The sequence below is a fragment of the Aristolochia californica genome, unplaced genomic scaffold, assembly GCF_029961685.1.
Source record: "Aristolochia californica isolate CCGP_79_NKW_82.1479 unplaced genomic scaffold, dmAriCali1.0.hap1 SCAF_11, whole genome shotgun sequence".
Taxonomy (NCBI): domain Eukaryota; kingdom Viridiplantae; phylum Streptophyta; class Magnoliopsida; order Piperales; family Aristolochiaceae; genus Aristolochia; species Aristolochia californica.
In genome coordinates this window covers 13,969,062-14,093,135 of record NW_027181782.1, presented here as the reverse complement: position 1 = coordinate 14,093,135, position 124,074 = coordinate 13,969,062, and the positions used below count along the sequence as shown (strand labels likewise).

The following is a 124,074-nucleotide window of genomic DNA, read 5'->3' as shown; positions in this document are numbered from 1 at the left end:
GAAATTAAATATAGAAAATGAGCAATCAACATAAATCTTCTTGGCTTACTTTTCCCATGATATCAGATTCAGCAATAAGAAACATACTTATTTTTTTTTAAGGACAAGAAGATAAAAAAGAAAACTTTTTCTATTCATTAAATAGTGCAAATATTAGAAGAAAATTAAAAAAAAAATTCCTCTATATATTTTTCTTATAATGTTCTATCGGCATATACACACCCTTAAATTTTTTATGACTCGTTACATGTAATCTCCATTACATAAGTAAAATATGTGCTAGCTAGGGTATACCTTGTTACTTTTCAATCATGTTTCTCATGACCTCCACAAACCTAAGGTTGCATTGTCCTCATCAAAGACTCAGGTCAAACACATAATCAAAACTAGGAGTGTGAGAAAAAAAAAAAAACTTAAATTCACTCCGTTGGGTAGAGAAGGGATAGAAGGAAATAACCCTAAGTTCAGGTCAAGTTTGGGACTCGAGGTCCAACACATAATCAAAGTTAGGAGTGGGCGAAAATAAAAAACTTAAATTCACTCCGTTGGTAGGAGAAGGGATGGAGGGAAAGAACCCTAAGTTGGAGATAGGCTTGGGTTTTCCCAAATTTGGCCTAAACTTGATGGAAATACCTTATTGATATTTTTTAAAAATTAAAATAACATATAAATAAAACTTATCTATTTTTTATTTTTTATTATTTATATTTTGACATTGTATAATAATTTTATGCATTGTATTCTTTAATTATTTTTATATTTAAAAAATATTTTAATCGAAGAATTACTAGGTTGACTTGGGAATGAGACAATGGATAATGTTTGATTTCTAAACCGTTCGGGTTTCCGAGTTGGGGTTCGGGTTCTCAAAACAAACCCATGCTTTCGCCTCTGAATTAACCCACTTTTTCTTTGGCCGAACCACCTCAAACGGCGTTTACAAGATCGCTGGTTTAGACTAATCAAGCCGAGCAGGGAAAGAAGTTTGTGTTTTTTTTGCTTCCTCATTATTTGGGTTTTTATCAACCTCGCGACTTTGCAACTCTGCTGTTGTCTTCTCGTCGATGGCAGTTAGGCCGACAATATCTCATTTCCCGACCGATCCCAATGCACTGGAAGCCTCCGGCCTTCCTTGGGGAGTCACCGTTACCCCATTTTCTCCAGTTGACGAGCTTGGTAACCCCCCTGTTTCCGGGTCCGATGGTAACCTTGTTCCTCGCTGCGATAATTGTTGGGCTTATTTCAATTCCTACTGCGAGCTTGAACAATGGGCTTGGATTTCTTCTCAATTCTTACTTAGCCCACGGAAAGTAAAGATATTAGCTTCAGCTTTATCTACTGCTGAAAAGTTAACCGAATATGAGAGAAAGAATTATTCGGCTAATAAAGTGTCTAAGAAAAATAACAATGGTAAAACGAATTTTAAGAAGGAGAAAGGGGAGAAGAAGTCATGGGCAAAGGACGCCAAGGCTAGGTCGGAAGAGAAGAAACGAGGAGACAAACAGAAAAAGAAGGTCCATTGTTTCATATGCGAGGGATTGTCTTAGAAAGAGGTTCCTCAATGCTGCTCAAACTGAGGTGAACAATGGAGGGATTGAGCCTAGGTTGGGCTCCTTAACACTTCTCCATGCTATTGTTCGTTCAAAGGAGGAGAAGGTTGCTCCACTTTCGGTAAGACCCTTAAGAGAACTTCTTTTTATCTCTCTAACACTTGTTGGACGTACTGTTAGAGCAGTGGTGGACACTGGCGCCACCCACAACTTCCTTTCGGAGGAGGAGGCTAAGCGCCTAAATATACGAGGAGAGAAAGATGGGAGCAAAATGAAAGCTGTAAATTCTGCTGCTCGTGAAGTCCAAGGCATTGCCAAGAACGTCCCGGTGGAGGTAGGCAAGTGGGTTGGATTTCTGAATTTTACTATTATTGTCATGGATGATTTCAATGTGATTTTGGGAATGGAGTTTTTCACGGTTTGTAAGGCATTTGTAATGCCGCATGTTGGGGTAGTGGGGATTATGGACGAGTAAAGTCCTTGTACTATTTCTGAACTTGACAACAAAGATGTAACAAAAAAGGACTTAATGTTATCAACCCTCCAGCTTAAGAAAGGTCTTAAGCAGGGCCGCTCTACTTACATTACTTCTATTTGTGCTATAGAGCAGGTAGAGGTCATGCCTACCCCTAAAGAGATACAAGCCATACTGCATGAATATAGAGATGTCATGCCTGAACAACTTCCAGCGCGGTTACCACCTAGGAGAGGGGTGGACCATCGCATAGAGCTTGAGCCCGGAGCAAGAAAGCCAGCACAAACACCATACCGAATGGCACCCAATGAGTTGGACGAACTGCGAAGACAACTCAGTGAGCTGTTGGACGCTGGGTTCATAAGGCCAAGCAAAGCACCTTATGGGGCCCCTATACTGTTTCAGACTAAGAAGGATGGAAGTATGAGACTGTGCACCGATTGTAGGGTGCTCAACTAGGTAACTATAAAGAATAAGTACCCTATTCCTCTTATTGCAGATCTCTTTGATCAGTTGAAAGAGGCGCAAGTTTTCTCCAAATTGGATTTGCGAAGTGGTTATTACCAAGTCCGGATTGCTGAAGGAAACGAGGGGAAGACTACTTGTGTAACCAGATATGGGGCTTACGAATTCATGGTTATGCCCTTTGGCCTAACCAATGCACCTGCAATATTTTGCACTCTCATGAGCGAGGTATTTTCCGAATACTTGGACAAGTTTGTCATTGTTTATTTGGATGACATAGTGGTGTACAACAAGAGTATGGACGAGCACAAGAAACACCTTCGAAAGGTGTTCAAAACGTTGAGAAATAATCAACTGTATGTCAAGAGGAGAAGTGCTCCTATGGGTTGCAAGAGATGTCCTTTCTTGGACATTGGATAGGGGGATGACGGATATGGATGGACAGCAAGAAGGTGGAGGTTGTGCGTGACTGGTCGATCCCTTCCAAGGTGCGTGAGCTTAGGAGTTTCCTTGGTCTTGCAAATTATTACAGGAGGTTTATCAAGGGCTTCTCAGCTATAGCAGCCCCTTTTACTAACCTTTTCAAGAAAGACCAAAAGTGACGATGGACGGACTCATGCCGAAGAGCATTCCAACGGCTAAAGGACACCATGGTGGCTGAACCAGTGCTCCACCTTGCTGATTTCAGCAAGCCGTTTGAGGTAAATATAGATGCCTCGAACTATGCCATTGGAGGTGTACTAGAACAAGACAGACACCCAATCGCTTATGAGAGTAGGAAGCTGAATGAAACTGAGCAACGCTGTATTGTACAAGAGAGAGAGATGACGACTATAGTACATTGTTTACGTCTTTGGAGGCACTATCTTTTAGGCTCCAAATTTACTGTAAAAACGGACAATGTCGCATCTAGCTACTTTCTTACGCAGAAAAAGCTCAATCCAAAGTAGGCTCGGTGGCAAGATTTATAGGAAATGGACTTCTAACTGATCCTAACATGCTTTAAATGTGGTGGACATGCATGCCAGAAACATGTTGCGGATGCAAATGACCTAATGATCCAAAAATTTCAAGTAGAAAAACTCAAATTCTCAAGTGGTTGGATATTCACCAGAGCTAAACAACCCACTTTTTGCCTATCCTTAAAAATCACAAATACTTTTTGGAATTATCTTTCTCAGCATTAGTGCATTTTCATTTTGGATGTTCAAATTTTTTTTCACATCCAAAACTCACTCTCCTATTTTTCTCGTAAACAAAAAAGATATGAGGCATAACAAAATGAAAATTTTATGCAAAAAAATCTGAAAATTATAATAAATGTAAGAGAACGCACTAAAAATGAACTCCAAGGTTTTGTTATCCATGTTTGGGAAATTCGACAAGTACAACCCCTAATAATAAGCTTGGTGGAATTTTATAGGAAAGGACTTCTAACCGATCCAAACATGCTTTAAATGTGGTGGACATGCATGCCAGAAACATGTTGAGGATGCAACTGACCTAATGATCCAAAAATTTCAAGGAGTAGAAAAAATCAAATTCTCAAGTGGTTGGATATTTACCAGAGCCAAACAACCCACTTTTTGCCTATCCTTAAAAATCACAGATACATTTTGGGATTATCTCTCTCAGCATTTGTGCATTTCCATTTTGGATGTTCAAATTTTTTTTCAGATCCAAAACTCACTCTCCCATTTTCTCGTAAACAAAAAAGATATGAGGCATAACAAAATGAAAATTTAAGAGTTCATGTGTGAAAAAAAATTTGAAAACTATAATAAATATAAGTGAACGCACTAAAAATGAACTCCAATGTTTTGTTATCCATGTTTGGGAAATTCTACTAGTACAACCCCTAATAATAAGCTTTGTGGAATTTTATAGGAAAGGGACTTCTAACTGATCCTAACATGCTTTAAATGTTGTGGACATGCATGCCAGAAACGTATTGAGGATGCAAGTGACCTAATGATCCAAAAATTTCAAGGAGTAGAAAAAATCAAATTCTCAAGTGGTTGGATATTTACCAGAGCCAAACAACCCACTTTTTGCCTATCCATAAAAATCACAGATACTTTTTGGAATTATCTCTCTTAGCATTTGTGCATTTCCATTTTGGATGTTCAATTTTTTTTCAGATCCAAAACTCACTCTCCCATTTTTTCGAATACTTGGACAAGTTTGTCGTTGTTTATTTGGATGACATCGTGGTGTACAACAAGAGTATAGACGAGCACAAGAAACACCTTCGAAAGGTGTTCGAAACGTTGAGAAATAATCAGCTGTATGTCAAGGAGGAGAAGTGCTCCTATGGGTTGCAAGAGGTATCCTTTCTTGGACATTGGATAGGGAGAGGATGGATATGGATGGACAGCAAGAAGGTGGAGGTTGTGCATGACTGGTCGATCCCTTCCAAGGTGCGTGAGCTTAGGAGTTTCCTTGGTCTTGCAAATTATTATAGGAGGTTATCAAGGGCTTCTCAGCTATAGCAGCCCCCTTGACTGACCTTTTCAAGAAAGACCAAAAGTAACGATGGACGGACTCATGCCGAAGAGCATTCCAACGGCTAAAGGACACCATGGTGGCTGAACCAGTGCTGCACCTTGCTGATTTCAGCAAGCCGTTTGAGGTAAATACAGATGCCTCGAACTTTGCCATTGGATGTGTACTAGAACAAGACAGACACCCAATCGCTTATGAGAGTAGGAAGCTGAATGAAACTGAGCAACGCTGTATTGCACAAGAGAGAGAGAGATGACGACTGTAGTACATTGTTTACGTCTTTGGAGGCACTATCTTTTAGGCTCCAAATTTACTGTAAAAACTGACAACGTCGTATCTAGCTACTTTCTTACGCAGAAAAAGCTCAATCCAAAGCAGGCTCGGTGGCAAGATTTCTTGGCCGAGTTTGACTTTCAGATGATGTATAAAGCAGGGAAGGCCAATGGTGCTACAGACGCACTGAGCAGGATGGTGGACGCACCTAACTCTTACGAGGAAGAGACTAGCCTGAGCTTGGCGCACAAGGTGCAACTAGCACCAGCAAGTGCAGTCTTGGCGCACGCAGCAACCCTTCCAACTTGCGCGGCAACCAGGTGCAAATGAAAAGGGTGCAGCAGCCGCTGGCAAGGGCACAGACGCACACGGTGCAGCAAACTGGAGGAACATGCGTGTGCGCGACTAAGGAGGAAACGCGTGCGACACCTTGCTTTCGAGCGGCTGCAACCCCACACACCGCAGCAAGCGGCACTTGCTTCACGGGTGGTGCAGTAGCATCAGAACATGAAGAGGCGCGATGAGAAGGACCGAGGAAGTGTGGTAGTTGTCACACTCCCTGCTTTCCAAAGGTGCCTAGAGGACGGGCCAGATGCAGCAGAGCGACGACCCAGGAGCGGATTCCCCACCGGCAGTGGGACAGGAGACGGCCATCTCGAGGCACATCACGACCTACCGGCAACACCGGCGAGACCTACCGGCAACACCTGCAAGACCCAGTTTGGCAACCCGATTGGGAGTCAGTGGATCCATAGTACCTGCTGCCTCCCGAACTTCATCTTAATCATTTTGAAATGCGGGGGTAAGGGAACCCGTGTTGGCTTTTATAGAGAGGCAGTTGACATGTATGTCGACAAAAGAATGTCACTATCACTCTATTTGGAAAATCTTTTTATATTTCCAACAACACATGAGATTTGGCCGCTTGCCGCCATAATAATGGAAGACAGCTGGTTCAAAGCAATTGGCCCTCCAGCAGTACCAAAGACAGCTAGATATATAATAATGGCAAGGCCCACTTAGAGAACCTACAACCTCAATAATGGAGGCATACTTCGGCCGCCTCAATAATGGAGGCATCATGTTACATTTTTATTGGTGGACTTGTAAAAAAGTTGTATCCACCTTTGCAAGCTCCATCTATATAAGGAGCGTTGTTTTATTGTAGAAGGTATCACTTGCAAAATAATTTTCTCTGTCTCCAAGGTTGCTTAGCAGTGTGCTTGTTTTTTGCAGTTTAAATTGTAAGTTTGTTTTCCTTCTTTTCTTGTTCTTTTTAAAGTTGAATTTCCTTCGCTTTCTGTGTATTCATTTTTTGTTGAATTCGATATTCAACTAATTGTGAATTCTTCACAGATCTTCTACTACTAGAAGCCATTGGAACTAAATTGAAATGAATGTTCTATATGACTATTGATGTTTTATGAAAATTATAAAATAAGAGGAAGTGTGTTAATCAAAGCATAGCAAATTAAACTTCTATTCTACTGTTCATTATACAGTACATGTCTATCAATGATTTAAGAGTATGCACGGCTTTCAACGCCTTTCTGGCAACACGGCCTAACTCAACTCGACTTGGGTGACATCCCATACTTTCTCAGGAAGATGGTGAGCAGAAGAAACGATGTTTAAGCAACAAGCTTGAATAAACACATTACTAATTATGATATAAGAAACCTAGAACATCATAGAGTCATATAGAAACATTCTTATTTAGCCAATCATGACTCTGATATCATACACGAAAAGCGAAGGAAATTCAACTTTAAAAACAACAAGAAAAGAAGGAAATCAAACTTATAATTTAAACTGTAAAACACAAACACATTGCTAAGCAACCTGGGAGACAGAGAAGATTATTTTCCAGGTGATGCCTTCTACAGTAAAACAATGCTCCTTATATAGATGGAGCTTACAAAGGTGCATTCAAATTTTTAAATAATTCTATTTTTGTTTTACTAATAATGATTCCTTCTTGCATGAATGTGGCTAGTACTAATTGTAAGTGTCCTATATGTTCTTCAATGGTTTTTTTGAAGACTAAAATGTTGTCTATATAAACTAAAACAAAAGTATCATATTTACTAAATATGTCATCCATTTTCCTTTGGAAAATAGCAGGTGCATTCTTTAAATAAAATGGTATGGTTAACCATTCAAAATGTCCTTCAGGGCATGTAAATGCCCTCATAGATCTGCTGCTTTTATAGTAAAAAAACATAGTGAAGAAAAAAGAGGCAATTCTAGAATGGTTATAAATTATAAAGATTAAATGATAATACTATTACTGACAGTTATAACATACCAGACAAATCACAGTTAATTAATAGGATTCAAGATAAGAAGATATTTAGTAAAAGAGAGAGAGACAGAGAGAGACAGAGAGATTCCATTATTGTACCTTTTGACTTTGTGTACTTTTTGTACAGTTTATTTTTTGTAACCGCACACCTGGAAAGCAGTAAGAGAAAACTCACTGACGATGGGGCCCAATGAGCACCTGGGTGATTCCCTTTGTCTCCAAGTGTCAGCAACCCTTGGCTATAAATAGCCTTATGTATGTTTCACAAGATATGAATGAAAGAGTGCAGTTTGTTTCCTCCTTGATCTTCCACCCATGAGCTTCCTTTTCTTTTCTTTCTGAGTTCACCTACGACCAACTCCTGCTTCCAAAGTAAGTGTGCATCCCAGTTATTTTCTTTCAGCCTTTAGAACTTCCCTAAGGGGAAACTTTAGATCTTTGTCGGTTTAAGTCTGTACCTCTCTCCTCTAATCCAGGGTCAATCCCAAGCACAGAGTAAAAATATTGTTGTATTCCTCTGATGTTTCACGGTCCATGCGTCCCTTGTTCCTACCCGTTTATACCCAAGGAGGTTTGAGGGCTTTGTTTATCTTGGGACTAAATGCTGGAGCCCGTGGCAGAAGCATTACAGTGCTAGGAAATTGCACACCTCTCTGTGTCTTGGGTTCCCTATACCTGAAGGAGTGAGAATAAAGATTTAAACAGCTTTGATCTAAAGTATGCCTCTCGGGAATTACACATCCTATTTGATTTCAAAAATCCTTTCTATGCTTGTGCTTTTGATTACCCTAGGAATTGTTCTTACATGTTTAATCCATACTGCTTTTATTGTCTGTTAAGAATATCTATATATATTGTGTGTCTATACATAAAAGGTATATTAGGCTGGAAACTACTGGGTGAGGGCTACGCCGTGACAGACGCCTCTGCCTCTTTTGAGCCAAGCGTCGCTCTCGGAAGTCACAACGTTGTCGTACCGTTTATGTTTTTTTGGCTAGTTTATAATTTAATCAAACAGTTTTCTAGAATAATTTTACTCTTCCTACGTATCTTTTACTTATACTTAGCCCTGTTTTACAAAGCTTTACATTACGGTAAAAGATTTAAACTATAGGAACTTATTCTAGCATCATGTTCTTAGGAATCATAGTAATAGAGTTATTTGGATATTTTGTCTTTCTGCCAGAAAAATTAGAAAATATTCTAGAATCTTATATATTTTTAATTGCTAATATTATAGTCAGAATTTTAGACGCATGATATTTGTTCTAATAGCTTTAGTGATAGTTATCTGTAATCTTTTCATTTTTAATTGTATATGTTTTACTTTATCTTTATATTCCTATAGAAGGTTCGTAGAAACCCCTAGACAAGTTTTTACACCCAGAAGACAAAGACTTCAAAGACAAAGACCTTCAAATACTCCAGATTTAAATACTCCTGATTAATTTAAATAGAGTACCCCCTTCAATTTGGTATCAGAGTCTATAAGACCTGGAACCTTTCAGAAAAATAGATTATTTAGACCTTAGACTTCCTACAAGATTTGATACAAAATATATAGGACCTAATACTCTTAGGTGTCATTTTAATAGTGAAGAACATATTCTACACGGAAATAACCCTCAGCTCAATAGCATCATAGACCTTATTATAAGTCTAGGAAATAATCTACAAAGTACAATTTAAACAAAATACAAGAATAAACAAGAAACGTAAGAATAAGAACAGACAAATTAGCAGAAAACCTAGATTATCTTAAAACGAGTAAAGGATCCCAACAAAACATAGATAAAGAAATAGATTTAATTACCCAAAAATTAAAAGTTGTCAAAATAGAACCTAGAATATCAGCAACTACAAAATCATGGCACTTTCACAGCGAGGTGAAGGAATCACCTCAAAAATAGGAAGTTCCTCTAGAAACCTTAATATAATAGATAAGATAACAGGAAGAAGAAGTGTAGATCAACGAGACATACAATTAGATGAAATAATAGATATACATCAAGATATTACTTTATTCAGTAACAATCAAGTTAACCTTCTTAATCCTAGACAACTATATAGAACAGGACCTTTAAATTTCAACACTGGATTATTTAGACATTATAGAGAAATTCAAATTAGCTGTGTAGGAAAAGATTCAGTAAACATAAATTTAATAGTAGAACAAGCCTTCAAAGAAATTAAGAAATTATATACTTTGATTCATTTAGGTTTAATGGTCATAGGAGTTAAAGGATTAGGGAGAAAACATTTAGGAACTAAAACTCTTTTTAGCATCTATGATGATAGATGGGCAGATCCTAAAAAGGCTATGTTAGGGATTACCGAAGTAGACATGAACCAGAACGGAGGAATATTTTATTGCTCCCCTGATTTTCTTATAGGATTACAAGATTTTAGGAAATATATTAAAATAGGTATTCAGACAAAAGGATATGAATCCTTTATAGGAAACAATCTTTTATTATGCATTGGATTTTTAGGGAGATGCACTTGTTCTAGTACTACTAGGTTTAAAGTCAAGATAGACGATGTAGTAAATCTAATAGGTAAGGGAATTAAACTAATTAAGTCCATCAAATATTCCCCAGATGTCTTAGCAGGATTAGAATGGAATCTGAAATTTAGAGAAGAAAAAATAATTAGTCCTGAAAAAAGTATTATGTACACTGATACAAAAGGTAATATAAATATTAGACTTAATAGTTATGAACAAAAGAGTACAGAAGATACAAAGTCAATTTCTAGTGAAAATTATGACTTAGTTGATATAGAATTAGAAACATATGAAATAATATACCCTAAAGAATTTGAATTAAAACTGACAGAAAGAGAATTTCTTCATCTAGAAGAAGACTTAATAAAAAATGGAAAAATCCAAGAAGAAGAATATCTCTATTATGACCAAGAAGCCAACATCAGAATAGGAAAAATGCCATTGGAACCTAAAGAAGATGAAAAAATAGAAACAGAAGAAACTCTTAAGTATCAAAGAATATATGGATGAAGAAAGCTCTAATTCTATTCGTCGTAATAGCTATACCACTTACCCAAGAACTCCTCCTAGAGAAGTATATTACTCAAGAAATATGCCAAGGATTCCTTATAGTGATCCAGTAAACTTCGATCATAGGATATGTCCTAAAGGAAAAAGAAAAGAGACAGAAAGACCTATAAAGTTTCAAGAAATGGACAAAGGAAAAATTCTTAATCTTTCAGCCCATGATCCTCAAGAATGGACAACAATATTAGATCTTTGGAAAAACCAAGTAGTCTCAGACTATATCCAAAACTTTCAATCCCAAGATTTAGAAGAAAAGTATAGATACTTAGAAACATTTTTAGGAGAAAGTGTAAAAGACTTATGGGAAAGCTACAAAAGAGGAAATCTAGAAGAATTTGGTCATTTAATGAGTCTTGGATCCAATCCATAGAATTTTGTTAATAAAGTTTATCAGTTAGTAACAAGAGATGATCCCAACTTAGGATTCATTACATTACAAAAAGATGCAGTAGTTTACTTAGAACAACTTAGTCTCCATAATTACAAATATGTTAAGAAATTCCTCCAAGATTACTTTTATTATGCATGCATATCAAGGAATGCATTTAATAAAGATTTAGGTACAAAGTTATTCAGGAAATTACCAGGAGCCTTAGGAAAAGAAATTTATGATAAATGGCAAAATCTAGAAACAGCAAACCCAACAGCAGTTTACTCTATAGGGCAAAGAACTAAATTCATTATGACCATTCTTCAAGAAAAATGTACAGACATCCAAATACAAAGACAACTCAAAGGAGATGACTTTGGGTTTTGCAAACAGATATACACTACTCAAGCTTACGGTTTAAAAGACTCAGGACATAAACCTAGGAGACATAAGAAATATTTCAAAAAAGGATACTTTATCCGTAGGTCAAAAAGTAGAAAACCTTATCTAAACAAAGATAGACATGTCAAAAGATTTAACCCAAAAATAACTTATAAGAATAAACTCTCTTTTTATATTTGTGGGCAAATAGAACGTTTAGCCAATACCTGTCCCAAAAGACAAAACATTAACTCTAGAAGATCTATTCTATTAGAAAATGTCCAACAAGATCTTATAGAAGTAGATGATGTCAGATACAGAATCCATTTATAGCATAATTAGTATACCAAATGCTCCTCTAGACTCTTCAGAATCAGATGAAGACTTAGTCGTAGATACCGAAGAAAACCTTGACCTAATGGACACAACTTCCGAATGTACACATATATGGTCTTGGTATACTGGGCTGGACAGCAATCCTTGTTTTAAATGTGCTTGGTATCCCAGTAAGAAACAAAGAGCTAAATGTAATCAGTGCTTCTTAGAAGCATGCATCCCTTGTCTCAAAATACTTGGTATAGAACCTGTAGACAATATTATCCACAACAGATTACATAACACTAAGCTAGATATCTTGGCTAGAAAAATAGAAAATTGTGAAGCAGAAATCAGTATCCTAAAACACAGACTAGATACATTAGAAAAAGATTCCTATGGTGGGATTATTGTAGGATTAGATGAACTAGAAACCTCTTATGTTTGTAACCAAGACAAAACCGTTTCTAGTATCTTAGTTAGAGCCAAGATTATTTTCCCCAATAAACAATCTTTAACTTTAGATGCCTTAGTAGACTCTGGATGTACTAAATGTATTATCCATAGGAGACTAGTTCCTCTCCAATTTCTTAAGAAAACTACTAAACAAGTCTTTAGTCAACAAGTCAATGGCACATATAACCCATACACCACTTACTTTGATGAAGGCAAGATCCAATTTTATACAAATTGCTCCACCTTTTCTGGATCTTATCCTTTACCATTAACATGGGTTAGAGACCTTAAACTAAAAGTCGACTTTATTTTAGGCCTTAATTTTATCTTTCATAATAATGGCTCCCTTACTATTTCCAGAGATTATCTTCAATTCCATACGGACACCAGTACAATTCCTGTCCGAACCACATACTATCCGAACCACCTCTTCCACGGAGCGTGGTGGTCCCCTAGATTCAGAATCAAAATCCGAATTAAAAACTAGAGAATTAAAAGAATCAGAATCCAAATTAAAAACTAGTTGTCAATGTCAAATTCCAGGTAGTTGTAAACAACTCAATAACCCTACTATTCTCGCATTAGAACAACAAATAGACAACAATATAGTTAAATTAGATAATAAACTATTATGTTATGAGCAAGTGGAATTATATTCCTAGATCCGCAAATCACTTGGCGGATAGTCGGGCTAAAACGGGTGTTTTTTTCCAACAGCTTGTTGTGGAGGAAGGTCCTGTTTAGTATGGTTTGTATTTTTTCTCTCTTAGTAATATATTCACACCTTTTTTAAAAAATAAAATAAAATATTATGTTATGAAGAAATAGATGAAGCTTTAACCGAAGTCCTTATTCAACAATTTCAGACTTTTCCTGAAGCCGTAGTTCATACAGGCTTAGTCCCAGTGTCAGTTCAACCCGAGACCTACATCCAACAATTACCAAGTCCTCAAGATTATCCAGAAGAGGTAATGGGTGAAGATGAAGATATGGATGATTGGATAGAAATATTGATAGATTTAGATTATACTTTCTTAGACACAGAAAAACTATATTTAGAAATAATTAACGTTCATCATAAAGATAAACATCACTTACAACAGATCATAGACAAATTAGACCAATTAGAATATTTTGGAGAGAATCCCCTAAAACATTGGGATAATAATCATATACAGTGTAGATTAGAATTATTAAATCCCAATTATATAGTTAAAACAACCAATATAGAAGCTACTAACCTAGATAGGGAAGATTTTAAACTTCATATCACAGAACTACTAAATTTAGGAACCATTAGAAAATCTATTAGCCCCCATAGATCCGCAGCCTGTATAGTAAGAAAACACAGTGAACAGAAAAGCGGAAAATCTAGAATGGTTATTAACTATAAAAGATTAAACGATAACACTGTTACAGATAGCTATAACATACCAGATAAGTCTCAACTAATTAATAAAATTCAAGATAAAAATATATTTGGTAAGTTTGACTGCAAGTCAGGGTTTTGGCAGGTAAAAATGCACCCTAATAGTATAGAATGGATGGCATTCACATGTCCAGAAGGACATTTTGAATGGTTAGTAATGCCTTTTGGTTTAAAGAATGCACCTGCAATTTTCCAAAGAAAGATGGATAATATATTTAAAAAATATGACACTTTTGTTCTAGTTTACATAGAAGACATTCTAGTTTTTAGCAAAACTATTGAAGAACATATAGGTCATTTACAATTAGTATTAGCCACTTTTATGCAAGAAAGAATCATTATTAGCAAAACAAAAATTGAATTATTTAAAGAATATATAAAATTCTTAGGAGTAAATATAGGACAAAGACAGATAGAATTACAAGAACATATTTCCAAGAAAATTTTAGAAATGCCAGATGATCTATCAGATACAAAACAACTTCGAAGATTTTTAGGAGATGTCAATTATGCTAGACCCTTTATTAAAGACATAGGAAAAATCATTGGCCCTTTGTATGGAAAAACCTCTCCAACAGGCCAAAAATTCTTTCATCAAGAAGATAAAATTTTGGTCAAAAAGGTTAAAGAAAAAATCCAAAAGTTGTCCAAATTACAAATGTCTTTAGACTCCGATTACCTTATAATAGAAACTGACGGAAGTAATTTAGGATGGGGTGGTGTTCTTATAGCTAAACCCCATAAGTATAGCGAGAAAGAGCAAACAAAAAATTGTAGTTATGCTAGCTGGAAATTTAAAGAGAAAGGAAATATGAGTAGCATAGACTCAGAAATCCTAGCAATAATTTATTCTTTAGAATCATTTAGATTATTTATTATTAACAAACAAGAATTCACTTTAAGAACAGATTGCGAAGCTATAGTTAAATATTTTCAAAGAAGTAAAGAAAATAAAATAAGCAGAAGAAGATGGCTAAATCTAGTAGATATTATTACAGGAAATGGGTATAAGATTGAATTTGAACACATTAAGGGTAAGAATAATAGTCTCGCTGATACTCTTAGTAGGAGATTTTTTGACTAAAAAATTATGGTTAATTGAACAGATGGATTTTCCAGACCATCCTCCAGACCAACTTCATCTAGATTTAATAATTATGGTCAAGAATTTCTTAATTTTGGTAGCCAGAAATTAGTAGTTTTTCCTAAATCTAATATTACTTTTAAAACTTTACCAAGCATTTCGGTAACAAAAGAAGAACAATGTTTACTAGACAATTTATGGCTTTCTTATCAAAGAATTCCAAAAGATCAGAAGTATTTCTTAGCCAGCATAAATGGGCTTTCAGAATATTTTTCTCAGAAAAAGAAAAGTTTTAATTTTTATGTAGTTCTTTCTTTCTCCTAATTATTCAATCCTATGGTTCAATTCTCTGCGAGCTAAAATGTCTTCATGTCTCTTCATTTGCAGGGGAAAAAGGTCAGCCTAGTAAGAAGCTCAGGACTTCCTCTAAGGTTTTATAATTTTGAAAACCCCAACTCTCGTTCTGTATTTGGTTGCTTTCCTGCTCTTCCCCTGATTGTTTTTTCTTGGCAGGAGGATTATCGAATTGCTGTTGTTGATGATGATGTTGATTATGCCGAAGATTTTGATGAGGATCGTCGTGAAGGTATTACTTTTATTCATTTTTTTTGTTTTGTTTTAGCTTTTTGTTTTTAGTTTACTTTAGGTGCTTGAATTGTGTTTATGGGTACGGAATATGGATTATGAAGATGAAAGCGAACTGACGAAGAGGGGATGTTCTAAACTTGAATTAAAGCCTGATCATGCAAACCGCCCTTTATGGGCTTGCGCTGATGGCCGGATCACCGTTGTATAAGCAAGCCAATGATTTCCTCATTGCAATTGCTAAGCCCGTTTGCCAGTATTTAAGATGTCCTTCTATTTTCTTCTACATAAAACTCTGTGTGGTTGCTCATTTTCATTTTGTTGGAAAAATGTTGTGCAGGCCAGAGTCTATGCATGAGTATAACTTGGCGCCTCATTCCTTGTATGGTGCTGTTTCTGTTGGGCTCGAGACTGAAACTATAATTACTGTTTTGAACAAGCTATCAAAGACTAAGCTCCCTAAAGAAATGATTGATTTCATTTATGCTTCAACTTCTAATTATGGGAAAGTAAAACTTGTACTTAAGAAGAACCGGTACTTTATGGAGTCCCCTTTCCCGGAGGTGCGAATTTGGTCTCGTATTCTAGCACAAGTGGTTTATTATTATTATTGATGTTGTTATTATCATTATTATTATTCTTATGGTGATGAGGGGAATTTGGAACTTATGCTTTAAATGATACTTGCAGGTGCTGAAGACTTTGCTGAAGGACGAGGTTATATCTAAAGAGAGAATTTATTCCAATGAGGTAATTTAGTTTGCTATTATTTTCTTCATGCATGTCCACTATATTTTTCTGAGGTGTTATTCTGAGTTGTGCCTTTTTATTTTTAGTCTTTTCTCTTATCTTTTTGGCGAGTGACGTAAAATTTACATAGGAGTTTCTATGGATTCATCTATATGCCTATTCTTTACATATTTTACTATTATTCAAAATGGTTGAATTTACCATTTAAATCATGAAGTTGTTTGCTTGTTACAGTGGAAGAAAATAACTTCTGCTCTTGTTCTTTTTCATAGAAGGGAAGTGGAGTTTGAACATCTCTTTTGAAAAAAAAAAAAATTGTGTTGTTAAATAATTTAATCATTTTTTGTCTGCATAGTGAATCAAAAATATCATCTCCAAAGCCACTATCACACTGCAGCATGGATAGATTATTTGTCACTATGGCTAAACCTTCAAATAAATGGTTAAATTTCTATGATAGATCATGAGAACTTTGACACAATTCTGATGGTGATGCAAACTCTTGATCTACTGTTTAGGGTTCACAAGGAAGTGATGTATTTATAGTTAGCAAAGCTTTGAGTGAAATGGATGGTGGTGGTCATCAGAAGTTGTTCATTGGAGCTGATGTGGCAGCAGTAGCTGAAGAGAAAGAAACCCATTCTTTTGAAATAGATCCTGCTCAGGTAGGGTGGTCTATGAATGATGATGTATATTTAAGTGATTAGTGGTTATAATTTTTTTTACCTAACTTAAACATTTACAGGTTGAAAGTGTCAAGCAAAGGTGCTTACCAAATGCATTAAATTATCCCATGTTGCAGGAGTATGACTTCAAAAATGATACAGTAAGCTTTATTTCTCACAAATGCTTGATGTTCTGCCAGTTTTGTTCCTTGTCACACATCATGGGTATGTTGTTGACTTGATGTTGCTAACTGCAGGTGAACCCTGACTTAAACATGTAATTGAAGCCTCAGGCTTAGCCACGCCCATACCAGGAAAAGAGTCTCAGTAAAATGTTTGGAAATGGTGAGGCCTATTGTAAGACAATATTTTTCATGTCAATATAACTCTCCAGCAAAATAGTTGAGACTGTTGAAGACATTGTGTAGAATTCTCAGAGAGGCTACATTGGCTAGTGCAATAGAACTGGATATTACACACATTGGTTATCCATGATTTCTTCCAATTTCATGTATAATCTTACTTCATCTTGGTACTGATTGTCACATAGGCCAAACATAATCATGCTTACCAGTGGACATCTCCATCATGATAGGTGCAATTTCAACTGATTTTTCTATTACCAAAAATTTAAAGAATCATGTAGTTGGAAGTAGGCTGCTCTCTTTTGTAGTGTGGAATACCAAATGTCTGACATGGTCTATTTAAAGTAACTTATCAGGAACTTTGGTGGTGATGCTATTGGATGAAAAAATTTAAATTTCAGAACTTCCGTTGTGGTTGCCAGTCATTTGGAGTTGTTGTACTGACATAGTGCCTTGTGATATCTTATATCGCGATCTATATCATATAAGATTCTATATCAAGAATATGTTAATGAAGCATAATATTATCATATCCATTCTTGATAATCCTTTTCTACATTTGCTTTCATTTTCTCCTATCAAATAGTCTGGTTGTTCCATATATTTCTTAATAAATTCTTTCTTTTTACTTGTTGTCGTTGAAAAAAAATTCTTGTTGTGCCTTGGTTTTTGTGTTTTCTGCCACAAATTAGTTGAACTACATTTTACTGATTGGTGTTCTGCATCTTGTCCAAGCAATTTTGATTTGTTGTACGTTTATATTTGAACTTTTCTTCTTATATTACTTGACCTTGTAGATGTAATGTCGAGAACTTGTGTTCGATTATTTGCTATTTTGAGGGTGCCAGCTTTGGATGTACCACCCAAGAGGTGGCCTAGAGTTGGTTGGTCAATGCTACCACATGCTTGCACTTGCAAAGACATCATGCTACTGAGTTATGTAGGAGTTTGTCCTATGTAGAGGATTGAATAATGTGGCAATGATGAGGCTGTCAATTTGCTCTAACATGAGCGAGCCTCTTCATGGTATGAGCCCTCAATTGGTGGGTGCAAGCTGTCGATTGTCAGTCACTTGTTAGAAATAATGTTGGTTTTGAAGAAGACCACCTTGGATGTGTATACCCAGAGGCTTTCATTTAAGAAATGATCTCTTAAATACGATGCTAGGTTCACACCTTTCTTTAAACATTTGTGTCTTAAAGTTGAGATTTGATTATTTTGTTTACTTCTCTGTGTAGCTTGGTCTTTTCTGTTTCGATTATAGATTTTTCAGCATGAGGGTGAACTTGTAGTAAATTGTAGGAAGAGCAAGATCAGGAATTATAGTTCTTCCTTGTGGGGCCGGGAAGTCTCTTGTTGGTGTCTCTGCAGCCTGTCGAATACGAAAGAGTTGCCTCTGTTTAGCAACAAATGTTGTTTCTGTAGACCAGTGGGCCTTCCAATTCAAGTTGTGGTCTACTATTCGAGATGATCAGATATGTCGTTTCACTTTTGATAGTAATGAGAGATTTCATGGTAATGCTGGTGTGGTTGTACAACTTATAACATGGTTGCTTTTGGCGGGAAAAGGTCTGAAGAGTCTGAGAAGATAATTGAGGAGATAAGAAATCGAGAATGGGGTTTGCTTCTCATGGATGAGGTACATTTCTTGTGTAAAGCTATATTTTAGTTATGTGTGTATGCTTTGGACTTATAGTAGGTGTTTAATGGAAGAAAGGAAAAATTGATGTCAATGGCAAAAAGCGACATAAAATATGAAATAGAGTATGGGCTACGATCCAAAACTCTCACCTATTAGATAATTTTAGTTGTTAGACCATGAGGGAAAACTATTTTGAACTATGACCTAGACCCTCTTGCTGAGTATAGGTTCTTAAGTGGATGATTTTCGGAGCAACTGCTTCAGCGTAGCTAAGTTGTTTGTTGTATATACAAAGTGCATTTATGCAGCATCATTTCTTGATCATTTTGGTTAGCGAATTGTGTGTTGTCACTATTGGATGTGGATTGCACACTAGCCTTGTGAGGTTAAGCAGTTCCTGACATGGATATATGATCTTGGTGCTCTTAAATAAAGATTTCACTAAATTTAAACTCTTTCACACTGTTGATTTACACATTTTTTACTTCGGAGATTATCTACCTGCTTCCTGTGCTTTCTAATTGAATTTTTCTTACTGTTTCCTTTTATTTGGGTTTCAAACGGTGTTTTCAGGTGCATGTTGTCCCTGCACATATGTTTCAGAAGGTCATTAGTATCACTAAATCTCATTGTAAACTTGGGCTAACTGGTCAGTATTGGTATTTGATGGATTTTGGATCTGCCCTTCTTAAAGAATGTTGTCTTCACTCTTCATATTTGCTAGGAACTGACTTTCGAACTTCATACCACAGCCCTCGTGAGAGAGGATGAACGTATCACAGATTTGAACTTCCTTATTGGCCCTAAATTATATGAATCAAACTGGCTGGATCTTGTAAAAGGAGGGTTCATTGCAAATGTCTAGTGTGCTGAAGTATGGTGTCCAATGACAAAAGAGTTTTTTTTAGAATATTTGAAGAAAGAAAATTCTAAAAAAAAATAGGTTAGTTACATATGCTCTCTGCACTCGTTTGTATTTTCACCTTTCTAGATTATTCATAAATTTGGTTATGTAAAAAAACAGTTTCTGATTTTGATTGCCTTAAATATGAAATATGTTATGTCCTATATTTCTTATTGACAGCTGTTATGCATTGTGAGAGCTTGTGCCTTTTAGCATATAGTAATTTTACACCTTTAAGTGTATATCAATTGACAATGCAATTTTTAGTGACATTACAATTTTCCAACAATTTCGAGGTGTTAATAGTCCTGTTCCTAGACTAATTTAAGTGAATTTACATTTTAAAAAGACTATCTAATTGTACTTTATTTTTTCAAGTGGATGGGTTTATTAATTTAATCTGCATGAAGCTGACTTCGTTAATGAATTGCCCATAGTGTTGAAGTAACTTGATTTTGACTTCAACCAACTTAGATCTCTCTTTTGGTAGGAGTCAGCATATGTAGAAGTTCACCCTTCAGATGAGTATGCCATGATTTTGGTATTGAACAAGTACAATCTTTGCAGTTTTATTTCTTGTACTGGGGAATTTCACACTGAAATCATGGAAATGCACCGTCATAAACTAATTGGATTGTTATTAAAAAATACATTGATACTGTGTTTATGTCATCATGCTCTTATTTTTAGGATGTTAACAATCTGCTTCACCCAAAGAGTATTTCTATTAGTTACTCTTCTTTCCTACTTAACTGTTCTTATATTTTATTTTTTGAATAAAATTGTGGTCTTATTTATTTCTTTGCAACGGTCTTTATTCTTTCAGGCTTTATATATAATGAACCCAAATAAATTCAGGGCATGTGAGTTTCTTATCCGGTTTCATGAACAACAGCGCGGTGATAAGATCATTGTGTTTGCTGATAATCTTTTTGCACTTACTGAGTATGCTATGAGAGAGAAAGAGAGAGAGAGAGAGAGAGAGAAAGAAAGGAATTTCAAAAGGGAGCAGACGGTAGAGGTGGGGCAGAAGAAGAAAGAGACAAGTCCCCCATCACTGAAAGCCTAGGGAAAAGAGCCATCACAGAAGCTAGCTCTGCATATTTCGGGTGAATTCTGCAACTGGATCAAGAAAATCGACAGTTCAGCTTTTAGGGATTTTTAGTTCTTCCGATGAAAACCAAAAATAAAACCCACATCCCAAAAACTCACTCTCCAGTCAAATTATGCGAAGTAAAGCCCAGAGTTGTCTCAACTTTTCAGTTGCAGAAGATTTTAACTCTCAGAGCAGGGGGCGGGTAACAGATAATCCATCAAAGTCTCCTCTCGCTCTTGTTCTCACCCTCTCGGCCGAAGAAGAAGAAGAAGAAAAAAAAAACAAGGAGAAGAGGAGAAGATATAGGACGGAGAGGCTGCAGAAGAGGGGAAGATATAGGATTGAAGAGACTGTAGAAGATTACAGAGGAGGAGTCTGGTTTTGTTTATGGTTTTGGTGGCAAGTGAGGTGGCCGGCCTTGCAATTATCCTGACATGGGTGTTGGATTTTGTCTTGTAATGAAAGGGAAGAAGGGGATTGGAAGTCTGTTTAGCTCACGGGCCAGGCCATATCATGAGCAAATCATTTGTAATTACTTTTAAGACTCTTAGGGTTCCGCCGCTTTTGGGGCTGGATGGAGTTTATTCCACCATTTTGGAGTCTTCCATCTTTAAGCTCGTTTAGGTATCAATAGAGAAATCAGCCTCCCCTAGCTTGATTCAATTTTTATTATTGACTAATCATATGTAGATGAAATTTATTTATCTAAATATACAATTCAACCCTCTTAAAATGTTGTAAAAAATCAACTTTGTGCATAAATAATTGATATTGAAACAATCAAGACCACATGTAGGACTTACATGAAATAGAGAAGGAGGTAGGACTTAACCTTTGTTAACCCATTATTTCTAAAATACAAAAAAAGTCATTTTCTAGCCATAATAACTAATTTTTTAAATGTTGGAACTCGTGCTATTTAACCCAAACACACCCCGAACAAACTTTCTCTCTCATCACAGTGAAAACCAAACCTCCTAAGCCCTCCCGCATGATTCAAGGAGTTTTTTACCTCCTCTAAAGCTTGAAAGGAAGCCAAACTCGATAATTTTTTTCATTGACCTATGTATTTTTTTACTTGATCATTTAAATCCTTATCGAATGCTTATATTTCAGCCTTTTAAATGTGTGCCAAGTAATTTTAAGTTCATATTTGAATCAATCATAACATTGTGAATAGCTGTGCGGTTGACAACCATTTGAAATCAATTTTGGAGCATCAATAATATCAATACATGTTTGTATGTTGTTTTAGTGGGGTATTTGAAAGGGCCTTTCTTAAGTATTAAAATGTGGATCAAATCTAAGTATTTGACATGCATATACTTTGAGATATTTCAATCATTACATTAAGTAGTTGTATGTGCATTACCCAGTTTGCAATTAAAACCAATCTCGAATTTACATGAAGACTACACTTTTTAATCAAGTCATTGAAGATTATATTGACTTGATTATATTTTTAAATCTATCATTAATGGATATTTTAAGTTGCTAATTACATGGGTAAGTACTTAGAGTTGGTGTACTTATTTGCTTGTGTTTAGATTGTTAAAATCTATCTATTAACATGTAATTTACATTGGACTATATTCTAAGCAAGTAATCATTTGCAATTGGGTCAAACTTTGAATAGGTAAAATCGTCCTAATTCCAAAATTATTTGAGAAAAATTATCGTGGTTGAGAATAGAAGTTGGAAAGTTGTGTTTGTTGTTGTGTTGTGTGAGGCATAAGACCTTGTAGGTAGGCGGTGTTGAAAATCTTTTTGTAGGTTTAAGTTGATGTGCCTAGTGAGTTGTTGCAAATTTGTGGAAAAGTCTAGGCTAGACCACCCTAGTTAGCTATTGGAAAAACCTTTTGCCGGTTAGGCTAGTGAGCTTAGTGAATTGTTGTAAGTCCTTGCATGGCTAGTATTATAATTGGCCTTAAAGACAATTTATTGTAAATATCATAGGCCAACCCCAACTTAACGGAGTTTCAAGGTGCCAAAACATCTTGGGAGGGGGACTAGCAATCTGTGAAAGAATTATGAACCACCTAAAAATATTGTATATGTGTACTTTCTATGTGATTACTCCGGCTTGTACCTTGATCACTATGCATAAATGTAAACTGTGAAATTGGTTTTAAACTATATATTTAGTTTTACACATTGGATTAATTGAAGAAACAAATACATACATTGGAATTAAGCAAAACCATTTAAAATTAAAAGCAAAAGTTAACAAACTTATTCACCACCTGATAGATGCCATATTCTGACATGAGAACTAGGTTAATTATAATAGAATAACCTTTATAATTGTGTTATAGGTGGTTATTTATCGGTTTTCAAATGAAATGAGTATTTATTGAATTTGGCATTAATCACTGTCGATATTGCATATTTTTCTCTCCTGAATTATATTTCATTGTTTTTAAGGTTTATTTCTTCCTGAAATGCTTTTTATAGATTCAATTATGGAATTTCAGGAGAATTTTGGTGGAGAAGGAGATATTTACCAAAATGCCCTTAGTGAAATGGAGGTGATTTCTAGGGCAAATCGTTTTAAAAAAAATAAGATGGTATTAAAGGAAAAGAGGAGCGTCGAAGGCGAGAGGAGAGCGTCAAGAGAAAACAGGGGGCATCGACCAAAACAGAGGACCTTGGACCGGAAACAAGGGAAGACCCGAGAGGAGTTTCCCACCGTCGTTCGCCGCGCCACTGTCTTTCGCCGCGCCACCGTCGTCCACCGCCGTCCACCGCCGTCCAGCAACCGAGAACAAACCCGAGGAGAGCTCGAGAGAGTCTCCGTCGAGGTGAGTTCGACAATGCTAGTTTTCGCTCGCCAGGCCGGGAGGTGATCCGAGAGGGCTTCTCCGGTGCCAATTCCGCATTCTGACCATCCTTCGACGTCTATTACATATTTCCGACCATTCCCGGAGCTATTCCGACTCCGACCGAGACTCGAGAGAGCCAGTTAGAGGACTTCAGCTCTGTTTCGTTCTTCGCCGGATGTCAACTCCGTCCGTCGGCTTCTATCCTTCGTCGTCGGCGTCATCTCTACCTCCGGCCACTCACTCTTGCTACCCGAAGCCATCAATTTTGGGAAATTGCAGCACCCGTGAGAACGAGTTGCTGCCCGAGCGAGAGGAAGGAGAAGGGGAGTAATTCGTCATTTTTTAATTTAATTTTTTATATAGTTTGAACTTAGGTTTTGAATGTTTATTGAATCTGATTTGATAATTAATGTTTATTGAATATTTGTTTTCCAGATATTTGATTAAATTAGCTAATTAGGGTAGGATTATAATTGAGGTTGGATTTTGGTATTTTAATCCAATTTCTGTCTTTCACTCTATGCGCCCGAGAGGGGCTAGACGCAAGGATTGAGAAATCGGATCCGTGGTTACGTGGCGCTCGAGAGAGGCACGAATCACCGTAAAATCCAGAGTTGACGTTTCCTGTTGTGCAAGTAGTTAACCAGATGATTGCTTGATAATTTAGGATATAATTAGTGTTTAGTTAATATTAATTCATCATATTTGGTTAGGCTAGTTGACTGAAGAATACACAAAATTCAGTCCTCCCTGTGGATATGACCCTCGGTTCCCGCTAAATTACATGAACGATTCGTACGCTTGCGAGGTATTAAAGCCGATGTAACTAAATTCTACATCAAGTTTTTGGCGCCGTTGCCGTTGATCACTATGCATAAATGTAAACTGTGAAATTGGTTTTAAACTATATATTTAGTTTTACACATTGGATTAATTGAAGAAACAAATACATACATAGGAATTAAGCAAAACCATTTAAAATTAAAAGCAAAAGTTAACAAACTTATTCACCACCCTTCTAAATTTGTTCCTTGCCAACCTTACAAACTATGCCTAATATATACAAAGCATGTGAGAGCATATAACATATTGTGGCCTTTTATCTCCAACTCAGTTTTTTTTCTAAATTTCACATCTATTAAAATCCCAACCCCAAAGTTAGGAGTCTCACAATGAGAATCTGCACCAGATAGAAAAAGGAACTGTTGGCCATCTCTATGTAGGATCCCTTTTGTTCCAGGTTCATAATAGACTACTCAGTCCCTCCCCCACCCCCCACCAAACACAAAAACCCTAGTTTCGATTTCCATGCTTTGATCCTCAGATCATCATTCCCATCATCATCGTCATCTTCGATATCATCTGCGACTGAGTCCTGGGCCCAGACTGACATCTTCTTGTCGATATCAGCCACCATCGCCAACCAGTGCTTGCATGCCTGGCCATGTGTGCGCCAAAGGGCATGTCCATGTCTTCTCATAGTTCTTCGTTTCAGCTGCACTTAGAACGAATTAGACACTCCATCTTCAGTTGTTTTAAGTTCAGTAAATCCATATTTGAGCTCTTAGTGGGTACATCTATGTCTGCATGGATATGGTAAACCATGGGAATTGACGTAGTCAATATAACAAACACATGCAGAAGCAGCATATACTGATCAACAAACCCAGATGCATTGCTAGCTCCGACTCCCGTGAGGGGTTCGGTTCTGGCATGCCATGTCCATGTCGACGATTCTGCTTTCACGGTGGGGTTGTTTCCAGCTATTTTCAGTTCCCCTCTACCTCCATTTGTAGGCAGTAGAGTTATTGCTACTATTCCATTCTTGACCAGTTCTTACAATGGATGCTTGAAACAGCATCGTTCCTTGCTCTGCTGCAGTAGGTACATAGACACCTCTGTTGGCATTTCACCATTACAAGAAAGAGAAAAAAAAGGGTCTTGATTCCATTTCCATGGAGATTACATTTTCCTTCTTTTGAGTGGTTGCTCAACAAAATTCACATGTGAGACTGTCTTCCACTATCAAACAGCTGTTCAGAGAGAGAGTGGTCCCAACAAAATTACTGGGAGACCCAAATGATCTGTCTGATGAAAAAAAGGAGGGTTTATAGTTCTTTCCATGAAGATCCAAGTCAAGGAGGACGACAAAGGACAGAGATGTTGTTTTCTAACGTGGGTTATTCACACTGTAGAGATTGGCATCTGTATCAAGTCGAGATAAAAAGCCAAAACAAGAATGGTCAAGGAAGACAGGATTTCTTGATATCTGAAACGCATGGAGCTCAAGGACAGTATAAGAAGAATCTCAAGCAAAGCATATAATGAGAACGAGGTAAGTTAAAGCTGGAGAGTTTTTTTACTCTCTGTGAGAATTTTGAGGGTTTCTAAGCTTTTAGAAACAATAGCTATTCTGGAGTTTCTTCAATGGGATTCTCCTGAATTTTATTTTAAAAGCCCTGATGGGAGTAAGGAATGTTAGCATGTGCTCTCAGGATGCCCTTACTCAATTTGAAGTGTGAACAAACTCGGGGCCTTATTTAAATGTGTTTTTGGAGTTCAACCAGTAGATATGAAAGCCAAATAGTAGGACATTTTTATCAAATTTTGAGCTTTTGGGGTTTGGAGAAGGAGACATTTTCTCTCTCTCTCTCTCTCTCTCTCTCTCTCTCTCTCTCTCTCTCTCTCTCTTTTTCCTGACTATATTTGTTTTAAATTCATGCAAGTTAAAATGTCAGTGAGGAGAACCCAATCATTGCAAGAGATTGGACTTTCTAATGTGGGTAGGAGGGGCTGTTCGAGGCACCTGAGGGTCCCAAGGAGGTGAATCTCATGTGGTACTAACTTAAAAGGCTCTATTCTTGGAAAGATTTTTTTTAATTGGTTTTCTGCTGTTAATTTTGCTGACACTGGGCTAATTGAGGCATGGCTTGTTAATGGACATTATATTTGGAAAAATTCAGCTGACAAAATAAAGTTATGATCTTTTGTTAATTAAGAACATAAAAAAAATGAAGTAAGAGAGATGAAGATAAGGAAAAAGAAAGAAGTAAAGTAGTAGAAGACGAAGGAAGAAGAAGAAAGAAAAGAGAAACATTTAAAGAGGGCAAACTTGAAAAATTCGACTACACCTCACTCATGCATTGCATTTACTTAAGTATGAGAGTGATTACATGATTGCAAAATTACCCCCAAGGTTCTCAATAAACTACACTCGTACATATTTTAATTAACTTTTAACACTCCTCCTCAAGCTAAGAAATATGCATCAAATAATACCAGTTTGGAGCACGAGGTATCACACTATGCTCCATGCAATGCCTTAGTAAATATATTTGTCAATTGATGTTCAATTCTCATATGAGGGGTTATGATTCTTCCACTTAGTACACTTAATCTTTGGTGAAATGACCATATAATTTGATGAACTTCGTTGGTTCATAAAAAACAAATTATTGGCTATAAAGATAAAGGTCTGATCATCACTTGATAACTATCAATCAAATTTACCTCCACACCAAATTTTGACAAAAGAGATTGTATCTGGATCATTTCACAAGTGATAGGTGCCATAGATTTGCATTCAGCCTCTGTACTTGATCTTGCTATTACTTCTTGTTCATTTACTTTTCAATGCTCCAAATGTTCCCAACAAAGGTACAATAACCAGTGCTTGACTTCATGTCACCTTTTATCTAACATAGTCTCTAGCATAGTAGTCCATCACTTTTATCTGATGCTAATACTTACAAAATATTTTCTCCCTAGTCCTCCTTTTAGATGCTAAAGTATTCATTGAACAGCCTTTGCATGAACTTTTCTATCTTTTCCCATAAACCTACTAACTAGTCCCACAACATACAATATATCGGCCTCATCACCAATAACATATATGAGCTTTCCAACTAAGCATATATAAGAAGTTAGATCTTTTAAAGGAGGAGAACTAGCATAAAATAAATCATGATTAGGTTCTAGTGGTGTATCAACTAGTTTAGCTCCCAATAATTCAATTTCACTTAGAAGATAAATTATAGATTTCCTTTGAGACAAAATAATACATGATTTGTTTCTTGCCACATCTATTTCCAAAAAAAGTATTTAAGAATCCCAAAGTCTTTAATTTGAAAATGCTTTTGAAGATAGGCATTAATCTTAACAAGTCCACCTTTGTCATCTCCAGACAAAATTTTATCATCTACATAAAGTACTATCAATATCACACAACTTGTTACTCTTTCCAAAATAAATATAGATTGATCATAGTTACTTCTATGAAATTGAAACCCTAGAACAACACGATTGAATTGCTCAAACTATGATCGAAGGGTTTGTTTCAACCCATAAATGGCTTTATGCAATTTGCATGCTTTACTTAACTCTCCCTAAGCAACAAAACTAGGTGGTTGTTCTATATAGACTTTTGCATTGAGATCACTGTATAAAAAATGTCATCCAATTGTTGAAGTGAGCATCCCTTTTTCACAACCATAGATATCAAATTGGTTTGAATTTAATTTAGCAACTAGGAAAAATCTCACACGATAGTCAATGCCGTAAGTTTGTATGTGATTTAGTTACCAATTGAGCTTTGACTTGAATGGTAAAGACCCATATGCAATCTACATTTTTGGCATTTAGGGGAGGAATATAAAGAGATACCAAGTACTCTAAGACACAAGAGCAACACTTTCCTCTTCAATTCTAGATTTTCAATGAGGACTCTAAAAAGCTTCGACACAAGTAATGGGAACACATGAAACATCAAGAGTAGACAAAACAAACCTTATAGCAAGAAGAGAATCAATCAAATGATGACAAAAACTTTGAGATGGGAAATCAAGTACATTGTCTAACTCCCTTCCTAATAACAACAAGCAAATGCAAATTAGGAAATAAGGAAGAGGAGGACTCTCCTTCGGAAGAAATGACTACAGGGAGCCTTGAAGAGGCGCATCACAATTCTCAACTCTGCCATTATCTGTATCTTCCAATGCATTCATTGGTAGGACAATAAGTATTTCCCCATGAGAATGATATTTGAACATGTTGGGCCGGTAGTTAAGGATTATCTTAAAAGAAGGAAACATATGTCGAAACATACCAAGTTCTACTTTGAGGGTCATAACATCTATATACCCTTTCTCAAATCTAGGGTAACCCATGAAAAACACTGAATGGATCAATAATACATTTTTTTTCTTGGATGGACTTGAATTATTATTAAATTCCATGGTTTAATCCATATGAACTACGTTTTATAACTTTATATAAAATTTGACTTTTACGATCTTTAAGGTCTTCCACTTTACTTGCCATCTTCATAATAGTTTTCTTTCAATTTTTCCTTTGGGGTATTGACTCAACAACTTAAATCTTCTATTTTCTCGCTCCAACTCATACCATAGACCACTAGAGTGTGTAATAAAGGGTATGTATCTAACAACATCAATACTTTTTTTCACTTCAATTTCCTATTTAATGCACAATTGATGGCAATTCAGCTGTTGTAAGAGATGATTTAGTTAGTTTTAATAGTTGCATAAGACATTAACATCAACGCTTAACGATCATTTGTGTCGACTTAGGAAAATCAAACGGTGAGAAAATTATTTTTTCTTTTACTAATTTTCTCATTGGATGATGTTTTTATTGACAAATTCTCTTAGAAAATTTTCTTGCATTTGTGATGCCATTGAAAATAAAATAAAATAATAATTATGTGGCTGTAGTGTTTACAATTGGAACAAAATAAGAAATTAAATATAGAAAATGAGCAATCAACAAAAATCTTCTTGGCTTACTTTTCCCATGATATCAGATTAAACAATAAGAAACATAGTTATTTTTTTAAAAGACAAGAAGATCAAAAAGAAAACTTTTTCTATTCATTAAATAGTGCAAATATTAGAAAAAAATTAAAAAAAAAATTCCTCTATTTATTTTTCTTATAATGTTCTATCGGCATATACACACCCTTAAATTTTTTATGACTCGTTACATGTAATCTCCATAACATAAGTAAAATATGTGCTAGCTAGGGTATACCTTGTTATTTTTCAATCATGTTTCTCATGACCTCCACAAACTTGAGGTTACATTGTCCTCATCAAAGACTCGGGTCCAACACATAATCAAAACTAGGAGTGTGCGAAAAAAAAAAAACTTAAATTCACTCCGTTGGGTGGAGAAGGGATAGAAGGAGAAAACCCTAAGTTCAGGTCAAGTTTGGGACTCGAGGTCCAACACATAATCAAAGTTAGGAGTGGGCAAAAAAAAAAAAACTTAAATTCACTCCGTTGGGAGGAGAAGGGATGGAGGGAAAGAAACCGAAGTTGGAGGTAGGCTTGGGTTTTCCCAAATTTGGCCTAAACTTGATGGAAATACCTTATTGATATTTTTTTAAAATTAAAATAACATATATATAAAACTTATCTATTTTTTTATTTTTTATTATTTATATTTTGACATTGTATAATAATTTTATGCATTGTATTCTTTAACTATTTTTATATTTAAAAAATATTTTAATTGGAGAATTACTAGGTTGATTTGGGAATGAGACAATGGATAATGTTTGATTTCTAAACCGTTCGGGTTTCTGAGTTGGGGTTCGGGTTCTCAAAACCGGACCCATGCTTTCGCCTCTGAATTAACCCGTTTTTTCTTTGGCCGGACTAGCTCAAACGGCGTTTATTATATCGCTGGTTTATACGAATCGAGGCAAGCAGGGTACGAAGTCTGTGTGTTTTTTTTCTCCCTCATTATTTGGGTTTTTATCGACCTCGCGACTCTGCAACTCTGCTGCTGTCTTCTCGTCGATGGCGGTTAGGGCGACAGTATCTCGTTTCCCGACCGATCCCGATGCACAGGAAGCCTCCGGCCTTCCTTGGGGAGTCACCGTTTCCCCATTTTCTCCAGTTGACGAGCTTGGTAACCCCCCTGTTTCCGGGTCCAACGGTAACCTTGTTCCTAGCTGCGATTAGGGCGACAGTATCTCGTTTCCCGACCGATCCCGATGCACAGGAAGCCTCCTGCCTTCCTTGGGGAGTCACCGTTTCCCCATTTTCTCCAGTTGACGAGCTTGGTAACCCCCCTGTTTCCGGGTCCAACGGTAACCTTGTTCCTCGCTGCGATTAGGGCGACAGTATCTCGTTTCCCGACCGATCCCGATGCACAGGAAGCCTCCGGCCTTCCTTGGGGAGTCACCGTTTCCCCATTTTCTCCAGTTGACGAGCTTGGTAACCCCCCTGTTTCCGGGTCCAACGGTAACCTTGTTCCTCGCTGCGATAATTGCTGGGCGTATTTCAATTCCTACTGCGAGCTTGAACAATGGGCTTGGACTTGTGCTCTTCCTAGTTTTTTGTTGTACTTCTGAACATAAATGCAGCATCTGAGGAGTTTTTGGAGTTGATCAAAAGTGCGCTACTGGCTGCTTTAGAAGGTGGGCAATTGTTTATCTCAGTATTGGCCTTCATAAGGTGATCAATATTTTAGAAGATCACCCTCAGCTTTTCACACATTTGTGGTTGCATTGGTAATTATTATTCTTGTTATGATAATGTTTTAATACCAATTACCTTTTACATTTGCAGCACTTGGGCCGGGTTCTCTGTTTGGGCTTGTTACATTCAGTCATAAGATAGGCTTATACGATGTGCAAGGACCCATACCAGTTGTCAAAAATGTCTTTATTCCCCCCAGATACAGATGCTTCATTGCCCTTTGAGCTTGAAGATGCCATGCCATTGTTTTCTTTCTTGGCTCCTGTATGTTTATGATGGACAATGTCAACATACCCTTGACTTCAAATTGTTAAAAAAAAAGAATCTCTACCAACACTACAATCAATTGGAAAATGGATTTTAGCGAAGGTTTGGTTCATTCTCCAACAGGTAGATACTTCCAAAGACCGAATAGCTGCAGCCTTGGAAACACTGAAACCTACAACTTCATGGGAAAGAACTATAGCTGCTGGACAAGGACTTGATGGTATATTATTAGGTGGCAGAGGTTTTGGAGCTGCAATGGAGGCTCTAATTAACTACCTTGGATCAGAATACGGAAATACATTTGCACTGGGTATGGTAAAGTCCAATTCTTACTTCCCTGTGCTTCTTTTACATTATCATGGACCAAAATAAATTAACATATGTTTCTTTTATAGTCATCTTTGTTCTAACTATTTAGTGATGTTTGTTGAAAATCAAGTAAATGCATATTACCTGTAAATGGATTTACAGAATGACATTTTGTTTCTTAGGAAGTGGTCTTGAATTGCAAAGCCTCCATCCTCGGATGAGAAAAGGCTTCTGATTCCCATTGAGGATGGAGCAGTGCTATGAGGAAATTTCGGTTAATCTTTCAACTTATTGACATCTAGTGGCACCAGATTTAGATCATCAAACATTCTTGCAGCTACTGCCACCAAAGTGTGTCATCCATGTTTGATGTCTTCCTCTTTTCCATGCACAAGATATATCTGGTTCTGTTTTCCTTATGGGTAGACTTATTCTTTCAACTAAAATCTATCATTAACTTTTTTCTAATAAAATCTTTTTCATTATTGAAAAAATGGCCTGTACCCCTTATTGCTGGATGCTCTCTCTTTAAAAAAGTTGAGTGTTTTCATTGTTCTTTTCCCATTGATGTTCATTAGTCATATGCATGCAACTTATTGTGAGGGATAAATCTGGAGAGTCATTCCTTGTTTTTCTATTCGTATTTTTGAAGATTTCTGCTTTGAATCTAGGATTGTCTTTATCCCTCACTATGAAAAGTATATGTTAATTCTATTAATTATGTCTTGTGAAACCCTAAATGTTGCCAATTGAAAGAATTGGTTTTTCAATGGTTGATTATCAGTTTCCTGGAAAAGCACTGGTCACAATTTTTTTGGATACTTCCTCTTACCAGGTAATAACATGTTCTTTTCCTTGGGTGAAGTGTTTCCTCTCAAGGGCGACAATAGGGGCCTGGAAGAATATCTTGTCTCAATTTACCTTTCTGAATTTTGTTTTCTTAAAATTGACTGTACTAATTGTATTAGTATTTATAAACATTCGTTTATTGGTTATGTGGCTCCAAAATCGACTGCATTAGTGATTATCAGCATTTGTTTATTAGATATTTATGTGGGTCAAAAATTGATTGCAGCTAGGGTTTTTACATTTTTGTCTGGTCCTCCTGATTATGGAGCCAGTCAATTAGATACAAGGCGTTATGGTGAGCAATATGCCAGTAAAGGAGAGGATGCAGACTGTGCACTGCTTCCTGAGCAGACACCCTTCTACAAAGAACTGGTAAATTGCCTTATGCCTTATGCCTCTATATACAACCAAGTGCTGAAATGGTTGAGTTTTGTAGAATCTACAGACCTTTGGAAAAATAACCCATGATGACTTTGCACAGGCAGCTGTTGCTGTTCAATCGGGGGTTTGTGTGGACATATTTGCTGTTACCAATGAATATACAGACTTAGCTTCATTAAAATTCCTTAGCATCGAGAGTGGCGGCTCACTGTTTCTGTACTCTAATACTGATGACTCTACACTTCCTCAGGACATGTAAGTTGATTTGCTTATATCCATCATTTTGAGAAATCATACTTTTTTTTTTTGTTGTGAATGAACGTGGAATCACTTTTTTTGAATGATTGAAGAATGACATTTTTTTTGAAATGATGTAGAATGACATTAACTGTTCATCTGCATTGAAGAGTAAAATTCACTCTTAATTACTCAGAAAATATTTTTTTAATAGGGATCATTTTTTTTTAAATCGATTTTGGTGAGACGATTTGGCCTGCTCATTCATTCATGGGGTGCCATACTGTGAAAAGATCATGCTTGTAATGTTAGAGCTTAGGTGTTGCATGGGTTCAGTTATGCAGTGGAAAGTTGAATTTACTTTTACCTGTGTCGGCCTAGTTGCGTCCTCGGGATAACCCACACTAGTCAGCCTCCCTTGCATACAAATAGTTGGCACACGATAAACCTTTTCTCATATACACAAATCTGTCTACATACAAGATATTCGAGTGCTCCTTTGAGTCTCTTTGTCAATGTCTGATTGATTAACACTCATCCAGCCCCCCTATATGTAGTTGGGGAAATTGCTGGCCACATGCCCCTTCGAATGGTCATGTGCTTCTTGGCGCATGCCTCCTCATGTACAACTGCCCCAGCTAACACCCCATGACCCACGTGACTAGAAACCGTTTAGGAACCATTATAAGCTGAATTTTGATGGTAGCGCCTTTGGGAACCCGGGTTTGGATGATTTTGGTGGGGTGATTTTTGATCCGGGGCGGCACTGCCATACTCTCTTATTGTGGCCCTCTCGGAATTGCTGACTCGACCATTGCTGAGCTCTCTGGTCTCCTTCACGGCTTGTGTATTTTTAAGGATCGCTTTAGTGGTCTCCTTATCATGGAGGGAGACTCCAAGGTCGTCATCGGATGGTGCTCCACCTCATCCTTCCCCCGTGGCGTCACTGGCAGATTTTTTTTGACATTTTGGATATTGTATCCACCATTTCTTGTACTTTGTCTCATATACTTAGATCAGCCATTTCGGTTGCTGATTTGTGTGCCTAGGTCCCCCCTTTAATATCTTATTGTTAGGGGAGGTCTCCCTTGATGTATCTTCCCTTTCTTTGAAATAAGTTTATCATCATTAAAAAAAAAGTTGGCTGCCACTAATCTGACTTGCCTCCATGCCTTGGTGTTCAGGCACTAGTCCGTATGTGCCCAGCCTATACGTGCAGTGCCTAGGGGTGGCATCGAGTCGAGTCGAGCCGAGTTTGAATCTGCATATGTTCAAGTTGGGCTTGATTTAAATACTTCGAACTCAAGTTAGAGCCGAGCCCAGCCTTAAGCTTAAAATTGGAATTGAGCTTGAGCAGGGTTCAAGCTCCAACCTACATTTAAAACTTTGCATAAAATACAAGTCAAATAAACTGTGCATAAAATTATGCATAAATTTTACTTAAAATTGGGCATGACCTTTGTACATAAACTCTGCATAAAATTGTCTATAAATTTTGCATAAAATTGTTTATAAACACTGCATAATATTATGCCAATGGGACTAATATAAAAACATGACCTATATACAAAATGTGACTTTCATATACATTTCCCACTCTCTTGAGCCTAGCCAAACTCGAACCTGTATATGTTCGAGCTTTGCTTGATTTGAATACTTTGAACTTGAGTTCGAGCTCAAGCTTAGCTTTGAGACTAAAATTGGAATCGAGCTCAAGCCCAAGAATTTTAACCAAATTTGAGCTCAAGCTCGAGTCGGGTTTGAACTTTAACCTACATTTAAAACTTTCCATAAAATACATATTTAATATTAAGTTCAAAGAATCCTAAAAGTATGGAAAACAAATAGAGATAATCTTGCATATCAGAGTTATTAAGAAACAAAATATGACTAGATCTATAACTCATAAAGGATCTCAAAATAATTTGTATTGCATAAATTCTGTACTACATTGCATGGAGAGAATAAGGATGAAGGAGATCAAATGGGAGAAATGAGCTTACCTGTGGCTGACATATATTCTGTGACTTTCGTCTGCAACGCCCAGGTCAGCAATGTCTAAATGCGGTTGTGCGATGAAGAGATTGATAGCGCTGAAGATGGAACATGGCGGAAATAGGTTGAGGAAGGACTGAAATACGAAACTTCCGTAAAAATCTGAGCATGCATATTACTAGTGGTTGGTAATATGCATGCTCTCTTTTCTTTTCTTTTCCATTTTCCTTGTGCATCCAAACAAGAGAAACCACATTTTTCTTTTTTTTCTCTCTTATTTTTCATGGGCATCCAAACAAGAGAATCGATCTTTTAGTCCCATTCCTCTTCTTGGGTAAATCTTCCTCAACGTCCGTCATTTTTGAATAACTGGTGCGCCCAACACTGTCAATAATACCATACGGTTTGACATTGTGCACAGCCCCTTTAGGGAAAAACCTCGCGGAAGGGAGCCAGTCCTGGTTATGAAAAAGCTGAGTCTCATCCCGCTCCGACCACAGATCGTTGCCTCCAGAAAATTGAGACCTGTTAGCCAAAGCCTTCAATTGCTCGTCGGCTTTGATGGAAAAGAGAGTTGGGGCTCACTCAAGCTCAGAAACTGCGGCTCTAAGTTCTGCCCTCTGCCTCATTTCGTAAATCTGGCACTCACGGCAAAGACGGGCCTTTAGGAGTTGTTTGGCTTTTGTGGCCTGCATCCGCTTCCACTGTCATTTCGAGACTCCGCCGAGGTAGGTACAAGGCCCCCCACCCAGTTTGCCACGAGGTCAGATGAGCCTAAACTCACTTAGGCTAGTGGAACTCCAACTCCCGTGATGGCCTACCTTCAATTCGTCAATGGTAGTACAACCTCTCACCCCTTAGATCAACGTTGCAAACTCCTTCCTCTCAAATGAAACACGAGCAATGAAAAGATAGAAAGACAATGGAATAGGAAGAGAAAGTAACCTTGTATTAATACTAGAGAAGATTACAAGGAGTGGCCGTCCAAGGTGGAAGGCCAGCACTCTACAAAAACTCTCCCTCTCGTCTATGCTGAATGAATCTACAAGGGTTGAATGCCTTGGTATTTACAGGCTTCAACCCCTCCCTTCTCTCATGCTTCCGTCCAATGAGAGCAGAGATCCTCCCTTATCAAATCTCCTTGATTTGATCCTCCATTCAAATCCTTGATTTGCTCCTTTTTCTTAAAATTTGTTTTACCATTGTTATTTTCCTTAGACACTTTGTTAGCCGAATCATTCTTTCTCTCATATTCGGTTAACTTTTCAGCAGTAGATAAAACTGAAGCTAATGTCTTTACTTCCCGTCTTCTCAATTCTTGCTCAGCCCATGAGAAGTAAAGACATTAGCTTCAGCTTTATCTACTGCTGAAAAGTTAACCGAATATGAGAGAAAGAATTATTTGGCTAACAAAGTGCCCAAGAAAAATAACAATGGTATAACGAATTTTAAGAAGAAGGAGAAAGGGGAGAAGAAGTCATGGGCAAAGGACGCCAAGGCTAGGCCGGAAGAGAAGAAACGAGGGGACAAACAGAAAAAGAAGGTCCATTGTTTCATATGCGAGGGATTGTCTTAGAAAGAGGTATACAATACTAAATTGGAAATTATGGCCAGAAAAATAGAAAACTGTGAGGCAGGAATAACTCTTCTCAAACATAGATTAGATACAATAGAAAAAGATTCTTATGATGGTATCACTGTAGGATTAGAAGAACCAGAATATTCCTACGTATGTAACCAAGATAAATTTTTTTCCAGTATCCTTGTTAGAGCAAAGATTATTTTCCCGAACAAACAATCCCTCGTGTTAGATGCTTTAGTAGATTTCGGCTGTACCAAATGTATTATCCATAGAAGATTAGTTCCTCCTCAGTTCCTTAAGAAAACCAATAAATAAGTGTTTAACCAATAGGTAGAAGGTACCTATAACCCATATACAACCTATTTTGATGAAGGCAAAATCCAGTTCTTTACCAACTGTTCAACTTTTTCTGGATCTTATCCTTGACCTTTAACATGGGTTAGAGATCTCAAACTCAAAGTAGACTTTATTTTAGGTCTTAATTTTATTCTTCATAACAATGGTTCTCTTTACTCCTTGTTTGCAATGTCCTTTTTACAACTATCTTTATAATTAATGTTCTGTCTTTTAGGGCAAGTGTTGGCTAAGTGTTCTGTCTGACAGAACATTAAAAGATAGAAGTGTTTTTGGAACTTCCTTCTGGAAGTTTTTACAACTATCTTTTCCTTCTCTTACGATTGCTTTCATGCTTATACTTTTCATAATATTAGGCATTGTTCTTGTTACCTTAATACTTACTGCTTTTATTGTGTGTTGAGTATTTTCGTTTTTGTTCATATTTACTACTTTATTTTAAGACGTCATTACAGAAAGGTATATAAGGCTGGAAACTACTGGGTGAGGGCTAAGCCCTGACAAACGCCTCTGCCTCAGTTGAGCCAAGCGTTGCTCTCGGTTGTCACAACACCGCTGTACCTTTTTATGTATATTTGGTTAATTAATAAGATAATAAAACAGTTTTTGAGATTTGTTTTGCGAATATTACCTATATATTACTTATACTTAGGATTATTATTTAATACCTTAAGAGATTATTGTGCAATATCATAGGAACTTATAGCAACATATTGTTCTTGGTAATAATAGCATTAGAATTATTTGGATATTTTATATTTCTCCCATAACAAGTAGATAATCTTTTAGCCTCTGATATATTCTTATTCCTTAATATTTTAGCCAGAATCATAGATAGTACCTTAGATACATGATTTTTATCTTTGTAGCTTTAACAATAGTCTTTTGTAATTTAGTTATCTTTAGTTTTGTCTGATTTACCTTATTTTTATATTCATACAGAAGATTTGTAGAGACTCCTAGGCAAATATTTATACCTAGAAGACAAGTAATTAGAAGAACCCCAAATAATTCACCTCTAAATACTCCAAATTAAAGCAGATTATAGTAGTACCCCTCCGAATTGGTATCTATAGGATGGGAGGGAGGGAGGCTAAGTGTTTTGACAGAACATTAAAGACAAAAGCGTTTTAGGAACTACCTTCTGGCTAAGTGTTCTGACAGAACATTAAAAGACAAAAAGCGTTTTAGGAACTACCTTCTGGAAGTTTTTACAACTATCTTTTCTTTCTCTTACGATTGCTTTCATGCTTATACTATTCATAATATTAGGCATCGTTCTTGTTACCTTAATACTTACTGCTTTTATTGTGTGTTGAGTATTTTCGTTTTTGTTCATATTTAATACTTTATATTCAGACGTTATTACAGAAAGGTATATAAGGCTGGAAACTAACAAATGCCTCTGCCTCAGTTGAGCCAAGCGTTGCTCTCGGTTGTCACAACGCCGCTGTACCTTTTTATGTATATTTTGTTAATTAATAAGATAATAAAACAGTTTTTGAGATTTGTTTTGCGAATATTACCTATATATTACTTATACTTAGGATTATTATATAATACCTCAAGAGATTATTGTGCAATATCATAGGAACTTATAGCTACATATTGTTCTTGGTAATAATAGCATTAGAATTATTTGGATATTTTATATTTCTCCCAGAACAAGTAGATAATCTTTTAGCCTCTGATATATTCTTATTCCTTAATATTTTAGCCAAAATCATAGATAATACCTTAGATACATGATTTTTATCTTTATAGCTTTAACAATAGTCTTTTGTAATTTAGTTATCTTTAGTTTTGTCTGTTTTACCTTATCTTTATATTCATACAGAAGATTTTTAGAGACTCCTAGGCCAATATTTATACCTAGAAGACAAGTAATTAGAAGAACCCCAAATAATTCACCTCAAAATACTCCAGATTAAAGCAGATTATAGTAGTACCCCTCCGAATTGGTATCTACAAGGAGGGAGGGAGGGAGGCTAAGTGTTTTGACAGAACATTAAAAGACAGAAGCGTTTTAGGAACTACCTTCTGGCTAAGTGTTCTGACAGAACTTTAAAAGACAGAAGTGTTTTAGGAACTACCTTCTGGAAGTTTTTACAACTATCTTTTCCTTCTCTTCCGATTGCTTTCATGCTTATACTTTTCATAATATTACGCATCGTTCTTGTTACCTTAATACTTATTGCTTTTATTGTGTGTTGAGTATTTTCGTTTTTGTTCATATTTACTACTTTATTTTAAGACGTTATTTCAGAAAGGTATATAAGGCTGGAAACTACTGGGTGAGGGCTAATCCCTGACAAATGCCTCTGCCTCAGTTGAGCCAAGCGTTGCTCTTGGTTGTCACAACGCTGCTGTACCTTTTTATGTATATTTTGTTAATTAATAAGATAATAAAACAGTTTTTGAGATTTGTTTTGCGAATATTACCTATATATTACTTATACTTAGGATTATTATATAATACCTCAAGAGATTATTGTGCAATATCATAGGAACTTATAGCTACATATTGTTCTTGGTAATAATAGCATTAGAATTATTTGGATATTTTATATTTCTCCCAGAACAAGTAGATAATCTTTTAGCCTCTGATATATTTTTATTCCTTAATATTTTGGCCTGAATCATAGATAGAACCTTAGATACATGATTTTTATCATTATAGCTTTAACAATAGTCTTTTGTAATTTAGTTATCTTTAGTTTTATCTGTTTTACCTTATCTTTATATTCATACAGAAGATTTGTAAAGACTCCTAGGCAAATATTTATACCTAGAAGACATCTAATTAGAAGAACCCCAAATAAATCACCTCTAAATACTCCAGATTAAAGCCGATTAAAGTAGTACCCCGCGGGAGGGAGGGAGGAAGGGAGGCTAAGTGTTCTGTCTGACAGAACATTAAAAAAGACAAAAGCGTTTTGGAACTACCTTCTAGAAGTTTTTACAACTATCTTTTCTTTCTCTTACGATTGCTTTCTTGCTTATACTTTTCATAATATTAGACATCGTTCTTCTTACCTTAATACTTACTGCTTTTATTGTGTGTTGAGTATTTTTCGTTTTTGTTCATATTTACTACTTTATTTTAAGATGTTATTACAGAAAGGTATATAAGGCAGGAAACTACTGGGTGAGGGCTTAGCCCTCACAAACGCCTCTGCCTCAGTTGAGCCAAGCGTTGCTCTCGGTTGTCACAACGCCGCTGTACCTTTTTATGTATATTTGGTTAATTAATAAGATAATAAAACAGTTTTTGAGATTTGTTTTGCGAATATTACCTATATATTACTTATACTTAGGATCATTATATAATACCTTAAGAGATTATTGTGCAATATCATAGGAACTTATAGCTACATATTATTCTTGGTAATAATAGCAATAGAATTATTTGGATATTTTATATTTCTCCCAGGACAATTAGATAATCTTTTAGCCTCTGATATATATATTCCTTAATATTTTAGCCAGAATCATAGATAGAACCTTAGATACATGATATTTATCTTTATAGCTTTAACAATAGTCTTTTGTAATTTAGTTATCTTTAGTTTTGTCTGTTTTACCTTATCTTTATATATTCATACAGAAGATTTGTAGAGACTCCAAGCCAAATATATATACCTAGAGGACAAGTAATAAGTAGAACCCCAAATAATTCACCTCTAAATACTCCAGATTAAAGCAGATTAAAGTAGTACCCCTCCGAATTGGTATCTAGAGGGAGGGAGGGAGGCTAAGTGTTCTGACAGAACATTAAAAGACAGAAGCGTTTTAGGAACTACCTTCTGGCTAAGTTTTTACAACTATCTTTTCCTTCTCTTCCGATTGCTTTCATGCTTATACTTTTCATAATATTAGGCATCGTTCTTGTTACCTTAATACTTATTGCTTTTATTGTGTGTTGAGAATTTTTCGTTTTTGTTCATATTTACTACTTTATTTTAAGACGTTATTACAGAAAGGTATATAAGGCTGAAAACTACTGGGTGAGGGCTAAACCTTGACAAACGCCTCTGCTTCAGTTGAGCCAAGCGTTGCTCTCGGTTGTCACAACGCCGCTGTACCTTTTTATGTATATTTGGTTAATTAATAAGATAATAAAACAGTTTTTGATATTTGTTTTGCGAATATTACGTATATATTACTTATACGTAGGATTATTATATAATACCTTAAGAGATTATTGTGCAATATCATAGGAACTTATAGCTACATATTGTTCTTGGTAATAATAGCATTAGAAGTATTTGGGTATTTTATATTTCTCCCAGAACAATTAGATAATCTTTTAGCCTCTGATATATTCTTATTCCTTAATATTTTAGCCAGAATCATAGATAGAACCTTAGATACATAATTTTTATCTTTATAGCTTTAACAATAGTCTTCTGTAGTTTTGTTATCTTTAGTTTTGTCTGTTTTACCTTATCTTTATATTCATACAGAAGATTTGTAGAGACTCCAAGGCAAATATTTATACCTAGAGGACAAGTAATTAGAAGAACCCCAAATAATTCACCTCTAAATACTTCAGATTAAAGCAGATTAAAGTAGTACCCTTGGGAGGGAGGGAGGGAGGGAGGCTAAGTGTTCTGTTTGACAGAACATTAAAAGACAGAAGCGTTTTAGGAACTACCTTCTGGAAGTTTTTACAACTATCTTTTCCTTCTCTTCCGATTGCTTTCATGCTTATACTTTTCATAATATTAGGGACAGAACATTAAAAGACAGAAGCGTTTTAGGAACTACCTTCCGGAAGTTTTTACAACTATCTTTTCCTTCTCTTACGATTGCTTTCATGCTTATACTTTTCATAATATTAGGCATCGTTCTTGTTACCTTGATACTTACTGCTTTTATTTTGTGTTGATTATTTTCGTTTTTGTTCATATTTACTACTTTATTTTAAAACGTTATTACAGGAAGGTATATATGGCTGGAAACTTTCAGGTGAGGGCTAAGCCCTGGCAAACGCCTCTACCTCACTTGAGCCAAGCGTTGCTCTCGGTTGTCACAACGCCGCTGTACCTTTTTACGTATATTTGGTTAATTAATAAGATAATAAAACAGTTTTTGCGATTTGTTTTTCGAATATTACCTATATATTACTTATACTTAGGATTATTATATAATACCTTAAGAGATTATTGTGCAATATCATAGGAACTTATAGGTACATATTGTTCTTGGTAATAATAGCATTAGAATTATTTGGATATTTTATATTTCTCCCAGAACAAGTAGATAATCTTTTAGCATCTGATATATTCTTATTCCTTAATATTTTAGCCAGAATCATAGATAGTTCCTTAGATACATGATTTTTATCTTTATAGCTTTAACAATAGTCTTCTGTAATTTAGTTATCTTTAGTTTTGTCTGTTTTATCTTATCTTTATATTCATACAGAAGATTTGTAGAGACTCCTAGGCAAATATTTATACCTAGAGGACAAGTAATTAGAAGAACCCCAAATAATTCACCTCTAAATACTCCATATTAAAGCAGATTAAAGTTGTACCCCTCCGAATTGGTATCTAGAGGGAGGGAGGGAGGGAGGGAGGGAGGCTAAGTGTTCTGACTGAACATTAAAAGACAGTAGCGTTTTAGGAACTACCTTCTGGCTAAGTGTTCTGACAGAACATTAAAAGACAGAAGCGTTTTAGGAACTACCTTCTGGAAGTTTTTACAACTATCTTTTCCTTCTCTTACGAATGCTTTCATGCTTATACTTTTCATAATATTAGGCATCGTTTTTGTTACCTTAATACTTACTGCTTTTATTGTGTGTTGAGAATTTTTCGTTTTTGTTCATATTTACTACTTTATTTTTCGTGCTTTGCTTGATTTGAATACTTTGAACTTGAGTTCGAGCTCAAGCTTAGCTTTGAGACTAAAATTGGAATTGAGCTCAAGCCCAAGAATTTTAACCAAATTTGAGCTCAAGCTCGAGTCGGGTTTGAACTTTAATCTACATTTAAAACTTTCCATAAAATACATATTTAATATTAAGTTCAAAGAATCCTAAAAGTATGGAAAACAAATAGAGATAATCTTGCATATCAGAGTTATTAAGAAACGAAATATGACTAGATCTATAACTCATAAAGGATCTCAAAATAATTTGTATTGCATAAATTCTGTACTACATTGCATGGAGAGAATAAGGATGAAGGAGATCAAATGGGAGAAATGAGCTTACCTGTGGCTGACATATATTCCGTGACTTTTGTCTGTAACGCCCAAGTCAGTAATGTCTAAATGCGGTTGTGCGATGAAGAGATTGAAAGCGCTGAAGATGGAACATGGCGGAAATAGGTTGAGGAAGGACTGAAATACGAAACTTCCGTAAAAATCTGAGCATGCATATTACTAGTGGTTGGTAATATGCATGCTCTCTTTTCTTTTCTTTTCCATTTTCCTTGTGCATCCAAACAAGAGAAACCACTTTTTTGTTTTTTTTTCTCTCTTATTTTTCATGGGCATCCAAACAAGAGAATCGATCTTTTAGTCCCATTCCTCTTCTTGGGTAAATTTTCCTCAACGTCATTTTTGAATAACTGGTGCGCCCAACACTGTCAATAATACCATACGGTTTGACATTGTGCACAACCCCTTTTGGGAAAAACCTTGCAGAAGGGAGCCAGTCCTGGTTATGAAAAAGCTGAGTCTCATCCCGCTCCGACCACAGATCGTAGCCTCCAGAAAACTGAGACCTGTTAGCCAAAGCCTTCAACTGCTCGTCGGCTTTGATGGAAAAGAGAGTTGGGGCTCGCTCAAGCTCAGAAACTGCGGCTCTAAGTTCCGCCCTCTGCCTCATTTCGTAAATCTGGCACTCACGGCAAAGACGGGCCTTTAGAAGTTGTTTGGCTTTTGTGGCCTGCATTCGCTTCCACTGTCATTTCGAGACTCCACCGAGGTAGGTACAAGGCCCCCCACCCAGTTTGTCACGAGGTCAGATGAGCCTAAACTCATTTAGGCTAGCGAAACTCCAACTCCCGTGATGGCCTACCTTCAATTCGTCAAAGGTAGTACAGCCTCTCACCCCTTAGATCAACGTTGCAAACTCCTTCCTCTCAAATGAAGCACGAGCAATGAAAAGATAGAAAGACAATGGAATAGGAAGAGAAAGTAACCTTGTATTAATACTAGAGAAGATTACAAGGAGTGGCCGTCCAAGGTGGAAGGCCAGCACTCTACAAAATCTCTCCCTCTCGTCTATGTTGAATGAATCTACAAGGGTTGAATGCCTTGGTATTTATAGGCTTCAACCCCTCCCTTCTCTCATGCTTCCGTCTTATGAGAGCAGAGATACTCCCTTATCAAATCTCCTTGATTTGATCCTCCATTCAAATCCTTTGATTTGCTCCTTTTTCGTAAAATTTGTTTTACCATTGTTATTTTCCTTAGACACTTTGTTAGCCGAATCATTCTTTCTCTCATATTCGGTTAACTTTTCAGCAGTAGATAAAACTGAAGCTAATGTCTTTACTTCCCGTCTTCTCAATTCTTGCTCAGCCCACGGGAAGTAAAGACATTAGCTTCAGCTTTATCTACTGCTGAAAAGTTAACCGAATATGAGAGAAAGAATTATTCGGCTAACAAAGTGCCTAAGAAAAATAACAATGGTATGACGAATTTTAAGAAGAAGGAGAAAGGGGAGAAGAAGTCATGGGCAAAGGACGCCAAGGCTTGGCCGGAAGAGAAGAAACGAGGGGACAAACAGAAAAAGAAGGTCCATTGTTTCATATGCGAGGGATTGTCTTAGAAAGAGGTATACAATACTAAATTGGAAATTATGGCCAGAAAAATAGAAAACTGTGAGGCAGGAATAACTCTTCTCAAACATAGATTAGATAAAATAGAAAAAGATTCTTATGATGGTATCACTGTAGGATTAGAAGAACCAGAAACTTCCTACGTATGTAACCAAGATAAATTTTTTTCCAGTATCCTTGTTAGAGCAAAGATTATTTTCCCGAACAAACAATCCCTCGTGTTAGATGCTTTAGTAGATTCCGGCTGTACCAAATGTATTATCCATAGAAGATTAGTTCCTCCTCAGTTCCTTAAAAAAACCAATAAATAAGTGTTTAACCAACAGGTACAAGGAACCTATAACCCATATACAACCTATTTTGATGAAGGCAAAATCTAGTTCTTGACCAACTGTTCAACTTTTTCTGGATCTTATCCTTGACCTTTAACATGGGTTAGAGATCTCAAACTCAAAGTAGACTTTATTTTAGGTCTTAATTTTATTCTTCATAACAATGGTTCTCTTTACTCCTTGTTTGCAATGTCCTTTTTACAACTATCTTTATAATTAATGTTCTGTCTTTTAGGGCAAGTGTTGGCTAAGTGTTCTGTTTGACAGAACATTAAAAGACAGAAGCGTTTTAGGAACTAACTTCTGGAAGTTTTTACAACTATCTTTTCCTTCTCTTACGATTGCTTTCATGCTTATACTTTTCATAATATTAGGCATTGTTCTTGTTACCTTAATACTTACTGCTTTTATTGTATGTTGAGTATTTTCGTTTTTGTTCATATTTACTACTTTATTTTAAGACGTTATTACAGAAAGGTATATAAGGTTGGAAACTACTGGGTGAGGGCTAAGCCCTGACAAATGCCTCTGCCTCAGTTGAGCCAAGCGTTGCTCTCGGTTGTCACAAGACCGCTGTACCTTTTTATGTATATTTTGTTAATTAATAAGATAATAAAACAGTTTTTGAGATTTGTTTTGCGAATATTACCTATATATTACTTATACCTAGGAATTTATATAATAACTTAAGAGATTATTGTGCAATATCATAGGAACTTATAGCTACATATTATTCTTGGTAATAATAGCAATAGAATTATTTGGATATTTTATATTTCTCCCAGAACAATTAGATAATCTTTTAGCCTCTGATATATTCTTATTCCTTAATATTTTAGCCAGAATCATAGATAGAACCTTAGATACATGATTTTTATTTTTATGGCTTTAACAATAGGCTTTTGTAATTTAGTTATCTTTAGGTTTGTCTGTTTTACCTTATCTTTATATTCATATAGAAGATTTGTAGAGACTCCTAGGCAAATATTTATACCAAGAAGACAAGTAATTAGAAGAACCCCTAATAATTCACCTCTAAATACTCCAGATTAAAGCAGATTATAGTAGTACCCCTCCAAATTGGTATCTACAGGAAGGGAGGGAGGGAGGCTAAGTGTTCTGACAGAACATTAAAGACAAAAGCGTTTTAGGAACTACCTTCTGGCTAAGTGTTCGGACAGAACATTAAAAGACAGAAGCGTTTTAAGAACTACCTTCTGGAAGTTTTTACAACTATCTTTTCTTTCTCTTACGATTGCTTTCATGCTTATACTATTCATAATATTAGGCATCGTTCTTGTTACCTTAATACTTACTGCTTTTATTGTGTGTTGAGTATTTTCGTTTTTGTTCATATTTAATACTTTATTTTCAGACGTTATTACAGAAAGGTATATAAGGCTGGAAACTACTGGGTGAGGGCTAAACCCTGACAAAGGCCTCTGCCTCAGTTGAGCCAAGCGTTGCTCTCGGTTGTCCCAACGCCGCTGTACCTTTTTATGTATATTTTGTTAATTAATAAGATAATATAACAGTTTTTGAGATTTGTTTTGCGAATATTACCTTTATATTACTTATACTTAGGATTATTATATAATACCTTAAGAGATTATTGTGCAATATCATAGGAACTTATAGCTACATATTGTTCTTGGTAATAGTAGCATTAGAATTATTTGGATATTTTATATTTATCCCATAACAATTAGATAATCTTTTAGCCTCTGATATATTCTTATTCCTTAATACTTTAACTAGAATCATAGATAGTACCTTAGATACATGATTTTTATCTTTATAGCTTTAACAATAGTCTTTAGTAATTTAGTTATCTTTAGTTTTGTCTGTTTTACCTTATCTTTATATTCATACAGAAGTTTTGTAGAGACTCCTAAGCAAATATTTATACCTAGAAGACAAGTAATTAGAAGAACCCCAAATAATTCACCTCTAAATACTCCAGATTAAAGCAGATTATAGTAGTACCCCTCCGAATTGGTATCTACAAGGAGGGAGGGAGGGAGGCTATGTGTTCTGACAGAACATTAAAACACTGAAGCGTTTTAGGAACTACCTTCTTGCTAAGTGTTCTGATAGAACATTAAAAGACAAAAGCATTTTAGGAACTACCTTCAGGAAGTTTTTACAACTATCTTTTCCTTCTCTTCCGATTGCTTTCATGCTTATACTTTTCATAATATTACGCATCGTTCTTGTTACCTTAATACTTACTGCTTTTATTGTGTGTTGAGTATTTTCGTTTTTGTTCATATTTACTACTTTATTTTAAGACGTTATTACAAAAAGGTATATAAGGCTGGATACTACTGGGTGAGGGCTAAGCCCTGACAAACGCCTCTGCCTCAGTTGAGCCAAGCGTTGCTCTCGGTTGTCACAACACCGCTGTACCATTTTATGTATATTTGGTTAATTACTAAGATAATAAAACAGTTTTTGATATTTGTTTTGCGAATATTACCTATATATTACTTATACTTAAGATTATTATATAATACCTTAAGAGATTATTGTGCAATATCAAAGGAACTTATAGCTACATATTGTTCTTGGTTATAATAGCATTAGAATTATTTCGATATGTTATATTTCTCCCAGAACAAATAGATAATCTTTTAGCCTCTGATATATTCTTTTTCCTTAATATTTTTGCCAGAATCATAGATAGAACCTTAGATACATGATATTTATCTTTATAGCTTTAACAATAGTCTGCTGTAATTTAGTTATATTTAGTTTTGTCTGTTTTACCTTATCTTTATATATTCATACAGAAGATTTGTAGAGATTCCAAGGCAAATATTTATACCTAGAGGACAAGTAATTAGAAGAACCCTGAATAATTCACCTCGAAATACTCCAGATTAAAGCAGATTAAAGTAGTACCCCTCCGAATTGGTATCTAGAGGGAGGGAGGGAGGCTAAGTGTTCTGACAGAACATTAAAAGACAGAAGCTTTTTAGGAACTACCTTCTGGTTAAGTGTTCTGACAGAACGTTAAAAGACAGAAGTGTTTTAGGAACTACCTTCTGGATGTTTTTACAACTATCTTTTCCTTCTCTTCCGATTGCTTTCATGCTTATACTTTTCATAATATTAGGCATCGTTCTTGTTACCTTAATACTTACTGCTTTTATTGTGTGTTGAGTATTTTTGTTTTTGTTCATATTTACTACTTTATTTTAAGACGTTATTACAGAAAGGTATATAAGGCTGGAAACTACTGGGTGAGGGCTAAGCCCTGACAAACGCCTCTGCCTCAGTTGAGCCAAGCTTTGCTCTCGGTTGTCACAATGCCGCTGTACCTTTTTATGTATATTTGGTTAATTAATAAGATAATAAAACAGTTTTTGATATTTATTTTTCGAATATTACCTATATATTACTTATACGTAGGATTATTATATAATACCTTAAGAGATTATTGTGCAATATCATAGGAACTTATAGCTACATATTGTTCTTGGTAATAATAGCATTAGAACTATTTGGATATTTTATATTTCTCCCAGAACAATTAGATAATCTTTTAGCCTCTGATATATTCTTATTCGTTAATATTTTAGCCTGAATCATAGATAGAACCTTAGATACATGATTTTTATCTTTATAGCTTTAACAATAGTCTTCTGTAATTTAGTTATATTTAGTTTTGTCTGTTTTACCTTATCTTTATATTCATACAGAAGATTTGTAGAGACTCCAATGCAAATATTTATACCTAGAAGACAAGTAATTAGAAGAACCCCAAATAATTCACCTCTAAATACTCCAGATTAAAGCAGATTAAAGTAGTACACCTGGGGAGGCAGGAAGGGAGGGAGGCTAAGTGTTCTGTCTGACAGAACATTAAAAGACAGAAGCGTTTTAGGAACTACCTTCTTGAAGTTTTTACAACTATCTTTTCCTTCTCTTACGATTGCTTTCGTGGTTATACTTTTGATAATATTAGGCATCGTTCTTGTTACCTTAATACTTACTGCTTTTATTTTGTGTTGAGTATTTTCGTTTTTGTTCATATTTACTACTTTATTTTAAGTCGTTATTAAAGAATGGTATATAAGGCTGGAAACTACTGGGTGAGGGCTAAGCCCTGACAAATGCCTCTGCCTCAGTTGAGCCAAGCATTGCTCTCAGTTGTCACAACGCCGCTGTACCTTTTTATCTATATTTGGTTAATTAATAAGATAATAATACAGTTTTTGAGATTTGGTTTGCGAATATTACCTATATATTACTTATAGTTAGGATTATTATATAATACCTTAAGAGATTATTGTGCAATATCATAGTAACTTATAGCTACATATTGTTCTTGGTATTAATAGCATTAGAATTATTTGGATATTTTATATTTCTCCCAGAACAAGTAGATAATCTTTTAGCCTTTGATATATTCTTATTCCTTAATATTTTAGCCAGAATCATAGATAGATCCTTGGATACATGATTTTTATCTTTATAGCTTTAACAATAGTCTTCTGTAATTTAGTTATCTTTAGTTTTGTCTGTTTTACCTTATCTTTATATTCATACAGAAAATTTGTAGAGACTCCTAGGCAAATATTTATACCTAGTAGACAAGTAATTAGAAGAACCCCAAATAATTAACCTCTAAATACTCCATATTAAAGTAGATTAAAGTAGTACCTCTCCGAATTGGTATGTAGAGGGAGGGAGGGAGGGAGGCTAAGTGTTCTGACAGAATATTAAAGACAGAAGCGTTTTAGGAACTACCTTCTGGCTAAGTGTTCTGACAGAACATTAAAAGACAGAAGCGTTTTAGGAACTACCTTCTGGAAATTTTTACAACTATCTTTTCCTTCTATTACGATTGCTTTCATGCTTATACTTTTCATAATATTAGGCATCGTTTTTGTTACCTTAATACTTACTGCTTTTATTGTGTGTTGAGAATTTTTCGTTTTTGTTCATATTTCTGCTTTATTTTAAGACGTTATTACAGAAATAGGATTAGATACAAGGTGAAGGATTTACCTCGGAAATAGGTAGTTCTTCTAGAAATCTTAATATAGTAGACAAAATAACAGGAAGGAGAAGTGTAGACCAAAGAGATATACAATTAGACGAAATAATAGATATAGATCAAGACATTGCTATATTTAGCAAGAATCAATTAAACCTTCTTAACCCCAGACAATTATATAGAACAAGACCATTAAACTTTAATACCGGATTTAGACATTACCGAGAAATCCAGATTAGTTGTGTAGGACAAGATTCTGTTAACATTAACTTAATAGCAGAACAAGCCTTTAAAGAAATAGGGGTAAAAGGATTCATTTAGGTCTGATTGTAATAGGGGTAAAAGGATTAGAACGAAAACATCTAGGAACTAAAACCTTACTTAGTATCCACGATGATAGATGGGCAGACCCTAAAAAGGCAATGTTAGGAATCACTGAGGTAGATATGAATCAAAATGGAGGAATATTTTATTGCTCCCCAGACTTCCTTATTGGACTACAAGATTTTAGAAAATATATCAAAATAGGTATTCAGACAAAAGGATATGAATCCTTTGTAGGAAACAATCTTTTATTGTGTATTGAATTCTAAGGAAGGTGTACTTGTTCTAGCACTACTAGGTTCAAGGTTAAAATAGATGATGTAGTTAATTTAATAGGAAACAATGGAATAAAATTAATTAAGCCTATTAAATATTCTCCAGACATTTTAGCAGGATTAGAATGGAACCTTAAATTTAGAGAAGAAAAAATAATCAGTCCTGAAGAAAGTATCATGTACACAGATACTAAAGGTAACAGAAATATTAGATTTAATAGCTATGAACAAAAGAATATAGAAGATACAGAATCAATCTCTAGTGAAAATTATGACCTAGTCAATATAGAATTAGAAACAGATGAGATAATATACCCTAAAGAATTATATATATATATATATATATATATATATAGAGAGAGAGAGAGAGAGAGAGAGAGAGAGAGAGAGAGAGAGAGAGAGAGTCTGGTCTGCAGCTTCTATACCTAGGGCTTTTAGACAAGGGATGCAAGCTTCTAGGGAACACTGATTGCATTTTAGCTCTTTGTTTTTTGCTAGGATACCAAGCACATTAAAAAGAGGATTACTATCTAACCCTGTATTCCATGACCACGCATGTACACATTCTGAAGTAGTGTCCACTCTTAAGGTTCTTAATTACTCAGAAAATATTTTTTTAATAGGGATCATTTTTTTTTTTAAATCGATTTTTATGAGACGATTTGGCATGCTCATTCATTCATGGGGTGCCATACTGTGAAAAGATCATGGTTGTAATGTTAGAGCTTAGGTGTTGCATGGGTTCAGTTATGCAGTGGAAAGTTGAATTTACTTTTACCTGTGTCGGCCTAGTTGCGTCCTCGGGATAACCCACACTAGTCAGCCTCCCTTGCATACAAATAGTTGGCACACAATAAACCTTTTCTCATATACACAAATCTGTCTACATACAAGATATTCGAGCGCTCCTTTGAGTCTCTTTGTCAATGTCTGATTGATTAGCACTCATCCAGCCCCCCTATATGTAGTTGGGGAAATTGCTGGCCACATGCCCCTTCGAATGGTCATGTGCTTCTTGGCGCATGCCTCCTCATGTACAACTGCCCCAGCTAACACCCCATGGCCCACGTGACTAGAAACCGTTTAGGAACCATTATAAGCTGAATTTTGATGGTAGCGCCTTTGGGAACCCGGGTTTGGATGATTTTGGCGGGGTGATTTTTGATCCGGGTGGCACTGCCATACTCTCTTACTGTGGCCCCCTCGGAATTGTTGACTCGACCACTGCTGAGCTCTTTGGTCTCCTTCACAGCTTGTGTACTTTTAAGGATCGCTTTAGTGGTCTCCTTATCATGGAGGGAGACTCCAAGGTTGTCATCGGATGGTGCTCCACCTCATCCTTCCCCCCGTGGCGTCACTGGCAGATTTTTCTTGATATTTTGGATATTATATCCACCATTTCTTGTACTTCGTCTCGTATACTTAGATCAGCCATTTCGGTTGCTGATTTGTGTGCCTAGGTCCCCCCTTCAATCTCTTATTGTTAGGGGAGGTCTCCCTTGATGTATCTTCCCTTTCTTTGAAATAAGTTTATCATCATTAAAAAAAAAGTTGGCTGCCACTAATCTGACTTGCCTCCATGCCTTGGTGTCAGGCACTAGTCCGTATGTGCCCAGCCTATACGTGCAGTGCCTAGGGGTGGCATCGAGTCGAGTCGAGCCGAGTTTGAATCTGCATATGTTCAAGTTGGGCTTGATTTAAATACTTCGAACTCAAGCTAGAGCCGAGCCCAGCCTTAAGCTTAAAATTGGAATTGAGCTTGAGCAGGGTTCAAGCTCCAACCTACATTTAAAACTTTGCATAAAATACAAGTCAAATAAATTGTGCATAAAATTATGCATAAATTTTACATAAAATTGGGCATGACCTTTGTACATAAACTTTGCATAAAATTGTCTATAAACTCTGCATAAAATTGTTTATAAACACTGCATAATATTATGCCAATGTGACTTATATAAAAACATGACCTATATACAAAATGTGACTTTTATATACATTTCCCACTCTCTAGCCAAACTCGAACCTGTATATGTTCGAGCTTTGCTTGATTTGAATTCTTTGAACTTGAGTTCGAGCTCAAGCTTAGCTTTGAGACTAAAATTGGAATCGAGCTCAAGCCCAATAATTTTAACCAAATTTGAGCTCAAGCTCGAGTCGGGTTTGAACTTTAACCTACATTTAAAACTTTCCATAAAATACATGTTTAATATTAAGTTCAAAGAATCCTAAAAAGTATGGAAAACAAATAGAGATAATCTTGCATATCAGAGTTATTAAGAAGCGAAATATGACTAGATCTATAACTCATAAAGGATCTCAAAATAATTTGTATTGCATAAATTCTGTACTACATTGCATGGAGAGAATAAGGATGAAGGAGATCAAATGGGAAAAATGAGCTTACCTGTGGCTCACATATATTCCGTGACTTTCGTCTGCAACGCCCAGGTCAGCAATGTCTAAATGCGGTTGTGCGATGAAGAGATTGAAAGCGCTGAAGATGGAACATGGCGGAAATAGGTTGAGGAAGGACTGAAATACGAAACTTCCGTAAAAATCTGAGCATGCATATTACTAGTGGTTGGTAATATGCATGCTCTCTTTTCTTTTCTTTTCCATTTTCCTTGTGCATCCAAACAAGCGAAACCACATTTCTCTTTTTTTCTCTCTTATTTTTCATGGGCATCGAAACAAGAGAATCGATCTTTTAGTCCCATTCCTCTTCTTGGGTAAATCTTCCTCAACGTCCCAACACTGTCAATAATACCATACGGTTAGACATTGTGCACAACCCCTTTAGTGAAAAACCTCGCGGAAGGGAGCCAGTCCTGGTTATGAAACAGCTGAGTCTCATCCCTCTCCGACCACAGATCGTAGCCTCCAGAAAATTAAGACCTGTTAGCCAAAGCCTTCAATTGCTCATCGGCTTTGATGGAAAAGAGAGTTGGGGCTCGCTCAACAACCTCCCACGGTCGCTCAAGCTCAGAAACTGCGGCTCTAAGTTCCGCCCTCTGCCTCATTTCGTAAATCTGGCACTCACGGCAAAGACGGGCCTTTAGGAGCTGTTATTTTTTTTGGCCTGCATCCGTTTCCACTGCCATTTTGAGACTCCGCCGAGGTAGGTACAAGGCCCCCCACCCAGTTTGTCACGAGGTCAGATGAGCCTAAACTCACTTGGGCTAGCGGAACTCCAACTCCCGTGATGGCCTTCCTTCAATTCATCAAAGGTAGTACAACCTCTCACCCCTTAGATCAACGTTGCAAATCCTTCCTCTCAAATGAAGCACGAGCAATGAAAGATAGAAAGACAATGGAATAGGAAGAGAAAGTAACCTTGTATTAATACTAGAGAAGATTACAAGGAGTGACCGTCCAAGGTGGAAGGCCAGCACTCTACAAAAACTCTCCCTCTCGTCTATGCTGAATGAATCTACAAGGGTTGAATGCCTTGGTATTTATAGGCTTCAACCCCTCCCTTCTCTCATGCTTCCATCCAATGAGAGCAGAGATCCTCCCTTATCAAATCTCCTTGATTTGATCCTCCATTCAAATCCCTTGATTTGCTCCTTTTTCTTAAAATTCGTTTTACCATTGTTATTTTCCTTAGACACTTTGTTAGCCGAATCATTTTTTCTCTCATATTCGGTTAACTTTTCAGCAGTAGATAAAGCTGAAGCTAATGTTTTTACTTCCCGTGGGCTTAGCAAGAATTGAGAAGACATGAAGTAAAGACATTAGCTTCAGCTTTATCTACTGCTGAAAAGTTAACCGAATATGAGAGAAAGAATTATTCGGCTAACAAAGTGCCTAAGGAAAATAACAATGGTATAACGAATTTTAAGAAGAAGGAGAAAGGGGAGAAGAAGTCATGGGCAAAGGACGCCAAGGCTAAGCCGGAAGAGAAGAAACGAGGGGACAAACTGAAAAAGAAGGTCCGTTGTTTCATATGCGAGGGATTGTCTTAGAAAGAGGTTCCTCAATGCTGCTCAAACTGAGGTGAACAATGGAGGGATTGAGCCTAGGTTGGGCTCCTTAACACTTCTCCATGCTGTTGTCCGTTCAAAGGAAGAAGGCTACTCCACTTCCGGTAAGACCCTTAAGAGAACTTCTTTTTATCTCTCTAACACTTGCTGGACGTACTGTTAGAGTAGTGGTAGACATTGGCGCCACCCACAACTTCCTTTCGTCGGTGGAGGCTAGGCGCCTAAATATACGAGGAGAGAAAGATGGGAGCAAAATGAAAGCTGTAAATTCTGCTGCTCGTGAAGTCCAAGGCATTCCCAAGAACGTCCCGGTGGAGATAGGCAAGTGGGTTGGATTTCTGAATTTTACTATTGTTGTCATGAATGATTTCAATGTGATTTTGGGAATGAAGTTTTTCACGGTTTGTAAGGCATTTGTAATGCCGCATGTTGGGGTAGTGGGGATTATGGACGAGAAAAGTCCTTGTACTATTTCTGAACTTGACAACAATGATGTAACAAAAAAGGACTTAATGCTATCAGCCCTCCAGCTTAAGAAAGGTCTTAAGCAGGGCCGCTCTACTTACATTGCTTTTATTTGTGCTGGTAGAGGTCATGCCTACCCCTAAAGAGATACAAGCCGTACTGCATGAATATAGAGATGTCATGCCTGAACAACTTCCAGCGAGGTTACCACCTAGGAGAGGGGTAGACCATCGCATAGAGCTTGAGCTCGGAGCAAGAAAGCCAGCACAAGCACCATACCAAATGGCGCCCAAAGAGCTGGACGAACTGCGAAGACAACTCAGTGAGCTGCTGGACGCTGGGTTCATAAGGCAAAGCAAAGCACCTTATGGGGCCCCTATACTGTTTCAGACTAAGAAGGATGGAAGTATGAGACTGTGCATCGATTGTAGGGCGCTCAACAAGGTAACTATAAAGAATAAGTACCCTATTTCTCTCATTGCAAATCTCTTTGATCAGTTGAAAGAAGCGCAAGTTTTCTCCAAATTGGATTTTCAAAGTGGTTATTACCAAGTCCGGATTGCTGAAGGAGACGAGGGGAAGACTACTTGTGTAACCAGATATGGGGCTTACGAATTCATGGTTATGCCCTTTGGCCTAACCAATGCACCTGCAACATTTTTCAATCTCATGAGCGAGGTATTTTCCGAATACTTGGACAAGTTTGTCGTTGTTTATTTGGATGACATCGTGGTGTATAACAAGAGTATGGACAAGCACAAGAAACACCTGCGAAATGTTGAGAAATAATCAGCTGTATGTCAAGGAGGAGAAGTGCTCCTTTGGGTTGCAAGAGGTGTCCTTTCTTGGACATTGGATAGGGGGAGGACGGATATGGATGGACAGCAAGAAGGTGGAGGCTGTGCATGACTGGTCGATCCCTTCCAAGGTGATTGAGCTTAGGAGTTTCCATGGTCTTGCAAATTATTACAGGAGGTTTATCAAGGGTTTCTCAGCTATAGCAGCCCCCTTGACCGACCTTCTCAAGAAAGACCAAAAGTGGCAATGGACGGACTCATGCCAAAGAGCTCCAACGGCTAAAGGACACCATGGTGGCTGAACCTGTGCTGCACCTTGCTGATTTCAGCGAGCCGTTTGTGGTAAATACAGATGCCTCCAAACAAAAGGATATGAATCCTTTGTAGGAAATAATCTATTATTATGTCTTGGATTCTTAGGAAGATGGACTAGTTCTAGTACCACCAGGTTTAAAGTTAAGGTAGATGATGTAGTAAATGTAATAGGTATTAAAGGAATCAAATTACTTAAACCTATTAAGTATTCTCCAGATATTTTGGTAGGACTAGAATGGAATCTTAAATTTAGAGAAAAAAAAATAATTAGTCCCGAAGAAAGTATCATGTATACAGACACAAAGGGTAACATAAACATTAGATTTAATAGCTACGAACAGAAAAATACAGAGGACACTGAATCAGCCTCCTGTGAGAACTATGATTTAGTTAATATTGAATTAGAAACAGATGAAATAATATATCCTAAGGAACTAGAATTAAAACTGGTAGAAAGAGAACTTCTTCACCTGGAAAAAGATCTGATAAAAAACAAGAGGATAAAAGTAGAAGAATACTTGTATTACGACAGTGAAATGAAACATTAGAATAGGAAAATTGCGTTTAGAACCAAAAGAAGATGAAACCTTTAGTATCAAAGAATATATGGATGAAGAAAGTTCTACTAATATTCCCGGAAGTAGTTACACTACGTATCCAAGACCTCCACCTAGAGAAGTATATTATTCAGGCAACATGCCTAGGATTCCTTATAGTGAACCCATAAATTTGGATAGAAAAATACATCCAAAGGGAAAACATAAAAGAAATAGAAAGACCTATAACTTTTCAGGAAATGGGCAAAGGAAAATTTTTTAATCTTTCAGCCCATGATCCTCAAGAATGGACAACTGTATTAGACCTTTGGAAAAACCAAGTAGTATCAGATTATATACAGAATTTTTCATCCCAAGATGTAGAAGAAATGTATAGGTACTTAGAAACACTCCTAGGGGAAAGCGTTAAAGCTTTATGGGAAAGCTACAAAAGAAGTAATCCAGAAGAATTTGGTCATTTAATTGGCCTAGGATCCAACCCTTATAATTTTGTTAAAAACGTTTACCAGTTAGTAACAGAAGATGACCCTAATTTAGGTTCTATAACACTACAGAAAGATGCTGTAGTTTACTTAGAACAACTTAGTTTACATAATTATAAATATGTTAAAAAATTCCTACAAGACTACTTTTATTATACCTGCATTTCAGGTAATGCCTTTAACAAAGACTTAGGAATCAAATTATTTAGAAAACTACCTGGAGCTTTAGGAAAAGAAATTTATGACAATGGCAAAACATAGAATCAGCAAACCCTACATCGGTATACTCCATCGGACAGAGAACAAAATTCATTATGACAGTTCTCCAAGAAAAATGTACAAATATCTAGATACAAAGACAACTTATGGGAAATGACTTTGGCTTTTGCAAACAGATATATACTACTCAAGCTTATGGTCTAAAAGATTCAAGACAAAATCCTAGAAATAAAAGATATTTTAAGAAAGGATATTTTATCCGAAGATCTAAGAGTAGAAAGCCTTACCTGAACAAAGATAGACATGTCAGAAGATACAACCCAAAAAGAACTTATAAAAATAAATTATCATGTTATATTTGTGGTCAGACTGAACACTTAGCCAACACTTGCCCTAAAAGACAGAACATTAATTCTAGAAGATCCACCCTTGTAGAAAACGTACAACAAGATCTTATAGAAGTAGATGAATATATGTCAGACACAGAATCCATCTATAGTATTGTAAGCATACCCAATGCTCCTTTAGATACATCAGATTCTGATGAAGATCTTGTCCTAGACCTTAATATTGAAGAAAACCTTGACCTTATGGATACAGTAATAGAATGTACCCATACCTGGTCCTGGAATACTGGTTTAGACAGTAACCCCTGCTTTAAATGCTCCTGGTATCCTAGTAAGAAACAAAGAGCAATATGCACTCAATGTTTCCTAGAAGCTTGTATTCCTTGCTTAAAACTCTTAGGTATTGAACATGTAGAATCCCCTAATCATAATAAGGTATACAATACTAAATTGGAAATTATGGCTAGAAAAATAGAAAACTGTGAGGCAGAAATAACTCTTCTCAAACCTAGATTAGATACAATAGAAAAAGATTCTTATGCTGGTATCACTGTAGGATTAGAAGAACCAGAAACTTCCTACGTATGTAACCAAGATAAATCTTTTTCCAGTATCCTTGTTAGAGCAAAGATTATTTTCCCTAACAAACAATCCCTCGTGTTAGATGCTTTAGTAGATTCCGGCTGTACCAAATGTATTATCCATAGAAGATTAGTTCCTCCTCAGTTCCTTAAGAAAACCAATAAACAAGTGTTTAGCCAACAGGTAGATGGTACCTATAACCCATATACAACCTATTATGATGAAGGGCAAATCCAGTTCTTTTCCAATTGTTCAACTTTTTCTGGATCTTATCCTTTACCTTTAACAGGGGTTAGAGATCTAAAACTCAAAGTAGACTTTATTTTAGGTCTTAATTTTATTCTTTATAACAAAGGTTCTCTTTACTCCTTGTTTGCAATTTCCTTTTTACAACTCTCTTTAGAATTAATGTTCTGTCTTTTAGGGCAAGTGTTGGCTAAGTGTTCTGTCTGACAGAACATTAAAAGATAGATTATAGTAGTACCCCTCCGAATTAGTATCTACAAGGAGGGAGGGAGGGAGGCTAAGTGTTCTGACAGAACATTAAAAGACAGAAGCGTTTTAGGAACTACCTTCTGGAAGTTTTTACAACTATCTTTCCCTTCTCTTACGATTGCTTTCATGCTTATACGTTTTCATAATATTAGGCATCGTTCTTGTTACCTTAATACTTACTGCTTTTATTGTGTGTTGAGTATTTTCGTTTTTGTTCATATTTACTACTTTATTTTAAGACGTTATTACAGAAAGGTGTAAGGCTGGAAAATACTGGGTGAGGGCTAAGCCCTGACAAACGCCTCTGCCTCAGTTGAGCCAAGCGTTGCTCTCGGTTGTCACAACACCGCTGTACCTTTTTTAGTATATTTGGTTAATTAATAAGATAATAAAACAGTTTTTGAGATTTCTTTTGTGAATATTACCTATATATTACTTATACTTAGGATTATTATATAATATCATAAGAGATTATTGTGCAATATTATAGGAACTTATACCTACATATTGTTCTTGGTAATAATAACATTAGAATTATTTGGATATTTTATATTTCTCCCAGAACAAGTAGATAATCTTTTAGCCTCTGATATATTCTTATTCCTTAATATTTTAGCCAGAATCATAGATAGAACCTTATATACATGATTTTTATCTTTATAGCTTTAACAATAGTTTTCTGTAATTTAGTTATCTTTAGTTTTGTCTGTTTTACCTTATCTTTATATTCGTACAGAAGATTTGTAGAGACTCCTTGGCAAATATTTATACCTAGAAGACAAGTAATTAGAAGAACCCCAAATAATTCACCTCTAAATACTCCAGATTAAAGCAAATTAAAGTAGTACCCCTCCGAATTGGTATCTAGAGGGAGGGAGGGAGGCTAAGTGTTCTGACAGAACATTAAAGATAAAAGCGTTTTAGCAACTTCCTTCTGGCTAAGTGTTCTGACAGAACATTAAAAGACAGAAGCGTTTTAGGAACTACCTTCTCGATGTTTTTACAACTATCTTTTCCTTCTCTTATGATTGCTTTCATGTTTATACTTTTCATAATATTAGGCATCGTTCTTGTTTCCTTATTACTTACTGCTTTTATTGTGTGTTGAGTATTTTCGTTTTTGTTCATATTTACTACTTTATTTTAAGACGATATTACAGAAAGGTATATAAGGTTGGAAACTACTGGGTGAGGACTAAGCCCTGACAAACGCCTGTGCCTCAGTTGAGACAAGCGTTGCTCTCGGTTGTCACAACGCCGCTGTACCTTTTTATGTATATTTGGTTAATTAATAACATAATAAAACAGTTTTTGAGATTTGTTTTGCGAATATTACCTTTACATTACTTATACTTAGGATTATTATATAATACCTTAAGAGATTATTGTGCAATATCATAGGAACTTATAGCTACATATTGTTTTTGGTAATAATAACATTAGAATTATTTGGATATTTTATATTTCTCCCAGAACAAGTAGATAATCTTTTAACCTCTGATATATTCTTATTCCATAATATTTTAGCCAGAATCATAGATAGAACCTTAGATACATGATTTTTATCTTTATAGCTTTAACAATAGTTTTCTGTAATTTAGTTATCTTTAGTTTTGTCTGTTTTACCTTATCTTTATATTCGTACAGAAGATTTGTAGAGACTCCTTGGCAAATATTTATACCTAGAAGACAAGTAATTAGAAGAACCCCAAATAATTCACCTCTAAATACTCCAGATTAAAGCAAATTAAAGTAGTACCCCTCCGAATTGGTATCTAGAGGGAGGGAGGGAGGAGGCTAAGTGTTCTGACAAAACATTAAAGATAGAAGCGTTTTAGCAACTTCCTTCTGGCTAAGTGTTCTGACAGAACATTAAAAGACAGAAGTGTTTTAGGAACTACCTTCTCGATGTTTTTACAACTATCTTTTCCTTCTCTTACGATTGCTTTCATGCTTATACTTTTCATAATATTAGGCATCTTTTTGTTACCCTAATACTCAATGCTTTCATTTTGTGTTGCGTATTTTCGTTTTTTTTCATATTTACTACTTTATTTTAAGTCGTTTTTACAGAAAATATATAAGGCTGGAAACTACTGGGTGAGGGCTAAGCCCTGACAAACACCTCTACCTCAGTTGAGCCAAGCGTTGCTCTCGGTTGTCACAACACTGCTGTACCTTTTTATGTATATTTGGTTAATTAATAAGATAATAAAATAGTTTTTGAGATTTGTTTTGCGAATATTACCTATATATTACTTATACTTAGGAGTATCATATAATACCTTAAGAGATTATTGTGCAATATCATAGGAACTTATAGCTACATATTGTTCTTGGTAATAATAGCATTAGAATTATTTGGATATTTTATATTTCTCCCAGAACAAGTAGATAATCTTTTAGCCTCTGATATATTCTTATTCCTTAATATTTTAGCCAGAATGATTGATAGATCCTTAGATACATGATTTTTATCTTGATAGCTTTAAAAATAGTCTTCTGTAATTTAGTTGTCTTTAGTTTTTGCTGTTTTACCTTATCTTTATATTCATACAGAAGATTTGTAGAGACTCCTAGGCCAATATTTATACATAGAAGACAAGTAATTAGAAGAACCCCAAATAATTCACCTCTAAATACCCCTGATTAAAGCAGACTAAAGTAGTACCCCTCCGAATTGGTATCTAGAGGGTGGGTGGGAGGGAAGCTAAGTGTTCTGACAGAACATTAAAGACAGAAGCGTTTTAGGAACTACCTTCTGGCTAAGTGTTCTGATAGAACATTAAAAGACATAAGCGTTTTAGGAACTACCTTCTGGAAGTTTTTACAACTATCTTTTCCTTCTCTTATGATTGCTTTCATGTTTATACTTTTCATAATATTAGGCATCGTTCTTGTTACCTTAATACTTACTGCTTTTATTGTGAGTTGAGTATTTTCTATTTTGTTCATATTTACTACTTTATTTTAAGACGATATTACAAAAAGGTATATAAGGATGGAAACTACTGGGTGAGGGCTAAGCCCTGACAAACGCCTCTGCCTCAGTTGAGCCAAGCGTTGCTCTCGGTTGTCACAACGCCGCTGTACCTTTTTATGTATATTTGGTTAATTAATAAGATAATAAAACAGTTTTTGAGATTTGTTTTGCGAATATTACCTTTATAATACTTATACTTAGGATTATTATATAATACCTTAAGAGATTATTGTGCAATATCATAGGAACTTATAGCTACATATTGTTTTTGGTAATAATAACATTAGAATTATTTGGATATTTTATATTTCTCCCAGAACAAGTAGATAATCTTTTAACCTCTGATATATTCTTATTCCATAATATTTTAGCCAGAATTATAGATAGAACCTTATATACATGATTTTTATCTTTATAGCTTTAACAATAGTTTTCTGTAATTTAGTTATCTTTAGTTTTGTCTGTTTTACCTTATCTTTATATTCGTACAGAAGATTTGTAGAGACTCCTTGGCAAATATTTATACCTAGAAGACAAGTAATTAGAAGAACCCCAAATAATTCACCTCTAAATACTCCAGATTAAAGCAAATTAAAGTAGTACCCCTCCGAATTGGTATCTAGAGGGAGGGAGGGAGGCTAAGTGTTCTGACAGAACATTAAAGATAGAAGCGTTTTAGCAACTTCCTTCTGGCTAAGTGTTCTGACAGAACATTAAAAGACAGAAGCGTTTTAGGAACTACCTTCTCGATGTTTTTACAACTATCTTTTCCTTCTCTTACGATTGCTTTCATGCTTATACTTTTCATAATATTAGGCATCTTTTTGTTACCCTAATACTCAATGCTTTTATTGTGTGTTGCGTATTTTCTTTTTTTTTCATATTTACTACTTTATTTTACGTCGTTTTTACAGAAAGATATATAAGGCTGGAAACTACTGGGTGAGGGCTAAGCCCTGACAAACACCTCTACCTCAGTTGAGCCAAGCGTTGCTCTCGGTTGTCACAACACTGCTGTACCTTTTTATGTATATTTGGTTAATTAATAAGATAATAAAATAGTTTTTGAGATTTGTTTTGCGAATATTACCTATATATTACTTATACTTAGGAGTATTATATAATACCTTAAGAGATTATTGTGCAATATCATAGGAACTTATAGCTACATATTGTTCTTGGTAATAATAGCATTAGAATTATTTGGATATTTTATATTTCTCCCAGAACAAGTAGATAATCTTTTAGCCTCTGATATATTCTTATTCCTTAATATTTTTGCCTGAATTATAGATAGAACCTTAGATACACGATGTTTATCTTTATAGCTTTAACAATAGTCTTCTGTAATTTAGTTATCTTTAGTTTTGTTTGTTTTACTTTATCTTTATATTCATATAGAAGATTTGTAGAGACTCCTAGGCAAATATTTATACCTAGAAGACAAGTAATTAGAAGAACCCCAAATAATTCACCTCTAAATACTCCATTATAAAGCAGATTAAAGTAGTACCCCTCCGGATTGGTATCTAGAGGGAGGGAGGCTAAGTGTTCTGACAGAACATTAAAAGACAGAGGCGTTTTAGGAACTACCTTCTGGCTAAGTGTTCTGACAGAACATTAAAAGACAGAAACGTTTTAGGAACTACCTTCTGGAAGTTTTTACAACCATCTTTTCCTTCTCTTCCGATTGTTTTCATGCTTATACTTTTCATAATATTAGGCATCGTTCTTGTTACCTTAATACTTACTGCTTTTATTGTGTGTTGACTATTTTCGTTTTTGTTCATATTTACTACTTTATTTTAAGACGTTATTACATAAAGGTATATAAGGCTGGAAACTACTGGGTGAGGGCTAAGCTTTGACAAACGCTTCTACCTCAGTTGAGCCAAGCATTGCTCTAGGTTGTCACAACGCCGCTGTACCTTTTTATGTATATTTGGTTAATTAATAAGATAATAAAACAGTTTTTGAGATTTGTTTTGCGAATATTACCTAGATATTACTTATACTTAGGATTATTATATAATACCTTAAGAGATTATTGTGCAATATCATCGGAACTTATAGCTACATATTGTTTTTGGTAATAATAGCATTAGAATTATTTGGATATTTTATATTTCTCCCAGAACAAGTAGATAATCTTTTAGCCTCTTATATATTCTTATTCCTTAATATTTTAGCCAGAATCATAGATAGCTCCTTAGATACATGATTTTTATCTTTATAGCTTTAACAATAGTCTTCTGTAATTTAATTATATTTAGTTTTGTCTGTTTTACCTTATCTTTATATTCATACAGAAGATTTGTAGAGACTCCAAGGCAAATATTTATACCTAGAAGACAAGTAATTAGAAGAACCCCAAATAATTCACCTCTAAATACTCCAGATTAAAGTAGTACCCCTCGGGAGGGAGGGAGGGAGAGACAGAGAGACAGAGAGACAGAGAGTCTGGTCTGCAGCTTCTATACCTAGGGCTTTTAGACAAGGGGTGCAAGCTTCTAGGGAACACTGATTGCATTTTAGCTCTTTGTTTTTTGCTAGGATACCAAGCACATTAAAAAGAGGATTACTATCTAACCCTGTATTCCATGACCACGCATGTACACATTCTGAAGTAGTGTCCACTCTTAAGGTTCTTAATTACTCAGAAAATATTTTTTTAATAGGGATCATTTTTTTTTAAATCGATTTTGGCGAGACGATTTGGCCTGCTCATTCATTCATGGTGTGCCATACTGTGAAAAGATCATGCTTGTAATGTTAGAGCTTAGGTGTTGCATGGGTTCAGTTATGCAGTGGAAAGTTGAATTTACTTTTACCTGTGTCGGCCTAGTTGCGTCCTCGGGAACCCGGGTTTGGATGATTTTGGCGGGGTGATTTTTGATCCGGGTGGCACTGCCATACTCTCTTACTGAGGCCCCCTCGGAATTGCTGGCTCGACCATTGCTGAGCTCTCTGGTCTCCGTCACGGCTTCTGTATTTTTAAGGATCGCTTTAGTGGTCTCCTTATCATGGAGGGAGACTCGAAGGTCGTCAACGGATGCTGCTCCACCTCATCCTTCCCCCCGTGGCGTCACTGGCAGATTTTTCTTGATATTTTGGATATTGTATCCACCATTTCTTGTACTTCGTCTCATATACTTAGATCAGCCATTTCGGTTGCTGATTTGTGTGCCTAGGTCCCCCCATCAATCTCTTATTGTTAGGGGAGGTCTCCCTTGATGTATCTTCCCTTTCTTTGAAATAAGTTTATCATCATTAAAAAAAAAGTTGGCTGCCACTAATCTGACTTGCCTCCATGCCTTGGTGTTCAGGCACTAGTCCGTATGTGCCCAGCCTATACGTGCAGTGCCTAGGGGTGGCATCGAGTCGAGTCGAGCCGAGTTTGAATCTGCATATGTTCAAGCTGGGCTTGATTTAAATACTTCGAACTCAAGCTAGAGCCGAGCCCAGCCTTAAGCTTAAAATTGGAATTGAGCTTGAGCAGGGTTCAAGCTCCAACCTACATTTAAAACTTTGCATAAAATACAAGTCAAATAAACTGTGCATAAATTTTACTTAAAATTGGGCATGACCTTTGTACATAAACTCTGCATAAAATTGTCTATAAACTCTGCATAAAATTGTTTATAAACACTGTATAATATTATGCCAATGTGACTTATATAAAAACATGACCTATATACAAAATCTGACTTTTATATACATTTCCCACTCTCTTGAGCCTAGCCAAACTCGAACCTGTATATGTTCGAGTTTTGCTTGATTTGAATACTTTGAACTTGAGTTCGAGCTCAAGCTTAGCTTTGAGACTAAAATTGGAATCGAGCTCAAGCCCAAGAATTTTAACCAAATTTGAGCTCAAGCTCGAGTCGGGTTTGAACTTTAACCTACATTTAAAACTTTCCATAAAATACATGTTTAATATTAAGTTCAAAGAATCCTAAAAGTATGGAAAACAAATAGAGATAATCTTGCATATCAGAGTTACTAAGAAACGAAATATGACTAGATCTATAACTCATAAAGGATCTCAAAATAATTTGTATTGCATAAATTCTGTACTACATTGCATGGAGAGAATAAGGATGAAGGAGATCAAATGGGAGAAATGAGCTTACCTGTGGCTGATATATATTCCGTGACTTTCGTCTGCAACGCCCAGGTCAGCAATGTCTAAATGCGGTTGTGCGATGAAGAGATTGAAAGCGCTGAAGATGGAACATGGTGGAAATAGGTTGAGGAAGGACTGAAATACGAAACTTCCGTAAAAATCTGAGCATGCATATTACTAGTGGTTGGTAATATGCATGCTCTCTTTTCTTTTCTTTTCCATTTTCCTTGTGCATCCAAACAAGAGAAATCACATTTCTCTGTTTTTTCTCTCTTATTTTTCATGGGCATCGAAACAAGAGAATCGATCTTTTAGTCCCATTCCTCTTCTTGGGTAAATCTTCCTCAACGTCCGTCATTTTTGAATAACTGGTGCGCCCAACACTGTCAATAATACCATACGGTTTGACATTGTGCACAACCCCTTTAGGGAAAAACCTCGCGGAAGGGAGCCAGTCCTGGTTATGAAACAGCTGAGTCTAATCCCTCTCCGACCACAGATCGTAGCCTCCAGAAAATTGAGACCTGTTAGCCAAAGCCTTCAATTGCTCGTCGGCTTTGATGGAAAAGAGAGTTGGGGCTCGCTCAACAACCTCCCTCGGTCGCTCAAGCTTAGAAACTGCGGCTCTAAGTTCCGCCCTCTGCCTCATTTCGTAAATCTGGCACTCACGGCAAAGACGGCCTTTAGGAGTTGTTTGGCTTTTTTGGCCTGCATCCGTTTCCACTGCCATTTCGAGACTCCGCCGAGGTAGGTACAAGGCCCCCCACCCAGTTTGTCACGAGGTCAGATGAGCCTAAACTCACTTGGGCTAGCGGAACTCCAACTCCCGTGATGGCCTACCTTCAATTCGTCAAAGGTAGTACAACCTCTCACCCCTTAGATCAACGTTGCAAACTCCTTCCTCTCAAATGAAGCACGAGCAATGAAAGATAGAAAGACAATGGAATAGGAAGAGAAAGTAACCTTGTATTAATACTAGAGAAGATTACAAGGAGTGACTGTCCAAGGTGGAAGGCCAGCACTCTACAAAAACTCTCCCTCTCGTCTATGCTGAATGAATCTACAAGGGTTGAATGCCTTGGTATTTATAGGCTTCAACCCTTCCCTTCTCTCATGCTTCCGTCCAATGAGAGCAGAGATCCTCCCTTATAAAATCTCCTTGATTTGATCCTCCATTCAAATCCCTTGATTTGCTCCTTTTTCTTAAAATTCGTTTTACCATTGTTATTTTCCTTAGACACTTTGTTAGCCGAATCATTCTTTCTCTCATATTCGGTTAACTTTTCAGCAGTAGATAAAACTGAAGTTAATGTCTTTACTTCCCGTGGGCTTAGCAAGAATTGAGAAGACGGGAAGTAAAGACATTAGCTTCAGCTTATCTACTGCTTAGAAGTTTACCGAATATGAGAGAAAGAATTATTCGGCTAACAAAGTGCCTAAGGAAAATAACCATGGTATAACGAATTTTAAGGAGAAGGAGAAAGGGGAGAAGAAGTCATGGGCAAAGGACGCCAAGGCTAGGCCGGAAGAGAAGAAACGAGGGGACAAACAGAAAAAGAAGGTCCGTTGTTTCATATGCGAGGGATTGTCTTAGGAAGAGGATCCTCAATGCTGCTCAAACTGAGGTGAACAATGGAGGGATTGAGCCTAGGTTGGGCTCCTTAACACTTCTCCATGCTGTTGTCCGTTCAAAGGAGGAAGGCTGCTCCACTTCCGGTAAGACCCTTAAGAGAACTTCTTTTTATCTCTCTAACACTTGCTGGACGTATTGTTAGAGTAGTGGTGGACACTGGCGCCACCCACAACTTCCTTTCATCGGTGGAGGCTAGGCACCTAAATATACGAGGAGAGAAAGATGGGAGCAAAATGAAAGCTGTAAATTCTGCTGCTCGTGAAGTCCGAGGCATTGCCAAGACCGTCCCGGTGGAGATAGGCAAGTGGGTTGGATTTCTGAATTTTGCTATTGTTGTCATGGATGATTTCAATGTGATTTTGGGAATGGAGTTTTTCACGGTTTGTAAGGCATTTGTAATGCCGCATGTTGGGGTAGTGGGGATTATAGACGAGCAAAGTCCTTGTACTATTTCTGAACTTGACAACAATGATGTAACAAAAAAGGACTTAATGCTATCAGCCCTCCAGCTTAAGAAAGGTCTTAAGCAGGGCCGCTCTACTTACATTGCTTTTATTTGTGCTGGTAGAGGTCATGCCTACCCCTAAAGAGATACAAGCCGTACTGCATGAATATAGAGATATCATGCCTGAACAACTTCCAGTGAGGTTACCACCTAGGAGAGGGGTGGACCATCGCATAGAGCTTGAGCTCGGAGCAAGAAAGTCAACACAAGCACCATACCGAATGGCGCCCAAAGAGCTGGACGAACTGCGAAGACAACTCAGTGAGCTGTTGGACGCTGGGTTCATAAGGCCAAGCAAAGCACCTTATGGGGCCCCTATACTGTTTCAGACTAAGAAGGATGGAAGTATGAGACTGTGCATCGATTGTAGGGCGCTCAACAAGGTAACTATAAAGAATAAGTACCCTATTCCTCTTATTGTAGATCTCTTTGATCAGTTGAAAGAGGCACAAGTTTTCTCCAAATTGGATTTTCGAAGTGGTTATTACCAAGTCCGGATTGCTGAAGGAGAGGAGGGGAAGACTACTTGTGTAACCAGATATGGGGCTGATGAATTCATGGTTATGCCCTTTGGCCTAACCAATGCACCTGCAACATTTTTCACTCTCATGAGCGAGGTATTTTCCGAATACTTGGACAAGTTTGTCGTTGTTTATTTGGATGACATCGTGGTCTACAACAAGAGTATGGACGAGCACAAGAAACACCTTCGAAACGTTGAGAAATAATCAGCTGTATGTCAAGGAGGAGAAGTGCTCCTTGGGTTGCAAGAGGTGTCCTTTCTTGGACATTGGATAGGGGGAGGACGGATATGGATGGACAGCAAGAAGGTGGAGGCTGTGCATGACTGGTCGATCCCTTCCAAGGTGATTGAGCTTAGGAGTTTCCATGGTCTTGCAAATTATTACAGGAGGTTTATCAAGGGCTTCTCAGCTATAGCAGCCCCCTTGACCGACCTTCTCAAGAAAGACCAAAAGTGGCAGTGGACGGACTCATGCCAAAGAGCATTCCAACGGCTAAAGGACACCATGGTGGCTGAACCAGTGCTGCACCTTGCTGATTTCAGCAAGCCGTTTGAGGCAAATACAGATGTCTCCAAACAAAAGGATATGAATCCTTTGTAGGAAATAATCTATTATTATGTATTGGATTCTTAGGAAGATGGACTAGTTCTAGTACCACCAGGTTTAAAGTTAAGGTAGATGGTGTAGTAAATGTAATAGGTAATAAAGGAATCAAATTACTTAAACCTATTAAATATTCTCCAGATATTTTGGTAGGACTAGAATGGAATCTTAAATTTAGAGAAAAAAGAATAATTAGTCCCGAAGAAAGTATCATGTATACAGACACAAAGGGTAACATAAACATTAAATTTAATAGCTACGAACAGAAAAATACAGAAGACACTGAATCAGCCTCCAGTGAGAACTATGATTTAGTTAATATTGAATTAGAAACAGATGAAATAATATATCCTAAGGAACTAGAATTAAAACTGGTAGAAAGAGAACTTGTTCACCTGGAAGAAGACCTAATAAAAAACAAGAGGATAAAAGAAGAATAATACTTGTATTACGACAGTGAAATGAACATTAGAATAGGAAAAATGCCTTTAGAACCAAAAGAAGATGAAACCTTTAGTATCAAAGAATATATGGATGAAGAAAGTTCTACTAATATTCCCGGAAGTAGTTACACTACGTATCCAAGACCTCCACCTAGAGAAGTATATTATTCAGGCAACATGCCTAGGATTCCTTATAGTGAACCCATAAATTTGGATAGAAAAATACATCCACAGGGAAAACATAAAAGAAATAGAAAGACCTGTAACTTTTCAGGAAAAGGGCAAAGGAAAAATTCTTAATCTTTCAGCCCATGATCCTCAAGAATGGACAACTGTATTAGACCTTTGGAAAAACCAAGTAGTATCAGATTATATCCAGAACTTTTCATCCCAAGATGTAGAAGAAATGTATAGGTACTTAGAAACACTCCTAGGAGAAAGTGTTAAAGGTTTATGGGAAAGCTACAAAAGAAGTAATCCAGAAGAATTTGGCCATTTAATGGGCCTAGGATCCAACCCTTATAATTTTGTTAACAAAGTTTACCAGTTAGTAACAGGAGATGACCCTAATTTAGGTTCTATAACACTACAGAAAGATGGTGTAGTTTACTTAGAACAACTTAGTTTACATAATTATAAATATGTTAAAAAATTCCTACAAGACTACTTTTATTATACCTGCATTTCAGGTAATGCCTTTAACAAAGACTTAGGAATCAAATTATTTAGAAAACTACCTGGAGCTTTAGGAAAAGAAATTTATGACAATGGCAAAACATAGAATCAGCAAACCCTACATCGGTATACTCCATCGGACAGAGAACAAAATTCATTATGACAGTTCTCCAAGAAAAATGTACAGATATCTAGATACAAAGACAGCTTAAGGGAAATGACTTTGGCTTCTGCAAACAGATATATACTACTCAAGCTTATGGTCTAAAAGATTCAAGACAAAAACCTAGAAATAAAAGATATTTTAAGAAAGGATATTTTATCCGAAGATCTAAGAGTAGGAAGCCTTACCTGAACAAAGATAGACATGTCAGAAGATACAACCCAAAAAGAACTTATAAAAATAAATTATCATGTTATATTTGTGGTCAGACAGAACACTTAGCCAACACTTGCCCTAAAAGACAGAACATTAATTCTAGAAGATCCACCCTTGTAGAAAACGTACAACAAGATCTTATAGAAGTAGATGAATATATGTCAGACACAGAATCCATCTATAGTATTGTAAGCATACCCAATGCTCCTTTAGATACATCAGACTCTGATGAAGATCTTGTCCTAGACCTTAATATTGAAGAAAACCTTGACCTTATGGATACAGTAATAGAATGTACCCATACCTGGTCCTGGAATACTGGTTTAGACAGTAACCCTTGCTTTAAATGCTCCTGGTATCCTAGTAAGAAACAAAGAGCAATATGCACTCAATGTTTCCTAGAAGCTTGTATTCCTTGCTTAAAACTCTTAGGTATTGAACATGTAGAATCCCCTAATCATAATAAGGTATACAATACTAAATTGGAAATTATGGCCAGAAAAATAGAAAACTGTGAGGCAGAAATAACTCTTCTCAAACATAGATTAGATACAATAGAAAAAGATTCTTATGATGGTATTACTGTAGGATTAGAAGAACCAGAAACTTCCTACGTATGTAACCAAGATAAATCTTTTTCTAGTATCCTTGTTAGAGCAAAGATTATTTTCCCTAACAAACAATCCCTCGTGTTAGATGCTTTAGTAGATTCCGGCTGTACCAAATGTATTATCCATAGAAGATTAGTTCCTCCTCAGTTCCTTAAGAAAACCAATAAACAAGTGTTTAGCCAACAGGTAGATGGTACCTATAACCCATATACAACCTATTTTGATGAAGGCAAAATCCAGTTCTTTACCAACTGTTCAACTTTTTCTGGATCTTATCTCAAACTCAACGTAGACTTTATTTTAGGTCTTAATTTTATTCTTCATAACAATGGTTCTCTTTACTCCTTGTTTGCAATGTCCTTTTTACAACTATCTTTAGAATTAATGTTCTGTCTGACAAAACATTAAAAGACAGAAGCGTTTTAGGAACTACCTTTTGGAAGTTTTTACCACTATCTTTTCCTTCTCTTACAATTGCTTTCATGCTTATACTTTTCATAATATTAGGCATCGTTCTTGTTACCTTAATACTTACTGCTTTTATTGTGTGTTGAGTATTTTCGTTTTTGTTCATTTTTTTTTTGAAAAAAGTGTGAATATATTACTAAGACAGAATAATGCAAACCTTACTAAACAGGACCTTCCTCCACAACAAGCTATTGGAGAAAAACACCTTTTTTAGCCTGACTATCCGCCAAGTGATTTGCGGATCTAGGAATATAATTCCACTTACATTGTATTTGGGAAATTAAAGTGCATATATCATCAAAAAGATTCCAATGCCGCCATGGGGGTTTGCAAGTCTTCTTACACCAACTGATAACAACTTGTGAATCGCCTTCGACAAATAAAGGTCCGTCCATTCTCTGATGAAACAACTTCAGGCAATTGAACAACCTAGATAACTCGGCAGTCGTTGAGTCTGATATGCCGAGTGGGCCGCAAAAAGAGTGGAGTAATTTTCCTTGGTCATCATGGATAACCCCCCCATATTCAGCTAACCCCAGACAACCTAACGCACTTCCATCAAAGTTTAGTTTAAAAATTCCAGCCGGAGGAAGAGACCAAGTCTCCATAGTCGGAGGGCGGGGGGGGGGGGGGGGGGGGGGGGGGGGGAGGACAATTTTGCAAATAAAGGTCCGTCCATTCTCTGATGAAACAGCTTCAGGCAATTGAACAACCTAGATAACTCGGCAGTCGTTGAGTCTGATATGCCGAGTGGGCCGCAAAAAGAGTGGAGTAATTTTCCTTGGTCATCATGGATAACCCCCCCATATTCAGCTAACCCCAGACAACCTAACGCACTTCCATCAAAGTTTAGTTTAAAAATTCCAGCCGGAGGAAGAGACCAAGTCTCCATAGTTGGAGGGCGGGGGGGGGAGGACAATTTTGCAATAAGATCCCAACTCTCACGAAGAATGATCCCTCCAAAACTTTTGAATTCTTTTCTCATCCGAATCCAAGAGATTACTTGCCCCACAATCTGATTACAGAGAATGTAGTCAGGAAGGGATTTGTTATTAAACCTTCTGTTATTTCGTTCTTTCCAAAGGCCCCAGATAATGTGACCGACGCTGCAGGAGATTAATAACTTTCCAATTTTAGGGAGATTAACCTTAGTAATCGTGTGGATTGAGCATGGGAGGGGGGTAGAAGAGCATGGGAGGGGGGTAGAAGAGCTTTATAGGCAGATGAGACAGAAAACGTACCTTTGGGACAAAGTGTCCATATCAAGGTGTCCGGGCCATTTTTGGCACGGGCCGAAGAAAGACTCGTAATGAGTTCGGCGGCTTCAATAGTTTTTGCTTCTGTGAGCCCTCTACAGAGATTTAGGTTCCAATCACAAGAATTTTGTCCAACAGTAGAAATATAAGCCTCCTTGTTTCTGGCGAGAGAGTAGATTTGACCATAGCAAGAGTTTAGACTTGCCTGACCTATCCACCAATCCGTCCAAAACCTTGTCGTACTTCCAGATCCAATATAACACTTGACAACGGTTTTGAAGACAGGCAACAACTTAGCAATTTTTTTCCAGATAGGAGAATTTGTTATACCTTTCTCCTTCAGTCAACCATCCCAAGAATTTATCTGCTTTACTCGCCACCATGTTTCGCCAAACTAAAGATGGGGTCATGTTGAATTTCCAGATCCACTTCAAAAGCAGGGCCGAATTTGTTGTTGCAGTGTCGCGAATTCCAAGGCCACCCTCAGCAAAAGGTTTACATATGTCAACCCATTTTACAAGGCAATATTTTTTTTCACCATTTTGCCCACCCCATAAAAATCTTCTTTTTAAAAACTCTATTCTCTTCCTTACAGAGGCTGGGCAACAGTACAATGATAAAAAATAAGATGGAATACCATGTAAACATGAATTAATCAGAGTGAGTTTACCAGCTTTAGACAAAAACTTCCCTCTCCATGAAGCCAGCCTACCTTCAAGCTGTTCAATTACTGGGTGCCAAGAAGACTTTTTGGGTAATAAAGGAGAATGGGAGAGGCCCAAATACGTACCCGGAGAGGAGGCAACTTTACAACCCAAATAGTTTGCCATGGAATTAAGAACCAAAGGATCAATATTGAAACCCAGAATGGAAGATTTAGACCAACTTACCTTCTGCCCAGAAGACAACTCAAAGAGGTTCAATAGAGCTTTCGAGTGGGATACTCGAGAAAGTGAACCTTCTCCAAAAAATATAGTATCATCAGCATATTGTAATATAGAATGTCCTGGTCAGAATCAGTCGAGATAGGCTTAAGCCAACCAGTCCGTTTGGCAAATCCTCTTTTTTGTCCAAATTTACTACTTTATTTTAAGACGTTATTAAAAAAAGGTTTATAAGGCTGAAAACTACTGGGTGAGGGCTAAGCCCTGACAAACGCCTCTGCCTCAGTTGAGCCAAGCGTTGCTCTCGGTTGTAACAACGCCGCTGTACCTTTTTATGTATATTTGGTTAATTAATAAGATAATAAAACAGTTTTTGAGATTTGTTTTGCGAATATTACCTATATATTACTTATACTTAGGATTATTATATAATACCTTAAGAGATTATTGTGCAATATCATAGGAACTTATAGCTACATATTGCTCTTGGTAATAATAGCATTAGAATTATTTGGATATTTTATATTTCTCCTAGAACAAGTAGATAATCTTTTAGCCTCTGATATATTCTTATTCCTTAATATTTTAGCCAGAATCATAAATAGAACCTTAGATACATGATTTTTATGTTTATTGCTTTAACAATAGTCTTCTGTAATTTAGTTATCTTTAGTTTTGTCTGTTTTACCTTATCTTTATATTCATAGAGAAGATTTGTAGAGACTCCTAGGCAAATATTTATACCTAGAAGACAAGTAATTAGAAGAACCCCAAATAATTCACCTCTAAATACTCCAGATTAAAGCAAATTAAAGTAGTACCCCTCCGAATTGGTATCTAGAGGGAGGGGGGGAGGGAGGGAGGCTAAGTGTTCTGACAGAGCATTAAAGACAGAAGCGTTTTAGGAACTACCTTCTGGCTAAGTGTTCTGACAGAACATTAAAAGACAAAAGCGTTTTAGGAACTACCTTCTGGAAGTTTTTACAACTATCTTTTCCTTCTCTTACGATTGCTTTCATGCTTATACTTTTCATAATATTAGGCATCGTTCTTGTTACCTTAATACTTACTACTTTTATTGTGTGTTGAGTATTTTCGTTTTTCTTCATATTTACTACTTTATTTTAAGACGTTATTACAGAAAGGTATATCAGGCTGGAAACTACTGGGTGAGGGGAAACGCTTCTGCCTCAGTTGAGCCAAGCGTTGCTCTCGGTTGTCACAACACCGCTATACCTTTTTACGTATATTTGGTTAATTAATAAGATAATAAAACAGTTTTTTAGATTTGTTTTGCGAATATTACCTATATATTACTTATACTTAGGATTATTATATAATACCTTAAGAGATTATTGTGCCATATCATAGGAACTTATAGGTACATATTGTTCTTGGTAATAATAGCATTAGAATTATTTGGATATTTTATATTTCTCCCAGAACAAGTAGATAATCTTTTAGCCTCTGATATATTCTTATTCCTTAATATTTTTGCCAGAATCATAGATATAACCTTAGATACATGATTTTTATCTTTAAAGCTTTAACAATAGTCATCTGTAATTTAGTTATCTTTAGTTTTGTTTGTTTTACGTTCTCTTTATATTCATACAGAAGATTTGTAGAGACTCCTAGGCCAATCTTTATACCTAGAAGACAAGTAATTAGAAGAACCCCAAATAATTCACCTCTAAATACTCCAGATTAAAGCAGATTAAAGTAGTTCCCCTCCGAATTGGTATCTAGAGGGAGGGAGGGAGGGAGGGAGGCTAAGTGTTCTGACAGAGCATTAAAGACAGAAGCGTTTTAGGAACTACCTTTTGGCTAAGTGTTCTGACAGAACATTAAAAGACAAAAGTGTTTAAGGAACTACCTTCTTGAAGTTTTTACAATTATCTTTTCCTTCTCTCATGATTGCTTTCATGCTTATAGTTTTCATAATATTAGGCATCGTTCTTGTTACCCTAATACTTACTGCTTTATTGGGTGTTGAGTATTTTCGTTTTTGTTCATATTTACTACCTTATTTTAAGACGTTTTTACAGAAAGGTATATAAGGCTGGAAACTACTGGATGAGGGCTAAGCCCTGACAAACGCCTCTGCCTCAGTTGAGCCAAGCGTTGCTCTCGGTTGTCACAACGCCGCTGTACCTTTTTATGTATATTTGGTTAATTAATAAGATAATAAAACAGTTTTTGGGATTTGTTTTGCGAATATTACCTATATATTACTTATAATTAGGATTATTATATAATACCTTATGAGATTATTGTGCAATATCATTGGAACTTATAGCTACATATTGTTCTTGGTAATAATAGCATTAGAATTATTTGGATATTTTATAATTCTCCCAGAACAATTAGATCATCTTTTAGCCTCTGATATATTATTATTCCTTAATATTTTAGCCTGAATCATAGATAGAACCTTAGATACACGATTTTTATCTTTATAGCTTTAACAATAGTCTTCTGTAATTTAGTTAACTTTAGTTTTGTCTGTTTTACCTTATTTTTATATTCATACAAAAGATTTGTAGAGACTCCTAGGCAAATATTTATACCTAGAAGACAAGTAATTAGAAGAACCCCAAATAATTCACCTCTAAATACTCCAGATTAAAGCAGATTAAAGTACTACCCCTTGGGAGGGAGGGAGGGAGGCAGGGAGGGGGGGAAGCTAAGTGTTCTGTGTGACGGAACATTAAAAGACAGAAGCGTTTTAGGAACTACCTTCTGGAAGTTTTTGCAACTATCTTTTCCTTCTCTTACGATTGCTTTCATGCTTATAGTTTTCATAATATTAGGCATCGTTCTTGTTACCTTAATACTTACTGCTTTTATTATCTGTTGAGTATTTTCGATTTTGTTCATATTTAATACTTTATTTTAAGACATTAATACAGAAAGGTATATAAGGCTGGAAACTACTGGGTGAGGGCTATGCCCTGACAAACGCCTCTACCTCAGTTGAGCCAAGGGTTGCTCTCGGTTGTCACAACGCCGATGTACCTTTTTATGTATAGTTGGTTAATTAATAAGATAATCAAACAGTTTTTGAGATTTGTTTTGCGAATATTACCTTTATATTACTTATACTTAGGATTATTATATAATACCTTAAGAGATTATTGTGCAATATCATAGGAACTTATAGCTACATATTGTTCTTGGTAATAATAGAATTAGAATTATTTGGATATTTTATATTTCTCCCAGAACAAGTAGATAATCTTTTAGCCTCTGATATATTCTTATTCCTTAATATTTTTGCCTGAATCATAGATTGAACCTTAGCTACATGATTTTTATCTTTATAGCTTAAACAATAGTCTTCTGTAATTTAGTTATCTTTAGTTTTGTCTGTTTTACCTTATCTTTATTTTCATACAGAAGATTTGTAGAGACTCCTAGGCAAATATTTATACCTAGAGGACAAGTAATTAGAAGAACCCCAAATAATTCACCTCTAAATACTCCTGAGTAAACCAGATTAAAGTAGTACCCCTCTGAATTGGTATCTAGAGGGATGGAGGGAGAGAGGGAGGGAGGGAGGGAGGCTAAGTGTTCTGACAGAACATTAAAAGACAGAAGCGTTTTAGGAACTACCTTCTGGCTAAGTGTTCTGATAGAACATTAAGTGTTCTGATAGAACATTAAGTGTTCTGATAGAAGTTTTTACAACTATCTTTTCCTTCTCTTACGATTGCTTTCATGCTTATACTTTTCATAATATTTGGCATCGTTCTTGTTACCTTAATACTTACTGCTTTTATTGTGTGTTGAGTATTTTCGTTTTTTTTCATATTTACTACTTTATTTTAAGACGTTATTACAGAAAGGTATATAGGGCTGGAAACTACTGGGTGAGGGCTAAGCCCTGACAAACGCCTCTGCCTCAGTTCAGCCAAGCGTTGTTCTCGGTTGTCACAACGCCGCTGTACCTTTTTATGTATATTTGGTTAATTAATAAGATAATAAAACAGTTTTTGAGATTTGTTTTGTGAATATTACCTATATATTACTTATACTGAGGATTATTATATAATACCTTAAGAGATTATTGTGCAATATCATAGGAACTTATAGCTACATATTGTTCTTGGTAATAATAGCATTAGAATTATTTGGGTATTTTATATTTCTCCCAGAACAAGTAGATAATCTTTTAGCCTTTGATATATTTTTATTCCTTAATATTTTAGCCAAAATTATAGATCGAACCTTAGGTACATGATGTTTATCATTATAGCTTTAACAATAGTCTTCTGTAATTTAGTTATCTTTAGTTTTGTCTGTTTTACCTTATCTTTATATTCATACAGAAGATTTGTAGAGACTCCTTGGCAAATATTTATACCTAGAAGACAAGTAATTAGAAGAACCCCAAATAATTCACCTCTAAATACTCAATATTAAAACAGATTAAAGTAGTACCCCTCCGAATTGGTATCTAGAGGGAGGGAGGGAGGGAGGGAGGGAGGCTAAGTGTTCTGACAGAACATTAAAGACAGAAGCGTTTTAGGAACTACCTTCTGGCTAAGTGTTCTGACAGAACATTAAAAGATAGAAGCGTTTTAGGAACTACCTTCTGGAAGTTTTTACAACTATCTTTTCCTTCTCTTACGATTGCTTTCATGCTTATACTTTTCATAATACTAGGCATCGTTCTTGTTACCTTAATACTTACTGCTTTTATTGTGTGTTGAGTATTTTCGTTTTTGTTCATATTTACTACTTTATTTTAAGACGTTATTATAGAAAGGTATATAAGGCTGGAAACTACTGGGTGAGGGCTAAGCCCTTACAAACGCCTCAGCCTCAGTTGAGCCAAGCGTTGCTCTCGGTTGTCACAACGCGGCTGTACCTTTTTATGTATATTTGGTTAATTAATAAGATAATAAAACAGTTTTTGAGATTTGTTTTGCGAATATTACCTATATATTACTTATACTTAGGAGTATTATATAATACCTTAAGAGATTATTGTGCAATATCATAGGAACTTATAGGTACATATTGTTCTTGGTAATAATAGCTTTACAATTATTTGGATATTTTATATTTCTCCCAGAACAAGTTGATAATCTTTTAGCCTCTGATATATTCTTATTCGTTAATATTTTAGCCAGAATCATAGATAGAACCTTAGATACATGATTTTTATCTTTATAGCTTTAACAATAGTCTTCTATAATTTAGTTATCTTTAGTTTTGTCTGTTTTACCTTATCTTTATATTCATACAGAAGATTTGTAGAGACTCTTCGGCAAATATTTATACCTAGAAGACAAGTAATTAGAAGAACCCCAAATAATTCACCTCTAAATACTCCAGATTAAAGCAGATTAAAGTAGTACCCCTCCGAATTGGTATCTAGAGGGAGAGACAGACAGAGGGAGGGAGGGAGGGAGGGAGAGAGAGAGAGAGAGCAGCCTATCCATAATAGGATACATAACACTAAGTTAGAAATTATGGCCAGAAAAATAGAAAACTGTGAATTACTCTCCTCAAACATAGATTAGATACAATCGAAAAAGACTCCTGTGATGGGATTACAGTAGGCATAGAAGAACCAGAAACTTTCTACGTCTACAACCAAGACAAATCTTTTTCTAGCTTACTTGTCAGGGCCAAGATTGTTTTCCCTAATAAACAATCCTTAATATTAGATGCCTTAGTAGACTCTGGCTGTACAAAATGTATCATCCATAGAAGACTCGTTCCCCCTCAGTTTTTCAAGAAAACAACTAAACAAGTTTTTAGCCAACAAGTAGATGGTACTTATAACCCATATACCACCTATTTCGATGAAGGAAAGATCCAATTCTTTACCAACTGCTCTAGCTTTTCTGGATCTTATTCTTTACCTTTGACATGGGTTAGAGCGTTGCTAATATACTTTTATGTATTATGTATTAAACACACACCATCTATAAAACTTAGGAAACAATAAACGCAGTAAGTACCAAAGCGATAAGAACAATTCCTAAGGTTATGAAAAGCACAAGCATAGAGAATCTTTTAGGTTCCTATATATTCTTAATTATTAATATTATAGTTAGAATCGTAGATACATGATCTTTGTCTTTATAGCCTTAGTAATAGTTTTCTGTAATTTGGTTATTTTTAGTTTTATCTATTTTACTTTGTCTTTATATTCTTATAGAAGATTCGTAGAAACCCCTAGGCAAATCTTTATACCTAGAAGACAAATAGTAAGGAGACCTGCAAATCATTTAGCTTTAAATACTCCAGATTAATCAGTACCCCCTCCAAATTGGTATCAAAGCCCTAAGACCTGGAACCCTCCAAAAAATTAGATTATTTAGACCTTAGACTTCCATCAAGATTTGAGATAAAATATATAGGACCTAATTCCCTTAGGTGTCATTTCAACAGTGAAGAACATATTTTACACGGGAATAATCCCCAATTAAATACTATCACAGATCTTATTATAAGTCTAGGTAATAATCTTCAAACAAAGTAACTGAAAAAGAATTCACTTTAACTAAGATACAAGACGAAATTAAGACTTTAAAAATAAAAACAGAAAAACTCTCTGAGAATTTAGACTATCTAAAAAGTAGTAAAGGATCGCAACAAAATATTGATAAAGAAATAGATTTAATATCCCAGAAATTGAAAGGTATCACAATAGAACCTAGAACCTCCTTAGCTAAAAAACCATGGCACTTTTACAGCAAGGTGAAGGATTTACCTCGGAAATAGTAAGTTCTTCTAGAAACCTTAATATAATAGACAGAATAACAGGAAGGAGAAGTGTAGACCAAAGAGATATACAATTAGACGAAATAATAGATATAGATCAAGATATTACTATATTTAGCAAGAATCAATTAAACCTTCTTAACCCCAGACAATTATATAGAACAGGACCATTAAACTTTAATACCGGATTATTTAGACATTACCGAGAAATCCAGATTAGTTGTGTAGGACAAGATTCTGTTAACATTAACTTAATAGCAGAACAAGCCTTTAAAGAAATAGGGGTAAAAGGATTCATTTAGGTCTGATTGTAATAGGGGTAAAAGGATTAGGACGAAAACATCTAGGAACTAAAACCTTACTTAGTATCTACGATGATAGATGGGCAGACCCTAAAAAGGCAATGTTAGGAATCACTGAGGTAGATATGAATCAAAATGGAGGAATATTTTATTGCTCCCCAGACTTCCTTATTGGAATACAAGATTTTAGAAAATATATCAAAATAGGTATTCAGACAAAACGATATGAATCCTTTGTAGGAAACAATCTTTTATTGTGTATTGAATTCTTAGGAAGGTGTACTTGTTCTAGCACTACTAGGTTCAAGGTTAAAATAGATGATGTAGTTAATTTAATAGGAAACAAAGGAATAAAATTAATTAAGCCTATTAAATATTCTCCAGACATTTTAGCAGGATTAGAATGGAACCTTAAATTTAGAGAAGAAAAAATAATCAGTCCTGAAGAAAGTATCATGTACACAGATACTAAAGGTAACATAAATATTAGATTTAATAGCTATGAACAAAGGAATATAGAAGATACGGAATCAATCTCTAGTGAAAATTATGACCTAATCAATATAGAATTAGAAACAGATGAGATAATATACCCTAAAGAATTATATATATATATATATATATATATATATATATATATATAGAGAGAGAGAGAGAGAGAGAGAGAGAGAGAGAGAGAGAGAGAGAGAGAGAGAGAGAGAGAGAGAGAGTCTGGTATGCAGGTTCTATACCTAGGGCTTTTAGACAAGGGATGCAAGCTTCTGGGGAACACTGATTGCATTTAGCTCTTTGTTTTTTGCTAGGATACCAAGCACACTTAAAATAAGGATTACTATCTAACCCTGTATTCCATGACCACGTATGTACACATTCTGAAGTAGTGTCCACTCTTAAGGTTCTTATTTACTCAGAAAATATATTTTTTAATAGGGATCATTTTTTTTTAAATCGATTTTGGTGAGACCACTATCTAACCCTGTGTCGGCCTAGTTGCGTCCTTGGATAACCCACACTAGTCAGCCTCCCTTGCATACAAATAGTTGGCACACAATAAATCTTTTCTCATATACACAAATTTGTCTACATACAAGATATTCGAGCGCTCCTTTGAGTCTCTATGTCAATGTCTGATTGATTGGCACTCATCCAGCCCCCCTATATATTGTTGGGGAATTGCTGGCCACATGCCCCTTCGAATGGTCATGTGCTTCTTGGCGCATGCCTCCTCATGTACAACCGCCCCAGCTAACACCCCATGGCCCACGTGACTAGAAACCGTTTAGGAACCATTATAAGCTGAATTTTGATGGTAGCGCCTTTGGGAACCCGGGTTTGGATGGTTTTGGCGGGGTGATTTTTTATCTGGGCGGCACTGCCATACTCTCTTACTATGGCCCTCTCGGAATTGCTGACTCGACCATTGCTGAGTTATCTGATCTCCTTCACAGCTTGTGTATTTTTAAGGATCGCTTTAGTGGTCTCCTTATCATGGAGGGAGACTCCAAGGTCGTCATCGGATGGTGCTCCACCTCATCCTTCCCCCCGTGGCGTCACTGGCAGATTTTTCTTGGTATTTTGGATATTGTATCCACCATTTCTTGTACTTCGTCTCATATACTTGGATCAGCCATTTAGGTTGCTGATTTGTGTGCCTAGGTCCCCCCTTCAATCTCTTATTGTTAGGGGAGGTCTCCTTCGATGCATCTTCCCTTTCTTTGAAATAAGTTTATCATCATTAAAAAAAAAGTTGGCTGCCACTAATCTAACATGCCTCCATGCCTTGGTGTTCAGGCACTAGTCCGTATGTGCCCTGCCTATACGTGCAGTGCCTAGGGGTGGCATCGAGTCGAGTCGAGCCGAGTTTGAATCTGCATATGTTCGAGCTGGGTTTGATTTAAATACTTCAAACTCAAGCTAGAGCCGAGCCCAGCCTTAAGCTTAAAATTGGAATTGAGCTTGAGCAGGGTTCAAGCTCCAACTTACATTTAAAACTTTGCATAAAATACAAGTCAAATAAACTGTGCATAGAATTATGCATAAATTTTACTTAAAATTGGGCATGACCTTAGTACATAAACTCTGCATAAAATTGTCTATAAACTTTGCATAAAATTGTTTATAAACAATTTTATGCAAAATATTATGCCAATGTGACTTATATAAAAACATGACCTATATACAAAATGTGACTTTTATATACATTTCCCACTCTCTTGAGCCTAGCCAAACTCGAACCTGTATATGTTCGAGCTTTGCTTGATTTGAATACTTTGAACTTGAGTTCGAGCTCAAGCTTAGCTTTGAGACTAAAATTGGAATCGAGCTCAAGCCCAAGAATTTTAACCAAATTTGAGCTCAAGCTCGAGTCGGGTTTGAACTTTAACCTACATTTAAAACTTTCCATAAAATACATGTTTAATATTAAGTTCAAAGAATCCTAAAAGTATGGAAAACAAATAGAGATAATCTTGCATATCAGAGTTATTAAGAAACGAAATATGACTAGCTCTATAACTCATAAAGGATCTCAAAATAATTTGTGTTGCATAAATTCTGTACTACATTGCATGGAGAGAATAAGGATGAAGGAAATCAAATGGGAGAAATGAGCTTACCTGTGGCTGACATATATTCCATGACTTTCGTCTGCAACGCCCAGGTCAGCAATACCTAAATGCGGTTGTGCGATCAAGAGATTGAAAGCGCTGAAGATGGAACATGGCAGAAATAGGTTGAGGAAGGACTGAAATACGAAACTTCCCTAAAAATCTGACCATGCATATTACTAGTGGTTGGTAATATGCATGCTCTCTTTTCTTTTCTTTTCCATTTTCCTTGTGCATCCAAACAAGAGAAACCACATTTCTCTTTTTTTTCTCTCTTATTTTTCATGGGCATCGAAACAAGAGAATCGATCTTTTAGTCCCATTCCTCTTCTTGGGTAAATCTTCCTCAACGTACGTCATTTCTGAATAACTGGTGCGCCCAACACTGTCAATAATACCATACGGTTTGACATTGTGCACAACCCCTTTAGGGAAAAACCTCGCGGAAGGGAGCCTGTCCTGGTTATGAAAAAGCTGAGTCTCATCCCGCTCCGACCACAGATCGTAGCCTCCAGAAAATTGAGACCTGTTAGCCAAAGCCTTCAACTGCTCGTCGGCTTTGATGGAAAAGAGAGTTGGGGCTCGCTCAACAACCTCCCACGGTCGCTCAAGCTCAAAAACTGCGGCTCTAAGTTCCGCCCTCTGCCTCATTTCGTAAATCTGGCACTCACGGCAAAGACGGGCCTTTAGGAGCTGTTTGGCTTTTTGGGCCTGCATCCGCTTCCACTGCCATTTCGAGACTCCGCCGAGGTAGGTACAAGGCCCCCCACCCAGTTTGTCACGAGGTCAGATGAGCCTAAACTCACTTGGGCTAGCGGAACTCCAACTCCCGTGATGGCCTACCTTCAATTCGTCAAAGGTAGTACAGCCTCTCACCCCTGAGATCAACGTTGCAAACTCCTTCCTCTCAAATGAAGCACGAGCAATGAAAAGATAGAAAGACAATGGAATAGGAAGAGAAAGTAACCTTGTATTAATACTAGAGAAGATTACGAGTGACCGTCCAAGGTGGAAGGCCAGCACTCTACAAAAACTCTCCCTCTCGTCTATGCTGAATGAATCTACAAGGGTTGAATGCCTTGGTATTTATAGGCTTCAACCCCTCCCTTCTCTCATGCTTCCGTCCAATGAAAGCAGAGATCCTCCCTTATCAAATCTCCTTGATTTGATCCTCCATTCAAATCCCTTGATTTGCTCCTTTTTCTTAAAATTCGTTTTACCATTGTTATTTTCCTTAGACACTTTGTTAGCCGAATCATTCTTTCTCTCATATTCGGTTAACTTTTCAGCATTAGATAAAGTTGAAGCTAATGTCTTTCTTCCCGTGGGCTGAGCAAGAATTGAGAAGACGGGAAGTAAAGACATTAGCTTCAGCTTTATCTACTGCTGAAAAGTTAACCGAATATGAGAGAAAGAATTATTCGGCTAACAAAGTGCCTAAGGAAAATAACAATGGTAAAACGAATTTTAAGAAGAAGGAGAAAGGGGAAAAGAAGTCATGGGCAAAGGACGCCAAGGCTAGGCTGGAAGAGAAGAAACGAGGGGACAAACAAAAAAAGGTCCATTGTTTCATATGCGAGGGATTGTCTTAGAAAGAGGTTCCTCAATGCTGCTCAAATCGAGGTGAACAATGGAAGGATTGAGCCTAGGTTGGGCTCCTTAACACTTTTCCATGCTGTTGTCCGTTCAAAGGAGGAGAAGGCTGCTCCACTTCTGGTAAGACCCTTAAGAGAACATCTTTTTATCTCTCTAACACTTGCTGGACGTATTGTTAGAGCAGTGGTGGATACTGGCGCCACCCACAACTTCCTTTCGTCGGAGGAGGCTAGGCGCCTAAATATACGAGGAGAGAAAGATGGGAGCAAAATGAAAGCTGTAAATTCTGCTGCTCGTGAAGTCTAAGGCATTGCCAAGAACGTCTCGGTGGAGATAGGCAAGTGGGTTGGATTTCTGAATTTTACTATTGTTGTCATGGATGATTTCAATGCGATTTTGGGAATGGAGTTTTTCACGGTTTGTAAGGCATTTGTAATGCCGCATGTTGGCGTAGTGGGGATTATGGACGAGCAAAGTCCTTGTACTATTTCTGAACTTGACAACAAAGATGTAACAAAAAAGGACTTAATGCTATCAGCCCTCCAGCTTAAGAAAGGTCTTAAGCAGGGCCGCTCTACTTACATTGCTTCTATTTGTGCTATAGAGCAGGTAGAGGTCATGCCTACCCCTAAAGAGATACAAGTCGTACTGCATGCATATAGAGATGTCATGCCTGAACAACTTCCAGCGAGGTTACCACCTAGGAGAAGGGTGGACCATTGCATAGAGCTTGAGCCCGGAGCAAGAAAGCCAGTACAAGCACCATACCGAATGGCGCCCAAAGAGCTGGATGAACTGCGAAGACAACTCAGTGAGTTGTTGGACACTGGGTTCATAAGGTCAAGCAAAGCACCTTATGGGGCCCCTATACTGTTTCAGACTAAGAAGGATGGAAGTATGAGACTATGCATCGATTATAGGGCGCTCAACAAGGTAACTATAAAGAATAAGTACCTTTTTCCTCTTATTGCAGATCTCTATGATTAGTTGAAAGAGGCGCAAGTTTTCTCCAAATTGGATTTGCGAAGTGGTTATTGCAAAGTTCAGATTGCTGAAGGAGACGATCTGAAGAATCTAAAGGTGCATTTTGGATACTTACTATGCTATAAATAGATTCCGTATCTGACATGTATTCATCTACTTCTATGAGATCTTGTTGGACATTTTCTACAAGGGTGGATCTCTTAGGGTTAATGTTTTGTCTTTTGGGATAGGTGTTGGCTAAGTGTTCTGTTTGGCCGCAAATATAGCAAGAAAGTTTATTCTTATAGGTTCTTTTTGGGTTAAATCTTCTAACATGTCTATCTTTGTTTAAATATGGTTTCCTACTTTTGAATCTACGGATAAAGTATCCTTTCTTGAAGTATTTTTTATGTTTTCTTAGTTTCTGTCCCGAGTCTTTTAGACCATAAGCTTGGGTAGTATATATCTGCTTACAGATCCCATAATCATCTCCTTTAAGTTGTCTTTGTATTTGAATGTCTGTACATTTTTCTTGAAGGATGGTCATAATAAACTTGGTTCTTTGTCCTATTGAATACACTGCTGTAGGATTTGTTGTTTCTACGTTTTGCCATTTATCATATATTTCTTTTCCTAGTGCTCCTGCTAATTTCCTAAATAACTTTGTGCCTAAGTCTTTGTTGAAAGAATTTCCTGAAATACAGGTATAATAATAATCTTGGAGAAATTTCTTATCATATTTATAATTATGTAAACTAAGTTGCTCTAAATAAACTACTGCATCTTTTTGTAATGTTACAAATCCTAGATTAGGGTCATCTCCTGTTACTAATTGATAAACTTTATTAACAAAATTATAGGGATTGGATCCTAGGCTCATTAGATGGCCAAATTCTTCTGGATTCCCTCTTTCATAACTTTCCCATAAAGCTTTTACGCTTTCTCCTAAAAATGTCTCCAAGTATATGTACATTTCTTCTACATCTTGAGACTGAAAGTTCTGAATATAGTCTGACACTACCTGATTTTTCCAAAGGTCTAATACTGTTGTCCATTCTTGGGGATCATGGGCTGAAAGATTAAAAAAATTTCCTTTGCCCATTTCTTGAAACTTTATAGGTCTTTCTATTTCTTTTCTTTTTCCTTTGGGACGTATCTTGTGATCAAAAGTTACTGGGTCACTATAAGGAATCCTTGGCATATTACCAGAATAATATACTTCCCTAGGAGGAGTTCGTGGATAAGTGGTATAACTATTTCGGGGAATAGTATTAGAGCTTTCTTCATCCATGTATTATTTGATACTTATAGTTTCTTCATCTTTTGTTGGCTCTAGAGGCATTTTTCCTATTCTGATGTTAGTTTCTTGGTCATAGTACAGATCTTCTTCCTCTTGGAGATTTCCATTTTTAATTAAGTGTTCTTCTAAATGAAAAAGTTCTTTTTCTGTTAATTTTAATTCTAGTTCTTTAGGCTATATTATTTCATCTGTCTCTGATTCTCCTTCTATGTGAACTAAATCGTAATTTTCGCTAGAAATTGATTCTGTGTCCTCTGTATTCTTTTGTTCATAACTATTAAATCTAATATTTATATTACCTTTTGTATATGTATACATAATACTTTCTTCAGGACTAATTATTTTTTCTTCTCTGAATTTAAGGTTCCATTCTAATCCAGCTAAGATATCTGGGGAATATTTGATAGGCTTAATTAATTTAATTCCCTTGTTACCTATTAAATTAAGTACATCATCTATTTTAACTTTAAACCTAGTAGTACTGGAGCAAGTACATCTTCCTAAAAATCCAATACATAATAAAAGATTGTTTCCTACAAAGGATTCATATCCTTTTGTCTGAATACCTATTTTAATATATTTTCTAAAATCTTGTAGTCCTAGGAGGAAATCAGGGGAGCAATAAAATATTCCTCCGTTCTGATTCATATCTACTTCGGTGATTCCTAACATAGCTTTTTTAGGATCGACCCATCTATCATCATAGATGCTGAGCAGAGTTTTGGTTCCTAGGTTTTTTCGTCCTAATCCTTTTACCCCTATGACAATTAAACCAAAATGAATTAAAGTATATAATTTCTTAATTTCTTTGAAAGCTTGTTCTGCTATTAAGTTTATGTTGACGGAATCCTGTCCTACACAACTAACTTGAATTTCCCTATAATGTCTGAATAATCCAGTATTAAAATTCAAAGGTCCTGTTCTATATAACTGTCTAGGATTAAGGAGATTTAATTGATTATTACTAAAGAAAGTAATATCTTGGTCTATGTCGATTATTTCGTCTAACTGAATATCTCTTTGGTCTACACTTCTTCTTCCTGTTATTCTATCTATTATGTTAAGATTTCTAGAAGAATTTTTCCGAGGTAAATCCTTCACCTCGCTGTGAAAGTGCCATGGTTTTGTTGATGATGAAGTTCTAGGTTCTATTTTGACAGCTTTTAATTTCTGAGTTATTAAATCTATCTCTTTATCAATATTTTGTTGCGATCCTTTACTAGTTTTTAGATAATCTAAATTTTCAAAGAGTTTTTCTGTTTTTACTCTTAAGGTTCTTAATTCGTCTTGTAGTTTGTTCAAAGTAAATTCTATTTCTATTACTTTGCTTTGTAGATTATTGCCTAAACTTATAATAAGATCTGCGATACTATTTAATTGTGAATTATTTCCGTGTAATATGTGTTCTTCACTATTAAAATGACATCTAAGACAATTAGGTCCTATGTATTTTATATCAAATCTTGATGAAATTCTTAAGTCTAAATAATCTACTTTTTTAAAAGGTTCCAGGTCTTAAGGCTCTGATACCAAATTTAGGGGGTACTAATTTAATTTAGTCTGGAGTATTTAAAGGAGAATTATTAGGAGATCTTCTTATTACTTGCCTTTTGGGAATAAAAACTTGCCTAGGGGTTTCTACTATTCTCCTATAGGAATAGAGGGATAAAGTGAAACAGATAATACTAAATATGAAAAAGTTACAAATAACTATTGTTAATGCTATAAAAACAAAGATCATGTATCTAGGATTCTTCCTATAATATTAGCAATTAAAAATATATAGGTGACTAAGAGGTTTTCTAGTTGTTCTGGTATGAAAACAAAATAGTTAAATAACTCCACAACTAATATAAATAAAAATATATAGGAGACTAAGAGGTTTTCTAGATGTAAGGTTCTGTTTGGACGGAAACTTGAACTAAGCCTGTATGTACTACTGCTTCAGGCAAAGTCTGGGAGTGTTGGATAGGAACTTTTGTTAGGGCTTCATCTATTTCTTCGTAGCATAACAATTTATTATCTAATTTGACTATGGAGTTGTCTATCTATTGTTCAAGGGCAAGAATTGTAGAATTATTGGGTTGTTTACAGCTTCCTGGAAGTTTACAGGGACAAGATGTTGATTCTGATACCAATTTAAAGGGGGTACTAATTTAATTTAATCTAGTCTGGAGTATTTAAAGGTGAATTATTATGAGATTTTCTTATTACTTGCCTTCTAGGTATAAATATTTGCCTAGGGGTTTCTACTACTCTTCTGTAGGAATAAAGGATAATATAAGACAGATAATACTAAATATGAAAAGATTACAAATAACTATTGTTAATGCTATAAAAACAAAGATCATGTATCTAATATTCTACCTATAATATTAGCAATTAAAAATATGTAAGAAACTAAAAGGTTTTCTAATTGTTCTGGCAGGGAAACAAAGTAATTAAATAATTCAACCACTATATAAATAAAAACAGGATACTAGTATAAGTTCCTATATTTTAAATCTTCTACCGTAATATATGGAGTTGTAAAAAAGAGTTAGATATATATAGTATATAGGTAATATGGGTAAGATTATTCTAAAAAACTGTCTTAATATTTTATTAACTAACCAAATAAACATAAAAGTATAGCAGCGTTGTGGCTTCTGGGAGCAACGCTTGGCTTCGAAGAGGTAGAGGCGTTTGTCAGCCCTCACCCAGCAGTTTCCAGCCTAATATACCCTTATGTATAAACACAAAAACAAACACCAAGCCACACAATCTATAAAACTTAGCAGACAATAAAAGCAGTGAAGATTAAACAGATAAGAACAATACCTAAAGTTATAAAAAGCACAAGCATGGAGATGATTACGAAAAATAAGTAAGAAGTGTAATTCTCAAGGGGTTTATCTTTAGATCAAAGCTGTTTAGATCTTTATGGTTACTCCTTCAGGTATGGGAAACGCAAGACACAGAGAGGTGTGCAATTTCCTAGCATTAAGCTTCTGCCACGGGCTCCAACATTTAGTCCCAAGAAAACAAAGCCCTGAAACCTCCTTGGGTATAAACGGGCAGAAACAAGGGACGCATGGACCGTGAAGCATCAAAGGAATACCGCAATGCTTTTACTCTGTGCTTGGGATTAACCCCGGGTTAGAGGAGGAAGGTACAGATCTAAACAGACAGAGATATTCTTTGATTAAATATCTTTGGGTTTGAGGATCTTCCTCTTGATCAATGTTCTTAAGCACAAGTTGTTGTTCATTCGTAAGAACATTAATTTTATGCATTTGTGCCATAGATTGTAGATGAGAACAGCTACAATCTTGGTCTTCTTCTGATTGGCTGGATGAGGCATAATCAATATCATCCCCAGAATCAGAGTTTAAGAGAATTTTGGCCAACTGAATTCTTAATCCTTCATCAATCTGAAGTTTGTTAAGTTTCTCTTTAGTTTTGCATCTATTTGAATAGTGGCCTAATTTACCGCATTTGTAACAGACAATTTTCTTTTTGTCTGGAGGATTTCTTCTAGGAGGTGGTCTCTGACGAGGAGGAGGTCTCCTAGATTCATGACGAGTCTTTTGATGAGACTGTCTTTTTGGATATCTCCTACTCTGGTGTGAATAGGGTTCATGTCTCTTAGAGTGAGAGACTTTACCTTTTCCCTTCCTTTGATTGGAAGGTGATGGACCTGTGTCACAAGCAAATTGTTCACAGAATTCACCAAGCTCACGCTTTCCAGTAAGATTTTGTTTCTTAAGCTGAGCTTGAAGCTTTAAATCATTACATAAGGTCAGCCCTTCTTGGATGATAGCACTGGTAAGGAGACCATATGTATATTGATGGTAGTTTATAATTCCTACCTCATTACCTAACCTTTTTCTTACCTTGCTGGCAAAAAGAGTTGGTAAACCATCAATAAATTTTGCTTTCCAATATTCATTATTGGCATCTGGTCTTTGTGTAACCTTAGTGAGGAAAACATCTTTATACCAGCAAAACTGGCTAAGTGTTCGACACCTAAGATTTTGCAAAACCTCTCTTCCCTTATCTGATTGGGAAGTCAGATTTCCAATGAAATGATGAACAATACAGGAAATCAAGGTATAAACTGCATCGTCCTCACCTAGTTAGGCTTGGCCAGATTCAGTTTTGATAACCTTCTTTGAATTATAAATTTCCTGATGTTGTTTAGGGGTGAGGATATTATCCCACCCCTGCAGTAAGCATTTCTGCAATTCCTTGATCGAAATTCTTATGTTGCCGACAGATTGTACAATACATAAGCATTCGGTGACAATGTTCTAATATCTGATATTCAGATAATCCATCTATATTCCATTCATAAATGGATTTGCCATCATAAGATTTTTTATCTAAATAAACATTCTCCTCATACAATAGGTCTTGAGGTGTAGGCCTATGGTAATAGAGTTTGTTAGGTAGATCCCATTTCCGAGTAGAGTTTTTCTCATAATCCAATTTTTGGATACGCGGATCTTGTATCATGTCTTGAAGAATTTCTTCAGTCTGATTGACATTGGTTAAACCTAAATCTTTGAGATTAGAGTTTTGACCAATATCAGAATCAGAATATGCTGAAGGAGTTAAATCCTCAGAATTTTGAGATGAAAAACCTTCATTTAGTGAGATTCTAATGTTTGAATACTTTTCAGAATCTTCGCAGCTTTTGCTTCTTTGGCTTGTTTTAGTTGATCTTCAGAAAGATTCAATCTTCCAAGCTGAGATAATAATTCATCAACAACTTCAGAATTATTATCCCATTTAAAGTTCCTAATAGGAGCGGGTGGTTTGATGAGCGGTTTATTGTTCATCAACAAAGGTAATTTTCGAGAAGATAAGTTATAAGGATTCTGACAATATTTCTCTGGATTTTACCTTTATCCAAAAAATCTTCAATACGAATTAGCTGTTGGCCAATTGTTTTGAGATTTAAATTGGTAAAATTGTTTTGTCTCCTGATTTGACCCATAGGATTAAGAGTGGAGAGAGAGAGAGAGATGCTCGTGCTTGTCAGCCAACCAGATGATTATTGTCGGAGAGTAGACAGTTAATGACCCTATGTGCTGTCTTTCCAAACCATGAGGTCAACAACCTGTCCTAAGAATGTATCTGTTCTCAAGGTGGTTAAGAAGGTTTCTTGCCTCATCCATCCCAGTGTTGGTCAAAGCACGCCTCTGATTAAGGTCTCAAGGACAAAATGTACCACTGTGATGAAGGGAATTTTGGACCTTAATTTGAGTGTGTTTGGCATATGCATGTAGACCTCTGACCCAGGATCAAGCAAACATCTGGTGAAGTTATCTTTCTGGACATCAATTCGTAATCCACTAAAAAAACTGAGTGAGCTTGCAGATGGATTTCATAGCACTAAATGCAGAGTGAGGGAGGGGATGTGGAGGAAACCATGAGACTGTTCAAGCATTGTGGCCTCTGCTTCATGGTTTGAGGCTGTCTAGAGATTGCTTTTTCATCTTGCTTAGACTTGAAGGAGCCTCTTCAAATGTCACCTAGTGGGCTTAGGCTAGATCCCTCCATTTTGGAAGCTCTCACATATGTTTAAGGAGATCGATGACAAGTTTTTTTTTTAAAAAGTTCTCTTGCTGTTTCTTGGGTATGCACCCTTTGCTCAGCAATTCTCCATGATATTTCTTTCGTTGGGAGTGGCTACAGCAGTCAATCCTATCATGGGTGATTGCATTCCCCTCGTATAGATGGACTGGCGATGATGGGCTCCTTGCAGTCATCTAATGTTTTTAGTAGCCAGCTCATGTATCTATTCTGTACTATCTAAAAATAAAAATGACAGAGAGAAGGAAAAGGAAGTGCTGTGCAGTGATGGGGAAGATGCAGTCATTAGATTTTGTTGGTTCTCTTATAAATGTTTCTTGGGAAGGGGCTTAGAAGCTCTGTTTGTGCACCAAATTGGTGTATTGGTCTTTGTTTCACCCTTATGATGTTATTTGTGGTTGTGATTTGGAGCTTGGATGCAGGTGGTACGAAGCTGAAAGCTGCTTAGCCTTTGCATGCATCCGCTCTTTGCCCTTGATTTCTCATAGTGGAAGACATAAAGGCAGATTATGTTGTTGTTTTTTCTATTGAATTTCTTTAATATTACATAAAAAAATTTATGGGAGAGGAAGGGAGGAGGGGAAATTAACAGATTAGTGTCTGGAGTGCCAAAAAATGTAAAAAAGGGCTTGCCGTCTTTGCTGCCTGCCACAATGGTAATGAGGCTCTGTGCTTTCATGGACATTTTGATTGTGTGGTCACTACCTTCTCCATTGATTACATGAAAATTTTGCGTTATCTTTATTCTTAAATAAAACATCTATGAGTAAGCTGATTGGTAGTGAGTGCTAGATTACCCTCAAACTGGTTTGTTTGACTGTTTTATTAATTGAAAGAGGGTGAAGCTTTATTCCGATATTACATGTATGACTCAACACAAGTATATGACTCATAATGGGCAAGGATAAGCTATAGTCCACTACTGTCTATATTTTGACAGTTTCATGGGTAGCTTAATCTAAGTTCATTTTTGAAAATATAATTGATGTTTCAGATACCGGATGCTTAGCCGTTCATATGCCTTTCGATGCATACTAAGATTGAGAACATCCTCTGATTTCCAGCCAGGACGCTCGGTATGGTCTTGGAGATCTTCAAAAACATTTAAGTTTTGCTTCTGATTCATATCTAACTAAGAGCTGCTCTTATGTGGTCTGATTTACTTTTTTCTTCTATAGTATGGTCATTTCTTTGCAGATCCTCAGTATGAGAACGTTCAGCACATTATATGTTGCGACTCTTATGCCACTTATGGTTATGACTTTGATTTTTCTAATTCTGTGGGATTCTCGAGGTATTCAGATCCTGTCTTGATGTCATATACTGAGAAGGATGGGTCTTTATTTTAGAAATATGAAACAATATGTCTTAAATCATGTACAGACAGACAGAGCCTCCTGTGGTACAAATTGCTTTCCAGTATACTGTCATTGTGCCACCTGAGGAATCTTCAGTTTCAGGATCAAGTGCTGAAAACAAGTACGTATAACCAGCTGCCATGTGCTAGGAAGTCCTTGTCTTTTCATTTGTGGTCATTCTGTGTTTTAATCAACTCTAAAATTTATAATTGCTCTTACCTACAGTTAAAGTTGTGTAAACATCAAAGTTTTTTTAACCCAGAATCATATGTATTTTAGGTTTCTTGTACTATGTCATCACAAGGATTTCTCTGGTTTTTCATATTATATTGTAATTAGTATTATAGAAGCAGTGTATGGAGATCAGAAATTGGTCTAATATTAGAGTTTCTTGGGAAGAGGAGTAATAAGCTGTTCTCTATCTCTTTTTTCTTTTTTTGTATAAAAGCGAGATAGTAATTTATTAGTAGAGAGAGGTACAAGATGTTAAAAGCAAACTTAAAAAGCATACAACTGAATAGTTATTAGCTGTTCTCTATCTCTTTTTTCTTTTTTTGTATAAAAGCGAGATAGTAATTTATTAGTAGAGAGAGGTACAAGATGTTAAAAGCAAACTTAAAAAGCATACAACTGAATAGTTATTAGAGGACATTAAAGAAAAAAAATACAATAGCACAACCAATCTATTACAATGTTAAGCAATGGGAAGGGAATCTCCCACAATGAGTTGTTGTTCCAAGAAATCAGTTAGATGATTCACATCCCCATAGAGTGGCATCCAACTCTTCCATCAAATGCCTATAAAGGTCGATAATTTTCTCAAAAATCAGAATTAAGCATCAAGGTGAGGACTTCCCTGAACATCCTGCTGGAAACAACAGCCAAATCACCTCAATGATGGCAGGATTAGAAAAAAGATTTGGTAAACACTCTTAAGGCCTATGAGGAGGATCAAAAACTCTACCTCAATGGGTCACACTGCATCCACCAGCTAGGCTAGGATTGCTCTGAGATCAAAATTGTGCTTTTACCACCTGTTCTATGGTGGTGTCTACTCCTTGATTGTCTCCATTCTAGCAGTCAAATGTGAGGCAATCAGCTTTCTGTTTCTCTCTGAATGGATCCAAGGAGAGGAAAAAGGTAAGGAATTTCATTGGACCAAAATTTTATGTAGTTCTAAATCTTAGTTGATTAGTCAATTTGGGAGGTCCACTCCTCAACCTGTAGACCTTACTGTTTTCAAGGCTAAACTTATCGGGACTTATTCTTCTCTCTCTGACCGGACCTAACATCTTATACTGAGATGAAGACTATCTTGGCAACTTATTCAACTCTAGCCCTCATAGAGCAATAAACAACACTGTTATGCTGGAAATTTGCTGCCATTTTCATCATTACTTTGTTTCTCTTATTCATGCAAACTTTTTTTTAGGGGATTGTTTGACTTTCTTCAAGCATCTTCTAGGGGGTTTTGTTGGCAAAGAAATGAGTTTTGCCAGCCTCAAACAGCAGCTGCAGCATTTGATAATTACTCTTTGCTTTGGTCAATGCTCTTGTTAATGTCACAAAAAAGATCTTGGTCATTGTTATTGTAAAATAATCAGATATGAGAAAGATGAAGTTTTGGAGTGAAGAATAGCCAATTCTGGGAAGTCTCACTTTGCGTCAACATTGATCAACCCCTATATAAAGATGTCATCGAGTTGATGTGCAGAGCAAACATACCATGTTATAATCTTGCCACTCATAATTGCATCGTGAATGAAATGACAATTTGCTTCAATGTATTTAGTTCTCTCGTGATATATTGGATTGTTAACAATAAAACTAACAGCCTGATTGTCACAAAATATTGCCATAAGTTTTCAATTGAGAACCCAAACTCTATCGCTAAAGACTTAATCCACATTATTTCACAAGCGGCATACGCTTGACCTTGCTAGTATAGTTTGTTTTGGTACTTTTTCTAGGTCACAAGGTTACTGCTCATAAATGTGCAATAAGCACTCACTGAGGTTCTACTGATTTTAGACTTTACATTGTCAACATTTTGAAAACCTCATTATTTCTAGATTATGGTGTGGTTTATGAAACAATCCCTGTCCACATTTTAAATACCATAATATCTGTTTCACAACTTCAACTCCTCAGGTTTTCCATAAACTGACTGACAACACCATCAACATAGGAAATATTAGGTTGAGTCTTAAATCAGCTTACCAACAAGTCTTGTAGTATTGGGTCTTATCTTTAGGTATTGGAGTCTGACATTATCAACATAGGAAATGTTAGGTTGAATCATTGGATCGTTATTCAGTTTGCTAACAAGTTGTCTATATTGGGTCTTATCTTTAAACATTGGGTTTTGTTCATCATGCAAATTTGCATTTGTTTGCATCACTCTCTGTTGACTTTGCTCCAAATAAACCTCTCTCAGCTTATCTTAGTCTACATATCAGTTGTATATTTCCTTTGTGTTCGTATAATTCTCTCCTTGTTTCATGCAACATCAATATTGAGGAAGTAATTCAGGTGTCTTAAATCCTTGGTTTGAAAATGTTGTTTGATATTCTCACTTTCTTGTTGTGTAGTCATCTACATAGACTATTAAGATAACAATACTTTTGTCCCTCTGGAGAACAAAGATAAAGTGGTATGAATGGCTCTTTTTAGACCCCAAGCCTATCATCGTTTGACTGAATTTATCAAACCAAACTCTTGGCTCGGTTTTAGACCATATATTGCCTTTCCAATCTACGAGCCCTATATTTCTCCCCTTGAGCAACATATCTAGGATATTGCTTGATATAGGCCTTTACAATAATATCTTCATAACAAAAAGACATTTTTAATGTCCTACCCTTTATTAACAGTAATAGAATTGGATGAAATTTAATTTGACATCAGGAGAGAATGTTTCATAAAAACCCAGTGACAACTACAACAATGTGGCTCTGATACCATTAAAATAATCAGAATTAGGAAAGATGAAGTTTTGGAGTAAAGAATAGCCAACTACAGGAATTCTCTCTTTGCGTTAATCTGAGATTAGGATATATATCGAACCTTCATCCCTTAATAAATTTGTCTAATGAGTTTTTACAAGATGAGACTAAAATACCTGTGAGTAAAAGCCTACCTGTCACTCAGAATAAGTTGAGGGACTGAACTACCATTAACTTAAAAAGCAAGCTCTAAGCATAAACCACAATAACAGGAATGCCCCTGAATTATAAGAAACACCTGTCCACAGTTGTTAAGAAAATCTTATTTGCCTTTTAGAAAGAAAAAAATATGAACATTGATGTTAACAATATTTTGTGGAATTGGATTCTTTTGACTGATGATTGATAGGTACTAGTATTTAATTACTCGAGGAAAGAAAATTTTGAAACTGTTTCTTTTTTTTTTTAATTCAAAGATGTTTGTTGGTAACTACTCCGTGAAAAACTTTCTCGTATATTGTTTCTGTTTTGGCCTTTTTCATTGTTGAAATGTGGTTGTCAATGTCTTCCCCTAACTGTCAACATTCTTCTCACTGCATTTTTTATGGCATAACAATGTACTTTCTTTAGGTCCAGATACTCCCTTAAGCGGCACTTAAGTATAAGGACATTTCAATATGCTACAGCTGCAAATATGAATGAACTTTACGACAGCGTTGATCCTGAAGTTGTGTTGTCAATCCTTGTTCATAAGGTTGTTTCGTATCAAATTTTTTTTGCTGTATTTTATTATTAGATTTCATTTGTTTCTTAGTGTAGAACAAGCTAGTTTTATTGAGAGTTTGGAATATCTTGGTTGAGTAAGACACTTCTGTATTTGAGAGGCCTAATATGCATCACCATTCTGAATGGCTTTTTGAGCATTGGCGGGAAATTTGGTTTAAGGCAACAATCTATACCTGAAGCTCATCTAAACGTTTTGGGTCCAAAACAGTTAGTGTTGTTGGATTAAAAAATTGGACCAGGGGCTATGGATGAACTCAAGTACACATGAGCATTATCTAGGTAAAAGGGGTGTTACATCTTTTAGGTAAGCTAGAGATTGATGCATTAGTGCCTTTTCCGTGTGATACATTCTGTAAATTGTCACTGTTGATGAGTGTGTGTGTGTAGATATATATATTTGGTTTTGTTTTCTCATTAGCATTTTTTTCTTTGTATGCATTTAATAATATGGAATTGACCATTTCAGAAAAAAAAAAGGGGAATTTGTCAAATGCTTAGCTATCTGCAGTATTTTTTTGACTTGATTGTGGTAATATGGTTTGTGAACATGATTTCTCTGCCATTGATGTTGAATCATAAATTTCCTGTGCCAAATATGCCTTCTGGTTTACTATACTACTTAAAGTTCCATCACATGTGGAGAAGGGAAAAAGAAGGAAAACTGTTGTGTTTTCGAGTCAATTAAACTAGTCAAAAACATTAAGGTCAGTCCTGACTGGAGACTTGAGTACCACAATCTACTTTATATTGATCCTTCCTGCTCATTTGCCCTTGTTTGGCACAAATTTTCAGGTAATTTCAGCTTCTTTGGAGCAAGGAATTAGGGAGGGAGGCATAACAGCAGATCCGGCACTCCCCTTTCCTCCTCCACAAGACTGTAAGTTATTTCCTTTTTGGTTCTTCAAATACTGATGCTAGGAGGAAGGCATAAAATTTGGGTTTACATTCCAGGTTTTGGAATTTGATTCCTACCTGTAGCCTGTAGTTAGGATTTAAAAAATCCTTTAGTTGTTAAGTTTGATTGTGAGCTCATAAATATTTAACCAAGTTATTCCAACTGCACTGTCACAAGAAATGTGTTTCCTTTTTGTGGTTCATCAAGTAATCATACCAGGAGAAGGCCCTAAAATTTAAACATAAGATTTGGGGGTTAGAATCCAGTCATTCTGTTTGTCAAGTCCCATAAGGATGTTGTGTGACATCCTTGTGCAGAAACAGATCGATATGTGATCTTAACTGGGGTCATATTCTTGCAATCACATGTTAAATAGATTATGTTTGTTGAGTCTAATGGTGGGTTTGGAAATATTTAGCTCAAATGCTGCAGGGTTACAGGAAAGTAATCCTGACATGATGGGGCCACCGAGTGGAAATCAAGGATCATCTGATTGCTCATTTTTCTTGGATTATATGCATAATCTTTTTGGAATGACCAGCCAGATGGACCCTACTCTCTCCTTTGGGTTCTAGACCTTTTTTAGTTAACGATTTCAATAACAGTGTTTAGATTGTTTTGCTTCACCTACTAATACTAATGTTATTTGGTGCAGGCCTCTTGCGAACAACAATTAACAAACTGAAACAAGACAGAAGTATCACTCCAAAGCTCACATTTATTCAAGGGGGACAGGACGATGCCACTGTGTTCGAAAACTATCTCATAGAAGAGCAGGATGTTGATGGTAATGGTTTAACAAGTGTGGTAGGCTTTGTATCCTTCTTGGATGAAGTGACTCAGCGGGTGGCGGAGTATCTTGCATAAATGAGTTAGCTAGATAAATGTTCTTGCAGTACCAAATCATGCTTTGTGTCAAAACCCATGGAGCAGCCTTTGATATCGCATTGGTATTTTGCTTCCTCGTCTTTTAGTTTCTGCTCTTTTCAGAGGCGGTAGTCAGAAGGGGCGACGAACGAGTCGTCCACCCCTATAATCACTTTCGAGTGAAGAAAGAAATAGGTCCCTCATCTGTGTCCCTTAGAGTGAGCGACAGAGAACTAATTAGAATCGAGAATACTGAAACCGAAAAGTATTTCTTCCCTTTTTAGAAGCAACTCGTTCATTTTGACGGTTACTACATCGAACTGTGGGACTCATAAAATATGGCTGGACATCGTACTACTTTCTTTCTTTCTCCTAATTATTCAATCCTATGGTTCAATTCTCTGCGAGCTGAAATGTCTTCATGTCTCTTCATTTGCAAGGGAAAAAGGTCGGCCTAGTAAGAAGCTCAGGACTTCCACTAAGGTTTTATAATTTTGAAAACCCCAACTCTCGTTATGTATTTGGTTGCTCTCCTGTTCTTCCCTTGATTGTTTTTTCTTGGCAGGAGGATTATCGAATTGATGTTGTTGATGATGATGTTGATTATGCCGAAGATTTTGATGAGGATCATCGTGAAGGTATTACTTTTGCTCGTTTTTTCGTTTTGTTTTAGCTTTTTGTTTTTAGTTCACTTTAGGTGCTTCAATTGTATTTATGGGTACGGAATATGGATTATGAAGATGAAAGCGAACTGACGAAGAGGGATTTTTCTAAACTCGAATTAGAGCCTGATCATGCAAACCGCCCTTTATGGGCTTGCGCTGATGGCCGGATCTTTCTTGAGACATTCTCACCGTTGTATAAGCAAGCCTATGATTTCCTCATTGCAATTGCTGAGCCCGTTTGCCAGTATTTAAGATGTCCTTCTATTTTCTTCTACTTAAAACTCTGTGGTTGCTCATTATCATTTTGTTGGAAAAATGTTGTGCAGGCCAGAGTCTATGCATGAGTATAACTTGACGCCTCATTCCTTATATGCTGCTGTTTCTGTTGGGTTCGAGACTGAAACAATAATTACTGTTTTGAACAAGCTATCAAATACTAAGCTCCCTAAAGAAATGATTGATTTCATTTATGCTTCAACTTCTAATTATGGGAAAGTAAAACTTGTACTAAAGAAGAACCGGTACTTTGTGTTGTCCCCTTTCCCAGTGGTGCGAATTTGGTCTCGTATTCCACAAGTGGTTTATTATTATTATTGATGTTGTTATTATCATTATTATTATTCTTATGGTGATGAGGGGAATTTGGAACTTATGCTTTACATGATACTTGCAGGTGCTGAAGACTTTGCTGAAGGACGAGGTTATATCTAAAGCGAGAATTTATTCCAATGAGGTAATTTATTTTGCTGTTATTTTCTTCATGCATGTCCACTTTATTTTTCTGAGGTGTTATTCTGAGTTGTGCCTTTTTATATTTTGTCTTTTATCTTATCTTTTTGGCGAGTAATAGAAAATTTCTCTCATCATGGTAATTTTAATATTTTTAACGACATCAAGTAACTAGTAATGGAAGAGTATTTTTTTATCTGACAATAACTAATTTTATTTTTTTGTTTTTGTCGTAGGTGGAGATTTTGCTCATGCAAGGACGTATATTATTTTCTAGCATTAAGAGAAACAATTATAGTTTGTAATTTTATAATGGATTTATAGTTTTTATTTGGGTGATTGTAAAGTGATAGTGATATTTCATTTAATTTTGTTGTGTTTGATTATTGTTTATAATATTATGCAGTGTATAAAGTGTTTAGACTATTTTATGGAGTGTTTATGGAATGTATAGATAATTTTATGAAGTGTTTATGGAGTGTTTATGGAGTATTTTTGGAGTGTTTATACAGGTATTATGTATATTGATTATGCCCAATTTTAAGTAGAGGTCATGTCGAATTTTATACAGGTATTATATACATAAATTATACTCAATTTTAAGAAGAGGTTATGCCTCAATCTTATACATGTATTATATAAATAGGTTATGCCTAATTTTTTGTAGAGGTCATATCCAATTTATGTAAAATGTATGTATAATTTTATATATAATTTATTTGATATATATTTTTTGAAAATTTTTAAATGTATGTTGAGGCTCGAGTTCGGCTCGAGCTCGGTTAAAATTTTTGGGCTCGAGCTCGATAACAATTTTAGGCTCGGCTCGAAGCTTGGCTCGAAATATTTAAATCAAGCTCGACTCGAACATAGGCAGGTTCGGGCTCGGCTCGGCTCGGCTCGATGCCACCCCTAATTACACACATTGGTTATCCACGATTTCATCCAATTTCATCTATAATCTTACTTCATCTTGGTACTGTGATTATACTGATTGTCACATGGGCCAAACATAATCATGCTTACCAGTGGACATCTCCATCATGATAGGTGCAATTTCAACTGATTTTTCTATTACCAAAAATTTAAAGAATCATGTAGTTGGAAGTAGGCTGCTCTCTTTTGTAGTGTGGAATACCAAATGTCTGACATGGTCTATTTAAAGTAACTTATCAGGAACTTTGGTGGTGATGCTATTGGATGAAAAAATTTAAATTTCAGAACTTCCGTTGTGGTTGCCAATCATTTGGAGGAGTTGTACTCACGTAGTGCTTGGTGATATCTTATATCGCGATCTATATCATATAAGATTCTATATCAAGAATATGTTAATGAAGCATAATATTATCATATCTATTCTTGATAATCCTTTTCTACATTTGCTTTCATTTTTCTCCTATCAAATAGTCTGGCTGTTCCATGTATTTCTTAATAAATTCTTTCTTTTTTCTTGTTGTCATTGAAAAAAAATTCTTGTTGTGCCTTGGTTTTTGTGTTTTCTGCCACAAATTAGTTGAGCTGCATTTTACTGATTGGTGTTCTGCATCTTGTCCAAGCATATTGATTTGTTGTACGTTTATATTTGAATTTTTCTTCTTATATTACTTGACCTTGTAGATGCAATGTCGAGAACCTGTGTGGCTCGATTATTTGCTATTTTGAGGGTGCCAGTTTTGGATGTACCACCCGAGAGGTGGCCTAGAGTTGGTTGGTCAATGCTACCACATGTTTGCACTTGCAAAGACATCATGCTACTGAGTTATGTAGGAGTTTGTCCTATGTAGAGGATTGAATAATGTGGCAATGATGAAGCTGTCAATTTGCTCTAACATGAGCGAGCCTCTTCATGGTATGAGCCCTCCATTGGTGGGTGCAAGCTGTCGATTGTCAGTCACTTGTTAGAAATAATGTTGGTTTTGAAGAAGACCACCTTGGATGTGTATACCTTGAGGATTTCATTTAAGAAATGATCTTTAAATAAGATGCTAGGTTCACACCTACATAAGATGTATGAGTCCATGTTAAAAGTCAGTTTTCTACAATGACAACCATATATATGATTTTTTTAAATATTATATTGGTATTTATCAAATAAATATTTATTTTCTTCTATTTTAAAAGAAAAAAACCCTCTTTGGATATGTGCTTAATGATGATCAGTTCTTCTCTATTAAGGGTAAAACAAAGCATCAATTATGGCTTGATAGATAGATAGATAGATAGATAAATATTCTTGCAGTACCAAATCATGCTTTGTGTCAAAACCCATGGAGCAGCAACCTTTGATATCGCATTGGTATTCTGCTTCCTCGTCTTTTAGTTTCTGCTCTTTCCAGAGGCGGTGGTCAGAAGGGGCGACGAACGAGTCGTCCACCCCTGTAATCACTTTCGAGTGAAGAAAGAAATAGGTCCCTCTTCTGTGTCCCTTACAGTGAGCGACAGAGAACTAATTAGAATCGAGAATACTGAAACCGAAAAGTATTTCTTCCCTTTTTAGAAGCAACTCGTTCGTTCATTGTCTAACTCCCTTCCTAATAACAAGAAGCAAATGCAGATTAGGAAATAAGGAACAGGACTCTCCTTCGGAAGAAATGACTACAGGGAGCCTTGAAGAGGAGCATCACAATTCTCAACTCTGCCATTATCTGTATCTTCCAATGCATTCATTGGTAGGACAATAAGTACTTCCCCATGAGAATGATATTTGAACATGTTGGGCCGGTAGTTAAGGATTATCTTAAAAGAAGGAAACATATGTCGAAACATACCAAGTTCTACTTTGAGGGTCATAACATCTATATACCCTTTCTCAAATCTAGGGTAACCCATGAAAAACACTGAATGGATCAATAATACATTTCTTTTCTTGGATGGACTTGAATTATTGTTAAATTCCATGGTTTAATCCATATGAACTAGGTTTTATAACTTTTATATAAAATTTGACTTTTACAATCTTCTATTTTCTCACTCCAACTCATACCATAGACCACTAGAGTGTGTAATAAAAGGTATGTATCTAACAACATCAATACTTTTCTTCACTTCAATTTCCAATTTAATGCACAATTGATGGCAATTCAGCTGTTGTAAGAGATGATTTAGTTAATTTTGATAGTTGCATAAGACATTAACATCAACGCTTAAGGATCATTTGTGTCGACTTAGGAAAATAAAACGGTGAGAAAATTATTATTTTTTTTACTAATTTTCTCATTGGATGATGTTTTTATTGACAAATTCTCTTAGAAAATTTTCTTGCATTTGTGATGCCATTGAAAATAAAATAAAATAATAATTACGTAGTTGTAGTGTTTACAATTGGAACAAAATAAGAAATTGAATATAGAAAATGAGCAATCAACATAAATCTTCTTGGCTTACTTTTCCCATGATATCAGATTCAGCAATAAGAAACATACTTATTTTTTTTTAAGGACAAGAAGATAAAAAAGAAAACTTTTTCTATTCATTAAATAGTGCAAATATTAGAAGAAAATTAAAAAAAAAATTCCTCTATATATTTTTCTTATAATGTTCTATCGGCATATACACACCCTTAAATTTTTTATGACTCGTTACATGTAATCTCCATTACATAAGTAAAATATGTGCTAGCTAGGGTATACCTTGTTACTTTTCAATCATGTTTCTCATGACCTCCACAAACCTAAGGTTGCATTGTCCTCATCAAAGACTCAGGTCAAACACATAATCAAAACTAGGAGTGTGAGAAAAAAAAAAAAACTTAAATTCACTCCGTTGGGTAGAGAAGGGATAGAAGGAAATAACCCTAAGTTCAGGTCAAGTTTGGGACTCGAGGTCCAACACATAATCAAAGTTAGGAGTGGGCGAAAATAAAAAACTTAAATTCACTCCGTTGGTAGGAGAAGGGATGGAGGGAAAGAACCCTAAGTTGGAGATAGGCTTGGGTTTTCCCAAATTTGGCCTAAACTTGATGGAAATACCTTATTGATATTTTTTAAAAATTAAAATAACATATAAATAAAACTTATCTATTTTTTATTTTTTATTATTTATATTTTGACATTGTATAATAATTTTATGCATTGTATTCTTTAATTATTTTTATATTTAAAAAATATTTTAATCGAAGAATTACTAGGTTGACTTGGGAATGAGACAATGGATAATGTTTGATTTCTAAACCGTTCGGGTTTCCGAGTTGGGGTTCGGGTTCTCAAAACAAACCCATGCTTTCGCCTCTGAATTAACCCACTTTTTCTTTGGCCGAACCACCTCAAACGGCGTTTACAAGATCGCTGGTTTAGACTAATCAAGCCGAGCAGGGAAAGAAGTTTGTGTTTTTTTTGCTTCCTCATTATTTGGGTTTTTATCAACCTCGCGACTTTGCAACTCTGCTGTTGTCTTCTCGTCGATGGCAGTTAGGCCGACAATATCTCATTTCCCGACCGATCCCAATGCACTGGAAGCCTCCGGCCTTCCTTGGGGAGTCACCGTTACCCCATTTTCTCCAGTTGACGAGCTTGGTAACCCCCCTGTTTCCGGGTCCGATGGTAACCTTGTTCCTCGCTGCGATAATTGTTGGGCTTATTTCAATTCCTACTGCGAGCTTGAACAATGGGCTTGGATTTCTTCTCAATTCTTACTTAGCCCACGGAAAGTAAAGATATTAGCTTCAGCTTTATCTACTGCTGAAAAGTTAACCGAATATGAGAGAAAGAATTATTCGGCTAATAAAGTGTCTAAGAAAAATAACAATGGTAAAACGAATTTTAAGAAGGAGAAAGGGGAGAAGAAGTCATGGGCAAAGGACGCCAAGGCTAGGTCGGAAGAGAAGAAACGAGGAGACAAACAGAAAAAGAAGGTCCATTGTTTCATATGCGAGGGATTGTCTTAGAAAGAGGTTCCTCAATGCTGCTCAAACTGAGGTGAACAATGGAGGGATTGAGCCTAGGTTGGGCTCCTTAACACTTCTCCATGCTATTGTTCGTTCAAAGGAGGAGAAGGTTGCTCCACTTTCGGTAAGACCCTTAAGAGAACTTCTTTTTATCTCTCTAACACTTGTTGGACGTACTGTTAGAGCAGTGGTGGACACTGGCGCCACCCACAACTTCCTTTCGGAGGAGGAGGCTAAGCGCCTAAATATACGAGGAGAGAAAGATGGGAGCAAAATGAAAGCTGTAAATTCTGCTGCTCGTGAAGTCCAAGGCATTGCCAAGAACGTCCCGGTGGAGGTAGGCAAGTGGGTTGGATTTCTGAATTTTACTATTATTGTCATGGATGATTTCAATGTGATTTTGGGAATGGAGTTTTTCACGGTTTGTAAGGCATTTGTAATGCCGCATGTTGGGGTAGTGGGGATTATGGACGAGTAAAGTCCTTGTACTATTTCTGAACTTGACAACAAAGATGTAACAAAAAAGGACTTAATGTTATCAACCCTCCAGCTTAAGAAAGGTCTTAAGCAGGGCCGCTCTACTTACATTACTTCTATTTGTGCTATAGAGCAGGTAGAGGTCATGCCTACCCCTAAAGAGATACAAGCCATACTGCATGAATATAGAGATGTCATGCCTGAACAACTTCCAGCGCGGTTACCACCTAGGAGAGGGGTGGACCATCGCATAGAGCTTGAGCCCGGAGCAAGAAAGCCAGCACAAACACCATACCGAATGGCACCCAATGAGTTGGACGAACTGCGAAGACAACTCAGTGAGCTGTTGGACGCTGGGTTCATAAGGCCAAGCAAAGCACCTTATGGGGCCCCTATACTGTTTCAGACTAAGAAGGATGGAAGTATGAGACTGTGCACCGATTGTAGGGTGCTCAACTAGGTAACTATAAAGAATAAGTACCCTATTCCTCTTATTGCAGATCTCTTTGATCAGTTGAAAGAGGCGCAAGTTTTCTCCAAATTGGATTTGCGAAGTGGTTATTACCAAGTCCGGATTGCTGAAGGAAACGAGGGGAAGACTACTTGTGTAACCAGATATGGGGCTTACGAATTCATGGTTATGCCCTTTGGCCTAACCAATGCACCTGCAATATTTTGCACTCTCATGAGCGAGGTATTTTCCGAATACTTGGACAAGTTTGTCATTGTTTATTTGGATGACATAGTGGTGTACAACAAGAGTATGGACGAGCACAAGAAACACCTTCGAAAGGTGTTCAAAACGTTGAGAAATAATCAACTGTATGTCAAGAGGAGAAGTGCTCCTATGGGTTGCAAGAGATGTCCTTTCTTGGACATTGGATAGGGGGATGACGGATATGGATGGACAGCAAGAAGGTGGAGGTTGTGCGTGACTGGTCGATCCCTTCCAAGGTGCGTGAGCTTAGGAGTTTCCTTGGTCTTGCAAATTATTACAGGAGGTTTATCAAGGGCTTCTCAGCTATAGCAGCCCCTTTTACTAACCTTTTCAAGAAAGACCAAAAGTGACGATGGACGGACTCATGCCGAAGAGCATTCCAACGGCTAAAGGACACCATGGTGGCTGAACCAGTGCTCCACCTTGCTGATTTCAGCAAGCCGTTTGAGGTAAATATAGATGCCTCGAACTATGCCATTGGAGGTGTACTAGAACAAGACAGACACCCAATCGCTTATGAGAGTAGGAAGCTGAATGAAACTGAGCAACGCTGTATTGTACAAGAGAGAGAGATGACGACTATAGTACATTGTTTACGTCTTTGGAGGCACTATCTTTTAGGCTCCAAATTTACTGTAAAAACGGACAATGTCGCATCTAGCTACTTTCTTACGCAGAAAAAGCTCAATCCAAAGTAGGCTCGGTGGCAAGATTTATAGGAAATGGACTTCTAACTGATCCTAACATGCTTTAAATGTGGTGGACATGCATGCCAGAAACATGTTGCGGATGCAAATGACCTAATGATCCAAAAATTTCAAGTAGAAAAACTCAAATTCTCAAGTGGTTGGATATTCACCAGAGCTAAACAACCCACTTTTTGCCTATCCTTAAAAATCACAAATACTTTTTGGAATTATCTTTCTCAGCATTAGTGCATTTTCATTTTGGATGTTCAAATTTTTTTTCACATCCAAAACTCACTCTCCTATTTTTCTCGTAAACAAAAAAGATATGAGGCATAACAAAATGAAAATTTTATGCAAAAAAATCTGAAAATTATAATAAATGTAAGAGAACGCACTAAAAATGAACTCCAAGGTTTTGTTATCCATGTTTGGGAAATTCGACAAGTACAACCCCTAATAATAAGCTTGGTGGAATTTTATAGGAAAGGACTTCTAACCGATCCAAACATGCTTTAAATGTGGTGGACATGCATGCCAGAAACATGTTGAGGATGCAACTGACCTAATGATCCAAAAATTTCAAGGAGTAGAAAAAATCAAATTCTCAAGTGGTTGGATATTTACCAGAGCCAAACAACCCACTTTTTGCCTATCCTTAAAAATCACAGATACATTTTGGGATTATCTCTCTCAGCATTTGTGCATTTCCATTTTGGATGTTCAAATTTTTTTTCAGATCCAAAACTCACTCTCCCATTTTCTCGTAAACAAAAAAGATATGAGGCATAACAAAATGAAAATTTAAGAGTTCATGTGTGAAAAAAAATTTGAAAACTATAATAAATATAAGTGAACGCACTAAAAATGAACTCCAATGTTTTGTTATCCATGTTTGGGAAATTCTACTAGTACAACCCCTAATAATAAGCTTTGTGGAATTTTATAGGAAAGGGACTTCTAACTGATCCTAACATGCTTTAAATGTTGTGGACATGCATGCCAGAAACGTATTGAGGATGCAAGTGACCTAATGATCCAAAAATTTCAAGGAGTAGAAAAAATCAAATTCTCAAGTGGTTGGATATTTACCAGAGCCAAACAACCCACTTTTTGCCTATCCATAAAAATCACAGATACTTTTTGGAATTATCTCTCTTAGCATTTGTGCATTTCCATTTTGGATGTTCAATTTTTTTTCAGATCCAAAACTCACTCTCCCATTTTTTCGAATACTTGGACAAGTTTGTCGTTGTTTATTTGGATGACATCGTGGTGTACAACAAGAGTATAGACGAGCACAAGAAACACCTTCGAAAGGTGTTCGAAACGTTGAGAAATAATCAGCTGTATGTCAAGGAGGAGAAGTGCTCCTATGGGTTGCAAGAGGTATCCTTTCTTGGACATTGGATAGGGAGAGGATGGATATGGATGGACAGCAAGAAGGTGGAGGTTGTGCATGACTGGTCGATCCCTTCCAAGGTGCGTGAGCTTAGGAGTTTCCTTGGTCTTGCAAATTATTATAGGAGGTTATCAAGGGCTTCTCAGCTATAGCAGCCCCCTTGACTGACCTTTTCAAGAAAGACCAAAAGTAACGATGGACGGACTCATGCCGAAGAGCATTCCAACGGCTAAAGGACACCATGGTGGCTGAACCAGTGCTGCACCTTGCTGATTTCAGCAAGCCGTTTGAGGTAAATACAGATGCCTCGAACTTTGCCATTGGATGTGTACTAGAACAAGACAGACACCCAATCGCTTATGAGAGTAGGAAGCTGAATGAAACTGAGCAACGCTGTATTGCACAAGAGAGAGAGAGATGACGACTGTAGTACATTGTTTACGTCTTTGGAGGCACTATCTTTTAGGCTCCAAATTTACTGTAAAAACTGACAACGTCGTATCTAGCTACTTTCTTACGCAGAAAAAGCTCAATCCAAAGCAGGCTCGGTGGCAAGATTTCTTGGCCGAGTTTGACTTTCAGATGATGTATAAAGCAGGGAAGGCCAATGGTGCTACAGACGCACTGAGCAGGATGGTGGACGCACCTAACTCTTACGAGGAAGAGACTAGCCTGAGCTTGGCGCACAAGGTGCAACTAGCACCAGCAAGTGCAGTCTTGGCGCATGCAGCAACCCTTCCAACTTGCGCGGCAACCAGGTGCAAATGAAAAGGGTGCAGCAGCCGCTGGCAAGGGCACAGACGCACACGGTGCAGCAAACTGGAGGAACATGCGTGTGCGCGACTAAGGAGGAAACGCGTGCGACACCTTGCTTTCGAGCGGCTGCAACCCCACACACCGCAGCAAGCGGCACTTGCTTCACGGGTGGTGCAGTAGCATCAGAACATGAAGAGGCGCGATGAGAAGGACCGAGGAAGTGTGGTAGTTGTCACACTCCCTGCTTTCCAAAGGTGCCTAGAGGACGGGCCAGATGCAGCAGAGCGACGACCCAGGAGCGGATTCCCCACCGGCAGTGGGACAGGAGACGGCCATCTCGAGGCACATCACGACCTACCGGCAACACCGGCGAGACCTACCGGCAACACCTGCAAGACCCAGTTTGGCAACCCGATTGGGAGTCAGTGGATCCATAGTACCTGCTGCCTCCCGAACTTCATCTTAATCATTTTGAAATGCGGGGGTAAGGGAACCCGTGTTGGCTTTTATAGAGAGGCAGTTGACATGTATGTCGACAAAAGAATGTCACTATCACTCTATTTGGAAAATCTTTTTATATTTCCAACAACACATGAGATTTGGCCGCTTGCCGCCATAATAATGGAAGACAGCTGGTTCAAAGCAATTGGCCCTCCAGCAGTACCAAAGACAGCTAGATATATAATAATGGCAAGGCCCACTTAGAGAACCTACAACCTCAATAATGGAGGCATACTTCGGCCGCCTCAATAATGGAGGCATCATGTTACATTTTTATTGGTGGACTTGTAAAAAAGTTGTATCCACCTTTGCAAGCTCCATCTATATAAGGAGCGTTGTTTTATTGTAGAAGGTATCACTTGCAAAATAATTTTCTCTGTCTCCAAGGTTGCTTAGCAGTGTGCTTGTTTTTTGCAGTTTAAATTGTAAGTTTGTTTTCCTTCTTTTCTTGTTCTTTTTAAAGTTGAATTTCCTTCGCTTTCTGTGTATTCATTTTTTGTTGAATTCGATATTCAACTAATTGTGAATTCTTCACAGATCTTCTACTACTAGAAGCCATTGGAACTAAATTGAAATGAATGTTCTATATGACTATTGATGTTTTATGAAAATTATAAAATAAGAGGAAGTGTGTTAATCAAAGCATAGCAAATTAAACTTCTATTCTACTGTTCATTATACAGTACATGTCTATCAATGATTTAAGAGTATGCACGGCTTTCAACGCCTTTCTGGCAACACGGCCTAACTCAACTCGACTTGGGTGACATCCCATACTTTCTCAGGAAGATGGTGAGCAGAAGAAACGATGTTTAAGCAACAAGCTTGAATAAACACATTACTAATTATGATATAAGAAACCTAGAACATCATAGAGTCATATAGAAACATTCTTATTTAGCCAATCATGACTCTGATATCATACACGAAAAGCGAAGGAAATTCAACTTTAAAAACAACAAGAAAAGAAGGAAATCAAACTTATAATTTAAACTGTAAAACACAAACACATTGCTAAGCAACCTGGGAGACAGAGAAGATTATTTTCCAGGTGATGCCTTCTACAGTAAAACAATGCTCCTTATATAGATGGAGCTTACAAAGGTGCATTCAAATTTTTAAATAATTCTATTTTTGTTTTACTAATAATGATTCCTTCTTGCATGAATGTGGCTAGTACTAATTGTAAGTGTCCTATATGTTCTTCAATGGTTTTTTTGAAGACTAAAATGTTGTCTATATAAACTAAAACAAAAGTATCATATTTACTAAATATGTCATCCATTTTCCTTTGGAAAATAGCAGGTGCATTCTTTAAATAAAATGGTATGATTAACCATTCAAAATGTCCTTCAGGGCATGTAAATGCCCTCATAGATCTGCTGCTTTTATAGTAAAAAAACATAGTGAAGAAAAAAGAGGCAATTCTAGAATGGTTATAAATTATAAAGATTAAATGATAATACTATTACTGACAGTTATAACATACCAGACAAATCACAGTTAATTAATAGGATTCAAGATAAGAAGATATTTAGTAAAAGAGAGAGAGACAGAGAGAGACAGAGAGATTCCATTATTGTACCTTTTGACTTTGTGTACTTTTTGTACAGTTTATTTTTTGTAACCGCACACCTGGAAAGCAGTAAGAGAAAACTCACTGACGATGGGGCCCAATGAGCACCTGGGTGATTCCCTTTGTCTCCAAGTGTCAGCAACCCTTGGCTATAAATAGCCTTATGTATGTTTCACAAGATATGAATGAAAGAGTGCAGTTTGTTTCCTCCTTGATCTTCCACCCATGAGCTTCCTTTTCTTTTCTTTCTGAGTTCACCTACGACCAACTCCTGCTTCCAAAGTAAGTGTGCATCCCAGTTATTTTCTTTCAGCCTTTAGAACTTCCCTAAGGGGAAACTTTAGATCTTTGTCGGTTTAAGTCTGTACCTCTCTCCTCTAATCCAGGGTCAATCCCAAGCACAGAGTAAAAATATTGTTGTATTCCTCTGATGTTTCACGGTCCATGCGTCCCTTGTTCCTACCCGTTTATACCCAAGGAGGTTTGAGGGCTTTGTTTATCTTGGGACTAAATGCTGGAGCCCGTGGCAGAAGCATTACAGTGCTAGGAAATTGCACACCTCTCTGTGTCTTGGGTTCCCTATACCTGAAGGAGTGAGAATAAAGATTTAAACAGCTTTGATCTAAAGTATGCCTCTCGGGAATTACACATCCTATTTGATTTCAAAAATCCTTTCTATGCTTGTGCTTTTGATTACCCTAGGAATTGTTCTTACATGTTTAATCCATACTGCTTTTATTGTCTGTTAAGAATATCTATATATATTGTGTGTCTATACATAAAAGGTATATTAGGCTGGAAACTACTGGGTGAGGGCTACGCCGTGACAGACGCCTCTGCCTCTTTTGAGCCAAGCGTCGCTCTCGGAAGTCACAACGTTGTCGTACCGTTTATGTTTTTTTGGCTAGTTTATAATTTAATCAAACAGTTTTCTAGAATAATTTTACTCTTCCTACGTATCTTTTACTTATACTTAGCCCTGTTTTACAAAGCTTTACATTACGGTAAAAGATTTAAACTATAGGAACTTATTCTAGCATCATGTTCTTAGGAATCATAGTAATAGAGTTATTTGGATATTTTGTCTTTCTGCCAGAAAAATTAGAAAATATTCTAGAATCTTATATATTTTTAATTGCTAATATTATAGTCAGAATTTTAGACGCATGATATTTGTTCTAATAGCTTTAGTGATAGTTATCTGTAATCTTTTCATTTTTAATTGTATATGTTTTACTTTATCTTTATATTCCTATAGAAGGTTCGTAGAAACCCCTAGACAAGTTTTTACACCCAGAAGACAAAGACTTCAAAGACAAAGACCTTCAAATACTCCAGATTTAAATACTCCTGATTAATTTAAATAGAGTACCCCCTTCAATTTGGTATCAGAGTCTATAAGACCTGGAACCTTTCAGAAAAATAGATTATTTAGACCTTAGACTTCCTACAAGATTTGATACAAAATATATAGGACCTAATACTCTTAGGTGTCATTTTAATAGTGAAGAACATATTCTACACGGAAATAACCCTCAGCTCAATAGCATCATAGACCTTATTATAAGTCTAGGAAATAATCTACAAAGTACAATTTAAACAAAATACAAGAATAAACAAGAAACGTAAGAATAAGAACAGACAAATTAGCAGAAAACCTAGATTATCTTAAAACGAGTAAAGGATCCCAACAAAACATAGATAAAGAAATAGATTTAATTACCCAAAAATTAAAAGTTGTCAAAATAGAACCTAGAATATCAGCAACTACAAAATCATGGCACTTTCACAGCGAGGTGAAGGAATCACCTCAAAAATAGGAAGTTCCTCTAGAAACCTTAATATAATAGATAAGATAACAGGAAGAAGAAGTGTAGATCAACGAGACATACAATTAGATGAAATAATAGATATACATCAAGATATTACTTTATTCAGTAACAATCAAGTTAACCTTCTTAATCCTAGACAACTATATAGAACAGGACCTTTAAATTTCAACACTGGATTATTTAGACATTATAGAGAAATTCAAATTAGCTGTGTAGGAAAAGATTCAGTAAACATAAATTTAATAGTAGAACAAGCCTTCAAAGAAATTAAGAAATTATATACTTTGATTCATTTAGGTTTAATGGTCATAGGAGTTAAAGGATTAGGGAGAAAACATTTAGGAACTAAAACTCTTTTTAGCATCTATGATGATAGATGGGCAGATCCTAAAAAGGCTATGTTAGGGATTACCGAAGTAGACATGAACCAGAACGGAGGAATATTTTATTGCTCCCCTGATTTTCTTATAGGATTACAAGATTTTAGGAAATATATTAAAATAGGTATTCAGACAAAAGGATATGAATCCTTTATAGGAAACAATCTTTTATTATGCATTGGATTTTTAGGGAGATGCACTTGTTCTAGTACTACTAGGTTTAAAGTCAAGATAGACGATGTAGTAAATCTAATAGGTAAGGGAATTAAACTAATTAAGTCCATCAAATATTCCCCAGATGTCTTAGCAGGATTAGAATGGAATCTGAAATTTAGAGAAGAAAAAATAATTAGTCCTGAAAAAAGTATTATGTACACTGATACAAAAGGTAATATAAATATTAGACTTAATAGTTATGAACAAAAGAGTACAGAAGATACAAAGTCAATTTCTAGTGAAAATTATGACTTAGTTGATATAGAATTAGAAACATATGAAATAATATACCCTAAAGAATTTGAATTAAAACTGACAGAAAGAGAATTTCTTCATCTAGAAGAAGACTTAATAAAAAATGGAAAAATCCAAGAAGAAGAATATCTCTATTATGACCAAGAAGCCAACATCAGAATAGGAAAAATGCCATTGGAACCTAAAGAAGATGAAAAAATAGAAACAGAAGAAACTCTTAAGTATCAAAGAATATATGGATGAAGAAAGCTCTAATTCTATTCGTCGTAATAGCTATACCACTTACCCAAGAACTCCTCCTAGAGAAGTATATTACTCAAGAAATATGCCAAGGATTCCTTATAGTGATCCAGTAAACTTCGATCATAGGATATGTCCTAAAGGAAAAAGAAAAGAGACAGAAAGACCTATAAAGTTTCAAGAAATGGACAAAGGAAAAATTCTTAATCTTTCAGCCCATGATCCTCAAGAATGGACAACAATAGTAGATCTTTGGAAAAACCAAGTAGTCTCAGACTATATCCAAAACTTTCAATCCCAAGATTTAGAAGAAAAGTATAGATACTTAGAAACATTTTTAGGAGAAAGTGTAAAAGACTTATGGGAAAGCTACAAAAGAGGAAATCTAGAAGAATTTGGTCATTTAATGAGTCTTGGATCCAATCCATAGAATTTTGTTAATAAAGTTTATCAGTTAGTAACAAGAGATGATCCCAACTTAGGATTCATTACATTACAAAAAGATGCAGTAGTTTACTTAGAACAACTTAGTCTCCATAATTACAAATATGTTAAGAAATTCCTCCAAGATTACTTTTATTATGCATGCATATCAAGGAATGCATTTAATAAAGATTTAGGTACAAAGTTATTCAGGAAATTACCAGGAGCCTTAGGAAAAGAAATTTATGATAAATGGCAAAATCTAGAAACAGCAAACCCAACAGCAGTTTACTCTATAGGGCAAAGAACTAAATTCATTATGACCATTCTTCAAGAAAAATGTACAGACATCCAAATACAAAGACAACTCAAAGGAGATGACTTTGGGTTTTGCAAACAGATATACACTACTCAAGCTTACGGTTTAAAAGACTCAGGACATAAACCTAGGAGACATAAGAAATATTTCAAAAAAGGATACTTTATCCGTAGGTCAAAAAGTAGAAAACCTTATCTAAACAAAGATAGACATGTCAAAAGATTTAACCCAAAAATAACTTATAAGAATAAACTCTCTTTTTATATTTGTGGGCAAATAGAACGTTTAGCCAATACCTGTCCCAAAAGACAAAACATTAACTCTAGAAGATCTATTCTATTAGAAAATGTCCAACAAGATCTTATAGAAGTAGATGATGTCAGATACAGAATCCATTTATAGCATAATTAGTATACCAAATGCTCCTCTAGACTCTTCAGAATCAGATGAAGACTTAGTCGTAGATACCGAAGAAAACCTTGACCTAATGGACACAACTTCCGAATGTACACATATATGGTCTTGGTATACTGGGCTGGACAGCAATCCTTGTTTTAAATGTGCTTGGTATCCCAGTAAGAAACAAAGAGCTAAATGTAATCAGTGCTTCTTAGAAGCATGCATCCCTTGTCTCAAAATACTTGGTATAGAACCTGTAGACAATATTATCCACAACAGATTACATAACACTAAGCTAGATATCTTGGCTAGAAAAATAGAAAATTGTGAAGCAGAAATCAGTATCCTAAAACACAGACTAGATACATTAGAAAAAGATTCCTATGGTGGGATTATTGTAGGATTAGATGAACTAGAAACCTCTTATGTTTGTAACCAAGACAAAACCGTTTCTAGTATCTTAGTTAGAGCCAAGATTATTTTCCCCAATAAACAATCTTTAACTTTAGATGCCTTAGTAGACTCTGGATGTACTAAATGTATTATCCATAGGAGACTAGTTCCTCTCCAATTTCTTAAGAAAACTACTAAACAAGTCTTTAGTCAACAAGTCAATGGCACATATAACCCATACACCACTTACTTTGATGAAGGCAAGATCCAATTTTATACAAATTGCTCCACCTTTTCTGGATCTTATCCTTTACCATTAACATGGGTTAGAGACCTTAAACTAAAAGTCGACTTTATTTTAGGCCTTAATTTTATCTTTCATAATAATGGCTCCCTTACTATTTCCAGAGATTATCTTCAATTCCATACGGACACCAGTACAATTCCTGTCCGAACCACATACTATCCGAACCACCTCTTCCACGGAGCGTGGTGGTCCCCTAGATTCAGAATCAAAATCCGAATTAAAAACTAGAGAATTAAAAGAATCAGAATCCAAATTAAAAACTAGTTGTCAATGTCAAATTCCAGGTAGTTGTAAACAACTCAATAACCCTACTATTCTCGCATTAGAACAACAAATAGACAACAATATAGTTAAATTAGATAATAAACTATTATGTTATGAGCAAGTGGAATTATATTCCTAGATCCGCAAATCACTTGGCGGATAGTCGGGCTAAAACGGGTGTTTTTTTCCAACAGCTTGTTGTGGAGGAAGGTCCTGTTTAGTATGGTTTGTATTTTTTCTCTCTTAGTAATATATTCACACCTTTTTTAAAAAATAAAATAAAATATTATGTTATGAAGAAATAGATGAAGCTTTAACCGAAGTCCTTATTCAACAATTTCAGACTTTTCCTGAAGCCGTAGTTCATACAGGCTTAGTCCCAGTGTCAGTTCAACCCGAGACCTACATCCAACAATTACCAAGTCCTCAAGATTATCCAGAAGAGGTAATGGGTGAAGATGAAGATATGGATGATTGGATAGAAATATTGATAGATTTAGATTATACTTTCTTAGACACAGAAAAACTATATTTAGAAATAATTAACGTTCATCATAAAGATAAACATCACTTACAACAGATCATAGACAAATTAGACCAATTAGAATATTTTGGAGAGAATCCCCTAAAACATTGGGATAATAATCATATACAGTGTAGATTAGAATTATTAAATCCCAATTATATAGTTAAAACAACCAATATAGAAGCTACTAACCTAGATAGGGAAGATTTTAAACTTCATATCACAGAACTACTAAATTTAGGAACCATTAGAAAATCTATTAGCCCCCATAGATCCGCAGCCTGTATAGTAAGAAAACACAGTGAACAGAAAAGCGGAAAATCTAGAATGGTTATTAACTATAAAAGATTAAACGATAACACTGTTACAGATAGCTATAACATACCAGATAAGTCTCAACTAATTAATAAAATTCAAGATAAAAATATATTTGGTAAGTTTGACTGCAAGTCAGGGTTTTGGCAGGTAAAAATGCACCCTAATAGTATAGAATGGATGGCATTCACATGTCCAGAAGGACATTTTGAATGGTTAGTAATGCCTTTTGGTTTAAAGAATGCACCTGCAATTTTCCAAAGAAAGATGGATAATATATTTAAAAAATATGACACTTTTGTTCTAGTTTACATAGAAGACATTCTAGTTTTTAGCAAAACTATTGAAGAACATATAGGTCATTTACAATTAGTATTAGCCACTTTTATGCAAGAAAGAATCATTATTAGCAAAACAAAAATTGAATTATTTAAAGAATATATAAAATTCTTAGGAGTAAATATAGGACAAAGACAGATAGAATTACAAGAACATATTTCCAAGAAAATTTTAGAAATGCCAGATGATCTATCAGATACAAAACAACTTCGAAGATTTTTAGGAGATGTCAATTATGCTAGACCCTTTATTAAAGACATAGGAAAAATCATTGGCCCTTTGTATGGAAAAACCTCTCCAACAGGCCAAAAATTCTTTCATCAAGAAGATAAAATTTTGGTCAAAAAGGTTAAAGAAAAAATCCAAAAGTTGTCCAAATTACAAATGTCTTTAGACTCCGATTACCTTATAATAGAAACTGACGGAAGTAATTTAGGATGGGGTGGTGTTCTTATAGCTAAACCCCATAAGTATAGCGAGAAAGAGCAAACAAAAAATTGTAGTTATGCTAGCTGGAAATTTAAAGAGAAAGGAAATATGAGTAGCATAGACTCAGAAATCCTAGCAATAATTTATTCTTTAGAATCATTTAGATTATTTATTATTAACAAACAAGAATTCACTTTAAGAACAGATTGCGAAGCTATAGTTAAATATTTTCAAAGAAGTAAAGAAAATAAAATAAGCAGAAGAAGATGGCTAAATCTAGTAGATATTATTACAGGAAATGGGTATAAGATTGAATTTGAACACATTAAGGGTAAGAATAATAGTCTCGCTGATACTCTTAGTAGGAGATTTTTTGACTAAAAAATTATGGTTAATTGAACAGATGGATTTTCCAGACCATCCTCCAGACCAACTTCATCTAGATTTAATAATTATGGTCAAGAATTTCTTAATTTTGGTAGCCAGAAATTAGTAGTTTTTCCTAAATCTAATATTACTTTTAAAACTTTACCAAGCATTTCGGTAACAAAAGAAGAACAATGTTTACTAGACAATTTATGGCTTTCTTATCAAAGAATTCCAAAAGATCAGAAGTATTTCTTAGCCAGCATAAATGGGCTTTCAGAATATTTTTCTCAGAAAAAGAAAAGTTTTAATTTTTATGTAGTTCTTTCTTTCTCCTAATTATTCAATCCTATGGTTCAATTCTCTGCGAGCTAAAATGTCTTCATGTCTCTTCATTTGCAGGGGAAAAAGGTCAGCCTAGTAAGAAGCTCAGGACTTCCTCTAAGGTTTTATAATTTTGAAAACCCCAACTCTCGTTCTGTATTTGGTTGCTCTCCTGCTCTTCCCCTGATTGTTTTTTCTTGGCAGGAGGATTATCGAATTGCTGTTGTTGATGATGATGTTGATTATGCCGAAGATTTTGATGAGGATCGTCGTGAAGGTATTACTTTTATTCATTTTTTTGTTTTGTTTTAGCCTTTTGTTTTTAGTTTACTTTAGGTGCTTGAATTGTGTTTATGGGTACGGAATATGGATTATGAAGATGAAAGCGAACTGACGAAGAGGGGATGTTCTAAACTTGCATTAAAGCCTGATCATGCAAACCGCCCTTTATGGGCTTGCGCTGATGGCCGGATCACCGTTGTATAAGCAAGCCAATGATTTCCTCATTGCAATTGCTAAGCCCGTTTGCCAGTATTTAAGATGTCCTTCTATTTTCTTCTACATAAAACTCTGTGTAGTTGCTCATTTTCATTTTGTTGGAAAAATGTTGTGCAGGCCAGAGTCTATGCATGAGTATAACTTGGCGCCTCATTCCTTGTATGGTGCTGTTTCTGTTGGGCTCGAGACTGAAACTATAATTATTGTTTTGAACAAGCTATCAAAGACTAAGCTCCCTAAAGAAATGATTGATTTCATTTATGCTTCAACTTCTAATTATGGGAAAGTAAAACTTGTACTTAAGAAGAACCGGTACTTTATGGAGTCCCCTTTCCCGGAGGTGCGAATTTGGTCTCGTATTCTAGCACAAGTGGTTTATTATTATTATTGATGTTGTTATTATCATTATTATTATTCTTATGGTGATGAGGGGAATTTGGAACTTATGCTTTAAATGATACTTGCAGGTGCTGAAGACTTTGCTGAAGGACGAGGTTATATCTAAAGAGATAATTTATTCCAATGAGGTAATTTAGTTTGCTATTATTTTCTTCATGCATGTCCACTATATTTTTCTGAGGTGTTATTCTGAGTTATGCCTTTTTATTTTTAGTCTTTTCTCTTATCTTTTTGGCGAGTGACGTAAAATTTACATAGGAGTTTCTATGGATTCATCTATATGCCTATTCTTTACATATTTTACTATTATTCAAAATGGTTGAATTTACCATTTAAATCATGAAGTTGTTTGCTTGTTACAGTGGAAGAAAATAACTTCTGCTCTTGTTCTTTTTCATAGAAGGGAAGTGGAGTTTGAACATCTCTTTTGAAAAAAAAAAAATTGTGTTGTTAAATAATTTAATCATTTTTTGTCTGCGTAGTGAATCAAAACTATCATCTCCAAAGCCACTATCACACTGCAGCATGGATAGATTATTTGTCACTATGGCTAAACCTTCAGATAAATGGTTAAATTTCTATGACAGATCATGAGAACTTTGACACAATTCTGATGGTGATGCAAACTCTTGATCTACTGTTTAGGGTTCACAAGGAAGTGATGTATTTACAGTTAGCAAAGCTTTGAGTGAAATGGATGGTGGTGGTCATCAGAAGTTGTTCACTGGAGCTGATGTGGCAGCAGTAGCTGAAGAGAAAGAAACCCATTCTTTTGAAATAGATCCTGCTCAGGTAGGGTGGTCTATGAATGATGATGTATATTTAAGTGATTAGTGGTTATAATTTTTTTTACCTAACTTAAACATTTACAGGTTGAAAGTGTCAAGCAAAGGTGCTTACCAAATGCATTAAATTATCCCATGTTGCAGGAGTATGACTTCAAAAATGATACAGTAAGCTTTATTTCTCACAAATGCTTGATGTTCTGCCAGTTTTGTTCCTTGTCACACATCATGGGTATGTTGTTGACTTGATGTTGCTAACTGCAGGTGAACCCTGACTTAAACATGTAATTGAAGCCTCAGGCTTAGCCACGCCCATACCAGGAAAAGAGTCTCAGTAAAATGTTTGGAAATGGTGAGGCCTATTGTAAGACAATATTTTTCATGTCAATATAACTCTCCAGCAAAATAGTTGAGACTGTTGAAGACATTGTGTAGAATTCTCAGAGAGGCTACATTGGCTAGTGCAATAGAACTGGATATTACACACATTGGTTATCCATGATTTCTTCCAATTTCATGTATAATCTTACTTCATCTTGGTACTGATTGTCACATAGGCCAAACATAATCATGCTTACCAGTGGACATCTCCATCATGATAGGTGCAATTTCAACTGATTTTTCTATTACCAAAAATTTAAAGAATCATGTAGTTGGAAGTAGGCTGCTCTCTTTTGTAGTGTGGAATACCAAATGTCTGACATGGTCTATTTAAAGTAACTTATCAGGAACTTTGGTGGTGATGCTATTGGATGAAAAAATTTAAATTTCAGAACTTCCGTTGTGGTTGCCAGTCATTTGGAGTTGTTGTACTGACATAGTGCCTTGTGATATCTTATATCGCGATCTATATCATATAAGATTCTATATCAAGAATATGTTAATGAAGCATAATATTATCATATCCATTCTTGATAATCCTTTTTTACATTTGCTTTCATTTTCTCCTATCAAATAGTCTGGCTGTTCCATATATTTCTTAATAAATTCTTTCTTTTTACTTGTTGTCGTTGAAAAAAAATTCTTGTTGTGCCTTGGTTTTTGTGTTTTCTGCCACAAATTAGTTGAACTACATTTTACTGATTGGTGTTCTGCATCTTGTCCAAGCATATTGATTTGTTGTACGTTTATATTTGAACTTTTCTTCTTATATTACTTGACCTTGTAGATGTAATGTCGAGAACTTGTGTTCGATTATTTGCTATTTTGAGGGTGCCAGCTTTGGATGTACCACCCAAGAGGTGGCCTAGAGTTGGTTGGTCAATGCTACCACATGCTTGCACTTGCAAAGACATCATGCTACTGAGTTATGTAGGAGTTTGTCCTATGTAGAGGATTGAATAATGTGGCAATGATGAGGCTGTCAATTTGCTCTAACATGAGCGAGCCTCTTCATGGTATGAGCCCTCAATTGGTGGGTGCAAGCTGTCGATTGTCAGTCACTTGTTAGAAATAATGTTGGTTTTGAAGAAGACCACCTTGGATGTGTATACCCAGAGGCTTTCATTTAAGAAATGATCTCTTAAATACGATGCTAGGTTCACACCTTTCTTTAAACATTTGTGTCTTAAAGTTGAGATTTGATTATTTTGTTTACTTCTCTGTGTAGCTTGGTCTTTTCTGTTTCTATTATAGATTTTTCAGCATGAGGGTGAACTTGTAGTAAATTGTAGGAAGAGCAAGATCAGGAATTATAGTTCTTCCTTGTGGGGCCGGGAAGTCTCTTGTTGGTGTCTCTGCAGCCTGTCGAATATGAAAGAGTTGCCTCTGTTTAGCAACAAATGTTGTTTCTGTAGACCAGTGGGCCTTCCAATTCAAGTTGTGGTCTACTATTCGAGATGATCAGATATGTCGTTTCACTTTTGATAGTAATGAGAGATTTCATGGTAATGCTGGTGTGGTTGTACAACTTATAACATGGTTGCTTTTGGCGGGAAAAGGTCTGAAGAGTCTGAGAAGATAATTGAGGAGATAAGAAATCGAGAATGGGGTTTGCTTCTCATGGATGAGGTACATTTCTTGTGTAAAGCTATATTTTAGTTATGTGTGTATGCTTTGGACTTATAGTAGGTGTTTAATGGAAGAAAGGAAAAATTGATGTCAATGGCAAAAAGCGACATAAAATATGAAATAGAGTATGGGCTACGATCCAAAACTCTCACCTATTAGATAATTTTAGTTGTTAGACCATGAGGGAAAACTATTTTGAACTATGACCTAGACCCTCTTGCTGAGTATAGGTTCTTAAGTGGATGATTTTCGGAGCAACTGCTTCAGCGTAGCTAAGTTGTTTGTTGTATATACAAAGTGCATTTATGCAGCATCATTTCTTGATCATTTTGGTTAGCGAATTGTGTGTTGTCACTATTGGATGTGGATTGCACACTAGCCTTGTGAGGTTAAGCAGTTCCTGACATGGATATATGATCTTGGTGCTCTTAAATAAAGATTTCACTAAATTTAAACTCTTTCACACTGTTGATTTACACATTTTTTACTTCGGAGATTATCTACCTGCTTCCTGTGCTTTCTAATTGAATTTTTCTTACTGTTTCCTTTTATTTGGGTTTCAAACGGTGTTTTCAGGTGCATGTTGTCCCTGCACATATGTTTCAGAAGGTCATTAGTATCACTAAATCTCATTGTAAACTTGGGCTAACTGGTCAGTATTGGTA

General features: G+C 36.1%; 2 protein-coding genes across 2 annotated transcripts; one reads left to right on the top strand and one right to left on the bottom strand.

Moving 5' to 3' along the window:
- Positions 1-30,439: 30,439 nt before the first annotated feature.
- LOC137944643 (protein transport protein SEC23 D-like) lies at positions 30,440-100,432 on the top strand. Its single transcript, XM_068790348.1, is given in 13 exon segments — positions 30,440-30,868; positions 30,871-30,954; positions 31,106-31,206; positions 31,208-31,279; positions 31,406-31,592; positions 32,667-32,812; positions 32,922-33,076; positions 94,142-94,223; positions 94,326-94,441; positions 94,531-94,626; positions 98,081-98,204; positions 99,029-99,113; positions 99,787-100,432. Coding segments are annotated over 13 exon segments (1,800 nt in total). The 5' UTR covers positions 30,440-30,528; the 3' UTR covers positions 99,999-100,432.
- Positions 83,991-84,479, bottom strand: LOC137944440 (probable DEAD-box ATP-dependent RNA helicase 48; the record flags this gene model as incomplete). Its single annotated transcript, XM_068790127.1, has 1 exon — positions 83,991-84,479. A coding segment is annotated over one exon (489 nt), but the record flags the coding sequence as incomplete, so codon positions are not given.
- Positions 100,433-124,074: the final 23,642 nt, after the last annotated feature.